The sequence below is a fragment of the Poromitra crassiceps genome, assembly GCF_964638095.1.
Source record: "Poromitra crassiceps genome assembly, chromosome: 27".
Taxonomy (NCBI): Eukaryota; Metazoa; Chordata; class Actinopteri; order Beryciformes; family Melamphaidae; genus Poromitra; species Poromitra crassiceps.
In genome coordinates this window covers 8,695,451-8,839,629 of record NC_139650.1, presented here as the reverse complement: position 1 = coordinate 8,839,629, position 144,179 = coordinate 8,695,451, and the positions used below count along the sequence as shown (strand labels likewise).

At 44.4% G+C, this 144,179-nt stretch overlaps 3 protein-coding genes and 1 long non-coding RNA gene across 4 annotated transcripts in view; 2 read left to right on the top strand and 2 right to left on the bottom strand.

Annotated features, from left to right (window-relative positions):
• Positions 1-2,015, bottom strand: part of LOC310799435 — a 2,304-nt gene extending 289 nt beyond the window's left edge. Inside the window, exons 1-3 of the long non-coding RNA XR_014553815.1 lie at positions 194-2,015; positions 118-155; positions 1-85 (exon numbers count right to left, since the gene is read on the bottom strand). The exon at positions 1-85 is cut by the window's left edge and continues 289 nt beyond it. This is a non-coding gene — a long non-coding RNA (uncharacterized lncRNA). The remainder of the gene's footprint in view (positions 86-117; positions 156-193) is intronic.
• Positions 2,016-43,963: 41,948 nt separating this feature from the next.
• On the top strand, positions 43,964-55,412 carry LOC310799420 (uncharacterized protein; the record flags this gene model as incomplete). The annotated part of the gene is made up of 6 exons (XM_083662005.1): positions 43,964-44,084; positions 46,263-46,326; positions 48,612-48,691; positions 48,876-49,022; positions 52,628-52,662; positions 55,143-55,412. The coding sequence occupies exons 1-6, from the start codon at positions 44,000-44,002 to the stop codon at positions 55,410-55,412; spliced, it is 681 nt and encodes a 226-aa protein (XP_083518131.1). The 5' UTR covers positions 43,964-43,999.
• Positions 55,413-63,324: 7,912 nt separating this feature from the next.
• LOC310799269 (macrophage colony-stimulating factor 1-like) lies at positions 63,325-89,480 on the bottom strand. Its single transcript, XM_083661864.1, has 7 exons — positions 89,266-89,480; positions 72,369-72,482; positions 71,584-71,646; positions 69,119-69,289; positions 68,431-68,623; positions 66,782-67,624; positions 63,325-63,521 (listed from the first exon to the last, which is right to left on the bottom strand). The coding sequence occupies exons 1-6, from the start codon at positions 89,296-89,298 to the stop codon at positions 67,500-67,502; spliced, it is 699 nt and encodes a 232-aa protein (XP_083517990.1). The 5' UTR covers positions 89,299-89,480; the 3' UTR covers positions 63,325-63,521; positions 66,782-67,499.
• A 26,915-nt stretch (positions 89,481-116,395) lies between these two features.
• On the top strand, positions 116,396-140,430 carry optc (opticin; the record flags this gene model as incomplete). The annotated part of the gene is made up of 6 exons (XM_083662004.1): positions 116,396-116,584; positions 118,393-118,549; positions 124,209-124,367; positions 133,769-133,971; positions 138,998-139,093; positions 140,263-140,430. 6 exons carry the CDS (start codon positions 116,396-116,398, stop codon positions 140,428-140,430), a joined length of 972 nt encoding a protein of 323 aa, XP_083518130.1.
• Positions 140,431-144,179: the final 3,749 nt, after the last annotated feature.

Sequence of the window (144,179 nt, the reverse complement as noted above, 5' to 3'; positions counted from 1 at the left end):
CCATTTCTTCCAACTGAGAGGAAAAGAGTTAGTCCAGAGGAATGTGTCCCCAGTATAGCGTTAGACCTGTCCCTGTGCGTTAGACCTGTGTGTTAGACCTGTCCCTCTGCGTTAGACCTGTCCCTGTGCGTTAGACCTGTCCCTGTGCGTTAGACCTGTCTCTGTGCGTTAGACCTGTCTCTGTGTGTTAGACCTGTCCCTGTGTTTTAGACCTGTCCCTGTGCGTTAGACCTGTCCCTCTGCGTTAGACCTGTCCCTGTGTTTTAGACCTGTCCCTGTGCGTTAGACCTGTCCCTCTGCGTTAGACCTGTCTCTGTGCGTTAGACCTGTCTCTGTGTGTTAGACCTGTCCCTGTGCGTTAGATCTGTCCCTCTGCGTTAGACCTGTCCCTGTGTTTTAGACCTGTCCCTGTGCGTTAGACCTGTCCCTCTGCGTTAGACCTGTCCCTGCCCCTCTGCGTTAGACCTGTCCCTGTGTGTTAGACCTGTCCCTGTGCGTTAGACCTGTCCCTGTGCGTTAGACCTGTCCCTGTGTGTTAGACCTGTCCCTGTGTGTTAGACCTGTCCCTGTGCGTTAGACCTGTCCCTGTGTGTTAGACCTGTCCCTGTGTGTTAGACCTGTCCCTGTGCGTTAGACCTGTCCCTCTGCGTTAGACCTGTCCCTGTGTGTTAGACCTGTCCCTGTGCGTTAGACCTGTCCCTGTGCGTTAGACCTGTCCCTGTGTGTTAGACCTGTCCCTGTGCGTTAGACCTGTCCCTGTGTGTTAGACCTGTCCCTCTGCGTTAGACCTGTCCCTGTGTGTTAGACCTGTCCCTCTGCGTTAGACCTGTCCCTCTGCGTTAGACCTGTGCCTGTGTGTTAGACCTGTCCCTGTGTGTTTTGGCCATGTCTCTTGATCAAATCTGTTTCTCAATCCCTCCACTGCCACTTCCTCCACATTTGAACTCTGTATACTATAGCCTCTGTGCATAACCCCCCCCCCCCCCCCCTCACCCCATCTGTAACTATCTGTCATCCTACCCCCCCCCCCTCCCCCCCCACACACTCATCTCATTGCAAAAGTGACCCAGAGTAAACATGTGTCTTTGTAGAAAGGTGTGTACGTACTCTGTTTCAGATACAACATGTTGGAATGGAAAGTGAACAACGTGGAACTTGTATAAGCAGTTTATGGCTCTCACAAGGCAAAAAGCAAACACAAAACCTACGTCTGAAGAGAATATTTCTATTTTTTCTTGTTTTCAGTTTTTTTTTTGAGAAAGGGAATAATATGGTTAAAAGAGGCAGTACATATTTTTTTAGAGGCATGGGTGTTCGATGATGAATATCCTGACAGGTTCGATTTTTACACTCAATTACATGTTTTGCATTTTTCACAAATACGAGAGATTATTGATGACATTTTTTTTATTTATTGCTTTTGAGAATTGTCTTGGAGGACTCGAAATATAGATATTTTTGGAGCAATTGGCATCAGATGCGTTAAGAAATGCGAAACAGCCAAAAAGCGGTGTCCAATATTTGATACTAGATGTAGCATTTATGGCTGATGAAAATAAAGGAATATTTAGAACATTGGTCAATGTACATAATCTTTCAGATTTCAATTACAGTATCTTAATATGAATCTTAACTGTTGCTACTTTGGGGGAAATACAGAAACTGCTTGAACTATGCAAAAAAATGAAAAGAAAATCACTATGCTTGCTTTAGGAAAACCTTGCAATAAAGTGAATGTATACAATACATATAATACATGTATAATATAATATGTGTTTCTCTAGATGCTTCTGGATTCCCACAGTATTTCGTATGATAAAAAACATGTCTCGCTGTTTGGAATGATTCTATAATAATTACTGCTGTTATTTTAATCATTATTGATAATGAGGATCACTGCCAAAACACTGATGCTACTGAGGTTAATTGTTCACCCTTGCTCTTTATCAATAGGCTCCTTGATGATATTCTACAGACTTTGTTCATCAAACTCTGTGTGTATGTCTGAATGAATAAAGTGGAAAAACAAAGACAGACTGGATTCCTTCTACACAAATAAAGGCCGGGGGGAAACTACATGGATTGTAGGACCTGCTAGTAACCATTCAAGACCCCCATTCTGATCTTTCTTTGGCCTGGAGACCAGTGGCTGTGGCAGACACAACTGCCACCCTTATGAGGAGGTCAAAGGTGAAACGTGTGCTCCCTATGAACAGCGCTAGCTGTGATGCCCATGCCCTGACTCAGTATACATCAGTATATATATGTATATATATATATATATATATATATTAGGGCTGTCAGCGTTAACGCGTTAATCGCGCGTTAACTCATATTCCTTTTAACGCCACTATTAAAAGGAACGGGAACGCGAGAGAGAGAAAGAGAGAAAGAGAGAGGGGGGAGAGAGCATGCACGCAGCTTCTCCTGTCTGTGGCTCGAGAGATGTAGAGGATAGCACCAATTAACTTCACAGTGCAGCCTGAGAGATGTCTATTCCCAGTAACTAGTAGCAATAATAACAAATATTACCAATGGCCAAATACTTACCCATACTAATGATAATAGCTACCCATATGAACAGTGCATCTTTGCACAAAGCTCTCAGGTTTAAGGTAGCCTACCTCGGTTTAAGGTAGATCATGCGATTAATCGCGATTAAATATTTTAATCGATTGACAGCCCTAATATATATATATATATATATATATATATATTGTATTTTGACCAGTAGAAAGCAGTACAAAGTGGTGTGCAGTGTGCTCTGAACATGAAGTGATGGAGACATCACTCCGTCTCTGCACATACTAAACTTGCGTGACAACTTCATGTTCACATGTTCACGTGTGCATTCATCTTGCAGCATTGCCTGTGTACATCATCACCATCTGTCATTATGTTCTGTAATAACTCCTTCAGCACATTCCTGTTATCACGGGCAGGATGCGAGGTTTTCCTCCCCAGCTGTGAGCTGGCAACCAGCTTCTGAGAGAGTGAACTCCTCTACGGGCGGCACGGCACGCAAACGTGAAATCGCAAATATTTCGTTCTGCATTTACAAGCCTGCAAAAACAACCTGGAAAGTTTTACGACTAGGCTTTTCAGACATCCGTTTCTATATTTAGCCCCGTCTCTATATTTAGCTCCACTGATTTTGAGTGAAGATTCAAATGAAAATGAAATTATTATTTTTTGTAAATAAGTGAGACGCTATTCTCTATAGCTCTAATTCTATGTGATTATTAGGACAATATAGGCCTATTTGCAAGCCTTGGAAATAAGTCACTGCTATTAAAACCTTTACAGTGGGCTATAATGCAGGTGAAGGGAGCAATTTTTGTCTGGGCTTCATAGTGAATTAATATGTCAATGAATAAAATATAGCCCACGGTGCATTGTCATGAAAATGTGTGACGGGGACACAAACGTCGGCTGACAATTTGACAGGTTAGCTCGAGGGTGAGGACAGATCAGAAGCAGGATATGAAATCCCACACTACGGACCTGCTGCTTCCACAACCTCCCACTGGGCCGGGTCCATTCCCGGGCTCTCATCAGCACTCTCTGGTGCTGCTTATTTGCTCTAGCTTTCACTGTCTCTGTTGGATAGAAACTCTTCCTGAGTGGGGAGACGGAGAGCGAGCCTACAGGACCAACCCAGCATACATTTCAACCTCTACTCAATGTTGGGCCCGAGGGCTGACGTTTTTCTGGACAGATTTATTTATGAATTTATTTCTTTTCAATCCTTCAAACCCACAGGTGGATTCGAACCACGGAACTCCTGATTGCGAAGCACGCAGCTTAACCAATCTACCACTATAGGGGCTTAGTGAGTTTCATAGTGGAGTGGCGGCTGCATGCTTCGCAATCAGAAGTTTCCGTGTGGTTCGATTCCACCTCTGGGTTTTTAGCGATGTCTCTCCCAGATAAACTCTCAAATCAGCCTGTCAGATCTACCCTTGAATCAACCGACGTCGATTGGCACCGATAACGTCGACACGTCGAGGAAGTGTTTGCTGGGAACTCATGAAGTTATTGCATCAGACACTGTGACCATGACACCATTAAAATACAGTGTATGACCTGCTCATGACTGTGCAAGCCAGGAGACCAGTTATGAAAGCAGCCAAGCCAACATGCACGCACGCACCCTCACACACGCACGCACACACACACACACACACCGTCACACACACACACCGTCACACACACATGCACGCACCGTCAAACACACACGCACACACACACGCACGGTCACACATGCACACACACACACGCACGCACCCTCACACATGCACACACACATGCACACGCATGAACGCACCCTCACACACGCACACACACGCACACACACACACACACACACACACAGTATTAATCAATTGTTTGACCACATTTTTTGACACCATCAACCATTCCATCCTCATCCCTTCGCTCCCTTGGTATTTCCGGGACTGTCCTCTCCTGGCTCACCTCCTACCTCTCCGACAGACATCAATACATCTCCATAAACCATTGCCAATCCTCCACCGCCCCAGTCACTCATGGTGTCCCCCAAGGTTCAGTACTCGGCCCCCTCCTCTTCATCCTGTACATACTTCGGTCAAATTCTCCGTCACCATGGCCTCCGTTTCCACTGTTACGCAGATGACACCCAACTCTACCTCTCCTCCAAGACCATCACCTCATCCACCCACTCTACCCTCGCCACCTGCCTTACAGACATAAAAATGTGGATGCAACAAAACTTTCTCCAACTCAACTGCAACAAATCTGAAATTCTACTCATCGGCCCAAACTCCCTCACCCGATCCGCTCAGACTTTCTCTCTCGACATTGATGGCTCCATCGTCACCCCCTCCACCCACGTCCGCAACCTTGGAATCATCCTTGACCCCACCCTCTCATTCCTTCCCCATGTCAACCACATCACCAAAACTGCATTCTTTCACCTCAGGAACATTGCCCGCCTCCGTCCCTCCCTGTCCCCTTCCGCTGCCGAAACCCTCATCCACGCCCTCATCACTTCAAGACTCGACTCCTGTAACAGCATCCTCTACGGCTCACCAAACAACATTCTCAATAAACTGCAATATGTCCAGAACTCCGCTGCTCGCCTGCTCACCTCCACCCGTCGCCGAGATCACATGACCCCTGTCCTTCACAAACTCCACTGGCTCCCAGACAGTCAAACACCGGATAGATTGAAGAGATCTGAGGCACTCAAGAAGGTAGTATGTTAAAAAAGCCTTTATTCTTAGTTGGCTATCATTTACAGAAAGTTAAAAACATTGCCTACGCGTTTCAGCCTCACGGCCTTCATCACGACAAGTCTGAAATTCAGTCTGAAATTCAGACTTGCACCAGAAGGATACCTTTCCACACCCAAGTATAGCACTCCATGCAATCTGCTTTTTCTTTTTTTCTTTTTTTTAATGTTTTTTTTCTCGATTTTTTTATCCCATTTTTATCCCCCGTTTTAGTGCTCATTTGAATTACTCAATCCTGGTTGCTACTCCATCCTCTGCCGATCTGGGGAGAGCCGAGACTGATTCCATGCATCCTCCGAGACATGGGCAGTCAAGTCAGCCACTTCTTTTCACCTGCCCGAGGAAGCTTCACCGGTAGGACATAGCACGTGGGAGGTTCACGCTATTCCAACCAGTTCCCCTCCCTCTGAACAGGCGCCCTTAACGATCAGAGGAGGAACCATATAAGCAACCAGGATGTTGCATGTTTTTGTGAAGGGGGTTCCTATATGAAGGAGACCCCCGGGAGGCACGGGGAGAACATGCAAACTCCACACAGAAAGGCCATTTTGCCGACCCCACCGTACCTCCTCTAATCTGCTTTTTCTATTGGCACCGTAACCCCGGCGTTGCGTTTCAGATTTTTTGCTGTTCATCTGTCATTTATGTGATTAATTAGGTAGTTAATTCTGAACAATGCTGTTCATGCTACATACCAAATTACCCGGCTGAATCTTGCGCATCGAACCATGTCTTCCTTTTTCAGATCAGATCAACACAGCAGAAGTTATAGCTGTCTTTGTACAAAGACAAAGACAACATTTCAGATTATTTGGCTTTTTCAAATGGCTTTTTATAATGGCTTTTTGGAAATCCGCCTAGGTATCTCCCTACAAAAACCAGTGCCAAATACTCATGTTTTGGTATTTTTTCATCTTCTTTGAGTTGGGATGTGGCTGTGGCTATGTCTCCATTGGGTTTCTAGCCATAAATACAACAACCACAGGTAACTGTTTACACTCTAAAAGTGTTTTTTATTCTAGGCGAGAATCAACCACTGTGTTTGAGCTGGTGTTGCTCAGGGTCAGTAACACATAGAGTCATTCTGACACTTGGAACAGAAACTTCAAAGTCTTACCTTTCAGAAAAGGTCAGGCAGTTAGTTGTCTGTAACCCTAGCGGTTCAGCCACAGTAAGCATTTGAGTTTGGGTATGTCGTTTTCACCATTTTCTTCAGAAATAGGTGGCTTTAGAAGAGGTTTTAAACACCGGATAGACTTCAAAATACTACTCACCACCTACAAAGACCTCAACGACCTGGCCCCTCCCTACCTCCTCCTCCTCCGCCACACCCCTACCCGTCGCCTCAGGTCCACTGACACTAACAGCTTGATAACCCCGGAGGACCAAGCTCCGGACCTGCAGGGGCCGACAGGGCCTTTTCAGTTGCTGCAACCTCCCTCTGGAACGCCCTCCCCACCCACATCCGCCAGGTAACTACTCTATAAACAGGCCCTCAAGACCCACCTCTTCAAACTCGCTTTCACCTGCTAATCATCCTCCCCCTCCATCATTACAACTCATCAATTTTTAATTTATTATTATTATTATTAATTTTCTCAACATGTCTCCATTTGGCATGTGTGAACCACCCAACCCCAGCGTACCCGTCTAATGGACTGTGTGAGCACTTTCATCATTCATGAAAGCCGTCCTTCGGGCCAGCCTCACGAGCAGTGGATGGGTGGACCAGCTTCCGTGGGTCATGCTCGGCCTGCGGACCACCCCCAAGGAAGATCTTCTGGGGGGCTGCGCTAGGTGTGGGGTGTGTGTGTGTGTGTGTGTGTGTTGGGGAGGGAGGGGGGGGGGGGCAATTGCAATTGCTTTCCAATTTGTTTTTACAAAACAATTTCTTACAAGATTTTTCTTACAGTATTTATTTATTTATTTGTTTATTTACATTACACATGCTAGCCATGTGTTCTGGCCACCCAACGGTGTGCCTTGATCGCTCACTCACTCACTCACTCAGCACCAAAAATTCCCATCTGTAGAGCTGGCACCACAAATCTAGGAGCAACTAACAATAACAACTGCTCAACCGCTTAGAAAAAACGCTTTCGATTGTTTGGATACTTTCACAATATCACAACTCTTTTATAATCAGAGAGGCAAGGGAAATTCTGTTTTCCACAATATGATGCTTTCATCTGAACCAACTTTGTTTTGAGTTCTCCAGACATATTTTTAATATGCCTTAGCCGTGTTCATCCACTCGTGATCTGTGATTATTGATTTCAAATCAGCTTCCCATACATGCCAAGATTGACAGCAGCAGATGCAGATCAGACTCCCAGGCACATCGTTTTTCTGCAGCTGTGTGTGTGGTCTGCTTCATGTACAGTAGAGAGCTAGTCTGGCTTTCCGTGGGGGGCAGCAACCAGTGAACCTGTAGCATACTGTCTCCAAATTGTATTCTGTACTGTTAAACGTAATAAACCAATTAACAACATATGGAATAAATCACACACCGAAACAGTAACTGGAAAAGACTTTCACAAATAAACCTAAATCATCAGATGATAAATGATAATGAGAACATAGCTACTGAACACCTCATAAATTATTTCAAATGAAAGCCAGACAATCCACAAATTGCTTGAAGCCCCGGAGGCTCCTGGGACATTTCTTCATCTGATTTGGGCGTGTCTGTCTGTGGGTTTGTGCGTGAAATGCTTTGTAGTTTGCATTCCTTGGAGTCATCAGGCTCAATGCATCAAGTAAAGGGTTGGGTGAGTCCTCTGGGAGGCTGGGATATGTGTCTGTCTTCTTTGTGTCAAATCTTTAAAGCAGCTACGAGCAACTTTTTCGATTGTTATTAAACAGTATAAATTTAATATCAATGCCCAATCAGTGGCAGGGGAACAGAATATGACATTGAAGAGGTATTTTAAGAAAATCGACAAAGGAGAAGGACCAAAAACAAGTTATGACACACACTAACTCTCTCTCTCTCACACATACACACAGATACACATGCACGCACGCGCACGCACACGCACACACGCACACACACAAATGTGCTGGCAGCTGTGTGAGCTAAGTTTCGCATTATCCTTTTGCAAATCTTCTTAGTTAAAATAGGCTAAGTGGGTGGTCTATGCTTGCTGTGGCGGTGTGGTTCAATCACAATTGTGATGTCAGCAGTGATGATGTCATCATCAGTGAGGTCCACTTGAGCAATTGTGCTGTCATCAGCGATATCAACAGTGATGATGTCATCAGTGATGTCCACTTGGGCAATTGTGATGTCACTCGAGCAATTGTTGTGATGTTACCAGTGATGTCACTCGAGCAACTGTGATGTCATCAGTGTCTTTTTATTTATTTTTATTTTACAATTTTCAGAACAAAACAGAACAGAACAACAGGCTCAAACAAAGACAAAAACAAAAACATACATATATCAACTTTTCAGCATGCATAGTGATACCAGCCACATAAAGTGTCAATGTGCTTGCAAGAAATGTGCGTGGGATCCCGCGCAAGGGCTCCATAAAGAGTCAGCCAGGCGAGTCACCGGTCACCTCTAACTTCGTCCAAATAGGCCAGAAACGGATCCCAGACCTCAGAGAATTTCTTAAGTGAATTGATCCTCAGAAACCGGAGTCTCTCCATACAGTATGTATAACCGAAATCATGTCCGTCAGCCACAGCTGGAAGGAAGGTGAAGAGGGGGACTTCCACTCCTTAAGAATAAGTCTCTTGGCGACAGTCGTCCCCTGGTCATCAGTGTCTTTAGTTCAAATTGGCTAATTGCGTGTTCAAGACAAGTCGGAATGCAGGAAAAAAACAGACTCCAACCTGTAGAAGATTAGTTCAACAGTCGTCGAGGTTGGAATGAGGCCTCCACACCTCAATGCCTCTTGCGTTCAATCGTTCCAGAAAATGGAACAAAACCAAAAGACACAGTGGTGCACAACACTCTACAGTGACATAGGCTGTCAACAAGCTGGCGTGAGGCTTGTGAATGGGCTTCCTTATCGTGCATTCCTTTATAACTGGGAACTGGTAATCTTACGACTTCAAAGGTCATGAGCTGGGCGGTGACGTCATCGGAGCTTTCCCATTCCAAACTCGTAGGAGACTCAGCAGCCCCAACCTCAAAAATCCAAGATGGCTGCGCCGCGCAACAACAGTAGTAGTAATCGTAGTAATATTGTTTAGCACTTCTGTTTTGTTTGTGTTGCATTAAATCAGCTGTACACACAGCACTGCCTAACTTCTATCTGTGTGGACATGAGGCTGCAGTGTTTGTATGCGCAAAATGCCATGTTGTCAATTGTTATTGCTAACAATGGCTAGCCTGGCTAGCGACTGGATCTGACCAATGAACAGTGAACTTCCCAGCTCAAGTTTTCTGCAAATGGAACGCTAACAAAACGGATGTGATGTCATTTAGCCTCCACATCCCAGTTATTTTGCGATAAAGGAACGCACGATTAGCTACTGCCCGCAAGTCCGGTCGGCCATTTTATAACTTCTATGACAGCCCCCAAAATAGACACAAGGGGGCGCCACTTTGCCCGTACATCTCCCCTGATCACAGATAAAACCAGTCATTATCAATAAGAATGAATATTATGATATATACCGTACACGTGAAAGGCGTCTGGGGGAAAACGTAGGAACACGTAACACACTGGAGGAAACCTCAGCTAGGGGAGCACATGAAGACTCCACACAGAAAAGGCCCTTTTCACGAGATAGCCCACCTGGGCACCAGGCACCGAAGGCATGTGGAGACATGACCCCAGTGCCAACAGCCTCCCAGGCAAGAATCAAACCCAGCACCTTCTTGCTCTGAGGCAAGAGCGCTAGCACTGCACCACCGTGCCCCCTAAAGTCGAGTGCAGCCAGGTTTCATGCAGCTTTTATAGACTGTTGAGTAAAATCCTTTCACACCACCATGAAATGATTGGTCACACATCTGTTGTAAGGAAAACCACTGCAGAGACTAAACTATTGGCCCATTTATATTGGTCTGAACCTAGTTCAGAGCTGTGTATACAGTCAAGTTCAAAACCCTAAACCCGGATAGGTCTGTTCTGACCAGACAAAAGGGCAGACAAACAGTATCAGTTGACACACGATGCCCTTGAATGCATCATGAAGCCAAAAGCCGAGATAAATTAGATCATCGCATAACAAATCAATTCAATCAGTTTGAATGATTGATTGTCAGGCTGATTGTCAGGCTGAGGCTGCTGCTCCAGGTCTGGTTAATGTTCACCTCACAGGTCCAGACTCAAAGTTCACGCTGGGGGAAACGCAGTGAGCGTTCATTTCTCCCCGTGGATCACAGTGGAAACAGCCAGACTGTGTTGGAGTGGGAGCGAGGCCGCAGTGACGAAGAGGGAAGAAAGAAAGGATTATCACCATGCTGGCCATCACAGAGTTTCAGAGTAAGTGCTTCACCTCCCTACCGTTTAACGTGTGACTTCAACATGAAACCTTGACATTTGGCTCAGGGAGGACATCGTTAGTGTTAGGCGGGAATCCCCCGAGTAGTGTCTTTATTGATGGGTTATATAGCGAGCAGTGGAAAGATGTGGCGATGCAGACTTTGAACTTTTAGATAAAATGCTGCGTAGACACCAATGCTGCAAAGTTGAAAGTAGCCTATTGAGATACAATTCATGATTTATTTTAAATAATTATTTTAAATAATAATAATAATTATTATTATTATTAGTATTATTAGTATTATTAGTATTATTAGTATTATTAGTATTATTAGTATTATTTTAAAAACATAAGAGAGAAAAGTATTTAAAAAAAGTGAATGGTCAATCTTTTCCTATATCAAAATTGAGAATGAAAACACTACTACACTAAAACACTACGTAATTGCCATTTCCCTTTAGGTTAGGTTAGGTTAGGTTAGGTTAGGTTACGGTAAGTTGATTTCAGATGGACATCACAGAGCATTGGAGATGTAACATACATGTCATGTATGCACAAGAACCAGATACACAGTGTTTATAGCGGAACGCAAATTTTCAATTCAATTCAATTTTTGAGTTTTGTTTTGTGTTTTTTTTTAACCACCTTGCTGGAACAAATATATTAGACCTAATTGGTCATCTTTCTCTATTCCCTTGTCTGTGTCTGTCTTTCCAGAAATCGGTGCCGGTCTGACGGGGTTTGGTTTATTTTTCCTGCTCTTTGGTGTGCTGCTGCACTTTGACTCTGTCTTGTTGGCATTTGGGAATGTGAGTAGCTTTCTAAAGTTCTTCATGACACACACACAGTAGCCTTCATAGAGTACCGCGGTGATGACCTATTTTTGTAGGCTTGACCAGAAATCGCCTCCATGTTGGTTCTTAGGGGGGAAAGGCTATGGGATTTTAGTAGGAGGGATTTTGATTAAATGCATGGAATAAGGCCTGTGATTAACACAAGTTTATGGGTGGTCATTTGTGTTCAGCAGGATACTTCTCGCAAACGAGCACCACCTTTAGGACTTTTTAAACGTTTTCTGAAAATCGTGTTAAAAAAAATGCATTTACGCTTAAAAACGTAATTGGTGCACGTTTGTGAAGATACTGTAAGTAGGTACAGTATGGATACATTTGATGTTCATTTCCTTTCTAGATCCTCTTCTTGACAGGCTTGGCGTGCATCATTGGCTTACGGAGGACAGCCCTGTTCTTCTTCCAAAAACACAAGTTTCGAGGCTCTTTCTTCTTCCTGGGAGGTGTGGTCCTGGTGCTGTGCCGTTGGCCAGTCATCGGCATGCTGGTGGAGACTTATGGATTTGTGGTCTTGTTCAGGTAAGTTCAGATGAGGGGGTTTCTAGGAGAGAAATGGGTTAGACCAGAGGGAGCCAGTTTTGAGCAGAGTAAGATGTACTGCAATTACGCCCAACAACAAGATATTCCCAACCCAGTATATATATATATATATATATATTTAGAACACGGCTCTCTTGAATACTCGATTCTGATTGGTCAATCAACAAGATTCACCGGTCATTATTTCTCGACAACCGACCGCTGCTCTGCCACACCTGGATTAATCAGTTGATAAGAGCATTTTGTCTGCAGACACTACTACAGTAATTAGGCCAACCAGTTGCAGCTGTGGTGTCTTGTGTGCCAATTACGAATGAAACCGCTTTGTCGTTGAAAACGCTATTAAAAAATCTATTTGAATAATTATTTTTGTCAGATTACTGAAATAATTTAGTTGTAGGCCGTGTTCTAAGCGGGATAATGTATAGTGAGCCGGTGATTACTGGAAATAATGACCCTCAGGTGAATGATTAAGCCCTCCGCTGCGCGTCGGGCTCAATCATTCACCTGTCGGTCATTAGTTCGCCAGTAATCACCGGCTCACAATACATTATCCCTTACATATATATATAGATGAAAGGAAATTAAATGGTGGGGGGGGTCACGATTTACATGAACACCAGATGGCGATGGTGCCACCCTGGGCACATCGTTACCATGTGTGCAGTGGCCAGCGTATAGGCTACACTGCACTACACTTGTGTATAGACCTTATTCGATTGACGTCACTCACGTACGGGCACGCCCACCGCTGCCATATTGTTGACATTCTGCAGCGCGCTGTTTAAAAGTGACTGACAGCTGTCATAGCTTAGGACGCTAGCCAGCGTTACTTACTAGCCTATTTAATGCCGTTTTTACTGCGTCAGGAGCTATTTTACAACAGCGATGGTGTGCTGTGTAATAATACACGGCTGTCTGTAGTAATAGCAGCAATAAAAGCCCAGGTGTTAGCTACTAGCTACTGTCCACAAACGTGAAGGGAAAGAGACTAGAGGCTAACGTTAGTAGCAAACCATTGGGCTCATGCAAGCAAGCGTCAGAGATGTGTAGCCTATGCCAATGCTGTCTGTATTCACAATGTCCGGTACGTTATACCTGGCAATATAATGAGTTATATTTACTATATAAGTCAGTTTTTTATAGGGGTCCGCACCTTCGACCAAACTTATTTTTTCATCACTTCTCTTTGACGAAGCCATAACTGTTGCTATACGCTCGGCCAGACTACGTTACGGCTGCGGTTTGTCAACAATATGGCGCCGTCCGGGGTTATCGAATAAGGTCTATTCACTCTACATTAAATTTTAATAGTGCAAAACCGTGTTATTTGTACTTCTTTTTAAGAGATTGGGCTGGTGACAAAAGGGTGGGGAAATTGTGAGAAATTTAATTGAATGTCAAATAAATGTCACTGGGAATACGGATTACGGAAGTGTGTACAACTCTTAATTTTGCTATCGTGTATCACTCCTTTGTGTGTGTGTGTGTGTGTGTGTGTGTGTGTGTGTGTGTGTGTGTGTGTGTGTGTGTGTGTGTGTGTTTGTGTGTGTGTGTGTCTGTGTGTGTTTGTTTGTTTGTTTGTTTGTTGCAAAAAAAAATCTTTTTTGATTGAAAGCATAATGCTGTTGGGCACTGGAGCGTCTGGAGGTGGAAAACATGTTGGTTCAGAAACGTTACCTCTCCCTTTGTTTTTTATCTTCACAGCAGCCTGCAAATAAAATATTTTAAAGTAGGCTAAGTGACACTAGGCTATCTGTTGAATTTCCCTGTTTCCGTACTTCCTAGTACATGGTTGTCTTCTCCTCCGTAGGTCCTTCTTCCCCATGGCGTTGGGATTTGTGCTGTCACTTGTGAATATCCCTTATCTAAATGTGGTGAGTAGATGGCAGCTGTACACAGTATTCTGCAGAATTGACAAACCGGGCAGTCTGGCCCTAGCCTGGTAAACCAGCCCGTCACGTGAACTCACATTTCATTTGGTTCTGCGTGACGGTCTGGCCCCAACTCTTCACCCAGTCTTTAGCAGGGGCGGGAGCATGGGCGGGCGTAGTTGCCTTGACAGACAACTCCTTCATCATTCATCTAGTTTGACAGTTATTGAGAGTTGATTTGAGTTAATGAGTTATTAATTTGAGTTAGTGTGGACCAGTGATGTCACTGGTCCACACTTTAACACTCAATAACTGTCAAATTAAATGACAGACTTCAAAACAGTTTACAGTTTTCTGATATACTACTGATGTTCTAATGATACAAAGCTGGTTGAAAATGGGCAGAGTGTTCCTTTAAGGGCCAGCTAGTCTGGCCCTGCATGCTTACTTCTCTCAGTGTGTGAGTTCCAGTAGTGCACCTTTGAACAACAAAGTTACAATTTTCCACAGTCATTTCTCAGCGGGTGGTAATTGCAGGTTTTGACCCAATAGTGTTGTTTGTTGTTCATGCTTAAGAAGTATCTCTTCTCTTTCTTCCAGCTGCTTGGAAGCACGCCCTCCATGGTCTGAGGAGATGAAGCACGCCCTCCATGGTCTGAGGAGATGCAGGAAGACATGAAGCACGCCCTCCATGGTCTGAGGAGATGCAGGAAGACATGAAGGACGACAGGAATGTGATACAGCACGACAGGAACGTTGTCAGGGACTGGGTGTGGTGACGGGGCAATTATGATAACTTATTTATTGGTCACTGGGAATGATAATGTATTTATACAGTATACAGTATTTTTTTTATATGGTCACATTTAATAATCAAGTATAATTTGCTAAAGGTGCTCATTATTTTAACTTGAAAAATGTTATTCAGTTATGTTTGAAAACTTCAGTAATACCACAACCTAATTTATTTATTCTGGGGAAAAGAATTTCCTCTTTGAGGAAAAATAAAACTATCTATCATTTACAGTGCCATGGACTCCATATGACGTAAAAGGGCAATTGTCACTTTAATATTTTAACAATTTTAAATGTAAGGGATTTTTTTTTACTAGTTTACATATTGCAGGATGTCCAAACTTTTTTGAATGGGGGCCAGATGAGATAATATGAAAATGCCAGGGGGACAACTGCTTCTCGCATCATATGGGTTATAAAAAATAAAAAATAACATACAATTGTACTTTGTTTACCATCTGAAAACATTAGTTCTGCATGTGCTGTTCCTACTTGGTGCTTGTACAAACTGTATGATAGTGCTGTAATCGTTAGGTGAAGGGGAAAAATGCTAATTTAACTTGCTTGATTAACCAATACTGTGTGGAGGGCGGGCCACATATACGAGGGATCAGCTGAGCAGCATTTTGGTTAGTCTCGCTGGCCAGCCTCCTTTCCCTTCCGTCCGAGGAGTCTGGCACCGCGGAAACAGGCAACAGGGATAAACCCTCCCCTGCTCTACAGCTGCTCTCCCATTGGGGCGACTGTTTCGGTGGCAGCCGGATGTCCGCTCCCGCCTTATTACAAGCTTTGTCATTGGCTCCGACCATGTCAATCAGAGCGGCTTCCGCTCCCTCCTCTCTGTGTGTCGCTGTAAATAGTGCCCTGCCGCCTCAGTGAAAACAACAATGCTAACTAGCTAGCAAGCTAACGGCAGAAACCTACACGCTAGCTCGTTGCTACACGCTGAAAACGGTAAGTTGTATTGTTGGAAACTATTTTCCAAGGGCACTGCCGCTAAGCTCCGCCCATCACAATCCCACTATGGAGACCTGCGGCGCCAGACTCCTCGGACGGAAGGGAGAGGAGGCTGGCCAGCGAGACTACATTTTGGTAAACAAACTGTGTCACTGGGTCTGGGTGGCAACGGCAATGGAACCCTATGAAGCCTGAGTTTGAGCGTCTGACTCTAGCCGGCTGACCGTGTTTACAATTTAAAAACTGTGACAGTTCACATAACTTTAACATGACATGCATTATACATCAAACTCTTGAGCTAATTCTGCTCTCACTCAGAATGTCAAAATATAAGCGATGTGATGTATACTTTTTGAGATATTAACATTTGTTTGGCACAACTCATACTAGTTAACTGCCACGGGGTTACAGTACGCATTTTTGGGTGGCAGTGACGTCACGCTGATTCGTCCTATAGTATATTTTGAGAGACAAGGCCGAGGGCCACTTCAAATCTGTCCACGGGCCGCAGTTCCCCCCCAGGGCCGGACTTTGGACATGCCTGAATATTAAATTGAATGCAATCAAATGTTAATTTGATTATTTATTTTAGATAATAAACTTGTGTTCATGGACCTCAATGTATTCGAACAATAAAGTGTTAAGTTAAAGTGAAGTTCTTCTGAAAGATGATTGAAGTTTGCTCAATATGCTGTCAACTAGCATGACATGGTACCTCAGCTGGGGATTCCGTTTCACGTGGTGCAGTTGGTTTAACACATTCACTTTGAGGCTTGTTGTTAATGCCAGTTTGCAGGCTTTTTCCTCAGTTCCACAGTTCAACCAATAGGGGTCGATACTGATGACACTGATGAAAAATGCAAGCATCCATTCTTTCCCCCAGAATCGTCTTCTCATTATTGGTTCATTTTTGTCTTTTTGTTTGTTTGTTTGATTGTTTTTTCCTGTCTTGCTTTCTCATCTGTGGGGATCCACCCACATCAATATTGTGCTTGATCTGACCAGAGTCTCTGTGTGTGTGTGTGTGTGTGTGTGTGTGTGTGTGTGTGTGTGTGTGTGTGTGTGTGTGTGTGTGTGTGTGTGTGTGTGTGTGTGTGTGTGTGTGTGTGTGTGAGAGAGGGATTGTGTATGTGTGTATGCTGGGTCTTTGGGATTGTTTTTGGTCTTTTTGGTTGCAATATGCGAAATTGAATAAAAATAATATTCAAGAATCGTCTTCTCGTCAGTGCCTCTGCAGCAGCATTTAGAACAGGGCTCATCAAAGTTTTGACGACTACATTGTCTATTGACGTACGTAAATAGATGTGTCCATTTCAAACGTTATTATCGTCACTGCCCACATACTTCCGTGCGTCTTTGACGTCGGTATCATGTTAGCAATACATTCCCCAGCACACACACACATACACACACACACACACACACACACACACACACACACACACACACACACACACACAAAGCCACATTCGGAATCATTCGCTCATTCACTCACTCACACACAATGGTCGACTTACGCAGTTCTTACATATCCTTCATGTGTATATTTATAGTGATGTGTTTCTTTTATGATTCAACTCACTGTTTCCACTGTGTGCTGGCTGGCATGTTGTTGAGAGCAAATCTAATTACACAGCCATTGTAGGGGGACAGCAGTGACCTGACCAACACTAGTTGAGTGTGTAGTGTGTGCATGCAGTGTATTGTATATTATGGGCTTCAACACATTTTGTATTTGACCTTTGGATACAAGATGATGACCTCAAAAGATAAAAGAGAATGGCAAGTGGAACTGCAAATGCAACGTGTCACCAGGGCTGATGATGCAGGAAATGTCATCCTATAAAAGAGACCCTCTTGCACAGGGGGGTATGGATCTCAGTCGCTACTCTACCCCACAACTGGACACCCTAAGGACACAAGGTAAGACCAGAACATCGGATTGAATCTCTCCACTGATTATTTTGAAGCCTGTCAACCTTGTTATTCTATGAAATGATCTGGATATAATCCCAAAACATAACATTAATTCAGTTGAGTTTCAGTGTCTATGTTTCAAGGTGTTATGGCATGGTATTAGGCATTATGCATTATGATTTAACATCCGAACAATGTTACAACCTAACCAAACTTCTCTGATTGAGGAGGTGGCCATTTCAGTTAAGGCTGGTGTGTGTGTGTGTGTGTGTGTGTGTGTGTGTGTGTGTGTGTGTGTGTGTGTGTGTGTGGGTGGGTGGTGGGGGGGGGGGGGAGTTCACTTACAGCTAAACTTCAACTAAAGGTGTGTGTGTGTGTCTGTGTGTGTGTGTGTGTGTGTGTGTGTGTATGTGTGTGTGTGCGTGCGTGCGTGTATGTTTATATATATATATATATATATATATATATATATATATATATATACATATATATATACTATATATATATATATATATATCCTTACATGAAAGGGAGCAAGTGGGCAATATCTGTTCTTCTTTTGTGGTGTTGTATGGCAGTTGGCATCCTTTATGTTGCATTACCGCCTCCTGGATTTATCCCTACATTCTGTAAAACCCAATCCTCCTCTCCTCCTCCTCTTTTAATCTCTTTTAAATTTTTGTCCCACTGATGATGTCACAATGTCTATGACATCATCAGTGATCAATCAGTGACATCATTATTGACCAAACTCATCTTGTGACATCACCGATGATCTCATAGGCACTGATGATGTCATAGGCATTGTGACATTATCAGTGATGTCCTAGGCATTGTGACATCATCAGTGACAGTGATGTCATCAGTGATGCGAAGTTGGGCAATTGTGCGCTGCGCATGCCAATAGTGCAGGCGAGGCCACGCAGCAGCCGAGCTGTGGGCGAGGCCACGCAGCGGCTGAGCCGCAGCAGGCGAGCCTAGGGTTTCGGCAAGCAAGAACAAAAAATAACAACGGGAGAAATAGTTTTATGGTCACTCGTGATTCAATAGGTCACGGGTTGGCTTGGTTCCAGTATTCTAAATGTCTATGGAGAAAATGAATGGGGAACTTACTTCCGGGGCAATGACTGTCACGAAAAGTCACCTGACTGTTGAACTATAATGTCTCTTTCCTTTTTGGTTGCCATCAACATAAAGGCTTGAGAAACAGAAAAGGTTTCTGATACTAACATTAAGACGTTTGTTTTTTATGTCCATTTCACCTGTAGTCGATATGCATCAAACTGCAACCCTAACAAGGAATTGTTTTCCACTTCCGCGCTTTGTGACATGGAGCAGGCCATTTTGAGCGGAGCAGAGGGGAGGGCCGCCTCTCACACGATGCCATATCACTTGCCATTAGGGGAGATCACCCCTATAAAAATGGGCCGGCCCGGTGCGGCACTGGGATCTTTCAAGTTAAATGCAGGACTCTGCAGTGCATAGAGAGACACAGCACAGCCAAGCAAGCACATTTAATCATAAAACAACACAACAATAAATACACACAAATTGGTTGCTGGGGCGGGGGGCGTTGGGGCACTTGGCAGGGGGGGCGGCAAAAAAATAAAAAGAAACAGTTGCTTGGTGCCTTTGCCACTTGGGCCAATGCCCATTTGCCCATATGGTTAATCCACCCATGCTTGTTAACAGTTTAGACCAGGGGTGGGCAATTATTTTTCCTGGGGGGCCACATGAGAAACCCAGATTGTTGCCGGGGGTCAAAGAAATATTGTCATAACCTTTAATTAGATCACTAGATTAATGATAGATAACATTCTGTGCACTTATTCTTCAGCATTTATTATATTGGAAATCACTCCAAACAGCCAATTTAGGTCATCTCATTAATTATTTCTAGCTTCATAAGTAAAATGGTGTGGTTTGTCTTAGACCTCCTGGGCAGGCAGAACCATCAGGAGGGCTGGGTCTGGCCCCCGGGCCACATAATGCCCACGTCTGGTTTAGACCGACCATACCGGCCGCGGCACGTCCGTCTCGCGTCCTGCAGCGAGAGTTTCCGCCTTTAGTCTATTTTTTGAGGCGAGTCGCGAGTTTTCAGTGGGGGTCCATATCGATGTTATATGGAGGAAACACAGAAGATGCAAACTCCACACAGAAAGGCCCTTTTCACGAGATAGCCCACCTGGGCACTATTAGGAGGACCTTCTTCCTGTGAGGCGAGAATGCGATGCGAGAACAAAACGCTTACGTGTGCAGAGGTATTTTTAGTCACACAACGCATGAACTGACCTTTTAATGCCGTGCGTCTGGCCGTGCGAATACGTATTACAGTGCACATCCGGCGTCGGCACCATCACTACAGTGTACATCTGGCGTCAGCACCATCACTGAATAATTCAGCCTCACTGTAGCACCAGCAAGAAAACCTCAGATGCGTTTTCCCTCCATTTTCCCCTCCTTCCTTCCTTTTCTTCTTTATTGCATCAAATAAAGATAGACATAGAAAATAAAACGGAAGATAAACTAACAGACAAAAATGCATGATGGCGTTGAAACATGGACGTGGACTTAAACAGACAAACACAGAAAGGCACTGTTGAATTATTGATCAAAATCTCTGCGGGGTGTGTTAGTAGCCTGCTGAGGTCAGCCTGGAAAGTTGCCCAGCAACCAGTGTTCAGTTGGAACCCCTGTCTGCTCCAACGTATTCATGCAGAGCAAATGTTGACACAGGCTTTGTCTTACAAGGCAAAGGGATCGAGATGAGGAGAAGTTTAACTACACAAATAATGATGCGCACTAAGCTCCTTTTGTACTGTATTATTTCATCCAGACTCCATAAAAGCTCTTTCAACAGCTTTTAATCTGCTTTAATCTCCCTCTGCAAGCAGCTGTGCCACTGTAGTCTAGCGGAGGAACTTCATTACGTTCATGCTCGGCTTGATAGAGAAAACAAAGATCACAAGTGTTGCGGTCCCTTCCCTCTACTGATACTCCACCCGGCGGCCACATAGAGACACTGCATGAAATAGGCCACGCCCATCACGGGGGAAAGCACTCCGTTCACTCCAGTGGTGGCTGGTGAGCTTGGAAACAGGGGAGGAAGCTAGTGCGGCGACCAAAGGTCGCCGCCCCTTAAAAAATTTGGGCTTTTTTTTTTCACGTGTGCGCGCGCGCGCATGTGTGTGTGTGTATTTGCCATGTTTCCCATGCTGTCAAGCCTCTTAGCTTTCCACCCAGTGAGGAGCATTGCATTAGCACCCAGTGAGAGGACTACAGGACGGAACAGCACCTGGCACCTGAGGCGGTCCCAGGGAAAATATGACGTGTGCTCTGCTGCTGATACTCTCACCCACAAGCAGTTTTTGCCCAAAACGCCCAAATCTCATTTTAAATTAGCATTAGGATTAGACTGTTGTGATGTCATTATTCAGTTTTAACCATCAATAATTGTTCCTTTTCTCATTATTTCATTTCTCAGAGTAAATACTGTATATTTATTTCGAGATTTTTGTCAATTATTTGTGCTGTTATGGTTATAATTAGCCTAGTTACTCACTTCTACACTATCTAAGATTGTGTTACTTATGGATGGCATGGAATTATAGTGAAAATAGATTATCCCCCCTTTTTGCTGGGGACCCCACTTTGAAAACCACTGGCTTAGGCTAGAACTGTTGCGAGAAGGTTTCAGGATTTATCTCTATGCATTAGGCTGTGATTACTATTTATATAAATCTATTTATTCACATAGATTCATGATATATTATGGTATACAGCCTACCTGTGACATCAATGTTTTGATTCATCCTATGATGTCTCACACTCAGGTGTGCTTTCACAAGACAGGTGTTGTCCATTCAATCAGCTAACCTGTCTTTATAATGGCTGTCTTGCACTGTTTGTATGATACTTGACAAAGTCTATGGCCGAAACTGTTGTCAAATAGCGTTAAATTACACTTAATTGCATCTGGAACGAGAGTGTGTCTTCCTGTGAACAGTGCTGCACTACTCATTTAGTTATCAACTTTGGAGCGTTATTTACCCCCCCTTCCCGACATCCTAGGTTGACATGCTTCATCCCAATCGATTCCTTATTTCTTCTACTTTCATATGATATAAAGATCACCACTCAAGCTTTAAAATTGAGCCCGCTGTCAGCTATCGATTTACAGGCCAAATTCAGTTAAAAAATGTGTGAATTTAAAGTTCGCGGGTTTTAGTATAAGAAATTACAGGATGAAACTTCAATACGACAAAAATAGCGCTGCTCGGTGAACCATTTCCACGCCGAATTTAATAGAAGGTTCGGATAACTTGAAATCAATTGACTTACTTGAATATCCGTGCTGTCTGTAGGGGAAACGCTGCAGTCGAGACGTTGCAAATATTCCAGTTTTCTGACATTGCAAAAAGCCCGTATCGCGCAGCTCGTCTCCCCGCAACTCGAAACTCGTTTTGGTGGTAATCCAATATCAACGACTGTCTGGCTTGTGAACACTTACTGATTGATAAAAAAGTAAATAAAAATAAGAGGGAAATATGATATGCTGCTACTGTCTCAGTAAATCCTTCCTGTCAGGTCAAGCAGTGGATTTCACCTCCTTGATTCAGCGTGAGAGACCACAGACCAGGCAGTGGAACAACGTTGCCGATTTTCAGACGTATTCATCAGCATTGGACAATACAGAATGTCAATCAATGTCAAGCAATCTATCTATCAAACAACAACCAATTAGGGTTTCACCTGGTTTCACGGGCTAAGGGAGAGCTCCCCTCCTCCTCAATCTGATTCGTTGGAAAACACATCACTCTCACTGTTTTCTGTGAATTGCAAGTCTTTTTCAACCAATCTTATTTTTTCATTAGATAAATTACCAAATAAATCAAGCCCACAGGGCGGGTGTTTTTTTAATCCCCTCCCCCATGCTGGGACCAGGGCCAGAGTGACTCGTCTGCATGGAGCTATATAATGAATGAAAAAATGAGCGTCTGCACATAAGAAAAAACACATTTGATTGATATTTTATTATAAAAAAAAATATGAAAAATGAAAAATATAAAAATAAAAATAAAAAATATATTTTTTTTATATATATATTTTTTATATAAAATCCCCAATCTAATAGAGGAGGACCATCCTCCTATGCCTCACTGGAAAAACCTCCTCTGGTTCACTCCCACACATCAGCGTCATTTTCCTTGAATTAAACATAGCTAAAAGCTCCTGTGTGGTGGGCAGCGCAGACAACAAATGTAAAAAATCGCCAATTAAACTTTGTTTGTACTCCTGAGCAAAACAAGGAACAGTCACAACCTGACTCTGAACACCAAGAAGACCAAAGAAGTGATCGTGGACGTTCGCAAAGTCAGGACAACACAACCACTCCCCAGTCTACATAAATGGCACGGCAGTGGAGAATGTCGCCAACTTCAAGTTTCTGTGCCTGACAGTGACTGAGGAACGGTCTTGGAGTGTTTTGGAAAGATCAACATCACTCTACCTGAGAAAATGGAAGAAAGCAAACGTACTGTGGAAGCTTGTGGTGAATTTCTACCACATCAAACGCCTCCTGACATACTAATGCGTGCTAACGTGCGCTGACATACTGCGTGCTAACGTGCGCTGACATACTGCGTGCTAACATGTGCTGACATACTGCGTGTTAACGTGTGCTGACATACTGCGTGCTAACGTGTGCTGACATACTGCGTGCTAACGTGTGCTGACATACTGTGTGCTAACGTGTGCTGACATACTGCGTGCTAACGTGTGCTGACATACTGCGTGCTAACGTGTGCTGACATACTGCGTGCTAACGTGTGCTGACATACTGCGTGCTAACGTGTGCTGACATACTGCGTGCTAACGTGTGCTGACATACTAATGCGTGCTAATGTGCGCTGACATACTGCGTGCTAACGTGTGCTGACATACTGTGTGCTAACGTGTGCTGACATACTGCGTGTTAACGTGTGCTGACATACTGCGTGCTAACGTGTGCTGACATACTGCGTGCTAACGTGTGCTGACATACTGTGTGCTAACGTGTGCTGACATACTGTGTGCTAACGTGTGCTGACATACTGCGTGCTAACGTGTGCTGACATACTGCATGCTAACGTGTGCTGACATAGTGCGTGCTAACGTGTGCTGACATACTGCGTGCTAACGTGCGCGGACATACTGCGTGCTAACGTGCGCTGACATACTGCGTGCTAACGTGTGCTGACATACTGCGTGCTAACGTGTGCTGACATAGTGCGTGCTAATGTGTGCTGACATACTGCGTGCTAACGTGTGCTGACATACTGCGTGCTAACGTGTGCTGACATACTGCGTGCTAACGTGTGCTGACATACTGTGTGCTAACGTGTGCTGACATACTGCGTGCTAACGTGCGCTGACATACTGCGTGCTAACGTGCGCTGACATACTGCGTGCTAACGTGCGCTGACATACTGCGTGCTAACGTGTGCTGACATACTGTGTGCTAACGTGTGCTGACATACTGCGTGCTAACGTGTGCTGACATACTGCGTGCTAACGTGTGCTGACATACTGCGTGCTAACGTGTGCTGACATAGTGCGTGCTAACGTGTGCTGACATAGTGCGTGCTAACGTGTGCTGACATACTGCGTGCTAACGTGTGCTGACATACTGCGTGCTAACGTGTGCTGACATACTGCGTGCTAACGTGTACTGACATAGTGCGTGCTAACGTGTGCTGACATACTGCGTGCTAACGTGCGCGGACATACTGCGTGCTAACGTGCGCTGACATACTGCGTGCTAACGTGTGCTGACATACTGCGTGCTAACGTGTGCTGACATACTGCGTGCTAATGTGTGCTGACATACTGTGTGCTAACGTGTGCTGACATACTGCGTGCTAACTGCGTGCTAACGTGCGCTGACATACTGTGTGCTAACGTGTGCTGACATACTGTGTGCTAACGTGTGCTGACATACTGCGTGCTAACGTGTGCTGACATACTGCGTGCTAACGTGTGCTGACATACTGCGTGCTAACGTGTGCTGACATACTGTGTGCTAACGTGTGCTGACATAGTGCGTGCTAACGTGTGCTGACATAGTGCGTGCTAACGTGTGCTGACATACTGCGTGCTAACGTGTGCTGACATACTTCGTGCTAACGTGTGCTGACATATTGCGTGCTAACGTGTGCTGACATACTGCGTGCTAACGTGTGCTGACATACTGCGTGCTGTGTGGTGCACCAGTTGCACAGAGGCGGAGCAGCAATCTCTTCAGGGAGTAACGATGTTCTGATGTTCTTAGTTTCTTTTACTTCTATTTTAACTATTTTTTACTTCTATTTTAATTCTCTTTTGCTATGGTTTTATTTGCTCCTGTTTTAAATGTCTTTTTTTCTTGCATGTCCAGCACTTTGAGCTGCATTCTATGTATGAAAGGTGCTATACAAATAAAGCGTATTATTATTATTATTGTCCGACCACCTATATCTATCAGAGACCAATCACATCCAGCACATTTGCTTCCATTTTGACAGAGCTACCCCCTTGTATGTAACACATTATGTGTGATGAATGGTTTACACTTTAGATTAGGGGATGCAGAAATCCTTGTAAATGAATTGTAAATGATTTACACATCATTTATAACAGGTGAGGAACATTTAACTTAATACATGTTTATAGATGACTTACAACACATTTGTGATATGTTAACATAGCATTTATTAATCATCTACAAATGTATATTCATGTTTCGTAAGTGATTACTTCATCATTAACTAAAGGCTTATAAATGACTTACGACTGAACATTATTATAAAGTGTTACCAATATATTCATACCTATATGCATGTACTGTATGTATATTTATACAAATATTCACTTATACATATTTCACATGTATTAAATCACATTTAAATAAGAAGGTGAGACTGAGTAATATTTGTAAGTAAGTAAATGTCAGTAATCCAGACTCTTTCCTATAGAGGGTATGCACACCCACTGGAACACGCCCCCTCAATCGGGAATGAGTGTCAAAATGAGTGTCAAGTTCCTCCCTGAGCAGCAGGTGTCAGTTATCTAGGCTGATTATTGCATTCAAGCTCAGTCTTGCTGTGACTCAGTGGGCGTGACCCCACAGTGACTTCTGCCTCTGTGACATCACATGCATACCCTCTATACTTCTCACTCTGCAGTCTAGGTACATGTTCAAGGCCAGATTAATAGTAACATGCCCCCCCCCCCCCCCCCATCCCGTGTCAGCTCACTGCTTACACACACACACACACACACACACACACACACACACACACACACACACACACACACACACACACACACACACACACACACACACACACACACACACACACACACACACACACACACACACACACACACACACACACACACACATCTTTATTTTATAGTGTACTTACTAAAGCCTGAACTTAACTAACTTATCAGCTCATATATCACATATAATAGGCTATTAAAAAAAACTCCAACACGTCAACTATGGACCCATTTCACAGCAACCCTTTTGAAGTGGTAACAGCAGGATGTAAAGCAGCTATACGCTAATACCGTTACTTATGCTTTCATTCATGTTTACATCTCTCCCTTGCCAGATGCCCTCATTAATGCTAATGATACACCTTTGTTATTTCCTGCTTAACACCTCAAAAGGTTGATGTGCCTATAGAGTACGGCAGGGATGATGGATTTTTGTCAGCTTTATCCAGAAATCGCCGCCATTTGGTTCTTCAGTGGAAAAGTCTATGGGGTTTTAGAATGGGGATTTCACTTAAATGCATAAAATAAGGTCTGTGGTTAACAAAAGTTTATGGGAACGCAAATTTGGGTTCAGCAAGATACTCTTCACAAACGCGAATAACTCTTATGCCTTTTGAAGCGTTTTCAAAAAATCACGTAGACAAAAAAAAAGACGTTCCAAAAGTCATAAAAGCGATTCATGTTAAATCCCACAGACTTTTCCTCCCACGAACCCGGAAGTCTACTTCCGCGGACTCATTCCTGCGGCTCTCTATTGTCTGTTCATCATGCAGTGGTGTCATTTCAGGAAAATCCAAGGCATGCCAAGATAGGGGGGTTGGGGTTCATGGAAAAAATGTGTGAAATCAGCTGTGCAATAGTCAATTTTGTTGAGTTGTGCCATACCTTGGCATAATTCCACTTCTCAAACACACACACACACACGTGCACACACACGCACGCACGCACGCCCGCATGCACACACACCCACACACACACACACACACACACACACACACACGCACACACATGCACACACGTCCTGGGCCCCGGGGTTTAGCCCTGGTAAGCCCGTGCATTAAACCAGGGCTGTACATGTTACATTGTAATTGTCGGCACCAGGCTACAGTATATTGTTTGCATAACCCCACTATTGTTATAGTAGGTAGGTAGGTAGGTAGGTAGTTTTTATTTCTGTGTCATGCCATTTCTGGCCCATCCCACATGGGATTACAAGACACCAAATTATATATAAACATAATCATAACATAACATCCGGTTGTACAAACAAAATAAACAAAGTATATAATATATACACATATGCATGAAATATACATACACATATACACACTTACTGTACATACATACACTTTTTTTTTTTTTTCTTTTTCTTTTTCTTTTTCTTTTTCTTTTTTCTTTTCCTTGTCTTACATTGCCTTTTCCTGATAAAGAGCTTTTTTTCTCATGTCCCAAGCTTTTTCCAAATAATAAGCCAGTCATTTTTTTTGCTTATAGGTTTTGTTTAATTCTTTTTAAAATGTTTATTAAATTCTGATTGTTTCTACTATTTTGTGTGTGTGGCTATATTTCTAGTTATGTGTTTCCTTGTCTGTTTGTCATTGCAGTGGAACTGTTAGTGTGGATTCAGCACGAACACACTGACAGACACGATGCTAAGACTCACCGTAGCACTGTTGCTGGCTGCTTTGCCAACAGAGGCCTACACCACTGGCAAGCTGAAGTCCACCTACTACAATGAAGGTACAGTTAATATGGTATATATTATATATAGCATAATGGTGGCCTGTAAAACCACCGTGTAAACGCAGAGGTGATTTTTTTATGGCCGCACCATCTACTCCAAATGTGCCGCAGCCTACCATCTTAGTTGAGAATTGATTATTATGACAAACTATGTTATTCAGTTTGTTTTACTGAAAATAATAAGTAAAATCAATTCCAAAAATATTTGAGATACATTGCTTTCTGACATATTTCTTGAAAGCATTCTTGAATATATTTTCACATTTAAAGCATTTTTTTTTTAAACATTGAAATGAATTATTAATGATTGAATAACAGTGCAGCAACTTAGATTTCCCCACTTAACAGCAGGTTCTTTTACACCCTATATGCAACTTGGTATTAAAATGTGATCTGTATCTGGGTAAGTTTACACCTTGCATTAACACGCAAGGTGTTGAGTTTTTCAATTGTATTATTTTGCCGCTTTGAGCACCACAAGCCGAGTGTCATCCAGTTCCATTGTGTTGGAGAGAAGGCAGAAATCTCTACGGCCGATATCTCCAAAACCCAGACAGACAACTAACACAAAACAATCTAGATGGATAAATAGCACTACTGTAGCCTGTACTACAAAGCAAGATTAGTGGTTTAGCGAGGTAACTTCAGGTTTAACCCTGGTTTAGCCGTACTACAAAGCAAGTTAACTTCTAATCACCATGGCAACTCATGCTGCAAAGCTAACCTGGTCCCGACCAGGTTAGCTTCAGAGGATAAGATCAAAATCCATGACAGACCCATATAATCGGCTCTCTGGAGTCACTCACCATTCATAAGATCGCCATATGAAAAATAGATTGCAGTCAACTGAGAATAGAACAAGAAAAACATTTGTGGCTCTGTAGGCTACATAATTAAATTAAGCCTACTTACCACTTTATGTCTTAACAGCTCAACGATGCGTGGAGAAATATGATCACTATTAGGCCTAATCACGCAGCGCATATCATACAGGGAGCCTCAAATGGAGTGAGGGTGATATTCTCCTACATGCCAGAAAAGCCTATACATATAATATAGATATGGGATAAATATGGGATAGCCCCAATAGGCTACTAAATATGCAGGCTACTCTTGCATGTTTCAGCTGGAACTGTGTCCTGTAGGCTGTATGCCAATATATGAGCAAAAATAGGCTAGTTTTTATCAATGAAAACTATGCCCGCATCGTCTCAATTCAGTTCAGCAGTTTTCTCTTTTATATTAGGCATCAGCATTATCATTATTTTATATATTAATTATTCGATCAGTGCAACTACACACATAATGAGTGATAGAGATCATTATTCATTGAGCATGCGTTTCTAAATCTATGGTCTAAATAGGTTTACAGATTGTGGAAATTTATAGGCTGAGATTACACATTTAGGGGACAGAAATCGCTGATCAAAGTAAATCAAATGACTGATGTGAATACAAGCGGCAGCTTTAGCAGTCCTTCAGCAGATTATATCCAACGTGGATTTTCATTCTGACATAGGTTACATTAAATATCCGCTAAAACTCTGATCACGCACTGCGCTTTCATTGAATGAGGAAATGGGTGTGGGCGTGGATCAACTCAGCTGTTCATAATGTGATTGGCTAGCGCACCTCTTTCGCGTGGACGCGCGCCTGTGCACGAGCGAAAAACGTGCGCGTGCACAGGCAGATCCCAGATAAAGCCAGCTTCAGTTATTGAGTAGAAAACCAGCGTCGTAGTATCGTTAAACTAGATAGCTTTGATCCTGTTCAGTCAAACCAGATCAAAGTGACAGATCGCGGGTCTGTTAAGATAGCTTCGTAGGTGGGAGGATTTTTTTGATTTTTGATTTTAGAGTGAGCTGTCCCTTTAAATAGGCTATAGTCTAAATGCTGTTTCAGAGGCTTTTCACCGTGGAAGGAAGTGATTTGATTAAGATTGTGATTTGGTAAGAAAAAAAAACATTTTCAGGGTGGAATTAACAAAAATTAAGTAAATGATAAATCACTGAGACATATTTATTCCAATCTCCTCTGAATTTATCAAGTCACTTGACAATAATTCATCACTGTCTTTTTGAATTCATATGCAATTTCATCACAATGTTTCTCCCAATCACATTAATTTTCATCGCCTCTAAATGTATAATTTATTTGTTGTTACTTCCACCCTTCTGGGGCTCACCTCAAATGATAAATGGCAATTCCAAATGACAGAAAGTGATGATAAATTATGAAAATGACTATTGTCTTGTTTTTTTATCAAATCACCACCAAGTAATCAAGTCACTTGCCAATTTCTAAAATAGTTTTCAATTCACAAGCATTTTCATCACATCTTTATCATTTAATTTGTGTTACTTCCAACCATCATATATACTTGTGTGTAAGGACCATACCATGAATGGAGGATAAACAGATCCAGGATCTGTCCCCTTGATCTGGTTTGAGTTAACCAGATCATTGCTAAACGATACCACGACGGTGGTTATAAGCTGGGTCTGTCAATGTAGGATTTTCTTCTTTTTTTTGATCAAATATTTTAGTTTATTCAAAATGATAAGTGAGATACATCATATAATGATCGCATATCATAATAGCCAGTGAACCACCAGCAACAGTGATGATAAAAAAAGGGGGAAATCAAACCAAAACACAGACAAGAAAAACAAAAAAGAGAGAGAGAGAGAAAAAAAAAACATCCTCACTCCCACCCCAGGACCCCCCAGGACCCCCCAGGACCAATGACTACGAGATAAAACAAAACATGACCAAGTAAGATGGCTAGATACGCTCTTTCAATTTCTCAGCTTCCAACACCCACAAACCAATGTCGGATTATTTAACTCCAAGCACGCGAGCAGTGGATAACTCCAGGTAAAGTTTGTCTCGAAGCGTTTGTCTTTGAAGCGGTCTCGCAAGATCATGGCTGACCCCTCCCACCCTGGCCACAAACTCTTTAAGACACTCCCCCATGCACGGCAAGAGACTGAGGTCTGCCAAGACCAGAACCACCCGCCACAAGACCAGCTTCTTCCCAACCGCCATCAGCCTCACCTACAAGGCCCGGAAACCCCTTCCGCCAAGGACCTCACCAACAACCCCCCCCCCCCCCCCCCCCCACACACACACACACACAAACTCACTACCTCCTCCTAAACTCAACTGAACTCCCCCCCCCCCCCATAAAACTGGAACTCATATCTAATTTAATGCCTGTTTAACTGGGACTGTAAATTCATGTAAATTCCCTGCACATTTAATGCCTATTTAACTTACCCTGTAAATTTCATGTACATTCAATGCAAACTCTTATTTAACTCCGACTGTAAATTCATGTCAATCCACTGCCTATTTGACGTCTATTTAACTCAGTCTGTAAATCTCATGTAAATTCAATGTAAATTCATATTTATCATCCACAGAACACTTCACCACTCATGTACATATTGTATTGTACTCGATTTGATTGCACTTGCAACTTTGTGATTGTCTTTAGTTATCTTCCTACTTCTTACCTCTGCATATTGATGTGACCGCTAAGACAAATTCCTCATAACTTGCATACTGTGGCAATAAAAGTGATTCTTCTGATTCTGAAAAAATAAGCCTTTTTTTGGTGTCCAAGTGCTGACAGCTGAGATATATCATTCAAAAGTAAAGCAGAAACAGATACAGGTATAGTCAAATTAAAAATGTCTGATAACTGAGAGGACACTGTTCTCCAAAAACGATAGGCGGGCCAGAACATATGGAACATTCCCAGAACATAGGAGGAATATTCCAGGAGCGCCATAAAGTACAACAGTCATCAGGCAAGAGACCCAACAAGTGCTGTTTCCTGGGGGGTTCTGTTCTGTTCGCATCATTTAGGTGTATTTGTTGGTGATCTGGGTTACGAGAAGAAGGCAAAACATTAGACCAGACTGACTCCCAATCAAAATCAGGATCGAGTTCTTTCCTTCAGACTGTATGTATCTAAAGAGAGGTTTTCATAAGAGCATTTCAATCAATTTGTGTAAAAAAACAGAAACAAAACCCCTGCAAGTTCCTCTATCATCATAAAAGAAGTTATGAAATGGGCTGCAGTTTTAATGATTGACACCCCACAGGACGCCATAAGTCTTAAGTGCTGTCCTGAGTTGAAGATAAAAGGAAAAATAAGTACCTACTGTAGGAGATTATAGCCGCCTTTTAGAGCTTGGAGAGAGACCAGAGTCATTATAATAAATCTCCCGTGTGAATGCCTTTGCTCTCCAGGCAGGCCCGGTTTTACAGGGGTGCAAAAGCACGCATTGCACGCTTATTTTAATTGTCTGCATGCTCAGCTGAAAAGAGTGGTAATTTTTATTTTTATTTTTTATAAATGCTGCAGCTGCACACTTAAACACTTGAAACACTTGAAATATTATTGCTTGGCTGGTATCATTCTACTTGAAATGATGGTAAAATGCATTATTTTTAGTAAAATAACATGTCAAATTTTTCGGGCAGCCGCCCACCTGGGTCGGCCCGTGCATGTGCACCCCTTCCTATCTAGGATGCATCCCTAGTCATCTTGTTCTGGAACCGGCCCTGCTTCAGACACGCCTATTTCCACATTCATTGAAAGCGCACATCAAAGTGTATTCATTAGCGGAGCTTGACTGTATGTCAGAATCAAAGTCTGCGTTGGATATGAGTGTGTTACTGAAGGACTGTCTAAAGTTATCGCTTTTATTCACATCAGTCATTTGATTTCTGCTGCGATCGTTCAGGATTGACGCCTATTTTCCAAGCGTGAGGTGTGAAGCCAGGCATGAAGTCAATGGGGGTTGTGGGCGGCTTCAAGGCGCGAGAGTAGGCTGAGAGGAAAAGACAAGGCTTCTTGTGTGAACGGTAAGGCGTATGTTCAGCTTGTGCCTGCTTCAAGCTTCAGTTCTGCTTACGTTCGGCGTCCTGTGTGAACAAAGGCTAAGCCACTAATCTTGCTTCGTGGTACAGGCCTCTGAGGCACATACCACGAATGTAGGATAAGCAGATCCAGGATCTGTCCCTTGATCTGGTTTGGCTTAACCAGATCATTGCAATCTAGCTAACCCGTCCCACCACTCTGGTTTTCAACTTTTTTCTAATCCAGCTGAGAGCGCGTGCACATGAAAATGCTCGTGCACAGCAGCTCGTGCACACGAAAGAGGCGTGGTTTTCAACAACTAGCAAGTCACAATGCAATATGGACTGCTCCATATTTTCTCATTCAAAGCGCAAATCAAAGTGAAGCTTTACTGTATGTCAGAATCAAAATCCGCATTGGATATTATTAGTCTGTTCCAGAATGACTGTCTAAAGTTACCGCCTTTATTCACATCAGTCATTTCTTTGAAGAGCGGTTTCTGCCTCCACGTATAGTCCTACAGCAGCTCAATTCACCCTCTCAATAAACTCAATAAAACCTGCATGTCTTTTTTGCGAGTGGAAGTAAGGTGTAATCTATCTCAGTCTAAATTTCCATAATCCATAGGCGTATATTTAGACCATTTAGGCTCAATGAATTATAATGATCTCATGATGTGTTTGGTCGCACTGATGGAATAATTCCTATAATAGGCTACCAATAAAAATAATAATAATGATAATATAATGATAATAAAATTTAAAAAAGCTGCTGAACCGAATCGACACGGTGCAGGCATAGCTTTCATTGATAGCCTATATAAATAAATAGATAGCCAAAATAGCCTATTTTGTGGTCATATATATTGACAGCAGAGTCGCATATCTCCGTATTTCATACAAGGACTATGCTGGAAATAATATGAAGTTCAATCACATCATACAGGCCAAAAGCAACACAGTTGCAGCTGCAAAATGCAGGAGTAGCCTAGATCTGAATAATCTGTGTGCAGGCGATCCCATATAGCAATTTAATTGCTTATGTAGTAGGCTATTCTGGCATGTATGACCATGTCCAACCCAACGTCAGCCTCAGCTCCGTTGCGCACACGGCACCGTGCGCTTTGTAACGTTTAAGTATCTTTTGTATGCCGGTTTGGTGATATTTCTCCACTCACCGTTCAGCTGCAATCGATCGGCTGGGTCAAACGTATCTAGCCTACTTGGGAGCACAAAAATAAAAACATATTCCAAAGTGGTAATTAGGGCTTAATTTAAATGTATTTTCACCAATGTCCTCACCCCAAAAAAATCTTGATTCAATTCAGTCCGGTGCTGGATCACTCCATGGCAAGAGGTTTCAATAGAATATAAACGATCCGCACTCAGGAAAAACTGTTGATTTATTTTATTTTTCTTTATGTCCAACACGTCAGTTACACTTGCAGCTACTGACGAAGGCACTGGCCGAAACGTCTTGGCTGCACTGTTGGACATCATGTAAAGAAAAATAAAAGAAATCAACAATTTTTCCTGAGTGCGGATCATTTATATTCTATTCTCTTAATTTAAATGTAGCCTGCTACAAGTGCAAGGCTTCAGTCCTCTATTAATTCAACAGGAGCCATATGTTTTATATCATATCTTTTTTCTTTTCATTTGAATGCAATCTAATTTTCATACGGGGATCCTATATGAAGGGCGACTCGCTGTTTCCAGAGAGCTGATTAGAAGGTGGGTCTTTCATGGGTTTTGATCTTATCCTCTGAACTTAACCTGTTACAGAGCAGGTTAGCCGTAGTTGCTATGGTGATCTATCGCGGTAAGAGGTTAACTAGCGTCGTAGCACGGCAAACCTATAGGGTTAAACCTGAAGTTACCTCGCTAAGCCACTAATCTTGCTTCGTGGTATAGGCCTCTGGTCTAAGCAACAACAACAGCAAAACAACAACAACAAAATGCTATCAACTTTAGTAGCCTACAAAACACACACCAGCATATATTCAGCACGGTAAGCAGCTATTCTATTCACCTTATGTTCAGACGCGGGGGTGGGCAAAATTCTTCCGGGTCGTGTTAACACTTCCGGCGGTCACGGCGCGAAATATGAAAGAACGTCATGAAGAAGAGAGTTGTTTTTGTAGCAGACAGTGCAGGGGGTAAAATAAAGAACGTAGCCTACTACCGTAAATTCCGGACTATAAGGCGCACCGGTATATAAGCCGCACCTGCAAAGTTGACTATTTTTTTCTTATATAAGCCGCACCGGACTATAAGCCGCGGGTGTTTTAATGGTATTTTTTTTTTTTTTTTTTTTTTTTTTTTGTGTTTTAATGTTTAATTACCATATGTAATGCTCCCATTTATTAACATTTCAACAAAACAACATAACACAACACCACCTGTGTTGTTATTTACAGTGCACACAGTGTCATACAGTGTCATACAGTGTCATACAGTGTCATACAGTGTGGTGAAAAGAGGGCAAGAGAGGAAATTAAAACAGAAGTGGCTTTATAGTTAGAAAGAGTGCTAAAAAAGAGAGATTTTTTTTTTTTTTTTTTTTTTTTTTTGGGAAAAAATCCATAGATAAGCCGCACCGTTATATAAGCCGCAGGGGCCAAAAAAGGCCAAAAAACGGGAAAAAAGGTGCGGCTTACAGTCCGGAATTTACGGTACTTTGAGCTCGGTACACAGCAAGCAAGCAGAGTATCCACTGTTAGCCAGGTCAGATAACGTTATCGTCGACAATGACGAGCACTTTCTTGTAAAACATACCTGGACTCCAACAAAGAAAGCTTCAGATAGTTTTCTCTCCTCCGAGCGCTCGAGCCACTTACGTCTATAAGACCTGCAGACGTTAACGTAATTCCCTGGAATGCGAGAATTAACGAGCCAGTTACATGGTGTTGCATTCTTAGACATTGCGGTTTGCTTTTATTTGGTATGTTACATACAATTGGCGAAATTATTAGTTAATTCAGAGTTAGATGATATTGGAGCACGGCCAGCCATTTTCTTTTTCTTTTTTTTAGCCTGAAGTCGTCACACGACCACACAACCGGGTCAAATGGGCGTGGCTACATAAGGTGAATAATGTTCCCCTTATATGAATTATTTTTTCTTCTGTCTGACAGAGAGTCCCGACCAGATGATACTGAAGGCCCTGAGAGATATAGCAACGATGCCTTCAGCAAGATCCTCTGGGAATGTTCCCACTGATGAAGTCAAGCCCCGGGTCGGGGCAGCGTCTCCCATGGGAAGATGGTGGACACCAAAAGTGACCAAGAAATGCCAAGATAATATGTGCTCATATAATCTGAACTCATTTGGCCTCCGCTATGGCAAATGAGACACACAAGTGGAACCTTGTCTTGAATGTTTTGAATCGAATTGATATTTTCACTGTTGATTACATTTCAGGTTCTTTCACACATTCAGAATGGGGGGGGGGGGATAATAAAGAGCGACTGTCAAAAGACGTCAAAATTCCAATTTCAGTTTATTAATGATAGGATATCCATAGCCTATCCATCTTTTTTCTTTGATGGTTCCCAAAATGGCATTTGAAACACTTTGTAGTAAGTACGCCTTTCGGTTTACAACTGGTTTCAGAGCTGGAAAATGCTGTAGTTTACAGTATTTATAGCTTATTGAGCAAAACATGTTCAGACTGAACACAAATTCAGCAAATAACATCACTGATCTTTATCAGTGTTTTTTAAACGCTTCATTTCCTCTCTCGATTCTGAGCAAAGCCACAACTTTCCACTTGCGCTTCAGGTTTGCCTCGGTGTATGTGTTGGTCTCTGCTGCTCAGAGGGTGGGGGAACTTACCCGTAAGATGATTCAGGTGATAAAGATATTGGTCAGACTTGAGTACTAGAAGACGCAGGAGGGAATTAAGGCATTTAGGTGCATGGTCTTTTGAGATATATTTCAATCATATACACTCCATTCAAAAGAAAGAAAGAAACATTGTGTTGCCTAAGGACACCTGAACGAAACTTGCCAAGGATGAAGATGAGAGGCTTCATTGTGCAACTTTTTATGTTCCTTACACTGGACGGTAAGTCACTTTCATGTTATAGTAAATGACCCATTGTGTAAACCTCATAATCATCCTTTATAAAGTATGTAGGAACATATTTTGTATCATCTGGAAATGTTTAAGCATTGCAGCGAACTGGCACTGTGTAATTACACAGATACAATATGATTACCGGTGGCGGTATGTGATATTAGTCGTTTGAGATATGCCCTGATGACTTCATCATTAGGCTAAAACAGAAATATAATGATGCTGTCTATTTAAAAATCATTGGTTAATTATTCAACCAAATATTGAAACAAGATGCAAGATGGTTGAAGGTGAGCGCGATCATTTGGAAATTACACATACGAAATATTGGATGGCGTGTTTTCCGACAGCCTTCATTTTGTCATGAAATGTTCTTCTCTAAAGAGAATCATCTCTTCCGGGCGTCACAAAGTTCTCATCCACTCCGCATGATGAGTGCTTATTGACTGGATTGCTCAGGTGTACATGGCAATAATAGAATGGCTGCCAATGATGTAACAAAGCTGAGCGTAATGGATATAATGTAATTAGGCTCAATCTTGAACCAACCATGTAACGATTTTCCCGGTTATTAGCCAGTATTGACATGTTCACTATTTCCGGCTGAATAATGTCTGAATATAAAGGGGGCGGCTGTAGCTCAGGAGGTAGAGCGGGTCCACGAATCGCTTTGGATAAAAGAGGTCGGTGGTTCGATTCCTGCGTCCTCCAGTCTGCATGCCTGCGTGGTAGCCTGCCGCCATCGGTGTATGAATGGGTGAATGTACCTGCTGTAAAGCGCTTTGGATAAAAGCGCTATATAAATGCAGGCCATTTACCATTTACCATATAATGGACTAATAGCATTGTCTTCAAACGTCTCTTCAAACGTCTCTTCAAATGTCTCTCAGTCTTTGCAAATGAAGCAAAGTAGGTTTAAAATGAGTGTTGATGAATCATCCCAGTCAATCCTCATCATTTACACTGAAGTTTTCCATTTGATAACAATGAAGTCACCCGAAATTCACTCTTAAATGAACAGGAAACTGCACTGCGGGTGCGGCAGTTTCAAAGTAGAAGGACATGTTGAGCATGTTTTTGTATATTGGACATTGTAATATCCTCTTTTTATTGCATGTGTTCATTTGGGAGGGACAGTGCATATTGATGAATGTTTCTAAACAAAGAGAACGTATAACCAAAGGCTTCTTTCCATCTGTTGCTTTAGCAGAAATTGCTTTAAAAACACCACAGTAAAGTAGAACACATGCAGTTGAAAATAAGCACACATAAGCAGTAAACAATAGCCTACATGTGCAATAAGCAATAAACAGAATACACGACACAAACATACAACAGAACAGAAGTTCAGGTGGGGAGAGAAAAAATGATGACAGGTGTGGTTTGGGGGTGGGGGGGGATTGGTGGGGTGATGGGAGAGACCAAGACCGAGGGCGGGGGGGGGGGGCGACACTGAGTCAAGACCGAGGGCGGGTGCGAGACTGAGACCAAGACCGAGACCAGACCCATGTGAGACCATTTTCAAGACCATGACTCTAATGATAACCTTAACCTTTACACGCTTGCTCTGTTAATGACGAAATAAATCATTATTTAAGAATATTAGTCCAATACAAATGGCTGTACAGTACTGTACATCATGCAATATCATATCACTGAGCTTTGGAAAGGCACAACACAGCGGGCAGAATTAAGTGTAGAAACTGTGTGTGTCGCTGTGTGTGCGTGTGTGTATGTATGTGTGTGTGCGTGTGTGTCCGTGTGTGTGCATGTGTGCGTGCATGGGTGTGTGTCTGTGTGTGTGCGTGTCTGTATGTTTGCATGTGTGTATGTGTGTGTGTGCGCGTGTGCGTGTGTGTCCGTGTGTGTCCGTGTGTGTGTGTGCATGTGTGCGTGCATGGGTGTGTGTCAGTGTGTGTGCGACTGTGCGTGTCTGTGTGTTTGCGTGGGTGTATGTGTGTGTGTGCGCGTGTGCATGTGTGCATGGGTGTGTCTGTGTGTGCCCGCGTGAGTGTGTGTCTGTGTGTGCGCAAGGTGCATGTGTGTGCGTGTGTGTCCGTGTGTGAACCGGTCCGGGACCGCTTTGAAGCCTTGGAGATTGGGTTTAGAATCTCATCCATGCAGAATGTTCTTGGAGCCAGAGCAGCCGACGCAAGGCCGAAGGTTATCTGTATAGAGCCACAGCACCGCCACAGTCACGCCCTCAATCTTCCGGGTTCATTGCCATTAATTTCTCCATAGACGTTTGCTAAAATCCGTATAAAAAGACTTTCACTTTGTCAAACCAAGCGATTATATATATATTATATATATATATATATATATATATATATATATATATATATATATATATATATATATATATATATATATATATATATATATATTAAGCTATATTCAGAATCAGGAGAGACCATAGAACATTTCACTCGGACAAAAAAAAAATCAGCTTTTTTGTTGTTGGCCAGGTCAACTGCTGAGTTAGGGGGCCTAGTAGTTCTGAAGTGCATCTCACCTGAGCAAGACCACACGTTTTCTTTGGGGAGAAACCAGTCAGAAAAGAGGTTTGCCACACTGAAGTGTGCTATAGTGTCTTCTTGTGCAGTTAGGAGGACAAACGCTTTTTAAATTGTATGAATTCAAGAACAATATAGTTGTTGTTGTAGAAACAACACTGACTGACCACATGACTTGTTCCTACAGGTGTTTGGGGATCAGAGCTGACCATCTTCGCGAAGACCGGCGCTTCTGTAGTGCTCGGCTGCTCAGTGAACGAAAGCATCGGGACGTGCCACTGCCTCGACTACCCGTCAAACTGTGACACTCCGTGTTCACATGTGACCAATACCACCGGTCATGTTTCAGTCTATGAAGACCACAAGCACAAAGAGACACGCTTTACGATTTCCTCACTCCGACCCAGTGACACGGGGCTGTATGCTTGCTATAAGTTGGCATCCAGGAGCAGTGCCAAACGTGGCAACAAGTACTGGTTGCATGTAGAAGGTAAGTTCTCATTCTTACATGCAAAAATAAAGACTATTGAGTAATGCCCTACTTCAGGGGTGTTCAAAGTGTGGCAGAGTGCACCTCCCCTGAGAGAACATGTAGACAGCCGTGCCTCCCCTGAGAGAACATGTAGACAGCCGTGCCTCCCCTGAGAGAACATGTAGACAGCCGTGCCTCCCCTGAGAGAACATGTAGACAGCCGCGCCTCCCCTGAGAGAACATAGACAGACGTGCCTCCCCTGAGAGAACATGTAGACAGACGTGCCTCCCCTGAGAGAACATGTAGACAGCCGTGCCTCCCCTGAGAGAACATGTAGACAGACGTGCCTCCCCTGAGAGAACATGTAGACAGCCGCGCCTCCCCTGAGAGAACATGTAGACAGACGTGCCTCCCCTGAGAGAACATGTAGACAGCCGTGCCTCCCCTGAGAGAACATGTAGACAGCCGCGCCTCCCCTGAGAGAACATGTAGACAGCCGCGCCTCCCCTGAGAGAACATAGACAGACGTGCCTCCCCTGAGAGAACATGTAGACAGCCGCGCCTCCCCTGAGAGAACATAGACAGACGTGCCTCCCCTGAGAGAACATGTAGACAGCCGTGCCTCCCCTGAGAGAACATGTAGACAGCCGTGCCTCCCCTGAGAGAACATGTAGACAGCCGTGCCTCCCCTGAGAGAACATGTAGACAGCCGTGCCTCCCCTGAGAGAACATGTAGACAGCCGTGCCTCCCCTGAGAGAACATGTAGACAGCCGTGCCTCCCCTGAGAGAACATGTAGACAGACGTGCCTCCCCTGAGAAAACATGTAGACAGACGTGCCTCCCCTGAGAGAACATGTAGACAGCCGTGCCTCCCCTGAGAGAACATGTAGACAGCCGTGCCTCCCCTGAGAAAACATGTAGACAGCCGTGCCTCCCCTGAGAGAACATGTAGACAGCCGTGCCTCCCCTGAGAGAACATGTAGACAGACGTGCCTCCCCTGAGAGAACATGTAGACAGCCGTGCCTCCCCTGAGAAAACATGTAGACAGACGTGCCTCCCCTGAGAGAACATGTAGACAGACGTGCCTCCCCTGAGAAAACATGTAGACAGACGTGCCTCCCCTGAGAGAACATGTAGACAGCCGTGCCTCCCCTGAGAGAACATGTAGACAGACGTGCCTCCCCTGATAGAACATGTAGACAGCCGTGCCTCCCCTGAGAGAACATGTAGACAGCCGCGCCTCCCCTGAGAGAACATGTAGACCCCCATGTCATATATAATCTTATTTTTGAAGGCTTTAAAACATGAATGCCAGATGAATAGATCTGGGGGCTGGGGCTATAAAAAAAAAAAAAAAAATTAGGTCATGACCTCTGTTTCCTCAATGGTAGTTACGGCCATGATGTGTGCGTGAAGAAAAACCACACACGTGTTGAATTCCCACACAAACCTCCATACATGTTGGATTTGCCCATGTGTTACCATACACAAAGTTAGATTCTCTTTGTTCCACATATGTTTTCATGCCGGTTCTAATAAATGACTAAACGGCTCTTGGATCCTTGTGTTTAAATGATTCCCATGTGTGCGTGAAGAAAAATCACACGTGTTGGATTCCCACACGCAAACTTCCATACTTGTTGGATTTGCCCATGTGTTACCAGCAGTGTTGGGGGTAACTCATTACAAAAGTAACATATTGCATGTAATATATTACTTTGAGCAGTAACTCAGTAATACAACGTATTACTTATAGGATTTCAGTAATATTATACCAGTCACTTTGTCAAGTAACTCAAGTTACAAATTGAGTGACATCTTTAAAGATCAACGCACTTAAATAAAGATACAATCATTTCCTAATCAAACTGTCTGTTTTGATGCAAATAACCACTAACCAAATAACATGCAATGCTGGGATCAAGGGAATAAAACCGCTTGTCTCTCTCTCTCTCTGCACTGTGCGCACTGCGTGCGTCCTTATGCATTGGTGAGGGCGGAAACAGGCTATTTGAAAGACTACCCACAGCCAACGTATAGCTTCTTTAGGTCACTGCATCGTCACACACAATACACACACAAACTTCAAACACAAAGGGTGACCACATTTATGACTTTTGAAATGTTTTTTGAAAATCCCATTAAAAAAAAGCATTTACGCTTCAAAGGTCATAAAAGTGGTTCACGTTTGTGAGGATTATCCTGCTGAACACAAATTACCACTCCCATAAACTTTTGTTAACCACAGAGCTAATTTCAGGCATTTAACCAAATTCCCCATCCTAAAAGCCCACAGCCTTTCTCCCTGAGGAGCCAACATGCTACTTCTGGACTCATTCCTGTGGTGCTACCAAGCCTCTCATGCTAGCTTGCTGGGAAAGGGGCTACATAACGTTCCACAGCTCAGCAACATTTTGACGTGAAACCAACGCCCTTCCGATCACAAGCTCACTTCTCGAACCTTTAGGCCACCACTGCCCACAAATGCCACACTTTCATGCCATAATTAGCCACACCGTCTTTCTTAGCACAAAGCAGACTGGAGTAGCCTAGATCCTGAAATCCCCCTATGTACTGAATCGATTTTGAATCGAATTTTGACCCGAGGAATCTACATCGAATCGAGTTGATTCGTGAGATACTGAAAGATTCACACCCCTAGTAGCAAGCACTATTTCCATAACGGTATTACTCAGTGAAGTCTGTTTCCTGACTGAGCAAGGGTACTAGTTGAATGAAAAGATCTCAGATAACGATGGTACACACTTCTTCATTGTTAACAACTGTTGATTTTTCAGTGACAATGATTTTACAAGTGTTATTTGCCGTGAGATGATTTGGTAACCCTTTATTTTACAGGTACCCTAGTTACTTATGAACTATTTGTAATTACACATGAACACCAAATGTAATTACCAATAGTTATAAATGAAGTTCATATGTAGTTACATTGTAACAGACCTGTAACATGGAGTGAGTCTATTCAACTGTAGTTCATATGTAGTTACATGGTACCGGACCTGTAAAATGGAGTGAGTCTATTCAACTGTAGTTCATATGTAGTTACATGGTACCGGACCTGTAAAGTGGAGTGAGTCTATTCAACTGTAGTAGTTCAGGTCCGGTACCATGTAACTACATGAACTACAGTTGAATAGACTCACTCCACTTTACAGGTCCGTTACAATGTAACTACATGCATTTCATTTATAACTATTGGTAATTACTATGTAATTACATTTGGTGTTCATGTGTAATTACAAATAGTTCATATGTAACTATAGGCTACCTGTAAAATAAAGGGTTACCGATGATTTTACTGTGTATGATTGAATTGAATAGTGAATGAATCACACAGTATATTCAGATACACTAGCACTGTGGGCCTGTTTCAGCAGACTGCTATGGTTGTGGATTTTAATCCTCTGTTGCATTATGTTTCTTTCCATTTTCTCAGATCGTGACCCAACCGTGGTGATCGGGACTATAGGGAAGTCTATAGTGATGCCATGTGGCGCTGGATGGGACCTCATGGGGGCCAGTCAGAAACAATGGTGCCGACTGTCCAACAGCGGTGGCAGTTGCCAGTCAGTTTACACCATGGACCATGGAGAAGAAACCAGAGAGGATTTTAAAATTGTGGACTCCCACAGCTCATTCTCCCTGGAGAAACGCCAACTAAAGTCCAATGATTCAGGATGGTACCGATGCTCAATGGACTTCGGAGGGAAAAGTAAGGACTTGAAAGTGGAGCTCATAGTTCGAACAGAGCGCGACTCGCTGCCGGTGGTTAAGAGTCGACAAGGAGCGACGCCGAACGAGTATGAGATCGTATGCCAGTATCCCCCCGAGCTCCAGGCGTGGCAGAAATCTTGGCGGTGTGACGGTTCTGATTGCCCCGCAACAATGAAGATAGTGGACGATCATTTCCGGTCTGAACTCAAAACGGATTACGTGCCGTGCTCTAAAACTCGACTGTACCAGTGTGTGGTGAAAAGGCCAGAGGGCGCTGATATTAAATCACACTTTTTACGGAATCGTGTTTTGGGGAAATCTGGAGAACTCTATCTAAATACTGATGATTATTCCAAGAAGAGATTACGTGTAGACGCTTTCACTTCTGTTAAAGCAACTTGTCACGCAAGGTACAGAGATTGGGATTACGGAGATCGTTATCCCAGGCCTGGGGGTTATGGGTATGACCATGGGTATGTCGGTGGGAGGAGGTACTGGGACAGGGAACGTGATAGCAAACCGCCGGAATGGTGCAAAGTGGGGTCACCGTCGTATTACCAGTGTTCGCCTGTGAGAGAGAATATCAGGACATTATCGTCGTCATCACAGGACCTTTCCATAGAAATGATATGTGTCATGCCAAAAGACGCTGGAACATATCGCTGCCACAAGAATGGGCAGCAGTCTGAGGGTGAAATTTCCGTTTCAGGTATGTATAAAATCCACGTGATTTGAAGATGTACAAAATGCACGTTAATTGTTGAATGGTATCCTTCATTTTGTTATTCGCGGTCCAAGCACCACAGCTGCTGAAACCATTGTTTTTGTTGTGATTCTTCTTACAATTTACCTTCTAATTCAGAGCAACCAAAGTTGGTGGCTAGTTTTCAAATCTCCCCCACTACACAAGTAACAAAAATACACAAATGCTGGTCGTGATTGTGAAGCTATACTTGACATTTTGGGCCATAAGGCCTAAAACAAAGACATCAGATTTGTTGGCTCAAGACAAATGCATTGCATTTCATTTATACTGTGATGGTTTTTCGGCCATCTTGAATTACAGTACATACAATACCTATTGTTGTGTTGTCTCCTGCAAAGTTGATCCGATCTCAACAAAATTGTGCCCACCGCATAATGTGGACTTCCTACTTTATGGTTATAAGTTATAACACACAAACTTTGGCACAAATTAAATTTACAGGCAAACGGGAAGTGGGGCATAATTCCTAAGTGCTAGATGCTACTGTAGATGCTACTGTAGATGCTACTGTAGATGCTACTGTAGATGCTACTGTAGAGCAACCAAATTTCACATACATTTTTTGGAATGGGCCCAGAGAACTTTCCCCCCCAAAAAAGCAGCTTGTGGCTACATTTGACATTCACATCTTCACCTGCAGATGTGTAGATCAGAGTATCCTTCTGATCCTTCTGAATGCCATTCTCACTACAGATGTGTTTATAATGAAGCTGATGGAAATATTTTGTTGGAATTTAATATTTACATTTTGGCCATTTTTACACTAAGAATTACAACTGTTCCTCGCCAGAATTCTATTGCTGCCAGTGTTGGGAAAGCTTCTTAAACAGTATTTAGACTAGAGGGTTTAGACACGTGAGTGGTTTTAAGCAAAGCATGTTCTCCCCATCCTTTTTAGATGACTTTGTGTTCTACTGCAGTTTGAATCCACACCATTTGGCCAGTATGTTGGCAGTCCCAGGAACACTTTACCTGTTTGAATCCACACCATTTGGCCAGTATGTTGGCAGTCCCATTAAAACTTTACCTGTTTGAATCCACACCATTTGGCCAGTATGTTGGCAGTTCCATTAAAACTTTACCTGTTTGAATCCACACCATTTGGCCAGTATGTTGGCAGTCCCATTAAAACTTTACCTGTTTGAATCCACACCATTTGGCCAGTATGTTGGCAGTTCCATTAAAACTTTACCTGTTTGAATCCACACCATTTGGCCAGTATGTTGGCAGTTCCATTAAAACTTTACCTGTTTGAATCCACACCATTTGGCCAGTATGTTGGCAGTCCCATTAAAACTTTACCTGTTTGAATCCACACCATTTGGCCAGTATGTTGGCAGTCCCATTAAAACTTTACCTGTTTGAATCCACACCATTTGGCCAGTATGTTGGCAGTCCCAGGAACACTTTACCTGCGGTAATATGGCCAGTACGTTGGCAGTCCCAGGAACACCTGTGCTAATATGACCAGTACGTTGGCAGTCCCAGTCCCTATACTTCTGATACTGAGTGCCAGCTGCAAGATCCCTGCTACAGTACATGGGTCTGTCAGAGTAAAGTGATTGATTGACTGCTTATTGATTAGTTGTTGATCATTGTTGCCTCTGTTTAATTATGATCTAGCTGACACGCATAGCTGACATCTCAGGCACTCATTTTGAGTGTCTCTTCTGAGAAGCTGTTTGTTATGTCGAAAAGGCATTCCACCTGGAGAGGAGGAGATAACATTGTGTTTTGTCTTTCCGGTGCATAGAAGGTTTTGTTTTGACTTATTGTCATGGGATCAGGGTCCTATTTTGTCTGTCTCGTCTATTTATTTATTTATTTATTTATTTATTTATTTATTTATTTATTTATTTATTTATTTATTTATTTATTTATTTATTTATTTATTTATTTATTTAAATGAATAAAGAGAATGTGCAAAGAAGTTTTTCTGTAGCTGTGGGGTGTGAGAAACCATCATATCAGAGGTGGACAACACTAACTCGCCGATAAAGGCCAATATTGGCCTCATGGGTGTAACCATAGTGTAGATGCAGCTGATTTTTTTTATGTGACTAAATTATTTTGTATTTTACCAATAATAATATCACACTTTGCTCTCCATCTTCCCTACAGGTAATCCACTAGAAGTACACATCCTCCCGACTCGCCCCCCTCCGACGCCACCAGACAATCCCAGGTAATGCATTACCTCAGTGGTTCACAATCTTAGGGTTGCGACCCGTAGTGGGGTCGCCTGGAATTCAAATAGGGTCGCCTGGGGGGAAGAAAAAAAGATATATACATATATATATATTACACACCACACACAATTTAATACTACCGAAAATGATTAGGGTCACATGCGATTTATTTTTATTTTATTTTATTTTTTAGATCTGAGCTTAAAGCATAGATATGTTTAAAGTGATAATCTCCAAGATTTCAGTTTTGTTCTCTAGGGTGACACCTATGGTGATGAGTGGTAATTGCAGGTGAGATCCAAACAGTGTTGCATTATGTAATGTCACTACTGTATATACTCAAAGGCTTCCATCAATGGACCATAGCCTCAATCAACATTGTGAGTGACTCCTATTTTTATTTTATTTTATTCATGAAAATCTTTTTTATGATTATGGCCCCTATCTTCCCACTGGCCTTAGGCGCTAAACGGGCAATAAACGCAAAAAAACACGCTTTGCGCCTAACTCGGGAAGATAGCATCATGTTTTTAGGCCCCGAAATGCTCTTTACGCCGAAGAGGTGTGGCGCAGTGCCAGAATAGACCAGAATGGGCATTTCGGCCTTAAATACCGGCCTAACGCTATCTTCCCCCCTGGCGTTAATTTAGCGCTTAGCGCTTTTCAAAACCAGGCCTTATTCAGTGCGCCGCGGATATTACTGTGTGTAATTACGCGCAGCTCTCCTCTGCAGATCTCATACTCTCTCCCCCTCTCTCACTCCCTGAAAAAAAAGTTGTTATACCGTAGTTTTGAGCCCCTGTCATTCAGAGGCTGTTGCATCATCCTACCTGTGCAGTGGGGGAGAAAAAAAGCTAGCAAGAGAAAACGATATTATTCTGCCCAAACTTTCACCAATCTAATCTCATCATGACATCCAGGGATAGGCTATATTTTTCTAGCCGATGCGTTTAGAATATTCTTTTCACTTTGATCTTGCTATAGTGTAGCGTATTTACATGCTTGCTGTATTTAAACTGCAGTGAGATTGGTTTGAGAAGCATAATAATATGGAATAATATAGATGGAGACAGACAGGGGATGAAAGAGGGAGGGGGGAGCTCAGAGCGCTTTGGTTGGGCTTTTCTGACCGGATTGGATCACTCCGTGGAATGGAACACGGAGGTCCCTGAAGATCATCAAAGACACAAACCATCCCCACAACAGCCTGTTACCCTCAGGGAGGAGATACAGGGTTGCAAAAGCACGCACAAATCGCTTGAGGAACAGTTTCTTCCCGCAGGCCACGAGACTCCTTAACATACACAAATAGTGAAGTAGCCGTACTGTACCGTACTGTAGCTGCTACCATTACGTATGTCTAATGTTTAATTGTATGTTTAATAAGGAATATGCTATTTGCACCTGTATGTCAAATACGCCGAATTTAAAACGCAGAGTTTAATTGTATGTTTAATAAGGAATATGCTATTGGCACCTGTATGTCAAATACGCCGAATTTAAAATGTTTAAGCACGTTTAAAGTATGCACACGACATGTGCACCTATGTGCAGTGAATATGCCACTGTCTCTGACTTGTCTTATCACTATACTGCCTTATTGCTTGTTGTGTCTCTTGTTGTTTTTGCACTCAAATGCCCTGTTATATTTGTACTATGTTGTAAACGGAGTTCACAGCACAAGAATTTCACACGTGATACCATGGAGTGACAATAAAAATCTTGAATCTTGAATCTTGAATCTTGAAACATGAAAGGGACATTGTGATTCGTTTACTGCACTTTACAGCACGGTGTGAATAATTCTACGCTTAAAAGGCGTGGTTATAATGCTTAAGGCCGCATGTAGCACCGACACGAAAATAGGCACTGCGCCAGTCCATGCCCACTAATATAGGCTGCGCCTTGCGCTAAGCGCTAATTTAAGGCCAGTGGAACGATAGGACCCTCTAACTTTAAATCAGGATTCTGAGAATAAAGTCATAATTCTCAGATTAAAGTCAGAATTCTGCAGGAAAAAAGAAGCATACTATATATTGGTGATGTCACTGATGATATTATCGATGGTGTACCGGAATTTGATTAGATTTTTGTGACGTCAAAGTAGGGTCACAAGCCAAAAAAGGTTGCGAACCCCTGCATTACCTGAAAAGTATCTATTAAAGATTGGGTATATTTGAAATATATTCATATAAAGGTATATTTGTTTGTTTTGATAAAACGGGAAATTGTACCAAGTCTACATTTGAAGTTCATTGAATGTATGTTTTTTGTCTTCCAGCCACGAAAATACAATCATAAGTGTAGTGGCCGTCGTGACCCTTCTAGCCATAATTAGTTTGGTCATTACCCGAAGAAGAAGTAGGTATCAGCCACATGATGCTGTTCAACTTACTACTACACACTGTATATTTAATAATGAGAGGATGTTTTTACTGTAAATGAAAAATAACTATAATGATAATACTAAGCTACATGTATAATAATGAGAGGGGTATGTTTTACTGCAAATTAAAAATAACTATAACCACATTTCATGTCTCAGGATCAGCACGTGCTGAAAGGCACCGAGTGAAGTTCATGAGGACACAAAATCTGGCAGCGGTTGACGAGCATGCTAATGCTTATGCTAACTCACTCGCCCAGTATTACAGTAGCCAACATCAGCAGAAGCTGGCCAAAATGGCTCAAGGTATGTGTACATTTTTACACACACGCACGCACGCGCAGTCGCGCACGCACGTACACACACACGCACGCACGCACGCACACACACATTTCATCTTAACCTCGGCAAAATAAAGAGAGTCCAAACTTGCAAAAATATAAATTTAATATTATAACGTTACGTAACGTTGTAATATTGGAAACGTTACAATATTAAATATTAAATAAATAAATATTAAATTTATATTTTTGCCAGTTTGGACAGTGTGCGGGACTCTCTTTATTTTGTGTGAATTATATCCTTGTCCTACGCACCTGCCCCGTAAGAGAGATGCAGAGTTTTCCTTCTAATCTTAACCTCGGCAAAATAAGAAAAGCCTACTCTTTATTATAAAGCCTACTCTTTATTATTAGTCGAAACGTCGTCTGGACCTACAATCGATCAGCTGCAACTCCATTCTCGCGTCAATGTAAACCATAACTGCGGCGCACAATGGAAGTCTTGGCGTGGACATCCACTATGCAGCGCAAACGCCAGAATATCGGCCGTCTGTCCCAGAGTCGTATTAGTCGTCAGACTGATAGACTCTGGGTGCCCAGATTGGAGCAACCCGATCTCGTGGGAGATGTATGACACGCGGGTGTTTTCTCGTGCAATAGATACGTGGAAACGCAGTTGCGCGTGCATTTCAGACGCAACTTCGCCTCGTCCACTTACATTAGAAATCTAACATGCACTTTTATCAAATGCCGATTTTGATTTGTTTTAATTTAAATTGATTTGATCTGATTTTTATATTGATTTCTATTTGTATGATTTTTATGGTATTATGGTTTTATTGCTTATTTTATTCTTCCCTTATTAACTGGTTTGATGATTTAAACACACTATGCAATTGGGCATGTGCAATCTTCGAAATAGTGCAATCTTGTGTCTAGCTGGCACTCTTTCTGTGGTGAAGTACAATGCTGTGACTGTGACCGTGTTTGTTTTGTTACTATGTCTGTAACACCGATGTTGGCACTAGCACTTTTTGCCCAAGACAAATTTCCCTCCAGGGACAATAAAGTTTATCTCATCTCATCATCTCATAATAACTTTACGTGGAAGTTATGGGGGTTAGGTTAAGGTTAGGGTCAGGGTTAGGTTAAGGGTTAGGGTTAGGGTTTAGGTTATTGGTTGCGAGTATGTTAACGTACTTTGCCACCATTGTTGCTGCCAAACTGCATGCCAACTCCCGTTTCCGCGTATCTATTCCATGAGAAAACACCCCGCGTGTCATACATACGCATTTCATGAGATCGGGCTGATTGGAGAGTGTTTCACTAGAACCCTTTTCCCACATGCGTACCGGAAAATTACCTGTAAGTCAATATCGGACATTTCCCTGAATTTCCCTTCACACCTCAGCGTTCGCATGTGGGAATCTTAAGTCAAATAGCCGGTATGTTGGGGGGTGGGGTGGGGTGGCGGGTTGGCGGGGGAGAGTGGCCTGGGGTCTGTGCTGCAGGCCACTGAGGCCAGTCAGAAAAAAACAACAAACAAACATGGAGCCGGCGTCCACTCTTTTGATAATATTGCTGACGTGCTTTTTCCTCAAATGTAGACAGCGACGCAGACAAATTAAGGCGAAAATGGAAAGGGATATAGGTGCGAACAGAAACAGATTCATGTTCGCAGTCTTCTCTGCTCAACATCGTGCAGAATATGAAGATAGACTAAACCGGGGACAGATCATGACAGTGTTATGTACCTCTGCGCTGCTGCGTGAGACTAGAGCCGTCTGGAAGCGAGAGAGACCAGGAGGGAATTTATTTTGGGAAGATGCTCTGAACAATTTTGACGACGTGGAATGGAAGCGTCATTTTCGCATGTCCCGGTGTACGTTCGACTAAGTGCTGAGTCTGGTCCGACCCGCACTAACACGCAAGATCACCCGGTGGCGAAAACCACTGGAAGCGCGTTTGCGACTGGCAATAGTCCTTTGGTGGTACGCAACACCAGGGGAATATCGAACAATCAGCTGTGTATTTGGTGTTGGACTGTCTACTGTGTGCACTGATAGCGGAAAATGACTGGACCCCTTTCTCACCTGTCTGACTATCGCGGCATACCGCTCTTCTGACTGGCTCAAAACTAGTGAAATGGCCGTGACGACGGGGTCGCGCTCATACCGGCACGGCGCCTTTCCCACATGCAGGCATTAGACCACGTTGCGGTCATTTTGCGGTACAAAGCGCATGTGGGAAAAGGGCTTTGTAGTGTACGTTAAGAACATACAGTAGGCTACATAAGCTGTCAGACTTATGTTGTTGTGAATCATTCTGTCTGGACAAATATCCTTACTTGTATATTCGACCAATTATGTTGTTTCTTTAGCATAACTTGCAGACGGTCTTTCTCAATTGACTGACAGTTTAAATACTTTGTAGACGGTTACCTCCAAGGGTGGCTGGGGCATTTTTGTCCAGGGGGGGCTATATCAAAAATTGGGTAGCCAGTCGCTTCTATAACTGACTCTGTGCGTTTGTAGGCGAGATTTGGGGGAGACTCACCCATATTTTGATTTGTGTGCACCGTGCACAGAGGATTGGGGGAGACTGTGTGTGAGTGTGTGTGTGTGTGTGTGTGTGTGGGAGAGAGAGAGAGACAAGAAAGGGGGTGTGTCGTGCAGCGTGAGATTTGCGGGGGAGACTGTCTGTGTGTGCAGTGCGTGTGTGACAAGGAAGTGCAACCTGCAACACCGACACCGCTTACTTCAACACCTGGGTGGGGTTGTTATTAGCGGTTAGAGGGTTCCTTGTACAATTTACAGTGTTAGTTTTTATGCATAGAAACAACTCACCAAAATGGACTATTGCACAACTGATTTCACAAATAATTTCCACGAAGGGGGGATGTAACACTATCATTATGATTCACTGGAATAAAAAAAAAATTGTTTACTACTCATATGCCATATAAATGAATTGCATAGAAACAACTCACCAAAATGGACTATTGCACAACTGACTTCACAAAGAATTTCCAGCAGCAATATATATCCCCCAGTGGAGTCTAGATACTGGTACTGGTGGTGACTGATTATAGACTCTCCTGATACTGATGAATGATGGGTCTGCGAAGACTGGGCGGAGACGGGGAGATGGAGGGGTTGCGGCAGGCTGAAGAGTGGATAGAAAGATACATTATTTAAAAGGACAGCAGCCATGTGATTGGCTTACAATGGCGCTGTATAATGTGATAGGCTTACAATGGTGGTGTGTGAAGATGTGTCGCTATATGCCATTGGATAGATGAGACCAGCTGGGATTATTCTAATGATCCTCGGAAGTGACAGGCTATTTTGAGCGTGGATATGAAGGCGGGATGAAATGAGAAGTGAACTATAATAGAAGCATGAATGTGCAGATTATAGTCTTGCTGTCTGAACTTCTGTTAGAGCTTCATATAGAGAGACCAAGAAAATGAATATGTGGAGTTACTAGAAGAAGACTTTGAGCGGTTGGGTTCAACAGAAGGTACTGAGTCTGTACAGTATTTAAAATTGTGTTGAGTGATGTGAGGGTGTGAGTGTAATTCTCCGATTAGCCAATAACATTGCATAATTTCATCATGTGTTTCTGCAGGAGATGATGAGGAGACCTCATCTGAGGACGATGCGGTGAGTTACATTGGTCTCTACTCACAAAAATGACACTTAAAGAAATCGGATGAAGGTGTATGCATGTACTCACTGGTCTCTATTCATTTAGCAAAAAGGCAATCTTACACTTACAATAATTATTTTTTTATGATGTTTTGGCCAATTTACCCTTATCAGGTATCTGAATAGGCTAAACACAATGAGGCCAGCAATCTCTACATTTACTATTTTTCACATTTTAGAGTAATAATAAAGACATCAAAACTATAAAGTCACTTTTTTTTATATACTTTTTTCTTTCTTTAAAGTATAGCCACCTTGATGGAAAGGCAGGGGCTTTGGAAAGAAATTCATACATACTGTACTGTAGCATCAACTTCACTATTTCTGAATTATTTCTCTAAGAAACACATTTGAAGCTGTTACCAATTAACATGCCTTTAAGATCAAGAAGTGTCAAAAGTCGCTTGTATTTTGTAATTTTTAACATATTTCATATGTTGTTGTGAGTCATGACCTGGTCTGCCACAATGGTCACCAGTATTTTATTATTATATTAAATTCGTTTTTGACAAGAAATAACCTCGTTTTATGCTCAAAGTAAAAGAAAAAAGAAAAAGCTGTTGCTAAAAACGGGTGATGACGTCAGACACAAGGTCCAACGACTGACGTATGATCGACAGATAATACAGTATACAGGCCTGTAGCCAGGGTTTCAGAAATACAGAGGTCATTTTAGCACGGTGTCGGGGGCCCAGGGGGGGCTGTGCCCACCCGTTTAGAAAATGTTGTCCATTTTAAAGTAAAATGCTTCAATCTGGTGCACTTTGAGAGCAAAATTAAGAGGTTAGATCTATAAAGAACTACATACATCATGTTAGATTAATATCCTCTTTACTGTGCTGTTGCTTCAAAATGATACAAAAAATAAATGTCTCCCCATATAATATAATTTATATTCTGCATACAGGTCACATGGCAGAATACTGCTCAATTAAATACAATGGCCCATCTACACAAACATCACTTACAGGGGAGTTACTTACCCATTCACTTCAATAGAACTGTCCCCAAAGTCTAGCCCCAATCTAGCCCCAATGCAAAATTTGAACGTTGTGGTGAGATATGTCTCTTCCTTCTATAGCACACAGAGAGGAAGCAAATTGTTGCATTTCTGATCAACTGTCATATATCATGTTATTTATGAGGGCTTTAAAACATCAATGACAGATGAATAGATCTGGGGGCCGGGGCTATTTTTCTAAAAACAAACAAAAAAACATTTTTTTTTTCTTTTTGTGAAAATACCGAGGTCATGACCTCGGTGTCCTCAATGGTAGCTACAGGCCTGACAGTATATACCATACTGTACAGGAAATAGCTAGTGTTAGCCTCTTGCATTAGCTAGCTGTTAGCTACGTTAGTTACGTGGGCATAAAATGCCACTGAATGACCAACTTGAAATAACTGTTAACCAGTTCCAGTCACGCCCTAAGCCCACCAGCTTTGATGTGTTGGCTAGTTGTTAATATTATACAGCAACAATATTGTGGCTTCTAAACTAATGTTTTACGGAGATGCGTTAACTACAGTATTTCCGGTGTGATCGCAGACTGTAAAGAGTATAATCAAGACAAGAAGCGAAGCAGTTTTATTTTTTTACAACACATGATGCTGCAGTGTAACAAGCTATTAGCCAACACGATTATACATCACGCGCTCATGTGCATTTTAATACGGTAGAACACAAACTGTTTTTACAGGTATAGACCAACTGACGGGAGGGGGGCGGGGCCTTTAATCAGTTCAGTTCATTTCGGTGTGTGCTCTCTTGTTCATGCTAGTCTAGGTTTCCAGACGTTTGGTGAGCGGCGCCAACAGCGCCACCTAACCACCAAACGTCTGGGAATTTACTGTTCCAAATCTGGTTCAGAGCCCGGCGAGACCGGCCGGCAGCAGACACGCCTACATTTATTATTAGAATTTTATTTGGTAGCGGCAATGCAATGTTTCATAGTTCCAATATAGAGCAAGACACTGATGTGCTGCAAAGAGAGTTTATACCTGTTGTTTATTTTACAATAATTTTTTCTACCCGGAAGTGGTCCGCTTGCTATTGTGAAGTCATCAGCAGGCTCTGTAACGTTAGCCTCGGGAGTCGGGCTTATCGTTGGGGGAAAGACCTCTAGCCGCCGGGGCCGGATAAAACACGTCCTATTAACAGGTTATGTTTGTTTGTTTCTAAGTGATTAATATGTTTCTCCGCAAACGCGACAGCACCGGTTCTGCATGAGCGTCACTGACCCCAACAAGCAGGCCCGCCCACAACACTCATGATTGTTTCTCCGATGCAAGGCTTCCAACAGCGCCACCTAACGTTATGAAAAGATTTAAATAGTAATATTCTCAGTCTTACAGTAGTGAAACGGATTAAGACTGAGCTGAGTCTATGTCCATGCTCACTCCCTGTGTTTGCTCCTTGTCACCGTGTTCCCCAGTTTGAGGACTTCACTCCCTTCAGCCTCAGTTACATCACCGTTGAATCTGGAGGCCCATCTGTGTCCACCACCGCTGATGATCTCAACCCTCCTGGAGTCAGTGGAGAGTCAGACCACCATGAGCGTCCACCCAACTACCACCATGGGCGTCCACCCAACTACCACGCAGCCATACGACAGAGGGAGGATGCTGAAAGCAGTTCAGAGGATGAAGTGACCTACACTGAAGTGGTCATTAAGCCCCCAAAAAGACCAAAGAGGAGAGTCTGAACATGGACTGTGGCTGAGGTTAATGGTGGTTCAGGAACATGGACTGTGGCTGTGAACTATACTGTGCTGATATGTACAGATGTTACCCATTTAGTTTGGCAGTACTGCTGCAAAACAACCTCAAAAACAAGATGTTAAATAGGATAATATGGGAGGGGGGGGGGGGGGGGGCATGGTGGCGCGGTGGTAGCGCTGTCGCCTCACAGCTAGATCGGTCCTGGGTTCGATTCCCACCTGGGACGCTATGAGCGCTGAAGGAGTGTCTGCCCATCCGCATGTCCTCGAGTGCCCACCGCCCGGGTGGGGCCGTCAAAAGGGCCTTTCTGTGTGGAGTTTGCATGTTCTTCCCGTGCCCCCTGGGGGCTTCCCTCATATAGGAACCCCTCACCAAAAACATGCAATATCCTCCTCTGGTCGTTCGGGGCGCCTGTTCGGAGGGAGGGGAACTCGTTGGAATAGCGTGATCCTCCCACGTGCTATGTCCTACCGGTGAAGCTTCCCCTGTCAGGTGAAAAGAAGCAGCTGGCTAACTGCCCATGTCTCGGAGGAAGCATGGAGCCAGTTTTGGCTCTCCCCAGATCGGCAGAGGGTGGAGCAGCAACCAGGATAAATAAATTAAAATTAGCACTAATGGGGGATAATTTCTAGGAAATTATTAGGAAATTGGATTACTGGTTCCCATGGAAAATAAAGTGTTCCAGTCTAATTTAATGAAGGCTAAGCCCTCATATATACTGGATCCTGATTGGCCGACAGCAGCAGCTCTTCCAATTCAAATGAGGTAAACCTGCTTTCCAGTTCTCTGATTGGGCCCATTTCAATTCAATTGAGTCTTTATTTTTATAGCACGTTAATATATAATCAAATGCAGTGCAATGTGCTTCACAATCAAGATGAAAAATAGTGTTTTTGTAAGGCACTTTAACCACCACTCACAATATAAAGTGACTCAGCTAGACTTTTTCTTTTGTTTTCCCAAGTCGCTTACTGAATACTGTTAATATTGTATATAGAGAGTATTATGTTCAAAAGTGTTATGTGTTGTGTTATTTCTCTCTCTCTCTCTCTCTCTCTCTCTCTCTCTACACTGGAAAAACGGTCAAAATGTCACTTACGCCACTGTGGTTTTCACCCTATACAGTCTGGTTGTGGCTGCTCGGCAGCTTCCTGTAATGATCTTTATCACTGGCCTATATGCATTTGTTGACGGAAGGAAATGACTTAAAAATAACTAAAAGCGTGTACTGCTCGTGCTCACAGAACAGAACGATAGCCATCAGCCAGCAAACACGCAGTAACACATAGGAAAGTCGCTTATCAATTCATCTAGTCAAGTGGTACATAAAAAAGAGAGTAAACTCTGGCTGGGTTATTATAAAGTCATTACCTATCAACGTGAATGCATATATGAATATGGTGTGTATGCGTATTTGAACAATTTGTACTGTTTTCCTTTGATTTTCTCTGTGTAGAAAATGCATGATTGTCTACTATTTTAGCTGAATTGCGGTAGAGAGGCTATGCTATCTGAGTGGTTATTAGATGGTGCTGTTGCACTGACGTGCATTTCTGGAGCTCACACCTGACTAACTGAAATGTGATTCCATTGTATCTGTATCATTCTGCCACAATATTATAATTCCTATGCTATTCCTATGCTTATGCATTATTACATTCCACATTGAATTTATTGATAACCTCTGTAGTCCTTACATCCAGTTGTCTGATGTTGATGTTGGCCATATTATTTGATCATTAGAGAACAAGCCTTTGCCCCCCTTTTCTGTGAAATGTTATATTGTCTCTCCTGATTCGATAGTTGAATCGCTTGGTTTGACCAAGTATTTCTATAAGCATTTTACAAAACTAGGATCGATTCCTAGGGTGGAGACTGTCTGGAGATGATGCGCCATGGCTGCAGCTATGGAAATCGGGCTCCAAAAATCACTGATGACATCACAATTGCTGAAGTGACATCAATGATGACGTCACAACAATTGCATCAGTTTGTATGCTGAATGCGGAAGCTTTTATCTCCAACAGTCACAGACAATCTAGCACCACTTGCTTATAGAAAACTAAGAAGCTATAACAACTACATTTCTTGGGCCTTTGTCTCCCTTTATATCTTATTTAAAAGCAGTAATGTATCGCAGAGTTAGCCGACCACTGAATAGAGAGCCCCAGGGATGACATATTTTTGTAGTCGGAACGCGGAAGTCCCGGACTTCCTGGTTCTTCACTGTTTCTGCCTATGGGATTTTTGAATGGGTTTTTGCCGCGATGCTTCAAATAAGGTCTCTGGACAACGCAAGCTTAATCAAACGCGAACCAGTGTTCAGCCGGATAATCTTCACACATGAGGACCACTTTCATGAGTTTTGTAGCGTAAATGCGAGCCCTAGAAGTAAAAAGCTCGAGCTAAACTAATCCAGAACTACACACACGTCGCATAGGCTTCCCCGTCACATCACCGCTCAACCTGGAGTGTTGTTGTGTGTGCTGCTGTGCACTGATTACCCCGGGCTGAACCAGGTGAGGGAAAGAGAATTTCTGTGTCCGTCCTTTGAAGTGATGACGTTATTGACGTATAATATCCCCGTCGACTCAACAGTGTAGTCTCGTTTAGCAGTTTGCTAGCTAGCCGCCCTTTTAACGGCACGTAAAAGCTTAAAAACTCATAAAAGTGGTCCTCATGTGTGAAGATTATCCTACTGAACACTGGTTCACGTTTGATTAAGCTTGCGTTGCCCAAAGACCTTATTAGAAGCATCGTGGCAAAAACCCATTCAAAAATCCCATAGGCAGAAACAGTGAAGAACCAGGAAGTGTTAGCATCAATGTTTTCCAGACTCATTCCTGGGGCTCTCTAGCCGCTCGCCAAAAAATAATAGCATTAGCCTGGGTTGGGTTTCAATGTCGAATGTTAGCAGGGAAACAGGTGGTGCACAAAAGAGTGCGGGGTCTTAGGGTCATCCAATTTGTAACAGTTATCTCCTACCTTAAGTAGTCTAAATACTGTATAGACAATATAGACAAAATAGAAAAACACACTGTTTCCAATATTTTACTTTCCGTTAAAAAATTGGGTAAAAACGTTTTTGCTGATAATTCGGCGGAACGGAGATGTGCAGCGCTGAACTTTTCCGGAGTCATTGAAAAGGAAGTGAAACGTGAATCCCGAGTTTTGTCTTCCAGGGTCATGTCAAAGATAGTATACGAGGCCGTGCTCCACCCACCCCCCTGCTTCATCCGCTCCCTGTTCTCCCCTAGTATGGTGTTCTCTCAAAACTTTGTTCCAGGTATGTTGTCTATGTTGTTGTTTTCTCCACTTATCCACCAAATCATTAAGAGTTATTAAGAGCAGGAGGCTTCTCTCCTCTTCAATCTATTGAGTATTGAGGGGTTAACAGTACATTTCCAGCCACCTACTGTCACTAACACAGTAGTCTCGCTAGCCAGCCTCTCTTTCCTTCCGTCAGAGAGTCTGGCGCCGCAGGTTTCCATTGTGGGATTGCGAAAAAAAATGGTCTGTTTGGGTTAACCAATCATCCTCGTCTTGGGCGGTGCTTAGCGTTAGTGACCTTGGAAAATAGTTTCGGGGTGGAACTTGTGTCGGCGGAACATTTACACAGGAGGAGGAGAGCTCACAGGCATAAAGTCACTAGGCTCGTTTGAGATGAGCAAATTCTGCGCAGATTCGACCAGCGCCTTGCTTGCCCCGTTGCATGATGGTTAGAAAGTTGTCCGACTTGCTCCGTCCTGCCCGACTGCGTGAGTCAAGTGACTCTCGCGAGAGTGAGGCGGGCACAGATTTGGAGCGAGGCGCCGCAGTTGCTCCCCACCAACTGCGCCCGACTGTGGATGACAGAGGATGACGAGAAACGCATCAGCTGAGCGCCCATTGGTTCAACACAGGTGCATCACAAACCCACAGTGAAGTGTAGAAACTTCAATTTTATATCTATTCCAAGCTGTCACTCCATATTTTACATAAATACCACCTGGAATGCCTACATTAAAATAAAAATAAGGAATCTGAAGATCTGTGTTATTTGAGCAGTGAGTGTGGGTGGCGCTAATGCATGTTTTAATTTGTTTACAAACCGCTGTTAAACCAAACTGTAGAAGAAGAAAAGCAGCAGCGAGTGTGCCGTCGGGGGTGTTCGACTTGTTGACGCCTCGCCTGACTGTGCTCGCCTGCTCTCGTCTGCTTTCCAGGCGAGGCGGCAGTCATCTCAAACGAGCCTACTGTTAGACAGCAAATGTTCTAAACATATTCTCTTGATATCTTTACAACCATCCACCGAAAGTGCCGAGCAGGCCTTCTTTATTGCACAATCCAAATTTTCTTCAAAACTTGCCATTTTCAGCGTGTAGCAACGAGTTAGCCTGTAGGTTTCTGCCGTTAGCTTTCTACGCTAGCTAGTTAGCGTTCGGCGGGAGCATTACAGCGACACACATGGGAGCGGAAGCCGCTCTGATTGACATATGGTCGGAGCCAATGACAGAGCGTGACAGAGCTTGCAAGCGGGGGAGCGGATATCCTGCTGCCACCGAAACAGCCGCTCGAATGGGAGAGCAGCTTTAGAGCAGGGGAGGGCTGATCCCCGTGCCTGTTTCCACGGCGCCAGACTCTCTGACGGAAGGAAAGAGAGGCTGGCTAGCGAGACTACTAACACAGCATCTGGCCCAACCGGGGACACCTCGGCATTCCGAAATGTCGGCACTCCGAAATACCGGCATTCCGACAAAATTCTAACCCTAACCTCGCAATTGCGAAAGAACCCTCCCCCAGACCCTAACCCTAAACCTAACCTCTCCCACCCCCCACGCCTAAGCGTAACCTAACCTCTCGGCGAAACATTTTTTGGAGATAAAAAAGGGCCGCCTCTCCAAAAGCATAGAAGTCAATGATCGGAATGCCGACACTTCGGAATGGCGAGGTGTCCCCGGCCCAACCAGTAGTAGTAGCCTACCCCACTCTCCCCTATTGTATTTGGGGTGCATAGATGTTGAAAGGTGCAATGTGTAATAGGCTACCTCTGGGTCCTCTGGTGCATGATAAATGGTGGCCATTCTCTCTGCGATTAGTTTATTTTTTACCCAGGTTTAATGCACATGTACACATCCTTTTGCCTTTTTGTCATGCTACATTTTCTTTTTGATACATAACAGCTCCTATTCGTTTGAGCCATAGTGTTAAGGTTAAATGTTTGGCACATTCCTAATGGCGTGACAATGTGTAGGCTTAGGCAAAACGTTTTTTTATCATTTCTTTATTTTTGCTTCCAGAAGCTGGAAATAGTCATGTTGCAACTCCACGAACTCAACATCACTCATTCACCACTGAGAGGAAATGTCTCGTTTTTGATGGGAAAAAAAACAAAATGTCTCTCAAACAGTCGAATCAACTGCAGCGATGTTTGTGGCCACTTTATTGGGGTTACACCTCCCTCCCCACTGTATTCCCTCAAACAGCTCACTCCAGACAGAGAGTCATGTGTAAATAAAGTATAAAGCATGTGGACATGGAGAGGTTCAGTTAGTGCTCGACTACATTTTTGAATAGTTAAGACACTGATTGAAGTCACTTTGAGTGTGGTATGACGCTCGGGTACCAGATGCAACAGTTCCAGGCAAGCGGGATCTCACAAACCAGCCAACCTCCTGTTTTCACCACGGCAGTGTCTCTGGAGCGCACCATGAACAGAACACTTCAGCCATGCAGCTGCTGCAGTCGTGCACGACTGAGGTCAGAGGAGAAGGGCGAGGCTGGTTCAAGCTAACAGTAAATAGTAGCTCAGTTCAACAGTGATGTAGAGAGGGGATGTCCTGTCCATACCATGATGGGGACAGGCCGCTGCAGTAGGTTCACGCCACCTTCCACTCTTGCCAGCTAGCAAGATGAAGCTGTAGCTGCATTTGATGACTGAAGAGTGGAGAACATTCCCAGGTCCCATAAATCCTGTTTTGTGTCGTGGCTGGTGTCAACGTGGCTGCTGGTCGGGTCACATTATAGGGCACTTTAAAACACCACAGAATACCTCAACATTGTTGCTGAGCAGGTCCAGTCTAACCTTTAAAGGTCCAGCTTAACCTTTCATATGGAAACCCAATAGTGACCTGATGAGGTGGGACAATAGGGTTGGTGGGCCATAATAACGTGCTCGCCAAAACATCTGCGGGATCCATGTGGAATGCAAAAAGGTCTCTTACCAGGTACCAGGTAGGTTTCCTAATACAGTATATATTGTGTGGTGCCCTGGGAGGACCCTTCTTCACATGTCGCTGCTATACACATTGTTGGCAATGAGCCAAAGAAGGTTGAAAATGAGTTTTGCAGGTATTTTGAGATTATGAGTGTTTTAGTTACTTTCATCTCCACCGTCCATCACTCAGTGCGTTTACATGCACACCAATAAACTGATAACTGTGAGTAATCAGTTTATGGCAATAAGCTGATTTCTGCGTTTACATGCACTTAAAATAATCCGACAATAGGAAAAACCCGGGTTTACATGATTCAGTCAATTAGTGGGATTTCTCTCCAGAAGGCGGCGGTAATTCAACTTTTGACATGCAACTTGTACATGCGCAGATGTATAAAACCCACAAGAAACCTGATACGCTGTATACATGCACTCAAAAGACAGGTTATGGGCCAAAAACCTAGGTATGTTTATCGGTTTATTCATAACCCGATAACGGCCATAAACGGATAAAGCTTATCGGTTTATGCTGTTTACATGACCATTCGAATAATCAGGTAACTCCAGAAATCCGCTAATAAACTGTTTATTGTCTGCATGTAAACGCACTCATAGTGAACAATTATTTTCATAAAACAAGTTTTGGTGGAATGCCACTGTAGAAAATATGTTGTTGTGGAATGTTTAAAGCCATTTTTCTGAGATTTTACTTTTAGACACACAACATTAAAATACTCATAACTTTTGATCTGAGAGAGCTATCACAGTCATTCAAAAAGTGAAGGGTTTTTGCAGGCCACCACACCTATATAAAAATATAAATAAAATATAAACATATATTCCAGTAGTAGTAAGAGCAAGAATAAATAATATAATTGTAATTTGAGTGGAATGCAATGCAATTTTCAGATAAATGAATCTAAGTCCCATGCATTGAACAACAAAATACAGTACTGTAAGTGTTTTGGCCTTTAAGACTTGGAAACAAAAGGGCGGTATACAGCAAATAACTATTTCACTAAGGAGAGTTTGGTGGAAAAAGTGGCAATACATCTTCAAAATATTGTAAGACCTAAGTTTAAAGGTTTAGACAACTGTGTGTGTGTGTGTGTGTGTGTGTGTGTGTGTGTGTGTGTGTGTGTGTGTGTGTGTGTGTGCGCGTGTGCGTGTGTGTGTGTGTGTATGTGTCTGCTTTGATATCGGTATCGCCGTTCAAAGTCACGAAAACACAGCGCCAGAAAGCTCTATGTACATGTTGAGACATCGGGTACTCACCACGTGATGAAATAATAATCCATAGTTACGTGAAACGTCATTTTCGTAGCAAATCCGCACCGAGTTACTTCCTTGTTTTCCTGTACACAGCGCATGCGCAGTATGACGCAGATGCTGCCTACGGGACGCCGGCACAAAAAAGCGTAGTGCCAGGAGAGGCCTTTGGAGGCGACATTCTCCCTCTGGACCATATTGACTAAAAAGCTATATTAAGGTATTATATTAAGGTGAACAAGTTACTGATTGGGGCTTTAACTCCAAGTCATTCATTTCAAATAGGGAGAACACAACATTGACCATGTATGGTTATCAAAGACTTAAATGGAAATATGTTTTTAAATAAACAGATGAATGAAATTATATCAGGCCCATGAGCATCAAAGAAGGATGCAGCGGCAAAGTCAACTCTTTTAACATCTTGTCAACATTAGCATTCATAATTTCTATTAACTTAATAAAAATAGATACATTCATATATATATGTGTGTGTGTGTGTCTGTGTGTGTGTGTGTGTGTGTGTGTGTGTATACAGTATGTGTGCATATGTACTGTATATAAAATGACATCGTGAGGACAATTTGTTTAAATATTTCCATGGGTGGGATCCAAGGACAGTCCAATCCTACAAAGAAAAGAGAGAAGGGGATCGTCAATGAAGTATATTTCAATAATGAGAGACTAGAAGAAAGTACAATACACTTTAATGATACAATATTTATAAAACACGGGCGGCACGAAAAGCCAGACAAATTGTGTGTGACCCTGTACATCCCCTTTTTAATGAGTTCACAAAACTGCCCTCGGGACGACGCTATAGAGTTCCTGCAGCAACCAAGAACATCTACAAAACAATCTTTCATACCAAACACAATAAATCTGCTCAATTCATAAACGTCAGACTCATCCACATCAGAACCATGTCCGTTATCGCTGTCTGTCTTGTGCTGTTGTCCTGTTGTCTTGTTGTCTTGTTCTATGTTGTATTATGTATCCTGTCCTTTCCTGTGCTGTGTACTGTGTATTCTGGTGTTTGTTGCATGTACTGTACTTTCCATGTGTGCAAGCAAACCTGTGAAGCCAAAGACAAATGTCCACATTGTGGACAACAATAAATTTAATTTAATTGAAAAAACAAAAACAAATTAGATTTGCCGTATGTCTCCATTAGACTCCATTAGCCCATAGCCCAGGCTAGCTCCACCGATGCTCAGCATGCTGCTGAAATATACTCCGTCCCGCAGCTCCTGAGCCTCAGCGGGCATAACATCCCAACCTGCCCCACAGCCATTAAAGGAACACTCCGCCCATTTTCAACCAGCTTTGTATCATTAGAACATCAGTAGTATATCAGAAAACTGTAAACGGTTTTGAAGTCTGTCATTTAATTTGACAGTTATTGAGTGTTAAAGTGTGGACCAGTGACATCACTGGTCCACACTAACTCAAATTAATAACTCATCAACTCAAATCAACTCTCAATAACTGTCAAACTATTCATCATTCATCTAGTTTGACAGTTATTGAGAGTTGATTTGAGTTAATGAGTTATTAATTTGAGTTAGTGTGGACCAGTGATGTCACTGGTCCACACTTTAACACTCAATAACTGTCAAATTAAATGACAGACTTCAAAACCGTTTACAGTTTTCTGATATACTACTGATGTTCTAATGATACAAAGCTGGTTGAAAATGGGCGGAGTGTTCCTTTAAACAACTTGGACTCTTTCGCCGACCTCGCTATGTCCACAGAGGCGCCCGGAGAAAGTTTCTTTATTCCAGGCATGGAGCAGCAGCGGCTATTCCGTGCATCTACTCTGTTGGCCGTGTCGCAGATCTGACGCGTCATCAGAACTCTGTCGCACACGTTACTAGTAGCAACCTCCGCCCCTTAAAGAGACACGCCCCCCCCCCCCCAACTCCAACATGAGAGACATGTGAAATTGGCCTCTCTGAACACCCAGTCCCTCACAAACAAAACTTTCATTTGAAATGAATTGATTTGTGATCAGCATTTTGATTTTATATCTCTGAGTGAAACCTGGCACCATCCTGGTGACTATATTTCCCTAAATGAAGCCACTCCAGCTGGGTATAAATACATCGAAAAGGCACGCCGCACTGGACGTGGTGGGGGGCTATGGCAGTGCTTCACCGTGACACTTTTGACCTTGTTGAAGTACAAGTCCCCGATTATTCATCTTTTGAATGCCTGGCTGCAAGATGCTCATTGCCTGAGCCCTTGCTCTTGGTCTCCATCTACAGGCCACCTAAAGCCCAGTCAACTTTTATATCTGACTTTTCCGAGCTCCTCACGACCCTCTGCCCCACTTTCAACAGGCTGGTGGTACTTGGTGATTTTAATATTCACATTGATGCCCCCAACTGCTCACTGGCCAATGACTTCATCAACCTCCTGGACTGCCTCCCTCTGCTCTCACACAGCATGTCCAGGGACCAACCCATAAGCATGGCCATACCCTCGATCTTGCCATCACTGGTGATGATGTCACAGTCAGCAGCACCCAGGTCATCGAGCCTGGCATCTCTGACCATCGTCTGGTGCTACTGGAGGTCCTGATAACACCACCTACCTCCAGCACCAAACGCCCCATCACCTTCCGCAGGACCAAGGATATCAACCAATCATCTGCCCTCTCCTCCAACCTGTCTGAGCCTGACCCCGCCCTCTCCTCCAACCTGTCTGAGCCTGACCCCGCCCTCTCATTGGAAGAGCAAGTACACCACTGCACCGGCGCCATTCCCATCGCCACCTGTTGCCATGTTCAATGCCATGTATCAAATTCAACGCTGTGCTGAGGCAGCGGGCTCCTCTGTGCTGAGTCAGCTATTCAATCCACTTTCACTTCTGGCGACATGTGCAGGCCACCACACAGCTGGGTATAATTAGTTATTGCTCTAGAGCAGGTGTTCCCGAACCTTTCCGACCAAGTACCACTACGTACCAAACCAAATCTCCCAGGGACCACTTCCACTGAGTATACCCCCCCCCATAAAATAAAATTGGATGATTTAACCATGCAATAGCAGCAGAAAGGCTAAATAACAACATAAGGCTACTAGCTGGTTTTGCCTTATTTTTTATATTTTAATTTTATATTAATTTTGTCTAACTTTGGAGTGTTATTTAGCTACCTTCCTGACAAGCTAGCATGACATGGTTGGTACAAATCGATTCCTTAAGTCTTCTAGTTGCATATGATACCAGAAACCTCACTCTGGCTTTAAAACTGAGCCTGCTGCAGCCTCTGAAAGTAAATGTTCAAAATTGTGATGTTTCCCAAATATATTGTAACGATTCAGGTATTCGTCCAGGAACCGGAGACTTATAGTTGGTACAGGCTTTTATTCTTGGCTCACACTCATAGCTCCTAGCGGTAGCTGCGCTACTAGCTATCCACACGTCTACCCAGCTTCTTCACATCTTCAGACTGACATCACCACGAGACAGGAAGTGCCACTTACACACCGTTCCCCCCAGGAACAACCCCACACATCAGTTCCTAGCTACCCACCGAGACACCCCATTACATGTCAAAACCCCGGGTTGCTACAATATATTTCCCAAAATCGGCCTAATCCGGCAACTGCTCAGGGTTAATGTGTGTATGTAATGTAATGTTAATGTAAAAACTGTTGTCTGTGTAAAAAATAAAAATAAAAATCTCTGGCACCAGGCGGAGCCCCACGGACCACAGTTTGGGAACCAATGGTCTAGAGTCTAGAGCGATTGTGTATACAGAAATACTTCCAATAACTTTTCAGTGCAACTTCCAATATGTATTCTCACTCCCCTAACCCGAAAATAAAACAGATCAACAAAAGACAGTGTGACAGCAACAGTTCAGCCAAAATATGTTACCTTAATCATGTCCTTGTACACGTTTGTTGCCCTCAGACTTTGCCATCTGGGTTTGGAGATCCCTTGCTTGAGCCTGTAGATCCCTGAAGATCACTTTCAGTTTGTGTGAATGACTGTCGCTCATCTTAAAGGCCTTGTCATCCACTGATGGTATCTTCTCAGTCGTATGATCCCCACTATCCAGAACACTCTCAGAAACTCTGTGTCTTGCTTTGGCCTTGGCTTCAGGGCCACGGCTTGCAACCTCATCTTGATGAACAGAATTTGAGTTATTCTTGTGCTGTATTCCAAAGTTCTTGTGCAACACACGTGCTTTGCTCTGGTCACTGCTGGGAGTAAGGTCCATATCAGACAGATGAGGACCTGATGAGGCAGCATCCAACCCAGACACGGCAATCTGCTCTTTTGGTGAGCCTTCAATCCCACGTTGTGGTCCGTATGTGGAATTCTCCCGAAGATCTTCTGCCTCATCTACACAGACAGAGGAACCCAGGGTCCGAGAACCTGGCCGAGCTGAGTGTGCAGTGTCATATGTGGTTCCAGGAATGTCTGACACTGCTTTGAGGAGCATTGGACCATGCTCTATTCTAGTGGGTGGAGGCGACTGCCATGACAACTCCCTTTCGTTTACATGTTGTCTGTCAGGGACAGACGCTGTCATTGGGAGAATAGCGGAGAACCTTTCTGTCTCAAGAGCCTCGATCATGGCAATGTAGGGCTATGTGCCAGGAGAAGGGTGGGGGAAGCTGAGAGACATGGGCTGACTAGGATCTGCCTGCGTGGGCTGACTCCATGAGGCAGTGGTGGTTTGAGTGAAACCAGAGCATTGGCATCCAGGAACACCTAGAGGGAGAAGAACATAGCAAGGAAGGAATTAGACAAAAACAACAAAGTAAACTAGAATTGAATAATTTGGAACACAAGTAGTTTACAATTGATTACTGAAAATCAGGCATTACTGCAAAGGGTTGCAAGATCAGGGTTTTGATTACCGGTATGTTGATTTTGGCACCAGACAAAAACATTGGAGATTGTGTAGAGCAGAAGAAGACTGAAACTGCACAGCTCAGCGAAGAGGCACAGTCACAGCTTGCATAGGCCCTTGCTTGGGAATGTATTAATACGCACTGTACTGTAGGTACAGTACGCATGTGGCTCTCTATATACTTCTTATACATAGATACCTTGTTTTATTCATGACTTGAGCAAAACACCCACTATTGAGAGGCAAAGTGACCGCCAGAGATTTTCATCCGCCATTTATTTTCCCGTACACATTTCGTAAAATGCGTATAAAAATTGTTTTACTGGTTCAAACCAAACGGTACAGATATATTTAGAAACAGGAGAGATCACATAACATTTCACTGGGACCAAAACGTAAAAAAAATGCGGGTTTAAAGAAAATATTTGTTCAATGTTGTTTTTTTAAGTTTTGGTCCGAGTGAAATGTTCTATGGTCTCTCCCGATTATAGCGCTAGCTGAACCGTTTGGTTCGACGAAGTACAACTATTTTATAAGCATTTTACGAAATGTCTATGGGAAAATAAATGGCGGATGAAAATCTCTGGTACAGTGCTGAAGCAGGAAGTGACGTTCCACTTTGGCTCTCTATAGTCTATATGAAAATGGTTGACCATGTTTGTACCTGTGGTGACAGTGTCAAACACGCTGGTGGATTCTGGGTCCTCCTCTGCAGCATACTCTGCTTGACAGTTCCAGTTCACAGGGCCAGTGCTCTCTGTCACGAGGGTCCTGTACATCTGGATCACACCTCTGGCCTTCTTCAAAGCCTCCTTAGGAGAGCCACGATGCACCTTCATGAACCTTACTGGGTGGTCCTGCGAAGAACAGGAGAGAAGAGAACAAAGATACTATATTAACAACAACAACAACAACAACAATAATAATAATAATAATTTGGGGGGGAGTGTATGAGTGAATGTATATATTGTTTTTCCCCCAATATTTTATTTTTCAATTTTCAGAACATCAAAAAACAAAATCAATCACGACCTCAACCTCTTCATTGATCTCAGCATCTTTGAGAGTAGAGGTTATAGATAACCTTCTTAAGGGTGTTGACATATCTTACCTCAATCTCTTCATTGGTCTCAGCTATGCATCTTTGAGAGTACAGATTGTAGATAACCTTTTTATTCAACTGTAAGCTTACCTCAACCTCTTCATTGATCTCAGCATCTTTGAGAGTAGAGGTTATAGATAACCTTCTTCAGGATGTTGACATATCTTACCTCAATCTCTTCATTGGTCTCAGCTATGCATCTTTGAGAGTACAGATTGTAGATAACCTTTTTATTCAACTGTAAGCTTACCTCAATCTCTTCATTGATCTCAGGTATGCATCTTTGAGAGTAGAGGTTGTAGATAACCTTCTTCAGGGTGTTGACATATCTTCTATTGTCCGACCTCTTGCCATATTGGAAATGTGTGTCCAGAAGCTCCAGGATTTGTGGAAAGGCTGCTTTGATATAACAGACTTTACTCTGTAACACAAACAGTTGAAGATCAGCTTTAGAAATAACTCTGCACCTTAGCATATATTATGTACTCTTTTAAAAATCACACCCTCAAACTAAACTCTTCTGCTTTATGATTTGTGTGTGTGTGTGTGTGTGTGTGTGTGTGTGTGTGTGTGTGTGTGTGTGTGTGTGTGTGTGTGTGTGTGTGTGTGTGTGTGTGTGTGTGTGTGTGTGTGTGTGTGTGTGTGTGTGCGTGCGTGTGTGTGTGTGCGTGTGGTTTTATCAGAATTCAGCTCTGGCCACCATCAAATGACATGCTTTATATGGGTCAAAGTTGGAAAACTGATCTCATATCAGCCCGTTTGCGGTGACTTTGGGGAATATTTGAACTGAATAATTTACCCCAAACAAATTCTTAGTGAGTATTATTACACTTATAAAAAAAAGATGTGTAGAATAGTCAGTTTGCACTACCAAACTGAAACCATACTGAGACCATCAATGTGCTCTTATGACCGCACCCTTTCATTGCCTAAAATATCTTAAAGTTGAGCTGAACCCAAAAATTACTTTTCTTTTCTTTTAGTTCAAATACCTGGGTATGCAGTGCACCTATTTAATAATGTATGCAAAAGAAATCACAAAAATCTAATTTCTTTAGTTTTTCACACTTTTTCACATCAAAAGTTCATTTTTCAAGATTTCATTGATAACAGTAATGTACAGTTTGCTGACGTCACCTAGTACTATCAAATTTCTACCCCATTTCAACCAATCATTTCACGACATGCAGCTGTCAATCAAATCTTCATTTCAGGATAATTTTCTCTTCCAAATGAAGGAGAAAATGGCACCTAGTGCCTGTCATCTGGCAGAATTCCTATCCCATAAACTAACTACTAACTTGGCCAATTGTTAGAAACATGAACAAAAAACAACATGACGAACGGGTTCGCCTCGACTTTAACTCTAAATGACAGCTTCACAGTATATGATTCTCCTGGACTTAGTTATACAGTATCTTAACTCTAAATGACAGCTTCACAGTATATGATTCTCCTGGACTTAGTTATACAGCATCTTATCTCTAAATGACAGCTTCACAGTATATGATTATCCTGGACTTAGTTATACGGTATCGTCGACTCCAGAATTATGAACACATACAATGAGTCACATTTTGGGGGCAAACATTGGAGGAGCCGTATACTTTTATATGAGCTTTTCAAAATGATTTGAACCACACTGAGCCTCTTCCCGTCATGTCTGACAAGGTTGCGTAACCCTTTTGGAGGCATTTTGGGCCACTGGCTTTCAGGGTCCAAGTCCTGACACTGAGATGGCTATTGCAAAACACTGACTCGTGTTCCCACAAACCCACTTCAGCGTTGATTGTGCGGATGTTTGGAGTAACTGTGTTGTTAAATGTTCCACCTACGGCCAAGTCTCAGCCATCCTGGCAGAGGCTAAAGTATCCTGTTACTTATAGTCTTAGCGCAATGCATTATGGGACCGATTTTAACTACACCCCCTGGACCACTAGCAGCAAAACAGCCCCAAACACAGCATCAGTCACTACCACCATATATTTTACTGTGCGGATCAGCTGCTTTTCTTTATTGTGCAGATGTCTTTTGTCACCAAACATGCCAATAGTGTGCACGGCCAAACTATTATACTACCTTCAGTATCTGGGATGACAGGAACTCCTGATTATAATAAATAGTCAGTATAAGTGGTCCCATTCTGGAGCTGGAATGCTCCGAACATGAAATCTGTGATTGTCACATTCAGGGAGTATCCCCCAGGGAATGTCATCACACTTGGATGATAGCTTGGAATATTCAGGCAATGCTTTCTCTCTGGATTGTTATGCACCCCTTTGTTTTGCGCAATCTGTTGTGCAGCCCTTCCAAAGAGCTTGTTGAGATGGAGGTGCTGTCCAACAGTTGATTTTGAAACTTGATATTGCCAAGATATTCCACTAAAGTGTGCAGTTTCTAACACTGGGTTCTTCTTTGCCTTCCTCACCTTCTTCCTCACGACGCGTGGGACACTATGCACATGTTTCCTCTTACTGGAAAATGTGCAACTGTTCCAGACTTCTGAAGCTGTTTGATTATTGTCCTGATTATTGCTCAGTGGTATTTATCCATTAGCTGATTTGTAGGGGTCAATCTGGTAGGGGGGTATGTCACCTCAATGGCTGCTTTAATTGATGTTTGCTGGATGGTTTTCTTGTTGTGATCTTCTGCATAAGTGTAACTGATATGTGACAGATGCACTACAGAGCCATCAAGACATCGACATCTACTCACCAAACTCTGCCGCTCTGTGAACGAATAGCTTATTGAACAGCCATTGTCCAACTGGTTGTCAATCTGTGAAGTAAACATCAGGAAGTTGATTTATTGATTTATTGATTGATTTTATGTATGGATATAGCAGAACAAAATCCAAGGGATAGACAAAGGGTGAACACTTATTTCCAACATGGTCCCTAAGTTGAGAGGATCAGCTCAAAGCGGCATGTTGTATGGGTGATGTCCCCAAAGGGCATGTTGTATGGGTGATGTCCCCACGGGGCATGTTGTATGGGTGATGTCCCCACAGGGCATGTTGTATGGGTGATGTCCCCAAAGGGCATGTTGCATGGGTGATGTCCCCAAAGGGCATGCTGTATGGGTGATGTCCCCAAAGGGCATGCTGTATGGGTGATGTCCCCAAAGGGCATGTTGTATGGGTGATGTCCCCAAAGGGCATGTTGTATGGGTGATGTCCCCAAAGGGCATGTTGTATGGGTGATGTCCCCAAAGGGCATGTTGTATGGGTGATGTCCCAAAAGGGCATGTTGTATGGGTGATGTCCCCAAAGGGCATATTGTATGGGTGATGTCCCCAAAGGGCATGTTGTGTGGGTGATGTCCCCAAAGGGCATGTTGTATGGGTGATGTCCCCAAAGGGCATGTTGTATGGGTGATGTCCCCAAAGGGCATGTTGTATGGGTGATGTCCCCACAGGGCATGTTGTATGGGTGATGTCCCCAAAGGGCATGTTGTATGGGTGATGTCCCCACAGGGCATGCTGTATGGGTGAGCCCTCACCAGGCGATTGAGGCTCAGGAGTTGCTCCTTTGTGACAGAATGTCGACATGGACCAGGGACAGCAGCCCACGCCAGGTGCAGGCAGAGGAGCAGCAGGAAGCACAGATGCCGGGCCTGGAGGTGCAGAAAACAAAAGGACAAAAGGGTCATCATGCATACCATACATATTCAAGCCCTTCCAGGTCGTCCCCAGCAAGACGGGGAATCATTTATTTTCTCTATAATGCCATCCATAATAAAGAACACAATGACAGAATGTATGATATTGTCATGGGTATTGTCATGGGTTTCATACATCAGATGGGGGGGGGCAATATTATCAAATGGGGGTCCATGTTCGAACTTGTGTCAGTTTTGGGGTTCTTGACGTGAAAAAGTTTGAGAACCACTGCCCCACTGTAAATGTGTGGTGGTCTGCAAAAACCCTTCACATGGTGGGAATTTGACATTTTCTTTTTTTTTGGGACATTTCCATAAATTAGAAACTCTCCCCTATATATATGTATAGCTTTTTGAATGACTGAGATAGCTCTCTCAGATAAAAAAAAGTTATGAGTTATTTTAATCTGTTATGTGTCTAAAAGTAAAATGTGAGAAAAATGGCTTCAAACATTCCACGTCAACGTTGTATTTTTTTATATTGGCATTCCACCAAAACCATATTAAATAAATACTTTCCCCTTTATAATTATTCGCCATGATGTACTTTGGAGATGAAATCACTCAAAATCTCAAAATACCTGTGTGGGATCCCAATCATTTATATATGTATATATATTTACAAGCATCATTTATATATATTTACAAGCTGTATGTAACTGGTGGCACCTAGTGTATGTATGTTTTTTCTTTCTTTTCTTTTCTTTTACTGTATCTGAGATTGTTTGTTTGTTTGTTTTTGGTTTGTTTTTCTGTGTTCTAAAAAAATTTAATTGCTAAAAATAAAAAATAAAAAATAAAAAAAATCTCAAAATACCTGAAAAACTCATTTTCCACCTTCTTTGGTTCATTGCCAACAATGTGCAGCAGCGACATGTGAAGAGGCTTTCTGCAGGCCAGCACACAATGAGCATTTAAACTGGCCAACATGTCAGGAGAGACGGAGGGAACAGAGCAGGAAACAGCCATGTGGGAAGGAGATCCAGAGCAGGAATGAGATGTAACCACGAGTGTTTCCACTGGAATGACTATGAAACCATAGATGACTATTGTTGCTGTCCAATGAAAACCACTTAAAGGGACACTTCACCAAAAAACAATGCCGATTTATTTTGCACATGCTCTCTCACACATCCAAAAAACTGTAAACAGTTTTGCAGACATCCATTTAGTTTGACAACTTTATTGAGTGTTGACTTGAGCAGTTGACTTAATACAACCCAATGAGTCAGTGCCTTCCAATGACATGACTGGCATCAACTGAACTCAACTGAACTCGCAAATAACTGTCAATCAACAATTAAAGGATGGCTTTACCGGTAATCAACCCACTTTGTATCATATATAATCTCGGTAATGTAAGCACATGGGCAGTGTTTACCTTCTCTCTCTGTTTACCTCATGGAGAAAATGCTCCTAGCTCCTGTCTGCAGAAACTCCGCCCCCACCAGCTGCAAGTCATTAAGGCTTGTTAAGGCTCTCAATGCAATTCTCTGCAGATGTGCACATACTTAACACATTCACTGCCAGCAGTTTTTTTTTTTACTGTAGGTAGCTTCTGCCAAGTTTTTTTTTTGAGGATTCTGGCTCATCTTTCAAAAGCCGAGGATTATTTTCTGCTAAGATTTTGTGAACACAAAATATCTCAAAAGAACTAATAGAATGTGTGCTTTCTCTGTCTAAAAGAGTTAGTTTGTAGAGTTAGTAGTTATGTATGCTCGGCTTTTTCTAGTCTGGAGAGCACTGTCGCCACTTAGTGGGTCGGTGGAATGGGTTGTACACGTTCGGTGGCTCCCATATTTTTATAGGAGACGTGGGGGGCGTTGATCCACGTCCCACCGTCAAATTTTTTTTTTTTTTTTTTTTGACGAGATATCTCGTCCACGGCAGTCAAGCGTTGGTTTCTGCTTGACGAGATATCTCGTCCACGGCAGTGAACGTGTTAAAAAATAAAAATAAACAATAGAGAGGTAAAGTGACCGCCTACTTCCTGCTTCAGCACTGTACCAGAGATTTTCATCCGCCATTTATTTTCCCATAGACATTTCGTAAAATAAAAATAGTTTTACTTGGTCAAACCAAACGGTTCAGCAATATTCAGAATCGGGAGAGACCATAGAACATTTCACTCAGACCAAAACCTAACAAACTACATCAAAAAAATCGTTTGGTTTGAACAAGTACAAAAAAATTTATAAGCATTTTACGAAATGTCTATTGGAAAATAAATGGCGGATGAAAATCTCTGGTACAGTGCTGAAGCAGGAAGTGACGTTCCACTTTGGCTCTCTATAACAGCCGCCCTCGGAGCAGATTCTGCCTCTCCAGCAGAACTTCCGCAGGTCCGTTCTGACGTGTTGTGACGTAAAACGCCTCAGAACGGAGCGCTTTGCCAGAGGAGGAAATGGGAGCTCTCTGTGAGGAGAACACAGAGAGAGGTAATCACTCTCATTCACACATAAGCACATCAATGTGCTTATTATTACTGAGATGATTAATGATACAACGTGGGTTGATTAGCAGTAAAGCCATCCTTTAACAATTTTCAGATATGTGGGGGATAATGTGCAAAATAAATCAGCATTGTTTTTCAGTGAAGTGCTCCATTTAACTCATTCAGTGCCAGCCACTTTTGGAGAACGGATGCTCCCAGTGCCAGAGTTTTCAGAGCGTTTTCAGTGATTTCTCGAGGCCCACAGAATATTGTGTGATATTACTATGTAAACACCGAACACGCACAAGAACGAGCTGGCTCTATTGTATCATCAGCAAAAAAAAGTTTATTGATACCATTTTCCGTTCTTTAGTTATGAGCCGGAGAAGATAGGTTGTTTTCAGCGTTTTCAGGCTTTTCAAATTATTAGCTGAGATAATCCGCCTTTTGTGAAATGCAGCATTTCAAGCACATTCACTGAGTCTGAAGATAATATTTTCTGATGTAGTGACGTAGTTGTTGTGTGATGCCCTGCGTGCACCACCCCCCTCCCCCCCTCCCCCCGTAAACTCCTCCCCACACTGCACACAGCCTCACGCAACCATTATATTTTCGGAGTGCTGCGTTTGTGTGCTGCTGTCGGCTCTCAGCGCCACAGCAGGGAAGAGCCAACCCGGATTGCTGAATGGTTTGGCGTCAGGGGCTGCTTTCCTGTCTGCTAATCGGGTGGAGAAACTATACAGACAGACAGACAGACAGACAGGGACAGAGGGGCTCAGTTGTGAGCGCGGATTGACTCCTGTTCGGAGCCAATGTCAGCTCCCGCGACAGAGCAAATGGCTCTGGGAGCATGCATCGGGTTGTCTTTGATCCACGGCTTTTAGGCTGTTTCTCGGACCTGTCTCTAATCTGGACTGCACCGAGCAAGCACTGTCGCCACCTAATGAGTCCGTAAAATAGGTTATACACCTCCAATAGCTACTATAGTTGTACAGGAGCTGCGGAAGGCTTTGATCGACGTCCCACCGTCAAAAAACGCATTGGACGTCGAAGGACGTCCGTGGCATTCTACGTCACTATTTAATTGGACGTCGAAGGACGTCCATGGCATTCAATGAGTTAATGCCAATTTTGCAGATTTTTATATTTTCACTTTTTTTGAAAGATTAGGCCCCCCAAGCTCCTTTGCCTGGGTCCAGACCTTTGAATCCACCAGCGATTCACCAGTCAGTCAGCACAGAGGGGGACTAATGACTGACCAATCAGCATCAATAAAAAGCCAAACGGGCGGGACTAAACCGTTGTCACGTAGTCTCTCAAGCCAGACCGTCTCTTCTACATTCACGCCCACAGAACATGGACAAAGGAAGTTGGGGGGGGATGCTTAATACCGGAGGAAGTTCGAACCGATGCAGGTGATTGGAGATACGAGCGGATGTAAAGGCGGGACATCCGGGATATCTCCCTATCATCGCTCATTATTTCCCCTGAGTTTCCCTTTCCGTTTTGACCAACTTTTCCCTGCTTTAAGTAGATGTTTAGGTGGAAGCATTTGAGAATTGCAAGAGCCAACCGTCTATTTCTAAGAGACTAGTTGTCAAGACTGCACCGATGAGTAACTAACAACAATGGCTGCGGCCAGAGCCGTATAATAGAAGAGTTCCGACATCTCCATTCACTCCAATGGACCAGTTTTTTTTACTCTCAAGAGTTCCAGGAAGTAAGGTCCTGGATTAAGCAGCACTGTCGAGTTGCAGCAAAATAGACAGTTTGTGTTGTACTCTGAAAGGGTTTTTTCCCCCTTGAATCAAATTGTACATTATCAGCTTTATATTAGCATGCAAAAGTAGCGCGAGACCCATTCCTGGCTGTTCATTGGCTAATGAGTCTCGCATTTTGGTCCTCCGCTGACGCCACTCTCTCTCTAGAGGACACTAGCTGCGGCCTGCTATCGAGACTGTTACAAATTGGTTACAAGTACAATTACTTTGAAATCTGAACACTGCTTGGAGGGCATTTATTCAAAGGGGAGATGTGTTGTTGTTGTTGTTGTTGTTGTTGTTGTTTCTTTTTTGCCCGGCTAGAGTAACTAAAGACTTGGTCTCTGATTGGTTGGAATTCCCTGGGGGATCCCGTCATAGAAATAACTTCAACAGAGTGCAATCTCAGACTAGAAGATGGAAATGAGTCTGAGCCCTCGTTCATACCATACGCCAAAGCCACGCTGAAGCTACGCAGCGCTGAAGCTACGCAGTGCTGAAGCTACGCAGCGCTGTGGCAGTTTCATTTCATTTCATTCCTTGTTAACAGGCAAGATCGTTCACACCAGCGGCACGCCAACGCTGAAGCCACGCTGCAGTGATAGTTTCAGCTTCTGTTCTATTCTTCAAGTGGCGTGCAGGCATGAAGTCAATGCAAGTTGTGAGCGGGGCGAGGGCAGCGCCGAGGAAAAGAGAGTGCTTCTGGTGTGACCGGTTTAGCGTGGCACTCAGCTTCTGTTCAGCGCTGCTTCAGCACTGCTTCTGCATAGCGCCTGGTGTGAACCGAGGGTAATTCAGTCTGATATCAGGCTATAAGCTCCTACTGTAGAAGAATTGAGGAAAGAATTCCTGGCTTATGAACCAAAAGAAAATCCAGAGGATCAAGTCAAAAATCATTGCGATCAAGCAAAAAGAAAAAAAGGCTGTTTTTCTTGGTTCCTGAAAAGTGAAGTCATTTTCATTGGACAGCGATGCTAGTTGATTGTCTGATTCAAAAAAGCAGGGAAAGAGACAGCGATATAATTACCTCCGCCACAGAGTTGGCTGGAGGTTGTGTTTTTGCTCCTGTTTGTTTGTCTGTTTGTCAGCAGGATATTTCAAAAACGTATGAACGGATTAGCATAAAACTTGGCAGAAAGGTTGGTCATGGGCCAACTTAGAAGTGATTCACTTTCTACGCCCACTGACCCGCAGGGGGCGTGGTAATGGGCGTGGCCGTGGCCAATCACAAAAAGGCGCTTAACTTCCACACGGATTCACGTAACATCAAGACAAGTTGCAGAAAGGTTGGTCATGGGACAAACTGCTTAGCTTTCCTTGCCCACTGGCCAAAATGGTGCGTAGCAATTAGCCTTCTTCACTTCCCGCCCAATTCAACCATTTTGTGTCTAAAAGGCAGGAAGTAACACAGGTGCAAGCAAAACGGTAACGAGGGCCCTGGCACTCGATCACCTAATGGAGTGGAAGTTGGAAACCCTCATTACTGTTTTGCTTGCACCTGTGTTACTTCCTGCCGTTTGGACACAAAGTGGGTGAATTGGGCGGGAAGTGAAAAAGGCTAATGGGGTAACGTGGCAGAGGTACAGTATGCCCTCTAGCTCCGGTGTCCGCCCGCTATGCCGACCACCGCTATGCCGACAGCCCGCAGTGCCAGGCCACTTTAGGCGTGGGGGCTGGGAGAGGTTAGGTTTAGGCGTGGGGGCTGGGAGAGGTTAGGTTTAGGCGTGGGGGCTGGGAGAGGTTAGGTTTAGGCGTGGGGGGTGGGAGAGGTTAGGTTTAGGCATGGGGGCTGGGAGAGGTTAGGTTTAGGCATGGGGGCTGGGAGAGGTTAGGTTTAGGCATGGGGGCTGGGAGAGGTTAGGTTTAGGCGTGAGGGCTGGGAGAGGTTAGGTTTAGGCATGGGGGCTGGGAGAGGTTAGGTTTAGGCGTGGGGGGTGGGAGAGGTTAGGTTTAGGTGTGGGGGCTGGGAGAGGTTAGGTTTAGGTGTGGGGGCTGGGAGAGGTTAGGTTTAGGCGTGGGGGGTGGGAGAGGTTAGGTTTAGGCGTGGGGGCTGGGAGAGGTTAGGTTTAGGCGTGGGGGGTGGGAGAGGTTAGGTTTAGGCGTGGGGGGTGGGAGAGGTTATGTTTAGGCGTGGGGGCTGGGAGAGGTTATGTTTAGGCATGGGGGGTGGGAGAGGTTAGGTTTAGGGTTAGGGTCTGCGGGAGGTTAGGTTTAGGCATGGGGGGTGGGAGAGGTTAGGTTTAGGGTTAGGGTCTGCGGGAGGTTAGGTTTAGGCGTGAGGGGTGGGAGAGGTTAGCTCCAGCCGGTCCACCGACACGCTGCACGCCGCCTCGCTCAGCTGGTTTGTGCTTGTGGACTATCGGCACTGTGGGCTGTCGGCACACAGACGTGGCACCCTAGATCCATCTGTTGTTGGTGGAGGTACACTATGCCCTCTAGCTCCATCTGTTTTGCTTTTCATCTTGTTGTTGTTCCAACTAAATTAAAAAAAACACAAACAGTAGATGATCCAACCACTGTGGTCTGGAACTCAACACACAGTAACGCAATAAGTAGCCCTAATTTAACCACTGCTTACCAAAGAGGCTTGCCTGTACAGTACGATCAACAACGGCAAATAAGAGAAAAGGCAGAGGCAGATATTTAGCAGTAACATTGCATTCCTTGTCGACCATGTGTACTGATATTGTGTGTGTGTGTGTGTGTGTGTGTGTGTGGTCGCTAATGTACTGATATTGTGTGTGTGTGTGTGTGTGTGTGGGGGGGGGGGGGGGTTAGGGTTAGGGTGTGGTCGCTAATGTACTGATATTGTGTGTGTGTGTGTGTGTGTGTGTGTGTGTGTGGGGGGGGGGGTTAGGGTTAGGGTGTGGTCGCTAATGTACTGATATTGTGTGTGTGTGTGTGTGTGCGTGTGTGTGTGTGTGTGTGTGTGTGCGTGTGTGTGTGTGTGTGTGTGTGGTCGCTAATGGCACTGATATCCCTTGAAAAACAGCACACGTGCAACGCATCAGTGAAGAGTGTGGTTCAGCTGAGGTAAAGGGAAGCCTGCTGCAGCTCCATAGCCAAGTTACAGTCGACATTACTGATTACTCTTTCTGGGATTACAGTTACATTCCAGATGACTTCATGACTGATAGAAGAAGCTGGAATAATTAGACAGTGCCTCTTGATCTGGGCACTTTCCTACTTGTTCAAATAGGCCTACAGCTCAGTAGGTGTGTGGATAGCACTTGGAATTGGATATGACAAATGCCTTGAATTCACATCTGATGACTTTATGGAGGAGGAACCACAGCTCATAGTAAATCATAATTACCACCGCAGAGTTGGCTGGGCAGCCAACTCAGTTGGCTGGTTGTTCTTGCCCCTGTTTGCCTGCAGGGTGTCTCAAAAAGCTACAGATTTGCAAGACACTTGGCAAAGAGAAGTGATACACTTTCCACACCCACTGGCCAACAGGGGGCGCTGTAATAAGCGTGTTCAATCACAAAAACGGTGCCTAACTTCCAAACGGATTCACGCAACACCACGCAACTTTGTAAGAAGAAGGTTGGCCATAAGCCAAGGACTCACTTTCCATGGCCACTAGCCAAAAGAGGGTGTGGCAATGGGCATGTCCAATCACAGAAAGACGCCTAACTAACGGATTTGCATGAAACTTGGCAGAAAGGTTGGCCATGAGCCCACTGGACAAAAGGGGACGCTGTGATGGGTGTGTTCAATCACAAAAAGGTGCTTAACTTCCGAACAGATTCACTTAACACCACGGAACTTTGTAGCAATGACATGGGTCAAGGACAAACTGATTAGCTTTCCACGCCCACTGGCCAAAAGGGGGTGTGGCAATTGGGTTGACATGCCACGGCGGAGCTATGCAGTCTACCGAGTGCCCTCTAGTTGGTGTTGGATTACGTTTCAGATTTAGTAACTAGTCCTCTTGCTCGCTGACTAATTATGTCCCCATGTCCTCAGCACTGGATGGAACACTTGCTTTCATTGGCTTGATGTGAACTTGAGAGAGATAAAAACTGTAATGTCCCGAAGAAACCTTACTGTGAAGGCCTCACCTGACTGTTCTCAGAGATGGACATTCTTCACTGGTTTGAGCTCCTGCCTGGTCTAATTAGCTGCTGGAAATCTAACTTCCCAAGCTGTCCAGTCCCATGCCAAACTTCCTCAACAGGAATTGGAGGCAATAGTCCTGATGGCGGCCTAGCAACTGTCTCAAGTTCTAAACTTTGAACATTCATAACAAGTCAGTCGTACGTCTTACGGCTTTGCACATTTCACCAAAATGTAGGCCCAAGTGAGCAGACATGTCCTGGTTTGCCTGGTGGTTCCTCTGTTTAACCCTAACCCATGTGTTTGTGTCTGTCTGTCTGTCTGTGTCTGTCCAGCCGGTGCAGCGTCTGTGTGTGTCTGTGTGTGTCTGTCTCTGTCTGTGTGTGTCTGTCTGTGTCTGTCTGTGTGTGTCTGTCTGTGTCTGTCTGTGTCTGTCTGTGTGTGTCTGTCTGTGTGTGTCTGTCTGTGTGTGTCTGTATGTGTCTGTCTGTCTGTGTCTGTCTCTGTCTGTATGTGTCTGTCTGTCTGTGTCTGTCTGTGTGTGTCTGTGTTTGTTTGTGTCTGTCTGTGTCTGTCTGTGTGTGTGTGTCTGTGTGTGTCTGTCTGTGTGTGTGTGTCTGTGTGTGTCTGTCTGTCTGTCTGTCTGTCTGTGTGTGTGTGTGTGTGTGTGTGTGTGTGTGTGTGTGTGCTGTGTGTGTGTGTGTGTGTGTGTGTGTGTCTGTGTGTGTCTGTCTGTGTCTGTGTGTGTCTGTCTGTGTGTGTCTGTGTGTGTCTGTCTGTGTCTGTCTGTGTGTGTCTGTGTGTGTGTGTGTGTGTGTGTGTGTGTGTCTGTCTGTGTCTGTCTGTGTGTGTCTGTGTGTGTCTGTCTGTGTGTGTGTGTGTGTGTCTGTCTGTCTGTCTGTGTGTGTCTGTGTGTGTCTGTCTGTGTGTGTCTGTGTGTGTGTGTGTGTGTGTGTGTGTGTGTCTGTCTGTCTGTGTGTGTCTGTGTGTGTCTGTCTGTGTGTGTGTGTGTGTGTGTGTGTGTGTCTGTCTGTCTGTGTGTGTCTGTCTGTGTGTGTCTGTGTGTGTGTGTGTGTGTGTGTGTCTGTCTGTGTCTGTCTGTGTGTGTCTGTGTGTGTCTGTCTGTGTGTGTCTGTGTGTGTCTGTCTGTGTGTGTGTGTCTGTCTGTCTGTCTGTGTGTGTCTGTGTGTGTCTGTCTGTGTCTGTCTGTCTGTGTCTGTCTGGGCACGGTGCTCCATCCCCCTTCTGCCGCTGGCTGCCAAGCTCCCGGCACACCTGAAGCCCATCCACCTCAAGCCCTGTAGCTCTTATACCCTGACTCTACACGCCCGTCTCTGCGTTTACATGCACGGCTTTTCCTCAATCTGATTTGGGCTTTTATTTATTCATGTATTAATTTATATCTGGCTTTTATAGCTTTTATGTGTTTCTCCTCGCCGCCGCCAGAGTGTTGAAATCACACTCCGCACGCATAGTTAGAAAATAACTCTTCTGGCAGCAGCTCCTCTCCTTTCTTGCTGCAGGCAGGCAGGAGTCCCCTTTGCATTATGGGATGAGAGAGATCTGTTTCACCGTTTACATGAGAACATTTTGATCGGTTTATGAAGAGGATTAAGAGTTAATTATACTTATTAGAAAGTGTCGCTCAGCACATGGTCGCAGACGAAAAAGAAAGTGTCGCTCATGGTGTTGCATTTATACTTCAGTGAACGTTCGCCTCTGTTCAACGGTCACGTGACACTCGAACGCTATTAAATGCTGACAGCCAAGAGAAGAGGGGGAATGGAATGCACAGTGAAACCACGTCGGAGGCAAGATGTAACGTACTTGACTGCAGCCGCATATAAACGACACACCTCCTCTCGCTCTGGGAAATGCACAATGTTCTTTGTGATTTTCACGAAGTCATACATCAAGGACAGGCTGATAAAAATAGCGGAGACACGTTCATTCATTTCAATCGAGTGAAAACCAAAACAAGAAAGTCAAGCGCGTGCCGTCTATATAGCCAATCAGACTTGCGCGATACTATGACATAGTCAGCGACACTAGACATTTCACCAGGTAGCAGACGCTGCTCGCCGACACTTGAAAGTGTCGACTCAAGTCCTCATTTGTGTCGGCGACCGTTTCAAAAGTGTCGGCAGACGAAGCATAAATTGGGCTTTAAACTACCCCTCTGCAATCGATTGAAATTTAAATCGGTTTGGGCCTGTTTAATCTGATCGAGGTGTGCATATGGATTATGGAGCATTACTGTATTTGGGCTTTTAAACCTGATTACTAGGCTCCGTGTAAACGTGCCTATTGTGGTCACGTGACACGCTCCAGCCACTCTAGTCTTTGCCTCTATTTTTTTAATGTCTGGAGTTTTTGACTCCAGCTAACTTTGTTCTTCTGCTTCAGGTTCATGTCAGCCTCACACAGCCGGCTGGTGCTTCAGGTTCATGCCAGCCTCACACAGCCAGCTGCTTCAGGTTCATGCCAGCCTCACACAGCCAGCTGCTTCAGGTTCATGCCAGCCTCACACAGCTGGCTGGTGCTTCAGGTTCATGCCAGCCTCACACAGCCAGCTGCTTCAGGTTCATGCCAGCCTCACACAGCTGGCTGGTGCTTCAGGTTCATGCCAGCCTCACACAGCCAGCTGCTTCAGGTTCATGCCAGCCTCACACAGCCAGCTGCTTCAGGTTCATGCCAGCCTCACACAGCCAGCTGCTTCAGGTTCATGCCAGCCTCACACAGCCAGCTGCTTCAGGTTCATGCCAGCCTCACACAGCCAACTGCTTCAGGTTCATGCCAGCCTCACACAGCCAGCTGCTTCAGGTTCATGCCAGCCTCACACAGCCAGCTGCTTCAGGTTCATGCCAGCCTCACACAGCCAGCTGCTTCAGGTTCATGCCAGCCTCACACAGCCAGCTGCTTCAGGTTCATGCCAGCCTCACACAGCCGGCTGGTGCTCAGTGGGCTAGCTCCATTTCTGAAGCCAATGCAGAAGTAACTTAAACCTGCATTCTTTCGAATGGCCTAGAGGGGGGGGGGGGGCGACTCCACCGGGTGCAAAAAGAAGTCTGATTACATGGGAGTAATAGCCTGGTAAACCAGCCGGTCACGTGAAGATGTTGGGCGGGTGCACTTGCCTTGACAGACAACTCCTTCAGCCAATCAGCGTTGGATCCAGTCAAACCCAAATCCACTCGGGAGAACGGCGAAAACATATTTTCCGCCCAGAAACTCCGCTGTTGCGGCGATACTCCTGTACTTTTAATTGTTTAATTGTTGTTTAATTGTTGTTATTGAGTCTATTTCTGCAATAACTGCACTTTATGGCTGTTTAAACTAGACAAACGCTGACATTACTCCTCGAGGCAGACAGACGAGGCGGCCATTACCGTTTTGCTAGCGACGTTCCTGATTGGCCGGTTACAATGTCAACTACGAGGCGGGTCGCTGATTGGCTCGTCCGCTTTGCAGTTTCATGCAGAAAGCCCTCCCAGAGTTGAGGCCAGACGGTCAGCTGGTACAACGAAATGAAACGTGAGTTCACGTGACCGGCTGGTTTAGCAGAGTATGGAAGTAAATGGGGAAAATGACCGTACTTCTCATGTCAAGTCAAGTTCCTTTGTATAGCCCTAATTCACAAGCATGTCTCAGAGGGCTTCACGGAGAATATGTCTAGCTAAATCTAGCTGACACAACAATAACAATAACAGTCATAGCCTAATAATAATAATAACATGGTTGAACAATCTTATGTTAGAGAGATACAGAGGGCCTTCCCCCCAGAAAGTGGGGGAGGAGAGAGTAGGGAAAGGGAGGAGGTGGAGAGGGAGAAAGGTAGGAAGAGAGGAGAGAGAGCAGAACAGACAGGGTATAGTGGGGCTGGGCGATATGGTCACAAATAGTCATAGGGGTCAGTTTAGAAACAAACTTATGTCACAATATTGTTCTGAATAGACATCAAACGATTAGTCTGACATTTATCAGCCCTAGGGCGATACAGCAGCTACTCAATCTCCCTGGACATCCCACTGGAGCGGCCGAGGCAGCAGCGGCACACTAGAACCGGCAGCGGAGCCGCCAGGCCAAACGAGCAACAGCTCAGACAATCTGACTACTCTGGCCATTAACCGGAACTAACTAGCACACAAGAAATCTAACTAATCTAGTGAGGTTGTTCAGTGTTGCCAACTCGCTAATTTGCATATCAATATGCAAAAAAAGAAACAAAAAAAAAAGAATGCCTGGGCATAGCCGTTGTAATCTGACTGTATGGTTGTAATATTAAGTGCTGACTCCGCCCGCGTGGGGCAGATTTGGTGTACGCCGTTAGAAATTACAAGCAAACGCTATCCTGCTGCTCTCAGGGAGGAGAGGAGAGGCTGCACTGAAGTGTGTGTGTGTGTGTGTGCGTGTGTGTGTGTGTGTGTGTGTGTGTGTCAGACAGGCAGAGAGAAGGAGAGAGAGAGAGAAAACCCAGCAGCAGCCGCACCAATTCATAGGCAAAATCCGTTGCGATTCAACACATTAACGTCGCTTCCCATGGTCAGAAAAAGTCGCCAGATTTGTCGCTAGTCGCTTTTGAGAAACAAAGTCACCAGGGGCGTCTGAAAAGTAGCTAAATATAGCGACAAAGTCGCCAACAAGTTGGCAACACTGAGCCTGTTCAATGAATGGTGCTCTTTTAGTGCATTCGTGAACCACACTGGAGTCCAAAAACCAGAGCCGTATAGATAGAAGAGTCCCGACATCTCCATTCACTCCAATGGACCAGTTTTTTACTCTCAAGAGTTCCAGGAAGTAAGGTCCTGGATTAAGCAGCACTGTCGAGTTGCAGCAAAATAGACAGTTTGTGTTGTACTCTGAAAGGGTTTTTCATCCCTTGAATCAAATTGTACATTATCAGCTTTATTTTAGCATGCAAAAGTAGCACGAGACCCATTGCTGGCTGTTCATTGGCTAATGAGTCTTGCATTTTGGTCCTCCGCTGACACCACTCTCTCTCTAGAGGACACTACCAAAAACCAATGGGTGACATGACGGACGTAGCTACAGTATGTCCATATATTTATACGGTCTATGCTCATGCCCCACCGTTTGCCTCTCCTCAGTTGCCTGCCAAGTCACATGGCTCCGCTCTGCAGACATCCAGATCATCTCCACAATGAACTTCACACTTTGACAGCTGTTGTCTGAGTCTGCCTTTGGATCCCAAAAACGAGGCAATTTAACAAGAAATATCCAGATGTTTGAGCTGGCAGCAGGGGCGGACTGGGGTTAAAAAAAAGAAAAAGAAAAGTGGATCGTAATTCCGGCATTGTTGCGATTTCTATGCAAGTAACGTGACAGTACATCACAAAATGAGTATGAGAATAACTATAAACACTTTTGATTGTAGGCTTTGCAATTGGGGGGGGTGGGCAGGTTGAGATAGCAATGCATAACCCAGCAGGGGGGTCTGTTTGGGGTTGGTTGATGGGAGAAAACTTTGTACATTTTAAAGTAAAATGCATCAATCTGGTGCACTTTGAGAGCAAAATGAAGAGGCTAGATTTATGAATAACTATACACACATCAGATTAATATACTCTTTACTATGCTGTGGCTTTACAGTGATGAAAAAAATATTCTCTCCATATTTGAACAGCCAACAGCGTTTCTCAACCACTGAGCCTCAGACTGCCATCTAGTGGGCCGCGGATGACCTCTCACATCACAGATATCAGAATGATAGCCTATCATTTATTTGGGAAGCTGGTCCTTAGCACATATAGCACATTATTAATAGCACATACTAGCCATGCCAGTTATTACCTCGATAAAATTTAGCCTAACTTTGGAGAGTTATTTAGCCCACTTCTGACAAGCTAGCATGACGGGGTTGGTACCAATGGATGCCTTAGGTCTTCTAGTTTCATATGATACCAGTATCTTCACTCTAGCTCTAAAACTGAACCTGCTACAGCCTCTGAAAGACAGCAATGTGGGCCGCAGATGTCTGTTTATTAATTTCATTAGACCACTAGGGGTAAAAGCACCAGTGATTGGTAGACCATACCCTATCAATCATAATGGCCCCCCGCTCCTCCCCCAGCGGGCCAGTAACCAGTGTGTGGGCCGGTCGATCACACAGCACTTCAACTCCAGTTTACTGTGTTTTTTTTCTCTCTGTCTCTTTCTTTCTGTTTACATTTTGTTGTCATGGAACTCTTTGTCTATACCAGACTGAGCTGTGCTTCATCGTTGTATTTCCATTTGCTTTTCCGTATGTTGTTGGTCACTTTATTTCTAGTTTTTGTCTTGTTTTTCTTTTCCTTTCTTTTGTTTGCATCCACCTTATTTTTGGCGGCCATGATGCACCATGGGCGCTGCTTCCTTCTGCTGTCCTCTTCCCCCGTTACGTCGTCTAGCTTGACACAACACATCCCGCTAATGTACCCAGTCTATAAACGTTGCAGCTGAGCTGATAAATGCCGACTTTTTCAAGGAGCAACAGGTTAGCGGATGTGATAGATAACATCATTAGGCTACATTCCCAAAAGAGTGTTATTTTGTAACGAGCAAACTTTTAACGTCGGAGTTCGACAAGGAAATGCGATACGAGGAGGCACGCACTGCAGTCATGGGCTGCAGTGCAGATTACCCCGCTATCCGGGCGCTTCTCGCTTCTCGCTTCTCGCTCATACAGTGCAGAGTAGTATCCAGGCAGCGTCAAGCCAGCGTAAACACACAGCTGCTCACGTTCTAGTCCGGATATTGCTCGCAGAATTATTTGACAGCGGAGCCTTACAAAAATAAGGTGGATAAGGATGTATTGTGCTGTCATATTTTGTAGTGTCTGTTATGTGCGGGGGGAAAAACCATAGTTAAAAAATAATTATTTGTCTATGTCGGGAGTAGGCTACCGCTGGTGAATTGGACCGGACACATACGCTACACTGTATTTTTATTTATTATGTTTTCAGCTGGCCCAATTGCCCAGTGGCACACCGGGGAAACGCCCGGTACTCCCGATGGCCAGTCCACCCCTGGCTGGCAGGAACCAGAGGAATCTAGTAAGAGAGTGGCGTCAGCGGAGGTCCAAAATGCGTGACTCAGTAGCCAATGAATAGCCAGGAAGCAGGATCGTGCTATGTTTGAATGCTAAAATAAAGCTGGTAATATATAATTGATTCTTTAAACGTCGGACCCTTTCAAAGTACATCACAAACGGTCCATTTTGTTGCAACTCGACAGCACTGCTTAATCCAGAACCTTACTTCCGGGAACTCTTGAGAGTAAAAAACTGGTTCATTGGAGTGAATGGAGATGTCACGACTCTTCTATATACACGGCTCTGGCAGGAACTATGAAGTCCATCATGCTGTTTTTTTTCAAAAACTGTCAAACTAATTATTAAACCTATCTCCTCCCACATTTTTTGTTCAAGTGACACCAATCATTAAAAGCATCTTCAGACCCTCTTCCACAAATGACCCCGCCAGATTCTTCAATTATCCAAAATTGAGCCCACAGTGCATCAATATGTTCTACTGAAAACGGTACTGTAAATGTACTGCAAATTCTCGCTAAATCAATCTTCAATGTTTGTGAAACTTTTCCATAACCAAAACAAATGCCTAAAGACAGAAGTAATTTTGCTGTACAACACACACATGTCTTCGATCAACATAATGCCGGACAATAGAACATAAATCTCATTCTCAGTTTGTCCCAAATCACAAAGCAGACATGTTCTTCACGACATGGTGTTTGCAGCATGTGTCAATTGTTCTGAACATCATTTACAGTAAGCCCCGTCATGGAGACGGTGTGAGTCATGCTTCATAGAACTCAAGCATGTTGCGCAAAGACAAGGCACAAGAAGGGAGCTGCGGGTCAACCTGAACAGAAATGTTTGAAAAAGAGAGACCACTTTTTAAGGAAGTCGATGAACGTACTTCTCTACCGTGAACACTATTTTCAGTCTGTGACAGAGGATGCTTCAGAAATTCCTGACTCCCTTCATGGCTTTAAAGAGGGGGAGATGGCAACCGACTATTCACATTCCCACACAATTCTGTTGGGACTTTTCAGTAACAACATGTAATCCATGTTGATCCCTTGATATGCAAAATCACCCTCTTCTATTTGTGCGCCTGTTTGTCGAGACATGCATCTCTGCATGCTGCCTCAACGCTCATCACTCCAGGCATGGGCTATTACAGAAGGAATGGCTGAACGGCATGCTGTCACAAGTGAGTCAGTGAGTGAGTGCCTATGAGGTGAGTGCTGATGAACTGATCAAAGTATTCAAACTTGGCACTTACAGTAGCATTTTTACAAATGTGGTCAAGGTGTGGCAATTCAGAATGAGGGAAGCCACATTCACAGCAAAGCAGCAGCATGGTGGAGTGTGTGTGTGTGTGTGTGTGTGTGTGTGTGTGTGTGTGTGTGTGTGTGTGTGTGTGTGTGTGTGTGTGTGTGTGTGTGATGTGAGTCTTACCTTGGCTGTAAGTTCTAGTTTGTGTGTGTTCATCTGGCTGACCTGGGCATGTAGAAAAGAGTAAAGTCCATTGGAGTCATTGGTGCAGAGGTTGTCGTCTTTGGCAAAGATAAGCCTGTATCACACTCCAGATGAGCCTGTATCACACTCCAGATGCTTGGCAGCGGAGGAAGACTGCAGAGAGCACGAGGAGAGCGAGAGATGTGTCCAACTGAGACAGATGAAGAGACGGATGTTCAGCTGTGCTGCTTATTCATCTCTATCGAGAGAGAGAGACAGAGAGAGAGAGAGGAAGGGAGGGAGAGTGTGTGTGTGTGTGTGTGTGTGTGTGTGCCTCTCCTCACTTGTCCCTCCTCCTTCTGAGTCCCACCTCAACTTGCCAGAAAACACTTTGAAGCGACTAAACAGCGTTGTGAGCCGTTTTTCCCAGACATTTTTTATTTTGAGAATGGAAAGTAGCTCTTTTTGAACATAATTACAATTTATGTGCAGCAATCCTCAATTGGCATTTGGGCCATGACAGGTCCCTGTAGATCCTTGGCAGATTAAACAAAGATAAAACAGACAATCATTCATCCATCAATCCATCCATTAATCAATCAATAAATCACGGAGGCTGGGTCCTTCGCGCGGTTAGAATCCGACCCAAAAATGCCCCCCAAAAAATCTTTAAAAAAAAATCAATCAATCAATCAATCAATCTTGTAATCATAATATTTTGTCACAAGATAACTCCTGGAATGCTGAACAACATTGAACATTAGACCTTACACATGTTGATATGCTAGTGTGTCATGTAGCTACTGTATGAAATGTGTGTGTGTGTGTGTGTGTGTGTGTGTGTGTGTGTGTGTGTGTGTGTGTGTGTGTGTGTGTGTGTGTGTGTGTGTGTGTGCGTGCGTGCGTGTGTGTGTTTTTAATAGAACTTCAGTGTCTGTAGCATTTAACACACAGTGAACTAGCCTATGTGATGGATGATGACAAGTGATGATAAGGTCATCATGCCAATTATCTCATTTTCTGTGCATTTTCCATGACCGAAGTGATTCAATTAGATGTGTAGGGGAAAGGGAGGTTAACGTAGCCTGGGTAAACCCATCCCCCACGTGACCTGCTCTCAGACCTGTTCTCAGTCACTATGGTCTGGTCCCCCCGCCTGTGCTAAACGATTTCATGCGGTTGTTGGCCCCCCCCCGATAGACCGCTCCATTACGCAACCGTCATCCAACCAGCTTTGTGCACAGAGCACATGCGCAGTGCAGCAGATGGCGTCATCGCTCTGCGACCTTTGTTGTTAGCAAGCGAGCTAACACTTTTCATTTCAGTACTGCTAGCACGCAAATGGTTACAACCAGCTACAAGAAGAGAGAACATCGCGTGACGGTGGTCAGGGAATGAAAGAGGAACAGGACAACTGTCTACACGCAGATGGCCGCAGATCTGGAGAGATATTTGTGGCTGTGAAGAACAGTCATCATCTATACAGCTGCTGCCAACCTGATGAGGAAACAGGCGTGCTTGTTATGCTGGACACTGAATGCCAGACTGCAGACTTCATCCTCCAGTGCTGTTCGCCTCAGGACTTGAAGGCCTAACGTTGTACCATGGACTGTATACATTCTGTGCTAATAATGCTAGCATGCTAACATCCTTTTCACACACACACACTGAATATACCGAAATGCTAGATTTGATCATGGACTTAACGCTAATGTTAATAAAAAACGGCCGCAGTCATAACGGTAAGGTGTGTTTGACCTAATTGAAATATTAACGTTAATGCCCTCACATTTCAGCGTGGTTACAGATAAACCTATTTAACGCTAGCTAGCTACAGTAGATTTTTGGAGGCGTTAATGTGAATGTCATGACGTAGTGAGCGTAGTATTATACTGTATATTATACATAATCCAGATGTAACCTAGCTATAGCTAGACGTTAAGAGGTTAGCGTGAATGCGACTGAGACCTGACATTACTGGCTTGATATCATATTCCAGATGCAACCTAGCTAGATAAGCTCCACACGGCTGTATGAGTAGCTACAATCAAATGTATCAAGCCTTGATATCATATTCCAGATCCAACCTAGCTAGCTAGATGTTAAGAGGTAGGAATATACCGAAATGCTAGACTTGATCGTGGACTTAATGTGAATCCAAAACGGCCACACTCATAACGTTAAGGTGTGTTTGACCTAGCTAGAAATATTAACGTTAATGCCCTCACATTTCAGCGTGGTTACAGATAAACCTATTTAACGCTAGCTAGCTACATTACTGGCTTGATATCATATTCCAGATGCAACCTAGCTAGATAAGCTCCACACGGCTGTATGAGTAGCTACAATCAAATGTATCAAGCCGATATCATATTCCAGATCCAACCTAGCTAGCTAGATGTTAACACCTTAAGTGCCATAGCCGAAATAATTCGTCTTACATAATCCAACGCTTAAGTGCCAGAGCCGAGTTTACTCGTCTTACATAAACATTTTTTTTTTTTTGACGCTGGGACATCAATCAACAACTTTTACATCTTCGAGATCACTATTGGAGCAAGATAATGTGTATAATCTATTTTACCGACCCACTAAGTGTTGACAGTGCTCCCCCAGACGACCGAAATCAAAGAAAAAACTGCCGCGGGACCAAGCCGTTCAAGGAAATGCCGTGGCGATTTTACAGTAATCTATTCAAGACTTGTCTTGCCTGAGAGCGGCCGCGCACCGGCAGCAGCACACAGAGAGCGGAGAGCGATTTGCAAAATAGATCATAGGTGAAACACACTTTGAAACACCTCAGAAAGGCCATAATCAACATCTGCCCATCGCCCACGCATTCCCCGGCCCATCTTGACTCGCACAAGGAGCGTCCGCACGCAGGCAAGCAGGCAGGCAGGCACACAGGCAGGCAGCAGCAAAAGCGCTTCTGACACGCCCGCTGTACAGCCAGGACGAAGAAGGAGAAGACACACGGAGGGAGGAGTTTGAATGAGAGGGGTGTTTCCTGTTGTTATGGAGGAAATTACTGTTCAAAACTATTGTTTAGAATGTCTGACGGTCTTACTGATGCCAAAAATGAATGGTTAAAGTGACTGTTTCACAAAAAGCCATTTATCTCTGAATAAATTTCCAGACGCTGAAACCATGCTGTACTCAACGGCTAATATCTACATAACTACTAACTCTGCAAACTAACTCTTTTAGACAGAGAAAGCACACATTCTATTAGTTATTTTTAGATGATTGGTGTTCATGAATTCTTAACAGAAAAGAATCCTCGGCTGTTGCTAAAATGAGCCAGAATCGTCAAAAACACCCCTGGCACAACTTACCTACAGGAATGAAAACATGGCTGGCATTCAATGTGTTAAGAGGTAGGAATATACCGAAATGCTAGACTTGATCGTGGACTTAATGTTAATCCAAAACGGCCACACTCATAACGTTAAGGTGTGTTTGACCTAGCTAGAAGTTAAGAGGTTAGCGTGAATGCGACTGAGACCTGACATTACTGAAGTGAATACAAGTGACCTATATTTTTCAATCCTGTCTTTGAATAAAAGTTGTACATTGTGTTATGCTTGAAAACCATGTCTTTGCTCCCTTATGTGTTCACAATTACAACAAATCTGTATGGTTTATCTGTTGGCATTAAACCGTGGTATTTCCTTGGGTGATATTCCATATTTGTCATTAAACCTAGCTGTTCACATAAATTTGCAATGATGATCGACCACGTGAGATATCACAAGTAGCCTACTTTTATTAAAAAATAAAATGCAAAGAGAGGTTTCCTTCTCTAACTATTGGTGCGTTCACAAAATATTTACACGAGATTTTTTTTATAAATAATAATCAATAACGTGGATAATGATGACATCTGCAGCTGCTGGACGAGAGACAGAAGAAACTACGAACGAAGATTGGAGCAGAGGAGGACATGACTACAGAGAAACTTAACCGACCAGCACTCTGCTTCAATCAATGAATGCTTATAAAGCCTAATGTTACTGTAGCCTGGATGACGTCAGCTAATGCTACCCAGCCTTCCAGCGTTTATCTTCCATAATGCATTAAATCATAATCACAATGCGAAGACATTAGCTGATCACCACAGAGCTGCACAGACAAGTTTATCAGATAATTTCGCCGTAAAATGTGTCCAGGTGATCAGCTCTGAAGCCCCCCCGGCTTGTATGGTCCGCTAAAATCCGATTTCGATATAGGTGTTATTTTGATCAATATTGTATAGCTGGCTAGACAGAGGAGTTTATCTGGAATCAGTGTGACAAGATCCCTGCTGCTAGCTTGTCTGCCTTTCTGTGTCAGAGTATCTAGCTACATTATCTGCATTACATGCTACACCATGCAAATATATTTCGATATAATTCAAACAATTAGCCCACTGTACTACTGGACTGTGTATTGCTGTGAATAAGTTAGATTTGATTGTGTAAAGTGTATCAGCTTTAAATATCCAATATATACAGCATTAAACAAACGACCAGCAGCATTCAAATGTGCAAAAACGTTATATTTATTGAAATGTGGTGATCTCATGTCACATTACATAATGTTATGCCCAAATGGTCTACTGCCCAGAAGCGTCACTTTACATGTTTGGTAGGGAATTATTTTAATTATGTTAAACCAGCGTTTATCTTCCATAATGCATTAAATCATAATCACAATGCTATGAAGACATTAGCTGATCACCACAGAGCAGCACAGACAAGTTTATCAGATAATTTCGCCATAAAATGTGTCCAGGTGATCAGCTCTGAAGCCCTGGCTTGTATGGTCCGCTAAAATCCGATTTCGATAACGCTAGGTGTTATTTTGATCAACAGACCTCAACCTCAACAGCTGTTTTCACTTGAATTTCCTCACGTAGTTGCATAGCCATATAGCTAGCCAGCTAGTAGCTAGCTCGGGAGCTATGCTTTAGAGAGGCCAAATGCTAACGGCTAGGTAGTGCTAAGCCGCTGCAGCTGTTACACGTCATTGACAAAGACGCACTCTCTGATTGGCCGATCACGGCAGGACTGATGTTGGCAGTCACGCCGTCACTCATTGGCTGCGGGGTGGCTGCGGGTCTGCGCGGGTCTTTCAATCGCCCCAGAAATCGTTGTGAATGGCCCGGAGTCTAGACGCTAGTGACTGGGAACTGAGAGAGCAGGTCACGTGGTGGCTGGGTTTACCTAGGCTAAGGTTAACGATGTTTCACTTCGAAGCCATTCGTTTCACTCGACACGTGGCTTATTGCCTTGGATTGGATTCATGGCTCCAGCTGTTTGACTAGAGATCTGAACAAATAATACATGTAACAAAAGGCCTGTAGCCTACAGGAGAGAATCTGTGGTGTAAAGCAGAGATGCTCACAAGTTATTTAAAAGTCCAAGTCAAGTCTCAAGTCTTTGCAAGTCCAAGTCAAGTCTCAGGGCAAGTCCAAGTAGTCTTACGCAAAGACGATAGGATTTCAAGCAAGATGGCCCAACTTTCAACTTCTTAGATATTCAACTCTGCTTTACCACAGCAGAGTACACTACAGCTTGGCAGCAGCTGGAGATAGGCATTATGGCAGGGTGTACATTTTCCCCATTAGCTTTTACCATGGCAATGGAGATCATTATTAGGGCTTCAAAATGGGTAGTGGGTGGAGAAAGGCTGCAGGGAGGGCTGCGGCTCCCTCCAATTAGGGCATACATGGATGACATGACGACTATGACGTCAACCGCTCCATGTACTAGCAGATTGTTGGATAAGTTAAATAGTAATCTGCAGTGGGCTAAAATGAAATTGAAGCCAAGTAAGTCCAAGAGCATTTCAATCATTAAAGGGAGGGTAGTAGGTAAGAAGTTTGTTATAAATGATGAGGTGGTGCCTACAGTGTTAGAGAAACCAGTCAAGAGTTTGGGAAGATGCAAGTCTCAGTGATAAGGGACAGTTTGAGGAGGTGAGGCAGGAAATGATTCAAGGTATTTCAAGTATAGACAAGTCAGGGCTCCCAGGAAAGTTAAAGTTGTGGTGTTTGCAGTTTGGATTGTTGCCTCGGTTGATGTGGCCACTGACAGTGTATGAGGTTCCCCTTTCAAAGGTAGAAAAGCTAGAAAGGATGATTAACTCATTCATTAGAAAATGGCTCGGAGTCCCACGCTGCCTAAGCAGTGTAGCCTTATATGGGAAAGGCATATTGGAATTGCCATTATCTAGCCTGACAGAGGAGTTCAAGTGTGCTAAGGTTAGACTGGAAATTACTCTGACTCAGTCAAAAGGATCCAGTGGTTAGGAGTGTAGCGCCCACAGTTAAAACAGGGAGGAAGTGGAACCCGAAGGTGGCAGTACAGCAAGCACAGTCAGCTCTTAGACACAGGGATATCATAGGTCAGGTGCAGCATGGGCGTGGAGGCTTAGGGTTGTGCATAGGGAAACCTGTGTGGAACAAGGCATCAGTAATAGAAAAGAGGAAGATGGTAGTTGAAGAAGTACATAGGCAAGAGGAGGCAGTAAGATGTACTAAGGCAGTGTCGCAGGCAAAGCAAGGACAGTGGGTGAACTGGGAGAGTGTAGAGAAGAGAAAGTTGAAGTGGAGAGAGTTGTGGAGCATGGAGGCCAGCAGAATTAGATTTATTCTAGGGGCTACTTATGATGTGCTGCCATCTCCCCAGAACTTAAATCAGTGGTTGGGCGAGGATGGTGCCTGCCCGTTGTGTTCTAGTGTATGTACACTGAGGCATATACTGTCAGGGTGTAAGGTCAGTCTCTCCCAGGGGCGATACACCTGGCGTCACAACCAGGTGTTGAAATGTTTGGCAGCTGCAGTTGAGGAAAAGCGGCTAGAAGTAAATTCTCTAGTTGCTAGCAAAGAGACTAGACAGATCAAATTTGTACGTGAGGGAGAAAAGATTAGACCAATTAAGGTCAGGCACAAGTTAGGGCAGCTAAGTGTAGGTGGAGCCTGGGAAATGAGGGTTGACTTGAATGAACAGCTAGTCATCCCAGCATATATAGTTAGCACCCGGCTACGTCCGGACTTGTTACTGTGGTCTGAGGTAGAGAAGAGAGTTTATTTTATCGAACTCACAGTCCCGTGGGAAGATCGAGTTGAGGAGGCTTATGAGCGCAAGAAAGCTAGGTATGCTGAAATGGCAGCAGAGGCAGAGCAGCGAGGTTGGAGGGCTCGAGTGCGGCCTGTAGAGGTGGGCTGCCGTGATTTTGTGGCAAAGTCCGTTATTGCCTTACTAACTGAGTTGCATTCGGGGACGGAGCCTGAAACTTGCGGTTAGCAACATGTCTCAGGCAGCAGAACAAGCAAGTGAATGGCTGCCTGTGGATAAGGAGGAAACATGCTAGCTGGGGAGTTCGCTAAGGTCAGATTGATTGTTTGTTGTTGGTCATGATTAACGGTCCGCATCAACAGGGCTGAATCATTGACAGTGGTGGTGTAGTTAGGGATTGTTTGTTGTTGGTCATGATTGATGGTCCGCATCAACAGGGCTGAATCATTGACAGTGGTGGTGTAGTCAGGAATGTCATACCGAACCGACCTGGATAGCTAGGCTTAGATACAGTGGCGTGCCGTCCATTAGGCGAACTAGGCAAATGCTAAGGGCGCTTGAGCCGTTAGGGGCGCCAGAGAGGGTAAAAAAAAAAAAAAAAAAAAAAAAAAAAAAAAAAAAAAAAATTTACAAATACTTTTTAATGATAATAGGCCTACTATTATTTTACAATAGTAGACAAAAATAAGAAGAACAACGTCTTAAGTCTTTAAATAATAGTGAAATCATTTTTCTAATTCTGGCTTTCTGGCTGCCCGGGCTGCAGCACTTTCACCATGGTCCCTAATCCATACCACCCCACCCACTGCGCGGCCACGCCCACTCCTACCTGCTCGGAGCTTTTTCCCAGAGTGGGGGAAGGGAGCTGGAAGGTGGGTGCTGAGGGTGCTGCAGCACCCCCTGGTGGCAAGAAATGGATTTTCGAAATTGTTGGATTTGGCTGTCTTGTGTTTATACCACCAACAAGATGCATTAAAAAACAGTTTGTGCTTCCCAGCTCTAATCTTATTTCATACGCTCTCTCTTCAAAAGTGTTTGATTTTCATCATAATCTGGTTTTCCATAATAATAATAATAATAATAAGTTCAGTGTTTATGCCTGTGTTTCTGTCTGTTGTAGTGTAAAATGACTAAAGGGAGAGCAGGTGCTTACATGAAAGTGAGTGAGAAAAGGAGAAGATACTGAATAATGACATCACAACAGTATAATCCTAATGTTAATTTAAAATTAAATATTCTTCTAAATATGGATGAAAGTCCAAAAAACTTAAAATTTTCTTCGGCGCTGCCCTCGCGGGCAGCACCGAGAGACCCTTCCTACAGCACCCCCTACCTAAAAGTACTTCCAGCGCCACTGGGGAAGGGCGATTCTGAGCCTGCACTGCAGTGCTGGATTAGCTGCGATATAATTTTTATTATATTTTCTTTGGGGGAGGGGGGAGGGGGGGGCACCAGCAAAAATCTTGCCTAGGGCACCAACTTGGTCAGGCACGCCACTGCTTAGATAGTGAGGTAATATGCAGTTGTGTGGTGGTAGCATGGAGGGGGGTGTTTCCAGGACGCTGGATTACACTGTTAAGCCTTCTTGAGGTGTCGTGGGCCTAACTTAACGAAACGTCGGTGAAGGAAGGTGCCCACTTGAAAACCCCAATGACATGCTTCATACTGCTGTTGGCTAGGGTAGGTAACTGGTGATTTGTGTCTTGTTTATTAGTTTGTTAGCCTGTTAGCTTGTTTTATTCTGGATTGGGCTTCTAAATGTGTTTTTCCTCGGATTTTGGCACAAGGGATAGTAACATCTTGTCCTGTGTATTAATTAATACTTAATGTTAATGCACCAAAAAAATAAAAAATAAAAGTTCACAAGTCCCAAACCTCAAGTCCAAGTGAAGTCTCAAGTATTTGAGGACGAGTCTCAAGTCAAGTCTCAAGTCACTGTGAGTGAGACTTAAGTGCGACTCTAGTCCAAGTCCCAAGTCCAAGTCCCCATCTCTGGTGTAAAGGTGAAGACTGTGAAAGTTCAACAAAACACTAAAAAGGTGTTGAGTTCGACCCCGACATTTGACCTTTAAGGTCGCTATGGAATACTTTTAAAATATCAAAATATATTAACTCAATAATACATTAAAGCGATACCAAAATATTATCTCCTCAATGCACCTATTGGTGCCTGACGAGAGAGCTCCCCTCCGGTACTCAAGAGCCCCGTAGCGCCTTTATTCTATCAATTCGGGCTTTGGCCTTATATCTTTGATTTCTATCCCACTGTTCCACCACCAGCTTCTACACGGCCAAATACAGTCCAACCCCTTGCTGGCCTATGGGACCCAGTGGTCAGAGCCAAAATAGTCTTTTCTATTCCTAAATCAATATTCAGAAATAGCAGTGCTATAATTACCCTATTTTTACCTTTGCTGATAACACAACAAATAGTTTTGATTAGCAATCACCAGTGTGTTTTTGGCCCCTTTATGAACCTTATGCTACATAGATAGTAGACATTATAATTGGGTGGGTATAATTTATACCCACCCTCCCTTCTGTTATCTGACAGGCCTCATCATTAATCTTCCTGCAGCTGTGAGATACAATGGGCCCTCTCCTAATTAGCGCTAAGCAAAGATACATTTTCTTTAAAAAGTTGTGGGCAGGTGTTCGGTATCACTCTCCTAGACCCGTATAAGGGCTTTGTGGTCTGCTCTGTTTATGAACCCCTCCTTTATCTACTTTGAACCAAGGATAACAAAGATAACAAAGTTATCTTTACATAACATTGAAGAGACAGTGTAGTTTCTCAAAAAACAGTGTTTGAAGCAAACCTAAACCAATACAGCATGATATTCGAATGTCATTATATAAAAAGCCAATGCTAATTTTTAGCCTAATTTTATAAACAAAACACAGCATGAATAGCACACCAGAATAAAATAAGTAATAGTATTGGAACAAAAGGATAAAACAAGCCCGGTTATATCTCTTCTTCTCATGTACCAAATAAGTGCAGGGCGCATTGATTTAAACTAAACTTTGGACCATAACAAGCGTTTAACGAGCCATCATATCAAAACAGTACCAAGGACCCTTCATAGTGACCCAATATGCCAATATCCAACAAAGGTCAAGCGACACTGCAGGATTTTCAGAATATTACTTATTGCCTATACGCACTTTACCAAGCATTCTTTAATGATCAATGATCACCTCACCAGGTGGCGACAAAGGGTAAATAACAGCCTTTTGTGTTGTACTGTATGTAGCCTACAGTATTTATGTTTTTGTTTCAACTACAAACATAAATAAACGTCAACTTGAAACTATGTTTCAACGACCACACACAGCCTATAATATTATAGTCTATGTTTATTAAAAAAATTAAAATAAATTGGCCGGGCTCGCGGCCCGGTACCAAATGCGTTGCGGCCCGGTACCGGTCCGCAGCCCGGTGGTTGGGGACCACTGATCTAAATGACATAAGGAAATTGCTGACCTCCTTCAATTGGCAGCTTGTTGTCATTGACCCCAAATCCAGTGGCCTTTACCCATTGAGCACTAAACGTCATTTCAACTTTGATGCTTTAGCTCTCAAGAGGATCTTTTTAGCAACTGTAGCCTGGCGTGCTGGAGGGGGGTTTCCCCCGGAGAAGGTGGGAGCTGGACGGGTAGGCAGGCTGGGTGGTGGGGTGGGGGTGGGTCGGTGCCCTGGGTGTTTTGGGCCGGCCATGGGGCTCACAGGGTGGGGAGAGGCAGCTTGGCACAACACCGTCACAACTCTCTCAAAAGCAATCTGTTACCTCACACCACAAACCTGTATGGTCGGGAATTATGTAGCCTTATAAAACCATGACAAACGAATGATCATTTTTAAATCAAGGTGTGTTTTTTCTGCAATGTAGGCTATAGTTGAAAATCAACGTGGCGTCCGGAGGAGAGAAGAGTGTGTGCAGGCGCGAGGTGTTGGAGAGTGACATCCATGCCGTGCGTAAAGCAAGGATTTCCTGCACTGCCCGCAGAATACTGTCTGCGCTCAGGCGTACGTCTGGCGTAGTGGTTTTTTTGTGCTAAGACCAGCTATTTGGTGGCGTTAAAATTGAGAGCACCCAAGGCCATTTTTTCTAACACATTGCGCTGGAATGCCTATTTTGGCACGGTCAACGCCCAAACCTCTCTTTGCGGTCGGAACATACCGACGGTATCTTCGCCAGAGTGCAAAATGACACTTGCGGGAGGGAGATGATAGGCTAGAGGCCCACGGACACGCCTGGGCCACGCCTACACCTATGTCTGCGCTTAGATCCCAGCGCAAAACTGGATGGTGGAGGCAGACGATAGCTTAAGATGCTGGGAAGATAGCAATAAGAGGTGCACAAACGATAGCGCCGTACGAAGATAGGGCCCTTAGTGAGACTTTACGCTCAAATTAGGTTACGTTTCAACTCACGCACAGTTGGTGCAACCCACTACAGGTAATTACCGGGTAAATACTTGGTATTTACATGACAAACAAACATGACATATTATTTACCAGGTATTTGGTAAATACTTGTAATTACCGGGTGAATACCTGGTACATGTAGTTACATGACAAACATGACATGTGTACAGCCGTGGCACAATTCAAACGGGATCAAAAAGGTAACGTATCGCTCCGTTCACCACCATTCATATTTTTTCACACGCTGGTTCAGGGAGAAAAGCAGGAAGTGACGTTCACTTTGGCTCTCTATTTCTAAAACCCTGCATACAGCCCTGTGTGTGTGTGTGTGTGTGTGTGTGTGTGTGTGTGTGTCTCTGCATGCACGCCTAACTACAACTATTCCTATTATTAAGTATGAGTAATGATGTCTAACTGAAATGAAAAACTATTGATTGTCTGAACAAAGAGGTAATGTGATTTAAATTGTCTATATCAGATGTATTTTAAACAGCAATTCAACACAAAATTGTTCAGAGGGTAGGTGTTACACTAAAAGACTTGAGGACAGATTTAAAGTTGTGCTGGGAGGGTGAAGATTAATCTAACCTCTCCCACCCCCCACGGCTAAACCTAACCTCTCCCACCCCTCTCAAAACTCCCACCCCTCTATAAAAACAAAAACAAAAACGTTACCATCTATCTAACAATTTTAGAGCCAAAATGTTATGTTTTTGGCTGTGGACAAATGTAAAATATTTTTTTTTAGACTGCGTTGCATTATTAGCGCTTGGTGCCCTGTGATTGGGTCTCTAGACCAGTGTTCTGTTGGGCTGTGATTGGGTCTAGACCAGTGTTCTGTTGGGCTGTGATTGGGTCTAGACCAGTGTTCTGTTGGGCTGTGATTGGGTCTAGACCAGTGTTCTGTTGGGCTGTGATTGGGTCTAGACCAGTGTTCTGTTGGGCTGTGATTGGGTCTAGACCAGTGTTCTGTTGGGCTGTGATTGGGTCTAGACCAGTGTTCTGTTGGGCTGTGATTGGGTCTAGACCAGTGTTCTGTAGGGCTGTGATAGGTTGAGGCCACGTCTCGTCATAGATGCTGGTTTAGCTGGCTCAGCCTGGCTGGGGGGCGTGGTCAGGGTGGGGTAAAAACCCCCGTTCTATCCATTCAGCAAAGTTAGAATTTAGCTGATAGCCCAGCCCAGGCAGACACGATCGGGGATTTAACCACCGCAGTAAACGCACATCTGAATAGACGTCTTGTGCTCTGCTCTAGAACCCCCAAACCTGTAGTTTAGAGCCGCACCACCTTCCTTTGGTGAGTCAGCCCATTGAGATATATGGGCGGTTTTACCCCACTCGCGCGCCAGCCATTTAACATTTTGTGGGCGTTCCCACACATGCGGACTGTCTCTATTGGATCTAGACCAGTGTCCTGTTGGGCTGGGATTGGGTCTAGACCAGTGTTCTGTTGGGCTGTGATTGCGTCTAGACCAGTGTTCTTTTTTTTATAATATATATTTATTATGATTTTTAAACAGAAACACAAACAATATAGACAACACACACAATGGCCAAAGAATAGAAAATATCTCAATTAGATCCTTAAGACATGATATATATACAGGGGTACTCAGTCCATTATCATCAACAGTAAACAGTAATGGGACAGCTAAACCTCTGAGGAGGGGGGGGGGGGGGGGGTGGAGGGAGAGAGAAAAAAAAAAAGAAGTATATATATATGTGTATACATACATACACACATACATTATATACATACACTTGTATCAATACATGTACACTGCACATGCACATATACTGTACATCCACACTCCCATTCTGTACATTTCCAGACAAATACATTTCAAATGGTATCATCTTACGGCCCAAAAACATCTCTTAGGCAATTTTCAGTGTTACAGTCTGCCATTCCTTTTAATATAGTACTTGTAAGTCTTTCACCAGCATATTTAAAGAAGGCTGTCCAAATCTGAAAAAAATCGCCTGTTTTACATTTAAGTCTATATGTTAAGTATTCCATTGGAATGAACTCAAATATCAATTTATGCCATCCTGCAATCGTAGGTGGCACATTATCAATCCATTTGAACAATATGTTCTTTCGGGCAGCAAAAGTAAGAATATTGAACAGCCTTCTTTGATAAGAGCCTTTAATGTGAGGGCTAGGTACACCAAGGAGTAAAGACTGAGGTTCAGCATCTAGATGAACATTGAAAATCAAGTTAAGTTTATCAACAATTTTACCCCAGTACTCCTCAATATGAACACATGCCCACACACAATGTCTATAGCTTCCCACCTCCACATGGCATTTTGAGCACATTTCTGTCAGATTTGGATTCATCTTGTGTCTAAGTTGGGGGGTAATTTGTAAACGATGCAATATCCTAAACTGGCTTTCTCTGCTTCTATTACATATGGAAATTTCTTTCGCAAACTGCCATATGTCTGACCATGTTCTTTCATCTATTGTGAGATTGAAATCATTATTCCATATGTGTCGCAAATATTCAGAGGACATAGTACTAGCAATGTGAAGCTCCACATATCCCTGACGAAGAAATGATTTCCTGCTTCTTTTAAGGAGTAAGCATTCTATCTTTGAGGTCTGACAATCAAACAGGTGACTATTTTGATCTTGGATAAAGCTGCGAATCTGCAAATATCTGAAGAATTGATTTACAGGAAGACCATACTTCTGTCGGATTTGTTCAAATGTAAGCATCACTCCTTTCTCAAATAGGTGACCTAGAGTTACAATCCCCATATCCATCCAGAGATTAAATCCCCCGTCTGACGCTGGAGCAAAGTCAATATTACCTTGTATGGGAGCCAAGGAAGAAAGTGTTTTTGAGCGGCCCTCTAACTTTCTTATCGCCTGCCAGGCTTGCAGACTAGTTCTGATGATGATGTTATTCTCCATGGCCCTCTTAATTTTAATTTTCTTTGGGTCTAAAGCAAATAAAAGACTTGCAAGAGTATTACCTGCATTAAACGATTCCAGATCCAGCCAAACTGATTCTGGATCATTATTAATCCAGTCAGCCATATACCGAAGCTGCACAGCCAATTGATAAAGTCTAATATTTGGAGCCCCTAATCCTCCCTTCTCCACCGACATCTGTAACTTAGCCATTTTCAATCGTGGTTTCTTTTTATTCCAAATAAACGTACTGAACCAGCCATTAACCCTTTTGATTGTTTTATTGTTGAGTAGAATAGGGACCATTTGAAAATAATACAGAAGCCGCGGTAAAATATTCATTTTAAGTAAGGCGATCCTACCCAGCAGAGAGAGTGGTAAAGATATCCACCTGTCTAGATCGTCCCTAATACGCTTTAAAAGGGGTTCAAAATTAGCCTTGTACATTGCTTCTAGTGATGGGGTGATCGTAATCCCCAGGTAAGTAAAAACAGACCAGTGTTCTGTTGGGGGCATATCAGGACAGAGTTCTCACAAAGGATGCGGCTTTTGCGAGAACATTAGCAGTGTAAGTACACAAGTGCAGAAATCTAAATTTCTTTTCAAATCAAATCAAATCATTCTGAACAGTTAGCCACTGCTGTTCATACAAATTATGGAGCTAAATAGTACATGTTGCATGTGATTTATAGAGGAATGCTTTGGCTTAGAACTGACAGCACTACCATAAAACAGCTCATTTGTTAAAGCTCAAACAATTATATCAAATGATCATCCGACAGGTCTCCATAGTCTTAATTGACTTATCTGACAACTAGAATGTTGACGTATAGACCCGGCAGTACATTTGTTGAATGATGACTCGCATATCTTCTTCACCGGAAAATCACTTAATATCTGGCTAGCAGGTCTAACCGCCGCCAAGAAGATTGTTGCTCAACGTTGCCTCCGCATGATATCTCACATATTCATTGGCTTCGGAGCTTTTTGGACATTTCATACCTGGAACTATCTTCAGCAATAATTAACAATGCAAAACCAAACACAATTTTAGTATGGACAGATTTAATTTCGAAGTTAAAAGGTCTTCTGATTAGGTGATTCTTTTTATTTGATGTCTGCCTGTTTTTGTTTTTGTTTTTGTTTTAATTTATATGGTCAGTTGCAATATCCGGATTGGTGGTAGGGGGTGGGGAGGGCATTGGGGGGGTAGAGGGATAAGTGGGTTTATAATAATTATTCATAATTGTATGGTAATTGTAGGATAATGTATGTACCGTAATGTATGTATGTATGTTTTGCCTACAAAAAAAAAATTAATGATAAAAAAAAAAAAAGAATGTTGAAGTATTATATGTAGTGATTGAAGTCTCTGCACACTCATCTTAATGGACTTATCTGACAAAAATGTTGGAATATTATATGTAATGATTGAAGTCTCTGCCCACCTGGATGTGTGGCAGGTGATTCTATGTAGTGATTGAAGTCTCTGCACACCTGGATGTGTGGCAGGTGATTCTATGTAGTGATTGAAGTCTCTGCACACCTGGATGTGTGGCAGGTGATTCTATGTAGTGATTGAAGTCTCTGCACACCTGGATGTGTGGCAGGTGATTCTATGTAGTGATTGAAGTCTCTGCACACCTGGATGTGTGGCAGGTGATTCTATGTAGTGATTGAAGTCTCTGCACACCTGGATGTGTGGCAGGTGATTCTATGTAGTGATTGAAGTATCTGCACACCTGGATGTGTGGCAGGTGATTCTATGTAGTGATTGAAGTCTCTGCACACCTGGATGTGTGGCAGGTGATTCTATGTAGTGATTTAAGTCTCTGCACACCTGGATGTGTGGCAGGTGATTCTATGTAGTGATTGAAGTCTCTGCACACCTGGATGTGTGGCAGGTGATTCTATGTAGTGATTGAAGTCTCTGCACACCTGGATGTGTGGCAGGTGATTCTATGTAGTGATTGATGTCTCTGCACACCTGGATGTGTGGCAGGTGATTCTATGTAGTGATTGAAGTCTCTGCACACCTGGATGTGTGGCAGGTGATTCTATGTAGTGATTGATGTCTCTGCACACCTGGATGTGTGGCAGGTGATTCTATGTAGTGATTGAAGTCTCTGCACACCTGGATGTGTGGCAGGTGATTCTATGTAGTGATTGAAGTCTCTGCACACCTGGATGTGTGGCAGGTGATTCTATGTAGTGATTGAAGTCTCTGCACACCTGGATGTGTGGCAGGTGATTCTATGTAGTGATTGAAGTCTCTGCACACCTGGATGTGTGGCAGGTGATTCTATGTAGTGATTGATGTCTCTGCACACCTGGATGTGTGGCAGGTGATTCTATGTAGTGATTGATGTCTCTGCACACCTGGATGTGTGGCAGGTGATTATATGTAGTGATTGAAGTCTCTGCACACCTGGATGTGTGGCAGGTGCGTCGCAGGAAGATCATTGACTGTAAAAACAATAGAGAAGCTCCCACACACTGTCTCGCCTTCTGCCTGGGAGAAATTTGATTGAATAACAGACTGATACCAAACTTGTTATTCAAATACAATAACATACCGAAACGTCTGTTATTCAAATAAAATAACAGACCGAAATGTCTGTTATGCAAATAAAATAACAGACCGAAATGTCTGTTATGCTAATAAAACAACAGACTGTTATTCAAATACAATAACAGACCGAAACGTCTGTTATTCAAATACAATAACAGACCGAAACGTCTGTTATTCAAATACAATAACAGACCGAAACGCCTGTTATTCAATCAAATTTCTCCAATGCAGAAGGCGAGACAGTGTGCGAGACAGCTTCTTTATTCATAGAGGGATTATTTAATTTACTGACCTCAAGCCACAAATTAGATCTAAAATCCTTTCCACAAACTAAGTGTAAGCTACCTCTGTATGTATACCCCGTTCCTGTTAAAAGGACATTAACAGGGGTAAATGGGTTTTCTGGGAAGATTCTGTAACATTTCAAGAAAACATTAACATCGCCATGAGTTGTTGTTTTTTAGTTCACAGGGAGTGACTGTTTTTGCAGGCTTCATTTTTTATAATTTCTTGGAATGTGCATGGGATTCAAATGATCATATAAGAGGTCTTTGTTGAGCGGAAGTTAGGACTGTCAGCTTGCGAGAAACATTTTCCGCTTCAGATTCTATGGGCCCGACGCCTCTGTCAGGGCCTCCATTACGTCCAGCACCTTACGGTTGCCTTGCCTACATCGTAGTTCACCTTTCGTGGGTCGAGGCGCCGGCGGCGCTGAGAGATGAAGATCCGAGATGGAGAACCGCCGGATCTGCCAGTAACTGCCAGTAACAGATACCAGGCTCTTCTCCTTTGAGAGAGAGCCTGTTGACTCCACACTGTTCTGTGTGGAGTTTGCATGTTCTCCCCGTGTTCGTGTGGGTTTTCTCCGGGTGCTCCGGGTTTCCTCCCACCATCAAAGACATGTATGTTAGGGTTAAGACTCCTGTCAAAGACATGTATGTTAGGGTTAAGACTCCTGTCACTGCCCCTGGCCAAGGCACTGGCAAAAGAACTGGAGTTGGTCCCCGGGCGCTGCACTGCGGCTGCCCACTGCTCCTAGTTCTAGGAAGGTTCCTAGTAGAGGATGGGTCAAATGCAGAGGATGAATTTCCCCATGGGGATAAATAAAGGAGAACTTAACTTAACTTCATGCATCTGAAATTAGTGGGAGTGCAGTAGCTCCAGAGAGCGGGCCAGCTACAGCTATAAACACAGCTGGGAAAAGTGCAAGTTTTTTTCAGTAGTTTCAGTTGTCAGTAGTAGTCGAGAGAGAACATTACAGTTGGACCAAAACTTGCATGCGCGCACGCGCACGCACGCACGCACACACACACACACACACACACACACACACACACACACACACACACACACACACACACACACACACACTAAATCAAATCATTAGCCCTCATCTACTGAGCAAAACTCAATATAGCTTTAGTGGAAACAAATGTGACTTGTTGCCTTTTAGTAAGCCTCCGTCTGCCTGGACCTGTAGTAACGTCTTAGTGCAGGAATGTTGGACAGCCGGATAACTGCTTAATTAGTGCATGTGTGTGTGTGTGTGTGTGTGTGTGTGTGTGTGTGTGTGTGTGTGCGTGTATGTGTGTGTGTCTTGTGTCGTGTGTGTGTGTGTGTGTGTCGTGTGTGTGTGTATCGTGTGTGTGTGTGTATGTGCGTGCGTGTGTATCTTGAAGGGGGCAGTGGTGACAGCTGAGTACACGTCGACTGAAATGACCTATACACCCCCCCCCATCCTCCTTAACTCCCCCCACAATGAAGCATGTAAATGGTGCAGCCAAGTGAACCACAGGGTGCATCAGTACCAGTGGGAGAAGTCTGAGAGGCCCAGGGACAAAGAGGAACAAACTGTGGGTTCTGGACACACTTCAGGGACGTAACGCAGTAAGTACAATTCACATTGTTGAATTTTGCTTATAATATTCAGGCAGTTAAACGGCCCGAACGCAGGTTAGGCCTACTGGGTCAACCTGAAAGCAAATAGGATCACGCAGGGATGATGATTTGCATCAATTCTGGGTAAAAAAAACAAACTGTTATGGGGGTTATAATTTCACCCAGACTGCATTATCCTCTGCTGTGCCTTGATGACTGCAGTATCTGCTCAATGCATACAGTGAGCAGCAGTATTATCATTGACACTGCTTGTAGTAGAACACCTTGTCTCAGCTGCTAATATAAGCAGTATTGGAATTCCAAAATCGTTCCGTCTGCAAACAGCAAGATTAACATCTATGCTGTTTACACAATCTGAGCACAGCCATTCTTTGTCTGTCTTTTTTGTTGTTGCTTTGCTCCTGTAATGCAATGCTGGCATCGTAATATTGTAGCTATCTCAGAGCCGAGTTGTGTCCAATATTAATGTCATATGGTCCATTCACAGTTGACAGATGGCTAACATGTAGCTGGTACGCTCTTACAGTAGCATCACAGTTATGGCTAACATGTAGCCGGTACGCTCTTACAGTAGCATCACAGTTATGGCTAACATGTAGCCGGTACGCTCTTACAGTAGCATCACAGTTATGGCTAACATGTAGCATCGGTATGAGAAGGTCCATTTCTTTGTTTGTTTATTAAAAGGATCCCCATTAGCTGCAGCCAAGACGACCACTAGTCTTCCTGGGGTCCAAACACATTACACATTACATTACAAGCAATAGTCACATGCAAGCAAGAGTAAAATACAATTGTAAAATGACAATAATACAATTATAAGAAATAGTCAAATAAAACAGTGAAAGAGACACGCACATAAAAAAATAAAATAAAACTAAAAGAAATCTACCAGGCAGGTGCTGGACCCAATAAAAAAAGTGAAAGAGAAAAGAGACACACTGTAGCTCCCCTTTGCAAATGTATTAACCTGTGAAGTTTCGAGCTTCACACTCTTCTTCCGACATAAAATATACATAGACAGACGCCAAACGGTATTTGGATGACTTTTTTCTTCATATGGACAGGCACAGAAACACAACTGATGGACTTCCATCAATTCATTAACCTGAGTAACCAACACCTAACATTCTCCATTGATGGAGATGTTGAAAAAAAAGGAACTTTTTGGACATTTTGGTTATCAGGGAGGGCAACGGCCTCAAAATTGGGCAGTGGTGGCCCAATGGTTAGAGAAGCGAGCTTGTGACCGGAAGGTCGTCTGTTCAATCCCCGGGACCGGCAGGATAAATGTGGGTGGGGAAAGTGAAAAGGCAGCGCTTGCCCCTCCCTCATTACCACCACTGAGGTGCCCTTGAGCAAGGCCCTTCACCCCAACTGCTCCAGTGGAGCTGATCAGTGGCCAACAGATCAGACTGTGGTTGTACTGGTCAGCTTCCAGGTGTGAATGTGTGTGTGAATGTGAACAGGGCGCTCCTGAAAAAGAGAGCATTGCTCTCAGTGAGACTCCCCCTGTATAAATAAAGGTAAAACATTTTTTATAATAACTTGTATCATAAAAGCACAGATAGAAACTCATTACTTCATGGGAAATCCTACCATCCAACATCTCTGAAGAAAAACCTTCTCCCCATTTCACAGTTTAACTGCATCAGATGGATTTGTAGCTCGGATGAGACTTTCAGAATCAATCAGCTGAACTCAAGGACCGCTTCAGGAAGAGGCGGGGCTATAAGGACGAGTGGGTCACGCTTTGACACCATTTCTCAAACTGAGTGTCTAAAAAGAATAAAACAAAAATCAGCAATTGTATTCAGCACTCTCCTGTGGGTAAAAGCATTGAGGAGGTCATCAAAAAACACTGGTACATCTTAGATACAGACCCTTCATTGAAAAGATGCTTTAATAAAAAACACAGAACCCCAGGGATCTCTCTGCTTACCACCTGATCCACTCTAACTTTACATCTGCTGTCTCAACAGCAAAAACCTCCTTCTTCATTTCTGAAATTCAGTCCTCTGCCTCCAACCCCAGCAAATTATTTTCCACCTTCTCCTCTCTCCTCAACCCTCCCTCACCTCCCCCACCATCCTCCCTCTCTGCTGATGATTTTATAACCTTCTTTGCTAAGAAGGTAGATGACATCAGCTCTTCCTTCCCCCCTCCAGTCAATAGCTGCAATACTCCCGACTCCAACTCTTTGACCCCTGCTACAGGGCTTACCTCCTTCTCTCCCCTCTCCCCCGAAGAGGTCCTTAAGCTTGTCAGGTCTAACCGTGCCACCTCCTCCTCCTGCTCCAATCCATCTCCACTGATATATCTCCCTTCCTCACTACCCTTATCAACTCCTCTCTATCCTCTGGTCTTGTGCCAGCTCCTCTAAAGACTGCTAGAGTCAAGCCACTCCTTAAGAAACCCTCCCTTGACCCTACTGCCATCCAGAACTACCGCCCTGTCTCTCTTCTCTGATTCATTTCCAAAACCCTTGAACGGGGCTGCTTCCGAACAACTTTCTCTCTATCTCTCCCAGAATGACCTACTGGATCCTCTACAATCCGGCTTCAAGGCTTCTACTGAGACAGCCCTCCTTTCAGTCACTGAGGCCCTACACACTGCTAAGGCCTCATCTCTCTCCTCTGTCCTTGTCCTCCTTGACTTGTCTGCAGCTTTTGATACAGTGAATCACCAGATTCTTCTCTCTACTCTCTCTGATCTAGGCATCTCAGGATCTGCACTCTCCTGGTTTGCCTCCTATCTCTCTAACCGCTCATACCAGGTTCTATGGTGAGGAAGTATCCCTATCCAGATCCTGTACTCTTAGCACAGGTGTGCCCCAGCGGGGGGTCATCCCTATGTTCCCCGGGTCCTATGTTCCCCGGGTCCTATGTTCCCCGCTTTTCCCAAATAGGGTCCTATGTTCCCCGCTATGTTCCCTGGGAGAGGTTAGGTTTTGGGTTAGGGTCTGGGGGAGGTTAGGTTTAGGCGTGGGGGGTGGGAGAGGTTAGGTTTTGGGTTAGGGTCTGGGGGAGGTTAGGTTTAGGGTTAGTGAAAAACGGGGAATATAGAACCCGGGGAACATAGAACCCCGGGAACATAGACATGATCCCCCCCAGGGCTCAGTCCTGGGCCCCTTGCTATTCCTTCTCTATATCAGATCTCTTGGCCATGTGATCTCATCTCATGGCTTCTCTTATCACTGCTATGCTGACGACACTCAGCTCTACCACTCTTTCCCCCCCTCAGACACCCACATCGAGGCACGTATCGCTGCATGCCTCAAAGACATTAGTGCTTGGATGTCTGCCCACCATCTCAAGCTGAATCTTGGTAAGACCGAGCTACTCTTCCTCCCCGGGAAAGACTGTCCCCTCACCGACCTCTCCATCTCCATTGACAACACTACTGTGTTTCCCTCTCAAACAGCTAAGAACCTTGGAGTGATCCTTGACAATCAGCTGTCCAACTCAGCCTACATCGCAGCAACTGCCCGCTCCTGTAGGTTCTCCCTGTACAACATCCGCAAAATCCGTCCGTTTCTCAGAAGGGAAGCGACACAACTCCTGGTCCAGGCACTTGTCATCTCTCGCCTAGACTACTGCAATGTTCTTCTGGCTGGGCTACCTGCTACAGCCATCTGTCCGCTTCAGCTCATCCAGAACGCTGCAGCCCATTGCAGCCCGTCTGGTATTCAACCAACCCAAATTATCTCATGTCACTCCCCTCTTCCGGGACCTTCACTGGCTTCCCATCTCGGCACGCATTCAATTCAAAACACTGGTTCTGGCCTACAGGGCAGTACACCAGACAGCCCCTCTGTACCTACAATCTATGGTCAGGCTCCAAATCTCTCACCGTTCCCTCCGCTCCTCCACCAGCGCAGGATGCCTCGCCCCCCCTCCGCTACGGGGGCTCAAAAGTCACTCATCCCGTTCGCGACTCTTCTCGTCCCTGGCACCTCAATGGTGGAACGAGCTTCCACCTTCGGGCCGAATCACTGCCGATCTTTCCGAAAAGACTAAACACTCACCTTTTCAGGCTCCATCTGGGCCCTTCTTGAACTAACTTCTTTCTCTCTCAAAAAAAGAAAGAAAAAAAGAAAAAACCTAACCCTACCCTAACTAACCTAAAATCTAAACGAACCTAAACTAAACTTGTACCACTATTCCTTACAGAAGTTGTAGTTGTCATAGACTGTGTTGCATAGTTGATTGCTCTATTGCTGACAAAAATGTGTTATTGTAAGTCACTTTGGATAAAAGTGTCTGCCAAATGACGTAATGTAATGTAATAATCCTCCCCTGGTTGTGTACAAAAGACCCCTTAATCTTCGTAACATGCTTCGTAACATGCCGCCCGCCCCTTCACACCTTCTCAGCCAGATCCCCTCTGGCAACTATACTATTATGTAATGTATAGATGCCAACAGTGTAATTTTACATATAAAACCCATACCTTCAATCATGCTCACTCAGGTCAAACATTCCACATCAAGGACATCATCTCATGCAAAACATCTCACCATATGTATATATATATATATATATATATATATATATATATATATATATATATATATATATATATATATATACATGTATATATATATATACATGCTTAAATGTCCCTGTGGCCTCGCATACATTGGTGAAACCACAAGAGCCCTCAAAACCAGGATCACTGAACACAGGTGTGCCATCCGCAGCCAGGACCCTAAAAGTCCAGTTGCTCTATGCTCCTGAGGAGGGAATTATTTTGGATCTACACACTTGACACACTCACTCCCAGAGGTCTGAATGAGGACTTTAGCATCAGACCTTTTCTGTGAAATGACACATTACTGTGTGATCTTTGGCTGTGGTTGCTGACGCCTGGGCTCTCCATATTCAGTGATATGTAGTGTGACCTCATGGACATTAGTGACATTTCCCCCCTTATTTTTTAAATATAGAGGCAGCTCTTTTCATATCTGGCCATTTTGAGGTATGACGGCCTTCTGGCCTGATGAGATTTTCTGATGTGCTGTCAAGGCTTCATTCTATAATTGACTATATTGATTATATTTGTGTACATACTGTATCTGTATATATTTATTGACATGTATTAATTGAAGTGCCGTTTTGATTACTTTGTAACACTGAGTCAAACTCACTTTCACCGAGGTCATGTGATGACCATGTGAGTCATGTGACCGAGGTGAAGGGTTATTTAAGATGGCGTCTGTCTATGTATATTTTATGTCTGAAGAAGAGCGTGAAGCTCAAAACGCCACGGGTAAATCCATTTGCAAGCGGGAGCTACAGTGTCTTTTCTCTTTCACAAGAAATATAATAAATAAAATGCAATGAGCACAAAGAGCTTTTTTCTAAACAGTACTGACTTCTAGAAATCTCCTCGTGGACAAAAAGTCACACGGTCACGTCGGCTTTTAGAGCAAACATTCCATTCGCATTCTTACCAAAAAGCCAATAATGCTGTGTTGGTTCACAAATAGGGCCAAGGACCCTAGACGTGACCTCTTTGACCCTAGACATGACCTATTTGACCCTAGCCACGACCTCTTTGCAAATGTTCTGAGGAACTAAGCAAACCGAAGATCTTACAGATCTTCTCCAAATACAGCACTCATAGGGTCACATCTATGACACATTTGCCCCACTAGACTCTTCATCATCAGCAATTCAGCTGTAATTTAACACCAATACTACCAATTCTGCAGCATTAGAGTAACAACATGGAAACAATTTAAATCCAAATACAATAGAGAGCCGCAGGAATGAGTCCGGAAATCATCGATGCTAACACTCCTGGTTCTTCACTGTTTTTGCCTATGGGAGTTTTGAATGGGTTTTTGGCGCGATGCTTCTAATAATCTCTCTGGGCAACGCTGGCTTAATCAAACGCAAACCAGTGTTTAGTAATATCTTCACACACAAGGACCACTTATATGAGTTTTGAAGCTTTTACGTGCCGTTAAAAGGACGGCTAGCTAGCAAACGGCTAAATGAGACTCCACTGTTGAGTCGATGGGGATATATACGTCAATACCGTCACCACTTCAAAGGACGAACACGGAAATTCTCTTTCCCTCACCTGGTTCAGCCCGTTCAGCCTGGGGTAATCAGTGCACACATCCAACAACAGTCCAGGTTGAGTGCTGACGTGACGTGGAAGCCTATGCGACAGTGTGTAGTTCTGGATTAGTTTAGCTCTAGCTTTTTACTTCTAGGGCTCGCATTTACGCTACAAAACTTATGAAAGTGGTCCTCATGTGTGAAGATTATCCGACTGAACCACAAGCCACAAGCGCACCAAACTTTCTGAACAATGTCATGTGGTCGAAACAGTCACTCGTCTATTGGACAGAATAGAGAAGCCTCTCCAGCAGGCTTCTTGCCTGGCTGAGGGCTGACTGAACAACACAAGTGAATCCGCAAAACACAAACCATGGAGCAACACCACCTGCGATATTGGGATTTCTGGTTTTACTTTGGTGTTACTATTAAAGAATTATTTAACAAGAATGTGCCCAATATGAGCAGCAGATGAGGCAGCAAGCTGTTGAATATTTCATTCTGCATATGAGAGTAGCCTACGTACCGAACGAGGCAAGCCGGGGCGGCCAGCTGTTGAGAAATGTGATGTTGTTATGACGACGTACGTCACGACGCGGCGTGCAGGTACTGTACACGTGTGCACGCCGCAGTGTTTGTTTTGCTCCCTTCTACCGTCTTCTACTCATGCTGCACTGCATGAGTGCATCAGATGCACTGGCGCTCTTGTGTTTAGTCCGTGTTGCTTTCACACAACAAATGAACCGCGCCAGGGTTCACTTGGAAGCGAACCGAGACCCACGTTTTCAAGCGCGCCAGAGTTCGTTTGTTTGTTCCGCCACAGAGTTTGTTTGCGCTTTCACACCACCCCAAACGAAGCGCACTATCCGAGGAAATGAACTCTGGCGCGGTTAAAGCGGACTAAACAGCTTATATGTGAAAGCGACCTAAAAGGAAAAGTAACGCACACCAAAAGGTAGTAGTGAGGTGCTGCTGACCACTGGAAGTAAACTTAGATACTTGTTTCTGATTGGCCGGCAGGTGTGTGTTAAAACTGTTTAACGCACATGTCGTCCGGCTCAAGTCTAATCACGTTGTAAATTCATCCGCTCCCCAACCTGCACAGCTGTTTTAATCAAACAGCACAGTAAACGTTTGTTCAACTTGAGCGGACTAGCTTCCCTGCACCATACCGGCTCATATCCGAGGTCCGTCCTATTTACTGTAACAGCGAACAACGTTTCCATTGCATGAAGCTTGTTCCAGGTATTAGTCGGTTTCCCAAGTGTTGCTAGGTAAACAGAGTTATGGCGTGAGGAAAAACTTCAGATTCTGATTGCTAAACTTGCACCAAAAATTCGCAAATGCTTTTATTTTATATTGTTGGCAAATGACCATGGTATAAGCGGGATAATCAACTCCTAGGTGTGCGTTATACGATTTTAATGCACTTTGCGTCCTGCATTAAAATCGTATAATGCACACCTAGTCGTTTATTATCCCTTACTTATCTAACCACCATCAGATGTGTGACTAGGGTGTGGCCTAGCCTATATATAACATTGCTTGTCATACTATTGTTGATCTTGAAGAAGGCCAAATTAAGGGCCGAAACGTCTTACAATTACAGAAATGCATTATGGAGCCAGAGTGTGCGATGCTTTTTTCAATCTATATCATGTAAAACAGGACTTCCCTTGTCTCTTTGACTATCAAGGCATTGAAAAGAGACAGTCCGCATGTCTGGGAACGCCCACAAAATGTTAAACGGCTGGTGCGCGAGTGGGGTAAAACCGCCCATATATCTCATGGGCTGACTCACCAAAAGACGGTGCTGCGGCTCTAAACTACATGTTTGGGGGTTCTAGAGCAGAACACAAGACATCTGCTCAGATGTGCGTTTACTGTGGTGGTTAAATCCCCGATCGTGTCTGCCTGGGCTGGGCTATCAGCTAAATTCTAACTTTGCTGAATGGATAGAATGGGGTTTTTTACCCCACCCTGACCACGCCCCCAGCCAGGCTGAGCCAGCTAAACTAGCGTCTATGACGAGCCGTGGCCTCAACCTATGTGCTGCTACAGTATCTAAACATTGTGAGAACAGAAACAAGCGAACAGAACTCCTCATTCTCCATTCTCCATGCTAGCAGGTTATTCCCGTGTGGGCTGAGGATGTCACTGCAGTCTTTGGCGATGACTCTGGCCGTGGCCCTGGTGTGCCTGAGCCCCTGGCCCAGCACGGGCGCGCCTCAAGGTCACCCGGGGACTGATCATGGAGCCTTTGACTTGGAGAACTACGATCTGAATGGTGACACAGATTGGGAGAGCCTGGACATCAACAATTATGGCGAGAGCTATGACTATGATGACCTGGATCAAGAGGTGAGGGGGATGGAAGGGATGGAACACAGCAAAGTCCGATGTTGAATTCTAGAGTTCAACCCTGGTCAGGTAAAACGTTATTCTCAAGAAGGGAAATTGGGAAAAATCCCATAAGCTCTACTGTATGTTCAGTGAAGGAGAGCACTGATGATCTATGAAATGAAATCTATGAAATGAAATGACCATTACTCTAGATTCTAGAGTAATGGTCAGACAATTGGACTCGAGTCATAGGGACTCGGACTCGAGTCGACTCGAGTCGCAAATTTGACGACTTCCGACTCGACTCGGAAGGTAAATACTTGAAACTCGACTCGGACTTGGAAGAAAATGACTCGAAACTCGACTCGGACTTGTGACAAGATCAGCCGAGTGCACCAGCTGGGCGTACGCCTAGGTTTACACGTTACGTCCGATGTAGAACTCAAAGTTACGACTAACTTAATTTTATGACTAGTGCACCCTGTATGCGCTGCGTCTGTGTATGGAGCAGGCGTAAAAGTTACACCCAAATGCGTAGCTACTCACTGACAGCTGTCTCATCTTGATCTGCGCGTGATGCGGCCGGAATCTTCTCCAAAAATATCGATCGATATGTGCTGTAAATAGACGCATCAGCAATGTAATGCAGTGTAATGTAATCAGCGTCTTGGTACAAGGCTAATGCGTCGGAAGATCTTTCAATTTCTTCCTGACTTCGTCAACTGCCCGCAGTGCGCAGTCTGCCATCGCATTCAGTACTGATTGCACTTGTGATCAAACTGCTTGTGTTGGCGCTGTTAAATTGAGCTGTGAGAACGTTTATATGCTTTGAATACAACTCTATAAGTTTGAGCTGAGTTGGAGCTGTCTGTCAGCTGTCTCGAGCTGAGAGCTCGTCTGAGAGAAGTGTGTTGCTTGGCAACAAGCACGTATTAACGTGAACGCGCACGTCTGCAGCCTAAATAATCTCTGCCTTGTCATTTTTTCTAACCTGTGACTCGACTTGACATAACCTGTGACTCGACTCGAGACTTGACTTGAAATAACATTGTGACTTGACTTACCTTGACTTGCCGACAAAAGGAAAGACTTGGGACTTGCTTGAGACTCGGGAACAATTGACTTGAGACTCGCTTGGGACTCGGATCAGAGGGACTTGGACAATTGTCTGGTAATGGTGGCCAAACTGGGGTATGCGTACCCCTATGGGTATGTGGAGCTGCTACAGGGGGTACTTGAGAGAAAGGAGAAAATGGAAAAATGTAAGAATAAATCATGAAAATAAATAAAATGTTCAAATAAAGAAGGCACTAATTGCAACTCTTTCACTCGATTTCTTATTTTGTAATGTTCTATTCGTCAAAGGGTGGGTTATGGGTTCATGTTTTTCCTTTGAAAGGCCCAATTTCCATATAAACCTCAGCTATAAAGATTGATGTCAATCTTAAACAGCCACGGCCTCCCTGCTAGTGACATTCTCCAACTTCCCCCTCTTGCAAATTCCAACTCAAAATGACCCATTTCTGTTTTCTTCATGTAAGCAGTGAGTTTAGAGGCTTTGCTTCATGTAAGGTGAGCAGTGAGTTTAGAGGCTTTGCAAAACAAGCAGCAACAAAAAAGCATCCTAATTATAAAATGGTGCTCAGAAAAAATACTTATTGTCAAAAAGGACAATAAATATGTAGACAGACAAATGAGGAAAGGCACTGAGTTACACAGTTGGTACTTTAAGAGAGTAATTAAAAATGTCCTCTTAAATGTGTGTGTGGGAGGGGGGGAATCAGATTTGAACTGTAATATCACTGTCTTGCTACCTTGGGAGGCAGCTTGAGGTGGGCACTGTGGCACCAGAGACCCCTCCACCTGCCAACGATCCCCCAGAGGAGTACCAGGAGGACAAGGTGACCCTGCCCCCCCTACCTCCGGCCCCCGTTACCCTGGACTTCAAGGGAGCGGGCCTCTTTGGTCCTGAGACCGGCCTGGGTAGGTCAAAGGAAGGTCGAAATGTGTGTGCATGTGTGACCTCGGCTATAACAGTATTCGAGTTCTTTGAGTGTTTAGACATTTTCTTGTGCTCCAAAATGTGTTTTAGATTTGCATGTGTTTTAGATTTGCAAAACTAAAAACTGAAAAACCCAAATCAAGATCAGTGAAAGTGTGGGATGAAGACAGTGTAATGACCTTACAAGGTTGTTTTGATTGCACAAATTGGGAAGTATTTGAAAGCCCAGATATAGATGAATATACAGATGTGGTTACTTCTTATATAAACTTCTGCGTCGACAATGTGATACCCACCAAACAAACAAAAATGTACGCAAATACTAAACCGTGGGTCACTGCTGATATAAAAAAGCTTCTAATTGGAAAAGAACACGCTTTTAAAACGAATGACAGACGCAAGGGAAAACAAATCCAGAGAGAAATACAGACGCAAATTAACCAAGCAAAGACGGATTACAAAACCAAAGTGGAGCAACTACTCAAGGATAATGACGCAAGGGGGGCGTGGCGCGGAATTAAAACAATGGTTGGCATGAACCCACAGCGGACCAACTTTGCACAAACAGTAGAGGACGCCAACAACCTAAATACCTTCTTTGCACGCTATGAGACTGACAGACCTGAGCCCAAGGGGGACTGGACAGAGGGTGGCACACCAATACGAGTAACATCGGAGGAGGTGCGGCGCACACTCTGCCAGATAAACACTAAGAAAGCCACCGGGCCCGATGGGATGGATGGGAACACACTGCAGAAGTGTTGTGAACAGTTAAGCCCTGTATTCACCAGACTCTTTCAGGCTTCACTGGACTCCCAAGTCATTCCAAGGTCATGGAAAACATCAAAAATAATCCCACTGCCTAAAAAATCAAAGCCCACTGAATTAAATGATTTTAGACCGATAGCTCTGACCCCAGTAGTAATGAAATGCTTCGAGCGAATCGTTTTATCTCACTTAAAAGCTGAAACTAGTGTTCACATGGACGCTCTACAATTCGCATACAGAGCAAAGAGGGGCGTGGAGGACGCTACAGTAACACTTCTGAACCAAGTCTATAAACATCTGGAAACCCCGTCGTCGTATGTGCGCGTACTGTTTGCCGATTTCTCATCTGCCTTCAACACTGTCCAGGTAGACAGACTGGCAGAGAAGCTGGGCAGCATGGGTGTGAATCACATCCTCATAAGGTGGATATACAACTTCCTTACTGAGAGGCAACAGTATGTCCACGTCCATGGAGGACAATCATCTGTCATCCGCACTTACACCGGGGTGCCACAAGGTTGCGTCCTTGCGCCTCTTTTGTTCATACTGTACATTAACGACTTAATTAGTCATCAGGACTATTGTACAATGATTAAATTTGCAGATGATGTAGCTCTGATCGGCCTTTTGAATGACGACGAGACCAGTTATAGAGCTGTGATTGACCACTTCTATAACTGGTGCTCAGATAACTCACTGATTTTAAACACAAAAAAGACCAAAGAAATGGTCTTTGATTTTAGACGAAACCCGGTTTCTCTGTCCCCCGTGTCTATAAATAATTTACCAATTGAAATAGTACAGGAGTACAAATACCTGGGCACTATTATTGATAGTAAACTCACATGGAATGCCAACACCAATGCCAGGTCTGCAAAGGCCCAACAACGTCTCTACTTCCTAAGGAAACTTAGAAGTTTTAAAGTGGACAGAACCTTGCAGATACTGTTCTATAAGACCTGCATCCAGAGTGTTCTGACTTTCTGTATTCAGTGTTGGGGTGGAGCACTAAGTGTACAGAACAAAAATAAATTAGACAGGGTCGCTAAACTAGGAGGTAAGATAACTGGTGAACCAATGTGCAATATTACCATCATGTCAGATCAGAACACCAGGAAATTGGCGGAAAAGATCATAGGTGATCCACTGCACCCCCCTATGGTCTGAGTATGCACTCTTACCTTCAGGGCGAAGGTACTGTATGCCCAGGATGAAAACCAAACGAGGCATTACATCCTTCGTCCCACGCAGCATTCAGCTGCTTAACAAGCTTTAGCTCATAGCTGATTTCTTAGCACTTTGAATTTGCACCTTGCACCTTGTGCCTTATTGATCATGCAATTTTATTCTTTTTTATGATGTATGTATTCTATGCTTATATATTTTTATTTTTATATGTTGTGCTTTATGTGTGCCTGTGTTCTTTTTGGGCTCTCCCTGTGCATAACAAATTCCCTGAGGGGCAATAAAGGTTTTCATTCATCTACAAAAAGGCGTATTTCCTAACAAAGTGATGAAAATTCAAGAAAGTGAAAAGTACTTGAAAGTGAAAGTATGTAAGTCGTAATAAGACAAAAATGGATTTTAGCAGCTGCTGACCTGGATTGTCTGACTGGATACGACTGGATGTCTTTGTGACCCTGAGAGCTGTCCGTTCCCGTGAACTCACATTCTGTTTTGTTCTGCGGGACCGTCTGGCCTCCAGCCTGGGATCCAAAGTCCACGGGCCAATCAGGGAGCTAGCTGCCTCGTAGTTGACATCGAAACCGGCCAATCGGGGACACCGCTGGCCAAATGGTAATGGCTGCTCCGATGGCTCGTGAAGCAACAAGCATTAATGTCAGCGTCCATGGAGTTTACACACCGGTAAGACCCAATAACAACAATTCAACAAGAACAGGAGTATGCAACAGCGCAGTTTCTCGGCAGAAAATATGTTTTCGACGTTCCTGCGAGTGGATTTGGATTTGACTGGATCTGATGCTGATTGGCTGAAGGACTGGATTTGGCGATGCTGATTGGCTGAAGGAGTTGTCTGTGAAGAGAAGTACTGAAATGACTGTGGACTGCTTGGAGCCCAGACTGATAGGTAGAGCGAAACGGAACGGGAGATCACGAATCAGGATGCTTTTAACCAGGCTACTGTTCTGGAGCATCTGGCTACTGTTCTGGAGCATCTGGCTCCTCTTCTGGAGCGTCTGGCTCCTCTTCTGGAGCATCTGGCTCCTGTTCTGGAGCATCTGGCTCCTGTTCTGGAGCATCTGGCTCCTCTTCTGGAGCATCTGGCTCCTCTTCTGGAGCATCTGGCTCCTGTTCTGGAGCATCTGGCTCCTGTTCTGGAGCATCTGGCTCCTCTTCTGGAGCGTCTGGCTCCTCTTCTGGAGCATCTGGCTCCTGTTCTGGAGCATCTGGCTCCTCTTCTGGGGCGTCTGGCTCCTCTTCTGGAGCGTCTGGCTACTGCTCTGGAGCATCTGGCTACTGTTCTGGAGCGTCTGGCTCCTCTTCTGGAGCGTCTGGCTCCTCTTCTGGAGCGTCTGGCTACTGTTCTGGAGCATCTGGCTCCTCTTCTGGAGCGTCTGGCTCCTCTTCTGGAGCATCTGGCTCCTCTTCTGGGGCGTCTGGCTCCTCTTCTGGAGCGTCTGGCTACTGCTCTGGAGCATCTGGCTACTGTTCTGGAGCGTCTGGCTCCTCTTCTGGAGCGTCTGGCTCCTCTTCTGGAGCGTCTGGCTACTGTTCTGGAGCATTTGGCTACTGTTCTGGAGCATCTGGCTACTGTTCTGGAGCATCTGGCTCCTCTTCTGGAGCATCTGGCTACTGTTCTGGAGCATCTGGCTCCTCTTCTGGAGCATCTGGCTACTGTTCTGGAGCATCTGGCTCCTCTTCTGGAGCATCTGGCTCCTCTTCTGGAGCGTCTGGCTACTGTTCTGGAGCATCTGGCTACTGTTCTGGAGCATCTGGCTCCTCTTCTGGAGCGTCTGGCTACTGTTCTGGAGCATCTGGCTCCTGCAATCAACCATGACTAATTGGTTTGAGGGGAGGGGCCAGACAAATAGCTGTTCAGAAAGAGCCCTATGGTGGACAGGGATAAAGATAAGGGCACATGGGTTGGATACAGAAACCCACTCTGGACACTGGAGAGACTGGAGTGGTGCTACCTGCTGGCCAGCTGATCCCCTTAGCTTGGTCAGGCTCAGCCCAAAACGTTCATGGAAGGCCGCTGGCTTCAGTGCTTGTGGGCCCACCAACTACTCCAACACTATGCGTGTTATATGACATTACTGGTGATGTCACCAATGCATCAGAGAGGGATTTATGACATCACTGATGCTGTATTTGTCAAATTGCTCTAATTTGTCCTTTCTTGCCTTCAGAAGTTTAGTTAAAACCAGAGTATGCAGGATGTGTGTGTGTGAGTGAGTGAGTGTGTGTGTGTGTGTGTGTGTGTGTGTGCATGCATGCGTGCGTATGTGCGTGCACTCGTGTGTTATGTGTGCGCGAGAGAAAGTGTAGGTGTGTGTGTGTGTGTGTGTGTGTATGTGTCTTATCACCCTGCCCTCTGTCTATGTGCAGGTATGCCTACATGCCTGCGGTGTGTGTGTGTGTGTGTGTGTGTGTGTGTGTGTGTGTGTGTGTGTATGTGTCTTATCACCCTGCCCTCTGTCTATGTGCAGGTATGCCTACATGCCTGCTGTGTGTGTGTGTGTGTGTGTGTGTGTGTGTGTGTGTGTGTGTGTGTGTGTGTGTGTGTGTGTGTGTGTGTATGTGTCTTATCACCCTGCCCTCTGTCTATGTGCAGGTATGCCTACATGCCTGCTGTGTGTGTGTGTGTGTGTGTGTGTGTGTGTGTGTGTGTGTGTGTGTGTGTGTGTGTGTGTGTGTGTGTGTGTGTGTGTGTGTGTGTGTGTGTGTGTGTGTGTGTATGTATGTGTCTTATCACCCTGCCCTCTGTCTATGTGCAGGTATGCCTACATGTCTGCTGTGTGTGTGTGTGTGTGTGTGTGTGTGTGTGTGTGTGTGTGTGTGTGTGTGTGTGTGTGTGTATGTGTCTTATCACCCTGCCCTCTGTCTATGTGCAGGTATGCCTACATGCCTGCTCTGTGTGTGTGTGTGTGTGTGTGTGTGTGTGTGTGTGTGTGTGTGTGTGTGTGTGTGTGTGTGTGTGTGTGTGTGTGTGTGTGTGTGTGTATGTGTCTTATCACCCTGCCCTCTGTCTATGTGCAGGTATGCCTACATGCCTGCTGTGTGTGTGTGTGTGTGTGTGTGTGTGTGTGTGTGTGTGTGTGTGTGTGTGTGTGTGTGTGTGTGTGTGTGTCTTATCACCCTGCCCTCTGTCTATGTGCAGGTATGCCTACATGCCTCCTGTGTGTGTGTGTGTGTGTGTGTGTGTGTGTGTGTGTGTGTGTGTGTGTGTGTGTGTGTGTGTGTGTGTGTGTGTGTATGTGTCTTATCACCCTGCCCTCTGTCTATGTGCAGGTATGCCTACATGTCTGCTGTGTGTGTGTGTGTGTGTGTGTGTGTGTGTGTGTGTGTGTGTATGTGTCTTATCACCCTGCCCTCTGTCTATGTGCAGGTATGCCTACATGCCTGCTGTGTGTGTGTGTGTGTGTGTGTGTGTGTGTGTGTGTGTGTGTGTGTGTGTGTGTCTGTGTGTGTGTAAGTATGTGTCTTATCACCCTGCCCTCTGTCTATGTGCAGGTATGCCTACATGCCTGCTGTGTGTGTGTGTGTGTGTGTGTGTGTGTGTGTGTGTGTGTGTGTGTGTGTGTGTGTGTGTGTGTGTGTGTGTGTGTGTGTGTGTGTGTGTGTGTGTGTGTGTGTGTGTGTGTGTGTGTGTGTATGTGTCTTATCACCCTGCCCTCTGTCTATGTGCAGGTATGCCTACATGCCTCCTGTGTGTGTGTATAGCAGGCAGTGTGTACTGTGATGACACCAGCCTGGAGCAGATCCCACCCCTGCCCAAAGACACCACACACTTCTATGGACGCTTCAACAAGATCCGACATGTCAAGAACACAGACTTCATCAACCTCAGTAAGACTTCAGTTACAGTCGCTAGTAAGGAATTGTATTGCGTGACACACAACATCAGTCTCACAACATGAATACAGCTTAGGTGTTGTGGACATGAATAATGTGGAGATGCCCATCCCTCTTGCAAGAAAGAATTACGTGACTATAGCAAAACAACTGGACACACAAATATATAATAATTCACTGAGAAACTTTTATCACATCCCAAAGAGGGGTTAATGGTAAATGAATTGAGAAAACTTGTTGGACATTGTAGCCTCCTTGCAATAGGCTATTCACCTTCGCCTATCCCATAACCGGGAGGGTCGTTGGCACCACAGACGATCTGTCGACAAGCTCTCTCCATCTCTCTCTGTCCTCGGCACGGCAGCTCTCAATAATCTTAATAAGCTCTCTCTGTCCTATCATCCCCTCTCTCTCTGCCTACTGTCCTATCTACCCTCTCTCTCTGCCTACTGTCCTATCTACCCTCTCTCTCTGCCTACTGTCCTATCTACCCTCTGTCTCTCTGCCGCCTACTGTCCTATCATCCCCTCTCTCTCTGCCTACTGTCCTATCATCCCCTCTCTCTCTGCCTACTGTCCTATCTACCCTCTCTCTCTGCCTACTGTCCTATCTACCCTCTCTCTCTCTCTGCCTACTGTCCTATCTGCCCTCTCTCTCTCTCTGCCTACTGTCCTATCTGCCCTCTCTCTCTCTCTGCCTACTGTCCTATCTACCCCCTCTCTCTCTCTCTGCCTACTGTCCTATCTACCCTCTCTCTCTCTCTGCCTACTGTCCTATCTGCCCTCTCTCTCTGCCTACTGTCCTATCTACCCTCTCTCTCTCTCTGCCTACTGTCCTATCTGCCCTCTCTCTCTGCCTACTGTCCTATCTACCCTCTCTCTCTCTCTGCCTACTGTCCTATCTACCCTCTCTCTCTGCCTACTGTCCTATCTACCCTCTCTCTCTGCCTACTGTCCTATCTACTCTCTCTCTCTCTCTCTGCCTACTGTCCTATCTGCCCTCTCTATCTGCCTACTGTCCTATCTACCCTCTCTCTCTCTCTGCCTACTGTCCTATCTACCCTCTGTCTCTCTCTGCCTACTGTCCTATCTACCCTCTCTCTCTGCCTACTGTCCTATCTACTCTCTGTCTCTCTCTGCCTACTGTCCTATCTACCCTCTGTCTCTCTCTGCCTACTGTCCTATCTGCCCTCTCTATCTGCCTACTGTCCTATCTACTCTCTCTCTCTGCCTACTGTCCTATCTACCCTCTGTCTCTCTCTGCCTACTGTCCTATCTACCCTCTCTATCTGCCTACTGTCCTATCTACCCTCTGTCTCTCTCTGCCTACTGTCCTATCTGCCCTCTCTATCTGCCTACTGTCCTATCTACTCTCTCTCTCTGCCTACTGTCCTATCTACCCTCTCTCTCTCTCTGCCTACTGTCCTATCTACCCTCTGTCTCTCTCTGCCTACTGTCCTATCTACCCTCTCTCTCTGCCTACTGTCCTATCTACTCTCTGTCTCTCTCTGCCTACTGTCCTATCTACCCTCTCTCTCTCTCTGCCTACTGTCCTATCTACCCTCTGTCTCTCTCTGCCTACTGTCCTATCTGCCCTCTCTATCTGCCTACTGTCCTATCTACTCTCTGTCTCTCTCTGCCTGTCCTATCTACCCTCTCTCTCTCTCTGCCTACTGTCCTATCTACCCTCTCTCTCTCTCTCTGCCTACTGTCCTATCTACCCTCTCTCTCTCTCTGCCTACTGTCCTATCTACCCTCTCTCTCTCTCTGCCTACTGTCCTATCTACCCTCTCTCTCTCTCTGCCTACTGTCCTATCTGCCCTCTCTCTCTGCCTACTGTCCTATCTACCCTCTCTCTCTCTCTGCCTACTGTCCTATCTGCCCTCTCTCTCTGCCTACTGTCCTATCTACCCTCTCTCTCTCTCTGCCTACTGTCCTATCTGCCCTCTCTCTCTCTCTGCCTACTGTCCTATCTGCCCTCTCTCTCTCTCTGCCTACTGTCCTATCTACCCCCTCTCTCTCTCTCTGCCTACTGTCCTATCTACCCTCTCTCTCTCTCTGCCTACTGTCCTATCTGCCCTCTCTCTCTGCCTACTGTCCTATCTACCCTCTCTCTCTCTCTGCCTACTGTCCTATCTGCCCTCTCTCTCTGCCTACTGTCCTATCTACCCTCTCTCTCTCTCTGCCTACTGTCCTATCTACCCTCTCTCTCTGCCTACTGTCCTATCTACCCTCTCTCTCTGCCTACTGTCCTATCTACTCTCTCTCTCTCTCTGCCTACTGTCCTATCTGCCCTCTCTATCTGCCTACTGTCCTATCTACCCTCTCTCTCTCTCTGCCTACTGTCCTATCTACCCTCTGTCTCTCTCTGCCTACTGTCCTATCTACCCTCTCTCTCTGCCTACTGTCCTATCTACTCTCTGTCTCTCTCTGCCTACTGTCCTATCTACCCTCTGTCTCTCTCTGCCTACTGTCCTATCTGCCCTCTCTATCTGCCTACTGTCCTATCTACTCTCTCTCTCTGCCTACTGTCCTATCTACCCTCTGTCTCTCTCTGCCTACTGTCCTATCTACCCTCTCTATCTGCCTACTGTCCTATCTACCCTCTGTCTCTCTCTGCCTACTGTCCTATCTGCCCTCTCTATCTGCCTACTGTCCTATCTACTCTCTCTCTCTGCCTACTGTCCTATCTACCCTCTCTCTCTCTCTGCCTACTGTCCTATCTACCCTCTGTCTCTCTCTGCCTACTGTCCTATCTACCCTCTCTCTCTGCCTACTGTCCTATCTACTCTCTGTCTCTCTCTGCCTACTGTCCTATCTACCCTCTCTCTCTCTCTGCCTACTGTCCTATCTACCCTCTGTCTCTCTCTGCCTACTGTCCTATCTGCCCTCTCTATCTGCCTACTGTCCTATCTACTCTCTGTCTCTCTCTGCCTGTCCTATCTACCCTCTCTCTCTCTCTGCCTACTGTCCTATCTACCCTCTCTCTCTCTCTGCCTACTGTCCTATCTACCCTCTCTCTCTCTCTGCCTACTGTCCTATCTACCCTCTCTCTCTCTCTGCCTACTGTCCTATCTACCCTCTCTCTCTCTCTCTGCCTACTGTCCTATCTGCCCTCTCTCTCTGCCTACTGTCCTATCTACCCTCTCTCTCTCTCTGCCTACTGTCCTATCTGCCCTCTCTCTCTGCCTACTGTCCTATCTACCCTCTCTCTCTCTCTGCCTACTGTCCTATCTGCCCTCTCTCTCTGCCTACTGTCCTATCTACCCTCTCTCTCTGCCTACTGTCCTATCTACCCTCTCTATCTGCCTACTGTCCTATCTACCCTCTCTCTCTGCCTACTGTCCTATCTACCCTCTCTCTCTCTCTGCCTACTGTCCTATCTACCCTCTCTATCTGCCTACTGTCCTATCTGCCCTCTCTCTCTGCCTACTGTCCTATCTACCCTCTCTCTCTGCCTACTGTCCTATCTACCCTCTCTCTCTGCCTACTGTCCTATCTACTCTCTCTCTCTGCCTACTGTCCTATCTACCCTCTCTCTCTGCCTACTGTCCTATCTACCCTCTCTCTCTGCCTACTGTCCTATCTACCCTCTCTCTCTCTCTCTGCCTACTGTCCTATCTACCCTCTCTCTCTGCCTACTGTCCTATCTACCCTCTCTCTCTCTCTGCCTACTGTCCTATCTACCCTCTCTATCTGCCTACTGTCCTATCTGCCCTCTCTCTCTGCCTACTGTCCTATCTACCCTCTCTCTCTCTCTGCCTACTGTCCTATCTACCCTCTCTCTCTGCCTACTGTCCTATCTACTCTCTCTCTCTGCCTACTGTCCTATCTACCCTCTCTCTCTGCCTACTGTCCTATCTACTCTCTCTCTCTGCCTACTGTCCTATCTACCCTCTCTCTCTGCCTACTGTCCTATCTACCCTCTCTCTCTGCCTACTGTCCTATCTACCCTCTCTCTCTGCCTACTGTCCTATCTACCCTCTCTCTCTCTCTGCCTACTGTCCTATCTACCCTCTCTCTCTGCCTACTGTCCTATCTACCCTCTCTCTCTCTCTGCCTACTGTCCTATCTACCCTCTCTATCTGCCTACTGTCCTATCTGCCCTCTCTCTCTGCCTACTGTCCTATCTACCCTCTCTCTCTCTCTGCCTACTGTCCTATCTACCCTCTCTCTCTGCCTACTGTCCTATCTACTCTCTCTCTCTGCCTAATGTCCTATCTACCCTCTCTCTCTGCCTACTGTCCTATCTACCCTCTCTCTCTGCCTACTGTCCTATCTACCCTCTCTCTCTGCCTACTGTCCTATCTACCCTCTCTCTCTCTCTGCCTACTGTCCTATCTACCCTCTCTCTCTGCCTACTGTCCTATCTACCCTCTCTATCTGCCTACTGTCCTATCTGCCCTCTCTCTCTGCCTACTGTCCTATCTACCCTCTCTCTCTCTCTGCCTACTGTCCTATCTACCCTCTCTCTCTGCCTACTGTCCTATCTACCCTCTCTCTCTGCCTACTGTCCTATCTACCCTCTCTCTCTGCCTACTGTCCTATCTACTCTCTCTCTCTGCCTACTGTCCTATCTACCCTCTCTCTCTGCCTACTGTCCTATCTACCCTGTCTCTCTCTCTGCCTACTGTCCTATCTACCCTCTCTCTCTGCCTACTGTCCTATCTACTCTCTCTCTCTGCCTACTGTCCTATCTACCCTCTCTCTCTGCCTACTGTCCTATCTACCCTGTCTCTCTCTCTGCCTACTGTCCTATCTACCCTCTCTCTCTGCCTACTGTCCTATCTACCCTCTCTCTCTGCCTACTGTCCTATCTACTCTCTCTCTCTGCCTACTGTCCTATCTACCCTCTCTCTCTGCCTACTGTCCTATCTACCCTGTCTCTCTCTCTGCCTACTGTCCTATCTACCCTCTCTCTCTGCCTACTGTCCTATCTACCCTCTCTCTCTGCCTACTGTCCTATCTACCCTCTCTCTCTGCCTACTGTCCTATCTACCCTCTCTCTCTGCCTACTGTCCTATCTACCCTCTCTCTCTGCCTACTGTCCTATCTACCCTCTCTCTCTGCCTACTGTCCTATCTACCCTCTCTCTCTGCCTACTGTCCTATCTGCCCTCTCTCTCTGCCTACTGTCCTATCTACCCTCTCTCTGCCTACTGTCCTATCTACCCTCTCTCTCTCTCTGCCTACTGTCCTATCTACCCTGTCTCTCTGCCTACTGTCCTATCTACTCTCTCTCTCTGCCTACTGTCCTATCTACCCTCTCTCTCTGCCTACTGTCCTATCTACTCTCTCTCTCTGCCTACTGTCCTATCTACCCTCTCTCTCTGCCTACTGTCCTATCTACCCTCTCTCTCTGCCTACTGTCCTATCTACCCTCTCTCTCTGCCTACTGTCCTATCTACCCTCTCTCTCTCTCTGCCTACTGTCCTATCTACCCTCTCTCTCTGCCTACTGTCCTATCTACCCTCTCTCTCTCTCTGCCTACTGTCCTATCTACCCTCTCTATCTGCCTACTGTCCTATCTGCCCTCTCTCTCTGCCTACTGTCCTATCTACCCTCTCTCTCTCTCTGCCTACTGTCCTATCTACCCTCTCTCTCTGCCTACTGTCCTATCTACCCTCTCTCTCTCTCTGCCTACTGTCCTATCTACCCTCTCTCTCTGCCTACTGTCCTATCTACTCTCTCTCTCTGCCTAATGTCCTATCTACCCTCTCTCTCTGCCTACTGTCCTATCTACCCTCTCTCTCTGCCTACTGTCCTATCTACCCTCTCTCTCTGCCTACTGTCCTATCTACCCTCTCTCTCTCTCTCTGCCTACTGTCCTATCTACCCTCTCTCTCTGCCTACTGTCCTATCTACCCTCTCTATCTGCCTACTGTCCTATCTGCCCTCTCTCTCTGCCTACTGTCCTATCTACCCTCTCTCTCTCTCTGCCTACTGTCCTATCTACCCTCTCTCTCTGCCTACTGTCCTATCTACCCTCTCTCTCTGCCTACTGTCCTATCTACCCTCTCTCTCTGCCTACTGTCCTATCTACTCTCTCTCTCTGCCTACTGTCCTATCTACCCTCTCTCTCTGCCTACTGTCCTATCTACCCTGTCTCTCTCTCTGCCTACTGTCCTATCTACCCTCTCTCTCTGCCTACTGTCGTATCTACTCTCTCTCTCTGCCTACTGTCCTATCTACCCTCTCTCTCTGCCTACTGTCCTATCTACCCTGTCTCTCTCTCTGCCTACTGTCCTATCTACCCTCTCTCTCTGCCTACTGTCCTATCTACCCTCTCTCTCTGCCTACTGTCCTATCTACTCTCTCTCTCTGCCTACTGTCCTATCTACCCTCTCTCTCTGCCTACTGTCCTATCTACCCTGTCTCTCTCTCTGCCTACTGTCCTATCTACCCTCTCTCTCTGCCTACTGTCCTATCTACCCTCTCTCTCTGCCTACTGTCCTATCTACCCTCTCTCTCTGCCTACTGTCCTATCTACCCTCTCTCTCTGCCTACTGTCCTATCTACCCTCTCTCTCTGCCTACTGTCCTATCTACCCTCTCTCTCTGCCTACTGTCCTATCTGCCCTCTCTCTCTGCCTACTGTCCTATCTACCCTCTCTCTGCCTACTGTCCTATCTACCCTGTCTCTCTCTCTGCCTACTGTCCTATCTACCCTCTCTCTGCCTACTGTCCTATCTACCCTCTCTCTCTCTCTGCCTACTGTCCTATCTACCCTCTCTCTCTGCCTACTGTCCTATCTACCCTCTCGCTCTCTCTGCCTACTGTCCTATCTACCCTCTCTCTCTCTCTGCCTACTGTCCTATCTACCCTCTCTCTGCCTACTGTCCTATCTACCCTCTCTCTCTGCCTACTGTCCTATCTACCCTCTCTCTCTGCCTACTGTCCTATCTACCCTCTCTCTCTCTCTGCCTACTGTCCTATCTACCCTCTCTCTCTGCCTGTCCTATCTACCCTCTCTCTCTCTCTCTGCCTACTGTCCTATCTACCCTCTCTGCCTACTGTCCTATCTACCCTCTCTCTCTCTCTGCCTACTGTCCTATCTACCCTCTCTCTCTCTCTGCCTACTGTCCTATCTACCCTCTCTCTCTCTCTGCCTACTGTCCTATCTACCCTCTCTCTGCCTACTGTCCTATCTACCCTCTCTCTCTCTCTGCCTACTGTCCTATCTACCCTCTCTCTCTGCCTACTGTCCTATCTACCCTCTCGCTCTCTCTGCCTACTGTCCTATCTACCCTCTCTCTGCCTACTGTCCTATCTACCCTCTCTCTCTCTCTGCCTACTGTCCTATCTACCCTCTCTCTCTCTCTGCCTACTGTCCTATCTACCCTCTCTCTCTGCCTGTCCTATCTACCCTCTCTCTCTCTCTGCCTACTGTCCTATCTACCCTCTCTCTCTCTCTGCCTACTGTCCTATCTACCCTCTCTCTCTGCCTACTGTCCTATCTACCCTCTGTCTCTCTCTGCCTACTGTCCTATCTACCCCCTCTCTCTGCCTACTGTCCTATCTACCCTCTCTCTCTGCCTACTGTCCTATCTACCCTCTGTCTCTCTCTGCCTACTGTCCTATCTACCCTCTCTCTCTGCCTACTGTCCTATCTACCCTCTCTCTCTGCCTACTGTCCTATCTACCCTCTCTCTCTCTCTGCCTACTGTCCTATCTACCCTCTCTATCTGCCTACTGTCCTATCTACCCTCTCTCTCTGCCTACTGTCCTATCTACCCTCTGTCTCTCTCTGCCTACTGTCCTATCTACCCTCTCTCTCTGCCTACTGTCCTATCTACACTCTCTCTCTGCCTGTCCTATCTACCCTCTCTCTCTCTCTGCCTACTGTCCTATCTACCCTCTCTCTCTCTCTCTGCCTACTGTCCTATCTACCCTCTCTCTCTGCCTACTGTCCTATCTACCCTCTGTCTCTCTCTGCCTACTGTCCTATCTACCCTCTGTCTCTCTCTGCCTACTGTCCTATCTACCCTCTCTCTCTGCCTGTCCTATCTACCCTCTGTCTCTCTCTGCCTACTGCCCTATCTACCCTCTGTCTCTCTCTGCCTACTGTCCTATCTACCCTCTCTCTCTGCCTGTCCTATCTACCCTCTGTCTCTCTCTGCCTACTGTCCTATCTACCCTCTGTCTCTCTCTGCCTACTGTCCTATCTACCCTCTCTCTCTCTCTGCCTACTGTCCTATCTACCCTCTCTCTCTCTCTGCCTACTGTCCTATCTACCCTCTCTCTCTCTCTGCCTACTGTCCTATCTACCCTCTCTCTCTCTCTGCCTACTGTCCTATCTACCCTCTCTCTCTCTCTGCCTACTGTCCTATCTACCCTCTCTGCCTACTGTCCTATCTACCCTCTGTCTCTCTCTGCCTACTGTCCTATCTACCCTCTCTCTCTGCCTACTGTCCTATCTACCCTCTGTCTCTCTCTGCCTACTGTCCTATCTACCCTCTCTCTCTGCCTACTGTCCTATCTGCCCTCTCTCTCTGCCTACTGTCCTATCTACCCTCTGTCTCTCTCTGCCTACTGTCCTATCTACCCTCTCTCTCTGCCTACTGTCCTATCTACCCTCTGTCTCTCTCTGCCTACTGTCCTATCTACCCTCTGTCTCTCTCTGCCTACTGTCCTATCTACCCTCTGTCTCTCTCTGCCTACTGTCCTATCTACCCTCTCTCTCTGCCTACTGTCCTATCTACCCTCTGTCTCTCTCTGCCTACTGTCCTATCTACCCTCTGTCTCTCTCTGCCTACTGTCCTGTCTAAATAAAGGCAGAAATGTCTAAAGAAACAACACAAAACAAAAGTGATGTTTCTGTGTTTTGTCTCTTTGTTTAATCTGGCTCTGGGGATCTGGGGCCTGTCAAGGATCAGACGGCAATTCAACCATCACACCAAACCACCAATTAAACCGCAGAGATGCCCTTGGTTTTTCTAAAGCAATGTTCCTTATGGTAACAAAGTTCATCTGTGTCCTGGTCGCTGCACTAGCGCCTCCTCTGGTCGGTCAGGGCGCCCTTTTCGTGGCGGAAGGGAACTGGTGGGAATAGCATGATCCTCCCACGTGCTACGTCCTGCCGGTGAAGCTCCCCGCTGTCAGGTGGAAAGAAGCGGCTGGCAACTGTGTGACAATGTGTCGGAGGAAGCATGGTGCTAGTCTACGGCTCTCCCCAGATCGGCAGAGGGTGGAGCTGGAGCCGGGGCAGCAGGGGGAAAGTGGCAAAGTACAATTGAAAAAGTGTGTGTGTGTCCAAAAAAAACTAAAACATGTCTTTGACACCCAGCTGGCATCTGACTGCACCAAATCAAGATCGCTGCCACTGTAGAAAGTGTTGTTGAAAAATGTGATCAACATTAATATCTTGTGATTTTATTTGTATTTATTTATTTCTCCAGATAAGCTCAAGTCCATTGATCTCACAGGGAACCAGATCTCAGGGATGGACGAGGATGCGTTCCGTCCCCTGCCGCAGCTCCAGGAGTTGCTATTGGCCGACAACAACTTGCAAGCCCTGCCTGAGCTGCCAATCACTATGAGGCGCATTGATATACGCAACAATAGGCTGACCAGCGGTGGTGTACACCCCGAGGGATTCAAGGTAAATAGAATGGACACGCACACACAACAGCTAACATAGCACGCACACACAACAGCTAACATAGCACGCACACACAACAGCTAACATAGCACGCACACACAACAGCTAACATAGCACGCACACACAACAGCTAACATAGCACGCACACACAACAGCTAACATAGCACGCACACACAACAGGTAACATAATGACAGGTAACATGGACAGAACACACATGAACCTGCTGATGACCACACAAAGTCAGGAGCATAAATACACAGAGGGAAGTGTTTCCATGGAAAACAGCTGGGTGATTACTAACAAGGCCGTAGCTGTAGCCCATTTAGCATTTGGAGGGACGATCCGTCTATCATCGATGGCGGCGCCCACCCAACTCACCCACCCACAACGGCGCCGTCGAAAACTTTGGCCACTTGAAGCCCGATTAGTTGTCTGTTGACATACTGACAAATGTCACTGCTGCCCACCCCTGTTCTTCCTCTTGCCGCTCATGACGATGGCACTCGATGAATGAAAGCTGACTGTGATAAAACTGCTTGCATTCTAATCAATAAATATGATATAAGGAAGTACGTCTAGACAGTAAACTATATCAATATGCAATATACAGTAGATGAAAGCAACTACGGTCTATATACATGATGTATTACATATCATGACAAAGACAAAGTGACGTTATGCAGCAGAAATGATTGACGCTTTAACGTTAATGTGCGCAGACTCGCACGACGTGAGGTTTCTGCCAGTAAACGTACTGTATGTATGCTGTGCTGGTGCGAAAGAAGAAGAAAATCCGCACACTGATTTGCAGCTCCCAGAGTATTTTAATGACTTAAAGCAGCTACGAGCAAGATTTTCGATTGTTATTAAACAGTCTAAATTTAATATCGATGCATCACATCTTACCTGTAATAGTAGACGAGACCAACGCAGAGTAGCCTCGCTTGAACCCCGAGTGAATCGGCCAGTGTTAGTCTGTCTGTGGCCAGGGCAGATCAGGAAGTGAAATGAAACGGTTTGCAGCAGCCACTTTGGCCATAACCACAAAATAACTTCCAAAAAACCTGTTAGAATATAACGAGAGATGGTCGCGAGAGTAGCTTGCCCCTGCATGGCGTTCTCCTTGTTTATGTTCTGTTGCTAGGCAGAGCGAAACGGCAGAAGGCAGGCAGCTGCGTTTCACTTCCGGGTTTCACACCCGGGTTTATCCAGTCCGCCGGTAGACAGATTGAGAGAGAGAGCCCCCTGGTGACGCGAGGTTAGACAGACACAGACTCTATAATCATCAAGAGAGCAATCTCCGATTCACACGGCTTTGGTCTCAGCTACTATTATAGGTAAGATGTGATGCATCAATATTGTAATTATACTGTTTAATAACAATCGAAAATCTTGCTTGTAGCTGCTTTAAAAACAACGTTTCGACCAACAGGTCTTCATCAGGCAACTTCAACTGCTGGTGCAGCCTTCAAACGCATCGGGTGCCAGCTGTGCGCGCCAGCTGCCCCAACACAGCTCTCAATGCGTTTGCACTGCTGCTGTGCAACATCTGCGGGTTCAACTTTTTTTAAACATTCTGAGTGCTACCATTTCAGCTAAGCTAGCTAGCAAGCTGGTGCTCAGCCAGACATATAGCGATGGTACAAGCAAATCGGCTCGTTCTCGTCAAAAACGTTTGTTTTCACTCCATGGAATTACTGATCATTTTCAGAAAAACGTTATTCATTTGCACACAGTTTCAGCGCAAATTGACAACGTTAATGTTACCTTTTAAGGCATGTCTGGTGGTGTTTTGGTATGTGTGCTGCTGCGCCATGTTGGAACTACGGCACAAAGCCACGAGCACAAACGACAAACCAACTGCGGAGCCGCCGTATCGCACAGGAAACCAGGTTTTCTTATTTTTTTTACATGGATTTGTCCTTCTCAATGTATATTGCCGTTACGGCCTTAACAAGACACAGACTGGAGACTGACACAGATCTGCTGGACCTAGACAGTGATAAGAAGAGAGAACAGCCTTCCTTAAACGCTGAGGAAGGTCTGAAACGTTCGTTGTTGCTGCTGCTGCTGCAGCCCAGAAGTGAGATTAAAACCTTGAAAAGGACATCTAGAGTGCTGGCTTGTTTATCGGTGAGTTTTGTCAGGACCTAGACAGTGAAACATGAGGAACCTGAGGGGACTAGAGACATAGGGAAAGTCTAACAACGTCACAATCGTGACAGTACTCTCAAGGGACGGCTCCTGATGTCCCACAAAGAGCCGAGCTGGTCGGCGGAGTCACAGAAGAGGGCAGGGGGGCACGGAAAGGAACAGTCCAGCAGCCAGGCAGGAAAACAGGCAGGGAAGAAGCGATGACCCTAGGAACCTTCCACTGCCACTCGGAAAGGAGACAGCCTCATTCCACCCAACAGCGATGGCCCCGCCGCGGGAAGGTGTCGGCCAAGCCGACTGCGGTGGCGACCACTGAATGTGACATGACGGGTGGAGGACTTGAGGCCGGGCCGAAGGAGCGCCTGGTCGGTGCTTCGAGGAGAGGTACCGGAGCTGCAGACGTACCTCCTCCAACAGCTGCCCAGCCGGTGCTCCAAGGAGAGATACCGGAGCTGCAGATGTACCTCCTCCAGGAGCTGCCAATGGCGTCCAATCGCCACCCCTTGGGCTGGCACCGAAGACACAACACAGGAGCGGCCCACACAGAAGACAGGGGGTCGGGGAGTAGACGGGCCAGGCCCGGCGCTAGGGGCGGGCCTGACCGGGCCGGGCCCCCCCATTCAACAAACTGGCCCCCCCATTCCAAAAAAAAAAAAAAAAAAAAAAAAAAAAAATTTTTGCTAAACGTTTTTCCGTTTTTCTGTTTTAAAGTTTAACATGGAATCTGGCTGTCATTAGGCATTGATTAACTGAATGCTATTGCTAACTGTTACTTTGAACATCCATTTGCAATGATTCTGGCTGGATATTAACTATTGTAAATTTGTCACAATGAATGCAATTTGTGCACAATGTGTAAATACACTTAATATTAATTGTTTAGGCCTAATTATTTGTAAAGTCACAACACATTAGAGATGTGTGTAGTTCTTCACAAATTTAGCCTCTTCATTTTGCTCTCAAATGCACCAGGTTGATGAATTTTACTTTAAAATGTACAAAATCTTCTTCCGGGGGAGAATCCCCCCGGACCCCCCTTGGGTAGCTTGGCCCCCCCAAGCTAGTGGCAGGCCCCCTCTGTAACTTGGGTCTGGAGCCGGGCCTGAGACGGGCCTTGAGGTGTCTGGGTATATTTCATGAAGTAGAAAGTCAGGTTGCAAGCACACTCGAAAATATTTAAAAACTCATTGGGTGCAGGGCAAGCACGAGATATGAAAAAGAGAAAAGCCAGCACTCCAAATGTCTTTTTTGTTGGTTTATTTCCTCAACGAAATAAACCAGGAGCTACTTCTTAGCTGTTTTCTTTAATATTTTTTCTTATTTTCTATTGGTGTATTCTCAAGTACCCCTGTATGTAATTAAGATTGTACTGAGAACATTAGGACCCCTGTGCCTGTTTACTCCATGTATGGCTAACCAACCTCCTACAGTAACTTGTCACTAGAGCCCCGTTGTAAGTTCTGGTATGATCATGCTCATTATATACAGAGCCTTATTGTGAAGCACTTCCGTTTGGGAGGTCTTTATACAACACTTGTATTCTTAACTTTTCTATGTATTATTCTAAATGTATTATTCTTAATGTGTTTCTTTTCTTACTAAATAGTTCCTTGCCTCTATTCGGTATAAGGCACATTACAAAATGTTTTATTTTATTTTCCTAATTGATTGTACTTCCGGCATGACTGTATTTAGCCGTCTTTTTTGCCTGACACAGCACAACGCTGAGGAAGGTCTTTGACTGAAACGTTCGTTGCTGCTGCCCAGGTGTATGAGGAAATAAACCAACAAAAAAGACATTTGGAGTGCTGGCTTTTCTCTTTTTCATATATTTCATGAAGCAACAGGTCACACGACAGTGTTTCCCCTACAATTGTACAGGCCTGACGTGCCTGCCAGGCCAACGAGCCCCCGCCAGGCCTGGTTTTTATTTTTGCTAATAACATAAATGACTAATATGAATGAATAATGACATCACAGTCTAATCCTAACGTTCATCTTATCCAAATCTGGCTTCAAACGGCCAAAATTTTGGTCGCCAGCGAGGCTCTTCCCCCCCCCCCCGCGTTCGGTTTAGGTTTAGAAGTCCCTCCAGGCCTGAAAAACATTGTAGGGCAAACAGTGAATGACAGGTAACATGGACAGAACACACGTGAACCTGATGACCAGACAAAGACTGAGACATAAATACACAGAGGGAAATGATTACACATGGGAAACAGCTGGGTGATTACTAACAAGACACAGACCAGAAACTAACATAGATCTGCTGCACCTAGACAGTGAAACATGAGGAACCTGAGGGGACTAGAGACATGGGGAAAGTCTGACAAAGTCACAATCGTGACACATTTTATGTAGCTGCTTTTGTAAGCATACTTCATACACACTTTATGTAGCTGCTTTTGTAAGGATAATTTTATTCACACCCCTCACTCTCTCTCTCTCTCTGTTTCTTTTTTACTCACTCAAGAATCTAAAATATCTCTTCAAGGTCCCAAAAGCTGAATAAAAACAGTTTGTGGTTTATTTAATCAATATCATGGATGACTGATAGTCTTGGAAAGCAGGGGAGGCACTGAAATAATATTTTATCTGGCAGCAACAGGCAAGAAAAGACGCTTCTTCCGTTCTTGCCAAATAATCTATCTTGGCAGCTATGGGTGTGTAGATATATGATCCCATACAATCGAATCACCACAAGAAGCCATTGAGAAGTGGGAGTGGGGACATGTAAGGACTTAACCTTCATTGCTGTTACATTTGCTCATTCACAACACTGTCGAGTTGACATTCAGTGTGGGTGAAGCCCCCCCTTCTGACCAGTCTGTGTATTGCTAATTCCCTTTTCTCTTTTCTTTTAACATACAGGATATGAGTGAGCTGGAATTCCTCTATCTGTCCAACAATAAACTGGATTATATTCCTACACCACTGCCTGAGAGCCTGAGGGCGTTACACCTGCAGGTAATAAACTGGATTATATTCCTACACCACTGCCTGAGGGTGTTACACCTGCAGGTAATAAACTGGATTATATTCCTACACCACTGCCTGAGAGCCTGAGGGCGTTACACCTGCAGGTAATAAACTGGATTATATTCCTACACCACTGCCTGAGGGTGTTACACCTGCAGGTAATAAACTGGATTATATTCCTACACTACTGCCTGAGAGCCTGAGGGCGTTACACCTGCAGGTAATAAACTGCAGGTGACCTTCAGGTGAACGATTAAGCCCTCCGCTACGCGTCGGGCTCAATCCACCTGTCGGTCATTATTTCCCCCGTAATCACCGCCTCAATATACATTATCCCTTACTTATATTCCTACACCACTGCCTGAGAATCTGAGGGTGTTACACCTGCAGGTAATAAACTGGATTATATTCCTACACTATACTACTGCCTTAGAGTCTGAGGGCGTTACACCTGCAGGTAATAAACTGGATTATATTCCTACACTATACTACTGCCTGAGAGCCTGAGGGCGTTACACCTGCAGGTAATAAACTGGATTATATTCCTACACCACTGCCTTAGAGCCTGAGGGCGTTACACCTGCAGGTATGAGCACATGCTGATGCTGTAATGTACAGACACATTTTAGTTTCTTTATTTATAATCACATCAAATTCAAAATGTATTTCAGAATCACAACCATAAAACCATGATGACCACCACATTGTACACTGTAGACACACAAGCAAGTTATAAAACATTCCAAGAACACTATGGATACAGGTGGCAGTGTATTTTCCAGTATACCTTTTTTACTTGATTATTTGTGAGTGAAGCATTATTGGAGTCATACACTTCTTCCAAAACTGATGTTGTATTACAGTTTCTTCAAATGATCCAGCAGCAGCAAACAGGGAGTACTTGTGATTAGGGCTGGGTATTGTAAAAAAAAAAACACCAGTACCAAAACCAATACCCTTCAATTGATACCGATACAAAGTACTTTTTTTCAGCCATACTTGGAACGTTTTGGCAGCATCTCGGCACGCTGAACTGCCAACAACAACTTAAGCCACACCCACTTTCCATCTAAGCCCCACCCATTTTTAAGACCCGGCCCCTCCAAGTGCAGATATGGATACAGAGCTACATCACTGACTCACATCTCTCTCTTCAGAACAACAACATCCAGCATCTCCATGAGGACACCTTCTGTAATCGTCATGACCGTAACTACATTCGTCGTAACCTGGAGGACATCCGGCTGGACAGCAACCCCCTGGACCTCAACCTGTTCGCCCATGCCTATGTCTGCCTGCCACGCCTGCCTGTTGGTGGCCGCTGACAGAGAACCCCCTGGACATCAACCATCCATGTATCCCAGAGTAGAAACAGCCATCATGGGCAGTTGGGCACTAAAACCTTCCACTGAAAACCAGACCCATGAAATTATTTTAGGCGAGTTAGCAACTCCTTAAGGCATTGTTTCCCAAACTGTGGTCCTCCGCCTGGTGGTCCTTCAGAGAATTGATTTTTTTTTTTTTTTTTTTTTTTACAGACAACAGTTTTTACATTAGCCCTGAGGAGTACTAGCCGGATTGGGCTGATTTTCAGAAATATCGCGATATTTGGGAAATCTCGCAATTTTGAACATTTACTTTTAGAGGCTGCAGCAGGCTCAGTTCTAAAGCCAGAGTGAAGTTACTGGTATCATATGAAACTAGAAGACCTAAGGAATTGATTTGTATCAACCATACCATGCTAGTTTGTCAGGAAGGCAGCTAAATAACACTCCAAAGATAGGCTAAATTGTGGCGAGGGAAAAAAAGGGGTCCTCTTTTTCACAGCCTAATGTTGGCAGGTGTGTGTGTCCGTTTTGAACCACCTAGTAGCCTTATATTGTCATTTAGCCTTTCTGCTGCTATTGCATGGTTAAATCAGCAAATGTTATGTTATGGGGGGGGGGGGGGGGGTGTACGCAGTGGAAGTGGTCCCTGGGAAATTTGGTTTGGTATGTAGTGGTACTTGGTATGTAGTGGTACTTGGACGGAAAAGTTTGGGAGCCCCTGCCTTAAGGCAAGTTTGAAAAGACTGGGATCATAGGGAAACCACCATCTAAATTAAACCAGTATCAAGATGTCAGAAGTGCAACACACACACACCTTAATTTGGAGACCATGACACCCTGGAGCCTCAGACCACTCAGCCATCCTGATTACTTTTTGGACCATACAGTAGGACATTTCATATTCAGTGGTTTTGCTGTGTTTAGATTTTGGGGGAAGTTTGTTAAGTGGCGCATAATATAAATTACATTTGACACGTTATTATTACTGTATTATTTTAACAGAATGTGGAATAGAAGGGTAAGCTTTTTGGATGTAGTTATTCCTACTGACCACAGTGTGGCAGTCTCTCTCTACTCTTTCTAGGGCAGAATTGAACTGCTCATTGAACTGTACAGACACCCATGGTAACATGAAGTCATGAACAAGAATGTCTACTGTATCTTCAATTCAAGGTACTTGTCAGAAACACTCACACCCAGAAGCATTTTGTCAAAGCATATTAAACATAGAATGATAACTTCACACACAGTGCTTTTGACTTCTTTTTTTTTTACTTCTTAGAGATTTTGGTACTCAAACTGTATCATTGTACAATAATAAATACAAAGGAGGTTTTGAAACAGGAATTCTGAGCATTTTGAATTTGTATCCTGTAACTTCTTACCATCTCCACTGATAAGCTAACATTTTCCCATTGTCTGTCTGTCTGTCTCTCTCTCTCTCTCTCTCTCTCTCTCTCTCTCTCTCTCTCTCTCTCTCTCTCTCTCTCTCTCTCTCTCTCTCTCTCTCTCTCTCTCTCTCTCTCATATGAATGCAGAGGACAATGTTACTTCTGTTTTGGTTTGCAGCACTTTGGTTACATCATAACTTGATAATTATCATGACAGCATCATAGTGAATATTTATAATTTGATATGAATCCACACTCACCATCTTAAAAACATTATCTTTCCTCTTTCATCAAGCCTCTGTGTGTGTGTGTGTGTGTGTGTTTGTGTGCGCAACACTATTGTAGTCGCTCACTCGCATCCATAAAACAGGGATTTGTGGCTTGTGTAGCAGCAATGTGCTCAGCGCTGATCTCAGACCTGCCGGCACAGAGTCACTCAAACGACTGGTCAATAGCAGCTGATCTAAAATCAACCGTTAGCTGATCAATGTAACATCACAGAAGGATTATCAGGCAGACTTAAGTCAGAAGGTGAGTAAAAGGAAGGTTCTGATCTGTTAACCCAGCTCTCTTGTGTACGTCACCTGTCAGAGAGTCTGATTACTTGCCCCTCTGGGTAACACTTTACAATAAGGTACACAAATAATATAGTAGTTACTAGTAAACTAATGAGAAACTAACTTTTAGTTAATGAATACTTAATGATTATCTAATAGCCCTTAAACATTATTTAATCATTAATTAATAATTACTTAAAGTCAGTTCTGAGTATAGTAGCTAATCATTAGTTAATCATTAGTTAAAGTCACTTTGTGAGTATAGTAGTTAATAATTAGTTAATCATTAGTTAAAGTCACTTTGTGAGTATAGTAGTTAATCATTAGTTAAAGTCACTTTGTGAGTATAGTAGTTAATCATTAGTTAATCATTAGTTAAAGTCACTTTGTGAGTATAGTAGTTAATCATTAGTTAATCATTAGTTAAAGTCACTTTGTGAGTATAGTAGTTAATCATTAGTTGTGAGTTCCTTATATCAGAATATCAGCAGCTTGACAATGACAGTCGTGACCTCATAGCATATGATCAACTCAAAAGTCACATTCCAACAGACATTTGTGGGTAACGCTTTAGATTAAAAACATGATGAAACCAACGGACAAAGCCCATCTTTATTTTGTCACAGACGACACACCACACATGCACACACGTCAGTGTAGGAAATTTAAAAGATATTTTGGGGGCACACTTTGCCCCTACGGTAGAAAGAAATGGGGGCATTTTCACAATTTTGGGGGCACTTAAAAAAGTAATTACTGCATAAAGTTGCTAAAGCGTAGTGTGGACAACAGCGCACTGTGAGTGTGTTCTTCATCGTCTTCTTCTGGCAACCAGCTTGCAGGTGTTGAGTGTGTGTTAGAGATGAAAATTAAGGGGGTACGGTGGTGCAGTGGTAAGCGCTGTCGCCTCACAGCTCGAAGGTCCTGGGTTCGATTCTCACCTGGGACGCTGTGAACGCTGAAGGAATGCGTGCCCGTCCGCATGTCCTCGAGTGGGTTCGTCAAAAGGGCCTTTCTGTGTGGAGTTTGCATGTTCTCCCCGTGCCTCCCGGGGATTTCCTTCATATAGGAACCCCCTTCACCAAAACATGCAATATCCTGGTTGCTAATGTGGTTCCTCCTCTGGTCGTTAAGGGCGCCTTTTCGGAGGGAGGGGAACTGGTTGGAATAGCGTGAACCTCCCACGTGCTATGTCCTACCAGTGAAGCTTCCCCTGTCAGGTGAAAAGAAGCGGCTGCCCATGTCTCGGAGGAAGCATGGAGCCAGTTTCGGCTCTCCCCAGATCGGCAGAGGGTGGAGTAGCAACCAGGATAAATAAAAAAGTAAATTAGCACTAAGGGAGATAAAAATGGGATAAAAAAAATCGGGGGGGAAATTAAATGAATTAAATGAAAAGAAAATTATATAAATCTTGGGGGCCATTTTTGCCCCTGGATCATGGTTTTTAGGAGCATTCTGAGATGTATTGGGGGCATTTTAGCCCCTGGCTAAATTCCTACACTGACACACGTGCACAGCAGCCAGTACACACACACACATGCAATTGGAGGCGCCGTGAAATCTGTTTGAGCCATCCTGGCTCGTCCTCCTCCATGGTTCAGGCCAGGAGCGGTGGGCAGCAGCAGTGAAGCGGCCAGGGACCAACTTCTTCCAACCGCCACTGGTCAGTTTTAGTGGGGGTCCACATTGATGTTAGAGAGAGGAAACTCCAGGGGAGCACGAGGAGAACATGCACACTCCACACAGAAAGGCCCTTTTGACGAGATAACCCACCTGGGCACCAGGCGACGCTGAAGGC

Coding starts and splice junctions, on each gene's coding strand:
- LOC310799269 (XM_083661864.1), bottom strand. CDS start 89,298: ATGAACACACACAAACTAGAACTTACAGCCAAG. Junction 69,290..71,583: donor TCACAGAGCGGCAGAGTTTG/GTGAGTAGATGT, acceptor TTTGTGTTACAG/AGTAAAGTCTGTTATATCAA. Junction 67,625..68,430: donor GTTTGACACTGTCACCACAG/GTACAAACATGG, acceptor TTCTCCCTCTAG/GTGTTCCTGGATGCCAATGC.